General features: G+C 33.3%; 1 long non-coding RNA gene across 1 annotated transcript; it reads left to right on the top strand.

Annotated features, from left to right (window-relative positions):
- The first annotated feature begins 54,379 nt into the window (after positions 1–54,379).
- Positions 54,380–114,713, top strand: LOC127540433 (uncharacterized). The gene is made up of 4 exons (XR_007948139.1): positions 54,380–54,664; positions 94,534–94,679; positions 99,138–99,180; positions 111,599–114,713. It is a non-coding gene; the product is annotated as an uncharacterized LOC127540433 (long non-coding RNA).
- The last annotated feature ends 29,466 nt before the right edge of the window (positions 114,714–144,179 follow it).

Raw genomic sequence — 144,179 nt, forward strand, 5'->3', positions numbered from 1 at the left:
ATTTATCTTTGCTGAAGAAAAAGGAGGTGAAAGAAAACATCCAATTTATTCCAATTATCTTTAGAATGTATTTTTTGAAAGACAGTATCCTAGAAGGAAAAAAAAAAAGGTGGTGAATTTGGAGTCAGATGACCTCGACATTTTGGCTGTATCAGTTAACCAAGTCTTGGACAAATAATTTTTTTTTTCCTAGAAAGATTTTGATCTTTTTTATTTTTCTTATTGTCTATATTTAGTTATTTTTAAGTATTTATTTTTTGATGCATTCTAACTTTTTATTTTTAAAATACATGCAAAGATAGTTTTCAATATTCATCCTTACAAAACCTTGTGTTGCAAATTTTTCTCCCCTCTCTCACCTTTCTTCCCTCCTAATATGCTATTTATTACTTGCATAGATAGTAAGTAATCCATCATAGGTTAAGCATGTGCAATTCTTCTAAACATATTTCCATATTTATTGTGCTGTACAAGAAAAATCAGGTCAAAAGGGAAAAAATTAGAAAGAAAAAAAATAAGCAAATTGTTAGAATCCTAGTGATAACTCAGTGGAGTTGATAGAAACAATGATTATGTTTACATCTTTGAGAGTTTACACATTAGCTCACATATTAGTTCACAAGTTTGGGATATTCATAAGTGTTCACAAGTCCAGGAGATTCACAAAGTTACACCTCCCATAATCCCACTCTCGGAGGAGGAGTCAACCTCTGAGTTTACACCTCTAAAAGAGCATAAAAAGAGCTTCAGTCAGACAGTCAGTCAGTCAGTCAGTTCGCAAGGTTGACAAGCTTGAGTAGTTGGGCGGAACAAAAGATTCAGAAGAGTAGAACCAAGATTCAGAGGGAGCTGGAGGCGACAAAGCACAAGCTGCAGAGCTCTTGGAACCAAGCAAATAGATAGGCCTCTAAGAAAACTAACCGGGCTATTTTGGAAGAGACAATAGAAGCTGTACTTAAATCCCTGGCTGCGTTTGAGGTGATTATTACTTTGAACCGAAACTAAGGCTGCCTCCAGAAACCTCCCCAAGAAACCCAGAGAACTATCATATTATAGAAAAGAAGATCACTGCAGCAAACAACATCAAAAACAACAAAAAAGGTGAAAATACTATATTGTGATCCAATTTCAGTCCCCATAGTCTTCTCTCTGGATATGAATGACTCTCTGCACCAAAAGATAATTGGAATTTGAAGGAATCATTTAAATCCCTTTAGGCCCCGTTCACTCAATCAATCAGTCCATCAACATTTATTTATTTGTTTGTTTGTTTGTTTGTTTGTTTATTTGACACCTATTATGTATCAGGCACTATGCTAAAGATCAAGGATATAAAAAGAGGCAAAATAAAGTTTCTTTCTCCAAGAAGGTTATAATTCAATTCAATAAACATTAATAAGTGCCTCATGTTCAGAACACTATGCTGTGTTCTTAACTGGGAATACAAAAAAGAGCAGAAGACAGTCATTCTCTATCCTCTGGGAGCTTGCAATATTATGGGAGAGACAACATGCAAACAAAGATCTACAGAGCAAGTATTTTAAGAGGAAAGACATTAGAATTAAGGGGGGTTGGGAAAGGTTTCCTACAAAAGATGGGATTTTGCAGAAAGTTCCTTTTTATGTAAAGTGAGGTAGTTGAACTAGATGACTTCAGAGGTCTAAAACTCCAAAGTTATGATACTATGACATAATTTGTATTTTAAATTTGTAATACTGTGATACAATGGATGATGGGGCTACCAGGGGGCATGTAGGTGGAATGCAGTCAAGAGGAACTCAGTCCAAATCCAACCTCAGCACTTACTAGCTGTGTGACACTGAGCAAGTTACTTAAATTCAGTTTGTCTCAGTTTCCTAGTCTGTACAATGGGGGTAATAATAACTTCTACATTCCAGGATTGTTGTGGGATTCAAAGGAGATAATAATTGTAAGGACTTGCCTGGCAGTAATAAGCACAGTATGAGTGTTAACAATGATGATGATAATGATGATAAATGTTGAAAATTATATTTGCATATATTTTGAAAATAAAAAGGTATTTTAAAAAATAAAGTTACAGATGAAAATTATAAAAGATCAATCAATAAATAGTTATGCCAAAATATTTAGAGCAGAATTTCTGGTGGAACTACAAACAAAGCTCATCTTTCACTCTTGCTAAGGGGCTTTTCCTATCTAGTAAGATAAGTATCAAAGGAAGAATCTCTGGGAAAGAGATGAACAATTGAATGCTCCCATCTATGCTTGGGAATTTGGTTATTTGGTTATTTTGGCACTGCTGAAAGGATGGGCAATGCTATATTTTTGCTTTCTCTCCTGATACAAATTTCCACATATTAGTGAATCTATTAGACAATGTGAGTCCATTGTGACAGATGGTTCAGCATCTTGACTCTAGCAGCCGCCAAGCCTCAAACTTCAGACACTGTGGACCTCTGTTCCCTTTTTATCCTGTTCTTCTTATGTATCTAACCAATTAGGCAGAGCTATACATAGTGCAAGGGGCAGAGAAAAAATCCCATCCTGAGCCCTGCAGGCAATCAGTTCATGCCCTGAAGCATGAAATTTGATTAGGCTGATTATCTGAGCTTACACACCTCCTAATGCTGTTAGGGGGTCATGAATTTACCAAGTCCTCAATAACCCAGAACACTGGAATATGACTATGTGACCTCCAGCCACAATGAATTCCACAGGCTGTTTCTTCCCTGCATGAAGAAATGAAAATAGAGAAATCATTTTCACATTTAGAAGAAGCTACTAGTTTTATCTTCAGAAGAAAAATCGATTCATTCAATATTTATAAGAATTGACTAACTGTATGCAGAGCCCTGGGCTTGGAACTGGGAGAAATTAGAAGTAAAATATAGATACAATAAAGTCTCTGCCCTCACAGAGCTTATATTCTAGTAGTATATAATAACATAACATAACATAACATAACATAGCATAGCGTAACATAACATAACATAATATAATGTAAAATATGTATAGTATAGTAGTGTATAGTAATATAATATAATATAATGTATATAATATATTATAATATAATATGATATAAGTAATATATTAAATTATAAATTAAATATTTTAATTATAATTAAATAATAAGTCCAATAAAATTATTTTATGAGTAATAATATAATATATTATGATAAGTAATATAGTATATAGTAAAATATAGGTAAGTATGATGTTAAAAAGAATACATCATAATGTCTAAAGAGATATAAAAACAAAGTGATACATGAGGCCATAGGCCTTTCTCATCTATTTCACTGATTTCAATAGTTTGGAATCCCTGTCTCCCATCTCAATCATCTGCAATCTATCCTCCATACGAATGTTAAATGAATATCTCTAAAATACACAAACCTGATTATGTCACTTCATTCGCTTACTCAAAAATTTTCAGTAACTTCCCTATTGCTGCTGCGACAAAATACAAAAAGAAAATATTTTCTCATCTATCTTCTAGTTCTACTCACATTACTTCCTTTCACTCAGTCTCTGTTACAATATTTGTCCTATTATTTTTCTCTATATGAAGCATCCCATCTTCCACCCTTATTCCTTTGTCTAGATGAAGTTGATTCCTGATGTTCAGTTCTCTCAGCTTCTTAGAATATCCATCTTCCTTCAAATACAACTCATATGCCCAGGATGCCTTTAGACCTTTTTTTAGTCTTATTGTCAGTGTTCTATCCTATGTGAAATTATAAATACTTTGTATTAACTTATTATACATATATAGAACACTTATCTCCCTCGCTTTCAGTATGTTAATTCCTTGAGGTCAGGGACTGTTTAATTTTTTTCTTTATATTATCTGTTCATAGTATAGTTTCTTGTACATGACAAGTGCTTAATAAATGTTTGCTGAATGGATGGAAAAGAGAGAGGTAGGAACCGAGGAAATGGTTTAGGATGGTTCTGGGGGTGGGTAGGATATGGACTTGGTTTTGAGTTAGGATAGTAGCATATATGTTTCTACTATGGATATCTATATCTATATCTATATCTATATCTATATCTATATCTATATCTATATCTATATCTATATCTATATCTATATCTGTATACATATATGTCTTCTAGACCAACTCTTTTTCTCTTTTCTTTTTCCTCTTTCCTCTGTCCCCTTCCTATTCCTTTTCTCCTTTTCTTTCTATCTGTCAAGCACCTACTATGTGTCAGCATTGTAATAGGAATGGTGGAATGATAAAAAAAAAAATGCACTTTGAACTGTCTTCTACTTTTTGTTTATTGAAGAAATTCAGAGAGTTCAAGGCGGGTAGGGATGGATTTGATTTCACTTAATTCATGCCTGAAGAACTCACTTTCTATCAAGGAAAATAACACATATACAACATAAGTATTGGCAAAATTCAATAAAGTAAATTCAAAGTAATTTGGGGAGACACAAGAAGCCCAGGGCAATGAGAAAGAAGCTTTGAAGGAAGCCAGGGATTCTAAAAAGAAGAGGTATAATAGCACATTCCAGCATAAGGCTCAGCTTATTCAAAGGCTTGGAGTTGGAAGACTGGTTATCATACATGAGGAACCTTTTGGCTTTACTACAGGAAAGGAAAGTAAGCTCTGCAAGAGCAGGTTAAATATCAAAGAAGAAAGTTTTTTTGTTTGTTCCCTCCCTTCTCTCCCCACCTCAAGATTGGTGCTTGAACTTATTGAGTTCAAGATAAGGTTAGAAAGATAAGGTTAGATGTTTCTTACCAATGTCACTTTGGAAGCTCAGAAAGAGAGTGGGGAAAGAATTGGTGACATCACACAATCTCTCAATACATTTTTTTTTTTTTTCTGAATGAGACTAATTGGAGACAAAGTACATATGTAAACTCATAAATGCATACTGTGTATCAATGGGATAAGTATTCTTTTCAAAACCATGTGCAGTGATAAGTCTGTTCAGTTTTTTTCTCTCTGACCACTTTCTCGGCCCCCTTTTTTTCTTCCCTTTTTTTCCTTTTCTCTAAAAATGTTCTTTGAGTATGAGAAACTCAAACAGAAAAACAACACATTGCTATTCCAGAATTATTTTGAAAGAGAAGAGGGAAGGGCATCCCCTGGGGAGGTAAACTCTAAAGATAGCAATATTACATGTAGTGGATCTCACCATGCTGAGCCCGCATTTGAGATTGGGGGAAATCAAAGTCTAGATACTTAGAATTCTCACCTAAGCAAATGACCATTTAAATACAAAGATTACCGCATATTTTCAAAAAGAATCTATTTCTGGTAAGAACTAAAAACCTTTCTTTAATGAGAATAAGCAATTGCTTCATATTTATTCAAGTGCCATTTTTACCCAGTCCTATAATGCCTAATTCCTACACTCATTTAAATCAGTATTAGACTTCCTGTATATTGTGTTTTTTTTAAAAAAATGGCTGAGCACTAGTGGGAACTTACTTTGTTTTTTTATTGGATTTATTATTCATGCCAGAATGCTTCAGAAGGTATCTCCAAGAGGAGGATCCTAGGGCATGAATGACTGTTTTCAGGAAAACTAGGATTAAACTGATTACTTTTTTATACTTTTTTATAAAATTATATATATACATATATATATATATATATGTATATATATAATTTTATAAATCTCCACATGGGCCAGCCTCTTTGGAAAATTGGACTATGTACCTGGAACCTCTTTAGGCTTTGATATGCCAGCTATGATTTTATCTTGCTGTATTTCAATCTCTTTCCCCCTCACCAATTCCTAGCTCCCTATATTAGAAAATAAATTCCTTGAAACAAGAACTATTGGCAGGCTTTCACTTTCATTGCCAATGTGTACTAAAGTGACTAACACATAGTAAGTGCTTAATAAATGCTACCTTCATAACTATCTATTTCTGTGCTACTCCGCTTGGATCTCTTTAAAGTATATACATTTAAAGTATATGTTGTCTTCCTCTTCAAACTGCTTGAAATCAGGGGCAATTTCAATTTCTCTTTAATCTCAATCTTAGCATAGTGCCAAGCTATGAGAAATTGATATCATTAATATATGTTAATATATCATATTAATAAATATCAAAATAAATAATATATCCATAATATGAAGAAGACAAAAAAAAATAAGCTCACTGATGGCAGTCTATGTCTACCAATAGAACACTGATAGCCTTCAGAAGGAAATATAAAGAAGTTCTAACTGGTGAACTACCAGTTATTACGTCATTAACCATCAGTTAACAGAAAAGCCAACCATCTGTCTCTAAATATGTCTAGTTTATCACTCATTACACACAATCTTCTTTCCAGGCTCTCTAATTTGGCTGCTGTAACCATGTGCTATCTTTAGCTGAGTGAAGGATTTCTGTTTTTTTTTCCTAGATGAGTCATATATCAACTATATTAATAGATTTACAAAGTACTACAATTGTAAGAGATCTGAGAGACCACTCAGTCCAACCCTTTCATTTCATTTAGGGAAAAAGGGAGACCAAAAAGGGAGCAATAATTTCCCCCAGAGATTTATGCTAGTTAGTTGGTATCTAACTACTTTATATCTATTCTGTAAAGTTAGACATCCATTTTTACTTCACAAATTATATAAACTCTTGAGATTTTCCTTATCTGTATATAGATCTCCAATGACTAAGATTGCCTGCTGCCAGGTGATAATAATTTAATAAATATTTATTGATTGATATGACAAGTTAGTAGCAGAGCCAGATCCATAATGGGATACTCTGCCTTCTTCTGAATCCTATTCTATATTACTCATGCTACTTACAAACGTTTTATTTTTAAATATGATTATCAACTCTTAATAACAAAGCATTTAAATTCCTATAGGATTTCAATTTTTGATGAGCTTTTTCTCACATGTGAATTCATTGTGCCATCAAAGGATAAAGATTTGTTGGTTTCAGGGTAATTTGGAACACTTTAGTGAGTCAACCAACTCATCTCACCTGAAGAGTGTAGTAGGCAGATGGCATAGCTTTTTCTTTTTCTTTTATCTTGGCAGACTGAAGGACTTGCTGCTTTTCTATGTCTTTCCCCATATTGGCAATTTAGAATTCTTAAAGGGATTGTGTACTGAGTCCTTTGCTGCTTCACATTTCCAACCCTCATTACTATCATTTAGGAGCCTGGCCTCCTGCCTTACTGTGGTGGTGGTAGTCCCTGAAAACCTGACAGTCTGAGAGCCAAGAAGGCAGAGTACAGCCAGGACTCAGCTGAATTCTTGCAACATTCTCTTCCAAATTTTTTTCTCAATCCCTCCCCCTCCTCCACTAGATGGCAAATAATCCAATATATGTTAAACATGTGCATTTCTTCTACACATATTATCATACTGCATAAAAAAACCAATTGGAAAAAGAAAAAATGAGAAAGAAAACAAAATGCAAGCTAATAACAATAAAAAAATGGAAATGTTATGTTGTGATCCAATTCAGTCTCTCTGGTGCAGATGGCTCTCTCCATCACAAGACCATTGGAACTGGCCTGAATCACCTCACAGTTGAAAAGAGCAATATTCTTTTCCAAACAACTTTAAAAAATGCTTTAAATAAATTTTTAGAGTGACAGAGCTAATAAAAGGTCAGAAGGAGACATTTTCCTACCTAAGACATCTTAGAAGGTGTGTATGAACCTCTGGGATAGATTGCAGACCAGGATACAGAGAAGCATTAGTTTTGGAGGGGGCTAAGACAGGGACAGTAGCAGCTTTGGGAGCTCTCAATCTAAGGGGGTCAGACACCTGACCAGAAAGATATTACAGGGAACCTTTTAATGGCACTGGGTACAGCTGGTAGACTGGCAACACTATTGCCATTGGGCACCATTGTTCCAGGATGGAGAAGAGTGCTTGTGACTGTCACCAAGGAGTAGGGGTTGCTAGTCAAAGTTCCAAGGCCAGTAGGAACATTAATTAGTACTTGCAGCTACAGAGGAGCAGGCGCCCTTCCTTGGTAAATACCAGAGCACAGACCAGGAGAGCAATGATCACACCTCTTTCAAGATTCCTAGAATTCCTAGAAGAGTTAAACAAAGAGATAATAAGAGTAGAAGAAAATTAAACAGAGTTAACAGGTTGGTAAGAGAAGCACTCCCTAAAATATTAAAAAAAAATAACATTTAAGAAACAGAATTGACCTAATGCTAAAAGAGACCCATAAATTCACAGAAAAGCAAAACTGGTCAAATGGAGAAAGAGGCATAAAAGTTCACTGAAGATATATATATTTTTTAAAAATTAGAATTAGAATTAAAGCTAACAACTCTAAGAGATTTCAAGAAACGATAAAACAAAATCAAAAGTAAATAATTATACTTTATAACATGCAGTCAGCTGTTAAAATCCAAACATTTATTTTCTCCTTCCAAGTCTTATCTCTTTCCTGGGGCCCGGGTAGCTTTCTTAGAGATCTATCTCACTTCTTGGTTCCAAGAGCTCTTGAAGCTTGTCTGCCAGCTTCTGCCTCCAGCTGTCTCTGAATTTTCTCAACTGATGCCTCCACTCACTCCTGGCTTTCAATCTACTAGAGTGCTCTTTGGCCCTGAGAGCTTCTTGCTTATATACTGTACACTGAGTACATACCAATCATTATATCACTGGGAAATCATTATTTGTTGTAGAATTAAATCTAAACTAGATTTAACCATTGTCTCCTCAATTCCACTTAGTACCTTGTTTCAAGTTCTGGCCCATGACATCTCCTTGTAGGATCAGATCAATCATACTGAACCATGCTAAATTAGACAATTATTGTCTCTATCAATTCTAATGACTTAACACTTTGTAAGGATTCCAACAAAAAGAATGAAAAAAAAATAGAAGAACATACGAAATTTCTCAGTGGAAAAACAAGTGACCTGGAAAATAGGTTGAGGAGAGATAATTTAAGAATTATTGGACTAAGGGCAGCTAGGTGGCACAGTGGATAGAGTACCTCCTGACTTCAGGAGGACCTGAGTTCAAATCTGCTCTCAGACACTTGATACCTCTCTCTCTCTTTATATATATATATATATATATATATATATATATATATATATATATATATATATATTTGGACTATTTGAAAGCCATGATAAAAAAGTCTAGAGCTCATATTTCAAGAAATTATCAGAGAAAATGGTGCTGATTTCTTAGATTCAGAACATAAAATAGAAATGGAAAGAATCCACCAATCACTTCCTGAAAGAGATCCAAAAATAAAAACTGGAATTCCAGGAATATTATAGCCAAATTCCACAACTTCCAGATCAAGAAGAAAATATTTCAAACATCCAGAGAAAAGTAATTCAAATATGATTGAATCACAATCGTTATCACACAAGATTTAGTCACTTCTGCATTAAAAAATCGGAGAATTAAAAATGACATATTCTGGAATGTAAAGAGGTTAGAATTATAACCAAGAATCATCTCTTTCCCGAAATTATATTTCAGAAAAAATGGATATTTAATGAAATAGAAAACTTCTAATCCTTCCTGATGAAATGAGCAAAGCCGAATAGAAAATTTGACATTCAAATACTTGATACATGCAAGAGAAGCATAAAAAGGTAAATAGGAAAGAAATCATAAGCAATTCAATAAGGGTAGAGTTTTTGCATTCCTACATGGGAATATGTTACATGTAACTCTTAAGAACTTTATCATTATTAGGGCTGTTAGAAAGAGTGTACATAGGCAGAGGGTATGGGTGTGAGTCAATTAGATTTGGATGATCTCAAAAAACTTTAAGAGAAAGAGAGATATACTTAGAGAAGATAGAAGGGAAAGGTAGAATAAAGAAAATTTTCTCACATAAAAGAGATGTGCTAATAGAACATTATTAATGGAAAGGGTTAAGAGGAAGTGGTAAGATGTTAGAATTCTTACAAGGTGCTAAGCCAGTGGAATTGATAGAGACAATGGTTGTTTAGCAGGGTGCTTAACAATTCTCTAGATGTACTAAGTACTTACTACAATTCCACAAGATTCATACCTTTAAGAGAGCATATATAAGCTAGGAGCCTCAACCAGGAGTAAGTCCAGGAGATTCACAAGTTAGAGAGGACAAGCCCACTCTTGGAGGAGGAGACAGACTCATTCCACTTTCTACCCCTGTGCTGGCTGGAGACATTCGGAGGGAGCTAGAGGCAGAAGCTGGAAGAGACAAAGGTCTAGCGGCAAGTGCTCTCAGAACCAAGGAGAGAGATAGGCCTCTAAGAAAGCTAACCGGGCTGTTTTAAAGGAAACAATAAAGGATCTGGACTTTAATTCCTGGCTGCATTTGAGGTGATTATTACTTTGAACTGAAACTAAGACTGCTTCCAGAAGCCCCCCAGGAAATCTGCTCCCAGGGAACATTATATTTTAGAGAAGAACATTACAGTAAGATTTGAACCTAACACTCACTGGAATTGGTTCAAAAATTTTTGGAGCAAAATATCTCTGATAAAGACCTCATTTCTCAAATATATAGGGAACTGAATCAATTTTGTAAAATAACAACCCTTCCTCAAATGATAGTCAAAGGATATGAACATATAATTTTCAAAAGAAGAAATCAGAACTATCCATCATCGAATAAAAATGCTCTAAATCACTATTGATTAGAGAAAGGCAAGTAAAAACAAATCTGTGGTATCACCTCATACCTATCAGAAATGACAAGTGGTAGAGGGGATGAGGGAAAATAGGTTCACTAGTGGAATTGTGAATTAATCCAACTGTTCTGGAGAACAATCTGGAAATATGTCCAAAGGCCTAAAAATGTGGTAATATCATTATTAGATATGTTATCTAAAGAAATTAAGGAAAAAGAAAAAGGACCTATATGTACAAAATATTTATAGTGGCTCTTTTTATGGTGGCAATGAATTGGGAATCAAAGAGTTTATCATCAATCAGAGAATGGTTGAACAAGTTGTAGCACATGATTGTGATGGGATACTATTGTGAAGTAACATATGATGAGGAGTGGTTTCAGGAAAAAAAAATCCTAATATAGATCTTGCAAGATCTATACGAACTGAAGTAAAGCAAAGTAAGTGAAATTATGAGGTTACTATGCGCAGTAATAGCAATGTTGTAACAATGACCACCTGAAAGCCTTGGTTACTCTAATCAATGATCCAAGACAATTCTGAAGAACTTATGATGAAAAAATGCTATATTCATCTCCAGAAAGAGAACTGATGAATTATGGGTGCATATTGAATATAATTTTTTTTCACTTTTTTGGTGATATGACTAATATTGAAATATATTTTGCATGATTTGACATGAATAATTGATAATATATTTGTTTGCCTTCTCAGTGGTGGAGGAGAATTAGGAGGGAGGAAAAGAATCTGGAAATCAAATTTTAAAAAGAAAGGAATATTAAAATTAGCTAAAAAAAAAGAAAATTTTCTGGTTTGAATTAGCTCTTATTTTAGATCTAGAGTGGGTTTGCATCTATTCTTCCAGTGTAACTTAGACTGACATGTATTTTGTTGTTTCACCGGGTTAGTGCGAGAGCTCTGTTGTAAAGTGCTTTTAGAGAGGTAAACATAGTAGAGTTAGATACATAGATTTATCACAGGGAATACAAATAGAAGTGGACTGCTGGGTCTTTATTAGAAATGCTTGGATTTAGCTCTAATCTGTAGGTTCAGATGAGATTGTGTATGTTAATAATATTTTATAAGTTTTAAGTAAGTCATAACAAATAGTTAATATTTACCTTCCTAGAAAGTTTTCAGAGTAGCTGTGTGGAGCAATGAAGACAGGGGTCTAGCACCAGGAAGAGTTGGTTCAACTCTAATTTCATTCACTAGTTTGTGACCATAGGCAGGTCATTTAATTACAGTCTGTCTCTGTCTTCTCAAACATAAAATGATTTGCTGGAAGAGGAAACCCTTCAATATTATTCTTTGTATTGTAGTTTTCTTTGATTTACAAGCTCTCTTGGTTAAGCACATTTACAGTGTCATTATACCTGTTGTAAATTGTAGTTTTGGTAATAATATCAAGTTATAGATAGGTTGCTCCTGAAGTAGAGTGACCCAGTTATTTCATAAAACAGACATCTTTTTTCATAAGAGCCTAAGATACTGTAAAATTATTATTTTGAATATAATATAAATATAATATATAATATAATACATTATATAATATATATAATATATGTATATGTAAATAATGTACCATAAATTATTTTGAAAACAAACAAATAATATTTTTATAATAGTTACTCCTCTTATAGTCAGTGGAGGTAAGATTTAAGGGTTCAAAGGATCACAGATTTAGAGCTGATAGGGACCTTTGAGATCATTAAGTCTAACTTTTATTTTATAAGTGAAAAAATGTAAAACATGAGAGATTAAGTGATTGGCCACTGCTACAAGTAATTGAGGTGGGATTCAAACCCCAGCTTTTCTTTACTCTAAGCTTGATGGACCATGAACTACACCACCCTGTTTCTGGTGTAATGCTTTGGAGACTTTTTCATTCATGAGGAAAGATGCTGGAATAGAACTTTGACCCCTTCTTCTCACCTCAATATAGAAGGCGCTACTCAGACAACAATCAATTTGGGAAGAGACTACTCCAAATCTTCCATTTTATGGTCTCTACACATTTTCAATATGACAGCTAGGGAAAGCAGCAACTGAGCTACAATTATCAATATATGATGGTATATGGTAAAGAAGTTTCAAGAATAGGAAGAAAGATATTTGCTCCAGACATATAGTTAATCTAGCTACAATCATGTTGCCCTTTATGACATGTTGGATCATGCATATAGAATTCTTTGAAAAGTTTTCAAGTTATAAAAATGCCAACTATGATTTTCCCCTAGTTTTTTCTCTTTTTGTAGATTTTTTTTTGAAGAGTAAGATTAGAATCCTGATAAGCCTATGGAATCCCAGAAAACATTTCTGTATTGTCAATTCAGGTGATTTCTGTAAAAATATTTATTATTTCTATGTATTTCTCTTGAAAGAATGAACTATAAGAAAACATCCAGAGAATCATTATGAGGTACAGAGAACCAGTATGTGCATATCTTACATGCTCTGGCTATATCTGGTTACTTTCCTGGGCATTGAGTGTTAAGTGATTCTGTGATATTAAGACAGTTTTGGGGGGAAAATTGTATCTCCTTCCTTTTGGACCAATTGCTATGAAGGGAATAAGCTAATACCAATTATATGGTTAGTAACTTTATGTATAGGCCAATGTATCCTCCCAGAAACTAGCTATCTTAATAAAATTCCTCTGTGATTTTCTCTTCAATGGTTGTCTTTCTCATCAACTACTCTAGTGTCTGGGGAACTGGTTTAATAATCTTTCAAAAAGAGTACTTTGCTCCCCCAAAGAGCTCTCAATGCTTCCACTGTTTGGTTTTCTAGAAGTCGGCAATCGAACTTCATGTATCGAGGAAAGATGAGTTTAATGTTACTTTGGAGATTATTTCATATGCCAATATACTTTGAAAGTCATAAATGGAAGAATCACAGAATCTCAGAGCTAGAAGGCTGTCTAATATAGTATCTGAAAATAAATTCTCTCTCCCGCATCTGTCACAGAGGCCATTTAACCTCTGTTTGAAGGACTACAATGGATATTCCACTATCTTCCAAGACAGGCAATTTCACATTGGAGAAAGCTTAGACTGTTATGAAATTTTTATTTATATTCTGCTGAAACCTGTTTTTTTTGCAAATGCCACCCATTGCTCCTGGGTCCAAATGGTACAAGTTTAATCCTTCTTTGATATGACAGTCCTTCAAGTACTTTAAGACAACTTTCATGTACCCCTTCTCTTTCCCAGGATAAATGTGTTACTTCTTCAGCTGCACACTTGGCAATCTGCAGCTTTCTTTCACTATTTTTTTCCTCGTTGATTTGCTAATCCAATCACTTTGGGGCAGCCATCGATCTCGATCTCACTGAGGTGGTCCTTTCATGTTTTAGGGCTTGATGCAAATAGGAGCGTCTCGATAATCTCAAGTTCCAAATGTCTCTTCTATTTGGCTGCTGTGCAGGAAATCTTTTATAACAATGAAGAACACCTCTGAGGAACACATATCTCTGTGTTCTGAGCCTTGATTGATATTGAACATTAGGTGATTGGTAAACAATGTTTTCTTCATATTGCATCTGTCAGAGAGTCCTGTTTGATGTTAGTATACACATGGAGACAGTCTGTCTCATTTAAAAATCTGACTGATCAATGTTCTTTCCATTAAAGATGACCCAGCAAATAGATTTCACTATATGTGATATGCTTAATTTTTCATTTTAGGCAACATATCTTCTAGTGCCATATAAGGAAAAATGAAAATGATGTAAAAGAATAAGATATTAGGTTGCGACAGAGTTAAATTGATTTTTAAGGAATCCCATGATTCTTAGCAATTATAAATTAGAGAGGTTTTATGTTAGGCCAAGGGGGAAAAAATAACAACCTATCAATGGATAAAACAAGTTTCTGGTCTCTCTTAAGCAGCTGTCATCAAGAAATTACACTGAGACTTTGAAATTAAATTTTAAATTTTCTCATAACTATTTTTTCCAGTGGAGTTCATTAATGTGCATTTCCCCCCATCTCTAACCAGTTTACTTCAGAGGATTTTAGCAGAATATAGACTTACAACTTGAATTAACCTAGAACAATGTAATTAAGGTAGATGGTGTGCAGGTGCATGACCTAGATATTTTCATATATTCAACTGGGAGTAAGCTTAAGTATTTTCATGTTTTACTGCATTAGCAAACAGAAAAAGTGGTTTGCTAGGAGATTCTTTCATCTAAATCTAGCAAAAAGGATGTGTATCAATATTTGTGGGAATTATCCTGGAGTGGATTATATTAGGCATTGTACAATACCAATATTTATTATTGAAATTGGGCCATTTTTGCAAAGTAGGGTCTTTTGGGGAGGGTGCAGGGAACAGAATAAATGGAATGCGTAAAATGACTGCAATGCTACACACTCATTCCAGGAAATGGTACTTTGGAGAGAAAGGAAATCAAGATCTTGATAGAAAGGTTTCCAAATCTCTATAGTGACATGCAAGCAATCATACCGATGAACGGTAATGAGGAGAATAGGTTACACAACATATTCTTTTTTATTGGACATAAGTAAATGGAAAATGACTAGAGAAAAATCATCCTTGTTTTGTGGGAAAAGAGGTTGCTTAGAGAATCCTCAGCAGGGTGAATGCTCCATTAATGGTGCCTCTGGCATCCCAGAAACAGTGTACTGTATAGTGCTGAGAAACAGTTGGACTTCTTTTCCCATTCTGATCCTAAAAACTGACTACTCTATAATCTCAGGAGACTTGTCCAACATTTTACATCAGGTCTGTGTCACAGCAGTTTGGAATTCTGATTTTGAAGTTCTGAATTTCTTTTCAGTATCTCAACCACGTGATCATCATATATACATACATACCTTATATATATGTATACACATGTATACATATATGTATATATATAAAGTTTATGCACAAATTATATATATATACATATACATATATGTGTATATATATATATAAACTTTCTATATTGTCCTGAAGCAAGTTCATTTGTGACTGGGCTGGAAGATATACAGGAGATAATCACATGGTAAGGGCAATCACTCTAGATAAGGACGATCCAACCTCTAGAATCGTTATACTTACAGACACCCTTCCTGAGAGTGACACCATAATACCATGATTCAAGAAATGGAGATATGGATCAGTAGTCTTGTAAACATCCAAAAAATAGGGAGCAGACAAGGTACATACATACTATATCCACTTCAGGAAAAATGGAAGAAGTGGAAAGATTATATTCTAATTATTGAGACTTTGATGAAGATTACTACAGATGCTACACCAAATGATCAAAAACGACTCTGTGCCTTAGTACCTTAGTAGATTTTTTTTCCTTATTGTGGGTAGATAGAAGGAAGAGATTCTCATCCATATCTATTATTGTACTGTTTTTTTTACTGTGCTATCTATTGGTCCCATTATAATATAGTGGAAAGAATACTAGACTTTAAGCCAGAGACTTGGTTTGAATCTCTGTTCTGTGTGACTTCAAAGCAAATCATTTACCTTTGGGAATTACCAGTTTCCTTATTTGTATGAGTACTTTCTTTCACTGCTGTGGTCAGTAATGCAAGCATATGCTAGACTTTGCTTTTGTATTTTGTAATGGATAATGTCCCTTCACAATTCTTCCAGTAGAGTACCACCAAGTGATCAATGAGCTACTTCTTTCCAGACTGTCATTGGATGGCCAAAGGGATAATATGTTGGGACATACCTTGCTTTCTAGACACAGGAAGAAGGAGTGAAATTGTCTATGAAGAACTTTTGGAAGGATGGATGTCCCTCAATAGATATCTTTACCTTAAGGGGTTAAGATTTGGTATCTCAATGTTGGAGGGGAGTTGGGAAAACTGGGACAATAATACATTATTGGTGGAGTTGTGAATTGGATCAGTTCACATCCATTTTGGAGAGTCATATGGAACTATGCCTTTCTCTAGTGGGTCTGTATCCCAAAGAGATCATAAAAAGGGGAAAGGACCCACATAAGCAAAATGTTTGTAGCAGCACTTTTTGTAGTGGCAAGGAACTGGAAACTGAATAGGTGCCCATCGATCGGAGAATGGCTGAATAAATCATGGTGTATGAATATAATGCAATAGTATTGTTTTATAAGAAATGATCAGCAGAATGATTTCAGAGAGGGCTGGGGAGACTTGCATGAACTGATGCTTAGTGAAACGAGCAGAACAGGAGCTCATTGTACATGGCAACAAGACTATATGATGATCAATTCTGATGGATGTGGCTCTTTTCAACAATAAGATGTTAATTTCAATAGATGTATGATGGAGAGAGCCATCTATACCCAGAGAGAGACTGTGGGACTGAGTGTGGACCACAACATAGTATTTTCACTCTTTTTGATGTTATTTGCTTGCATTTTTTCTCATTTTTTTTCCTTTTTGATCTGCTATTTCTTATCCAGCACCATAATTGTGGAAATGTGTATAGAAGAATTGCACATGTTTAACATATTGAATTACTTGCCATCTAGGGGAGAGGGTAGACAGAAGGGAGAGAGAAAAAATTGAAACACAAGGTTTTACAAGAGTGAATGTTATGCATATGATTTGAAAATAAAAAAGCTTTAAAAATTAAAAAAAAAAAGATTTGATATCTCTTTTAATTGGGGTCCCAGGGAAGGGGAGGTTTTGCCCAGTGGGCTAGGGAAAACTGAGTTGATAGTAGTATAGTTGGATTCTTCATATTGGCCTTTTCATGAGATCAGTCTACATGTAAAAGGACAATGGTCTATTGGCCATCTTATTATAGATGGCTTTATTGCTAATGAAGATCAGTGAATGTGCTAGAGGGCTCATCATCTGCTCTGTTATCCAGATACTCTTGAGATTACTTGGGCAAGTATATGGTGCAATGGATAGGGTGCCAGGTCTAATGTTGGGAAGACCTGGGTTCAAATTCTGCCTCAGATGTTTATTATGTGGGAAAGAGACAACTTCTGTTTGTTTGAGTTTTCTCAATTGTATAAATGGGGATAATAATAGCACATAGCTTCCAAATTATTGTGAGGATCAAATGAGATAATAATTGTACATCATTTAGCATTGTGCCTGGCACAAAGTAAATGAAATATAAAATGCTAGTTTTTTAGCTTTTTTGCTTCTATTTATAATCACCATTTTATCTCGGGAGACTTGCTATCAGTTACAATGATTTGGCATTCCGTAATTTCATATCATATGGACCATAACCAGGACTAGGTTGAAGAGGGGAAGTAAAGTTTGGGATTTATGGCCTTTATTCTCCTCCATATATTTTCAAGTCCTTCGATATTTTTCTTAAATAATTCAGCTCTTCATTTCTTATAGCACAGTAGTATTCCACAACAATCCCATACCACAACCTGTTTACCCATTCCCAAACTGTTGGGAAAGACAGAAATTTCTGAAAAAATTGGGGGTTAGGGTTGGAGAGACTGCTCCATATGTTTTCAGTTCTTGAAAGAGAAGCTTTCGTCTCTTTTTTTGTGTCCTCCTTCTGTTTTTCTTTGGTTGTTGTTTGTTATCCTAAGGAATATACTAAGTTTTTGCCAGACCCTTTTAATTTCTGAGGTATGGTTTGTTTAGTTAAGTAATTAGAACATCCTCTAGAGTACTTTTAAGACCTTGCCATCAAAGGCTGGTATGTTGTAATAGTAATGTCTTTTTTTTGCTTCTTTTTTTTTGTTTTTCCTTAAAATATACTGAATCTAACCTTAAGATTTAAATGATCCAGGGTACATAATAACTACTATACAATAAATGGAAAGACCAATAAGATGAAGCCAAACTCTGAGTAATTATTTGGAATGAGCAATCTTGGTTCAGAGAAGAGAGGCTGAAAGATATCTTCTTTATTTTGGTAGAGACATGAAAGATACTGGGTGAAAAATCTTGCCATGTATTATTAAGTATAATAATCAGTGATTCTTCCCCCAGGCTTGTTCATGTCTCAATCTTGTGTGACATAATAAAACAACACAGTTAGGGAAGCTAAGTCAATGTAACTTGCTTAATGTTCTTTCCATATTATTGATAAAAAATTTCCCTTTGTTAACTGTTAGATCACTACAAGTATTATGTGTCACTCTTACCCCAAAATGAAATATCATACTGCCCTGAGTCAGACCTGGCTGATAGCTTGCTATTGGCAAAGTACTTGCCGATTTGCCAAAAACAAAAACAAACCAGTCCCATTTTTCAAGAAACCTTAAATTTGTTGAAGGAAAATACATATACACTTAAGTAAGTGAAAAGTAATTTCTAGAAGCAGAAAATTCTCCTAAACTTGGGGTGATGGCAATCATGTCCTACTTTTTCTGCTATAGGAGATAGATCATGAAATATGCTTTGAAGGAAACTAGAAGTTCTCCCAAGCATATTAAGAGTCTGAAGCTCAGAGACTTTAGTTATACCACACAGCTGATGAAAAACAGAGGCTAGATCTGAAGTTGTCTCATCATATGCCAAAATGACTGCTCTTTCAACTTCATCCTTTAATCCTATTTAATTATTGAAAAATCAGAGCATCCAAGGCACCATACTAATTATCTACTCCCTTCAATACCCAAGTAAAAAGAAATAATTTTAATTCTGAGCACTCAACAACAACAAAAAAAATAATTGACCAGTTCTTTTTTCAGTGATCTTAAAGTTTGCTCTCCATGTTAAGCTGTCACTGCTCTGGGCTGAAATTTTAAAATCATTCTGGTCAAGGAGCTTCCTTCCCTTAGGCAGCAGCTGTCCCTATTTTGTGAAATCAACCACATTTTTCAGTCACACACTTCCCCAGACTCCATCAGAGGTGTTGAGTGACTGTGTTAACCTTGGTATGTTTGGGCAATCGGAGAGCCAGTTGAAGTCAATCACCATTTCCCACAACCCTGATCAACTTCAAGGGCACCAACAGGGGTGTTGATGGACCGTGAGGGACAAGTTGGTCAAGTATCCCTCTTCTCAACAAATTACTTCCTGCCAGTATAGTGTTAGCAGAACATATTTTAAGTCACTTCTTTTAACAGCACATATTGGTTGGTGTTGCGTAGGATTTCTCTATTTTTAAGAGACAGATGGCAGCTACCCGTTTTTGTACACTGTTATCTTGTAGCTGTAAGCATCAACTTTACAGGTGGACGGGCTGTTGTACAGAATGACATTTCACAGGATTACTAAATCTCAGAATTGCCAGCGACCTGGTGGTCATTGAGCTCAACCTATATCTCAACAAAATTCCCCTTCTCCACCTGAAGATTTCCAGTTAGAAGAAAATCCCTACTTTTAGAGAAAGCCCATCTCACTGTGAGACTACCAGAATTGCTCAAATTCAGTTATTACCATAACTAACTACTCTACACAATGGCACTGCCTAGAAGAAAGCTCACAGGTCCTGATGGAGGCTGAACTCCAAAATGTCATTAAAGATCAACACTGGGAGAGATGTCAGTGAGGGGGAAAAACTCATGTTCTCAGTGACAGGAAAGTTGCAGTTGTTTTCAGGTTTAGAAAATCTAGTCTTTTTCTTTTCTTTATGCTGACTATCCCCCTTTCCCTGTTATGATTAGGTGAGTTTCTCAATGAGAAGTTCAGAGTTAATATGAATAAAGATGTTATCTGATTAAATTACAGCTCTTTGAATTTTTTATGAATGATATTTTCATTTGGTAGCTACTTCATGTTAATAATTCTTTCTAAAAACATTCATTATATGGTGGAATATTTTTACTTCATAAGAAATTATATATACTATACTATATGATAATAAAATATAACATAATATATAGAGAGTCATGATAAGATTAAGGATTAAAGAAATAGTCATTCATTCATTTAAAGCTAGAAAGGACTCCAAGGACCACCTTTTCTAATTTCATCATTTTACAAATGAAGAAACTGAAACACAGAAGTTAAATTATTGGTCCAATTTGTATGAACTGATGATGAGTGAAGTAAGTAGGATCAAAAAATATCATACATAATAACTATTATACTATAAATGGAAACACCATTAAGATGAATCCAAACTCTGAGTAATTAACTGGAATGAGCAATCTTGGTTCAGAGAAGAGAGGCTGAAAGATATCTTCTTTATTTTGGTAGAGAAGAGGAAGATAATGGGTAAAAAATTTTGCTATGTATTATTAAGAATAATCACTACTTTAGTTGAGTTTGATAAACTTTTTGTCTCAATTACAATCAAGGAGTCTGGGAGGGAGTGTATTTATCTGAAAACAGTCATGATGAAAAAACAGAAAGCAATAAACAAACTTATTTAAAAACAAAACAAAAAAAAGATCTGTTAGCTAAAAATGTCAACTATCCCATAAATAATTTATAAGCAATGTGAAAACATTAACAGTCCTTTTATTAACCAATATTTAATAAACAAATCAGTCCAGGTTTTTTATTTCTTTTTAATTCTTGTTAGAAGGAACATCCTCACCAAAGTCCTCCTGTAATGAATACATCGTCTTAACAATAAGTGCTTGGGTTCTGGAATTGCCTTTTGTTTAATCCTCAGGGTTTAGCATAATGCTTGATATGTGGTAAATAATTAAAAAAAAATCTTTGTTGGCTCATTGGCTAGCTGGAAAGTTATTTTAGCAGATGAAAAACCATCATAGTTCATTTCCCATGCTTCAAATATGTTCCAAATATTGTCCTGTAGAACTTCTCTTTGTGAGCAGGCATGAGTAAATGAGATTTATCATCAGAGGTTGACTGTCAAGAAACTCAATTTACCTCTTGATCCTTGTAAAATGGGGATATTCAATAGCTCTTAGATCTCAGGGTTTCTGTAAGGGGCCAGTGAGATAATGTACATGAATTACTTGTAAATCTTAAAGCTCTATATAATTATTAGCTTCTTCAGTGAAAGTCCTTCAGAGAAAGATTTATAGATATAGAATTGGAAAGGACTTCAGAAACTATCTACTTCACCTAGAAACTGAGTCTAAGGGAATTAAGTCACATGGTAAAAATCATACACAAATGTAGAACCCAAGTCTTCTCATTTCAAAATTCATCTGCCCTCCTTTTCTGTTTTCCCCTTGCCATGCTTCTTTTCCTTTTCTGCTATCTCTTTAATGGTATTCAGATATTGGTCCTGCCCCAAAAGACTATATATATTTAGATGAAGGTACCACTTTTATTATTTTATATAAAATATAATATTTTATATTAAAAATCACTATCCTGCCATTCTTCTCTACAGAATGTTCTACAGACACTGGTTAATTAAAAAAAAAAAAAAAAAAAAGCAAAACAACAACAACAACAAAAACAAGAAATCTTTACAACTGAACAGAAACCATGGAATACAAGATCTTTCTCTATATGATCACTGAAAGCATTTTTGGAACAACTCCAATAGCAAACAGCATGGTGGAAATTATGACTATGATAACAGTTCATAAAATAAAAATGACAATGAAGAAGAAGATGAAGATTGAACAAAGATACAGATCATATTTAAGATCCATGAATTAGATGGTACATATCTTTCAGGTAGATCTTACCCTGAGGAAATTCACAATTTGGAATTATGATAATTGTCCTATTTTATTACAAAATGAATCATAATGTACTAAGGATTATGCCATCTTTTGAATTTGCATCTTTATAGCAAAAGGACTAATGCTTAATGGATACTTGTTGATTGATTTGACTGTAATATATATATTATGTATGTTATATATGAAATTTATATATTATGTATATTTTGCTCTATATAATATATCTAATACATACTGTAAACTACACATGTATTATGTATATATAACAGATATAAATATATACATATATAAACATACACACATGCACACATATAGAAGTACATATATAAATCTATCTATACATATTTCTATATATTTTCCAATCAACTTCTACTCCAAAAAATAAGCTATAACTGGATTAGTCTGCTGTTGGATAGAATAATATCAAGAGCCCTGGACCAGAAGGCAGAACATTTGGGCTTAGAGATTGTGAAGAGAGTATTTTTGTAAATTTCTAAGTGCTATGAAATTGTCCACTCTCTACTTAGTGGCATTTAAGGATCACTAAGAATAGTTAGGTTGTTTTCCCAGGATTATAGTTGGATCAATGCAAAACTTTGAAGTTTTATTGCAAATTTAGTATACAAGAATTTGGGGACAAGAGGCATGGTATGGTCAGTGAGCTGATCTGAGATTTAGAAAGACCAGAGTTCATATTCCTCCTGTGATACATATTGATGATATGTGGGCAATTATGCCATTACCTTGGCAACTCCTTAAGTTTAAGTAGCAGAGAAAATATAGTTCTACTTTGATTAGGGGCAATTCTTAACTGGGAGTTCTTTATTCCAATGAAATTGGGATCTAGCTCAAAAAATAGTAAGGGTTTGAAATTTGAGAACCATTGTTTGAATACAGGATCAGCAAATTGTTATCTGGAAAGCCTTAGGAAAACCATCTACATTTTATTGCCTATTAAAGGAGGATCTTTTTCAGCTCTGGACCTTTGATCCCATGAAGGAAAGTAGTCTTATTCCATAAAGAAATACTCAGGCCAGTTCCAATGGCCTCGTGATGGAGAGAGCCATCTGCACCCAGAGTGAGGACTGTGGGGACCGAATGTGGATCACAACATAGTATTTTTACTTTTTTTGGTTGCTATTTGCTTGCTTTTTGTTTTTCTTTCTCATTTTTTCCCTTTTTGATCTGATTTTTCTTGTATAGCATAATTGTAGAAATAGATATAAAAAAAATCAATCAAATTGTCTTTAAAAAAAGGAACACACATGTATTAGAAAGGACATCAAAAGATCAATTAATTAATAAATAAATGTTGATGGATATAATCTGGAGTTACAGAATTAACTAACCTCTCATTCAATGTAGCCTTAGGATTCTGAATAAGGAATGTCCCTAGGAGGATTCCCTGAGCCTAATTTGATAACCTGCCTTTTATTTAAAAGGCTCTCAATTTAACTGCTCTCAATTTTCCTTGCTACAAACTTAGCATGTTTCTGTTTTAAAGAAGTATATAGATGAAGTCTTAAATTTAGACCTGGAAGAAACCATTTAATTAAACTCCGTTTTACAAATGAGGAAACAGAATTACAGAATACTGAAATGTCCAAGGTCATACATAGGCAAAGTGGCTGAGGCAGGATTCAAACTTGGGTCCTGATCCAAATCTAGGTCACTATCTTCAGCACCATATGGATTTTGTCACCTTTCCCCTCAAAAAGAGAGTTTTATCTACTTGAGAAAGAGTTTCCTTTACCTCTTTTTTTTTTTTCACTTTAATCCTGTTTATTTCAACAAACACTGAGAGGTGACATGAAATAAGAGTCCAAATCATTTAGGCAGAAGTCCAAGAACTCTTGCCAGAAAGTCTGGTTACAAAAGTTACTGGTTATTCGTTATTAACCTTCGTCTAGTCACTCCATTGTTCCCAAACTGTGTCATCTGTCAAAGGGGGACCATAATATTGACACTATGCAGCTTATGGGTGTGTTTGTGAAGAAAGTATTTACTAAAATATAAACTTCTAGAGAAATAAGTTATTATGATTATTTATAAAGCACTGAGGGTAGATAGATGAAAATGACACAATCCTTGCCCTCCAGAAGCTCAAATGCTTACAGAAAATAACTGCAGTTATTTTCTTAGCTCTTGAGAAACAATTATATTTCAGAGGCAAAGGGAATCTGATATAATTAATGCCCCCTTTATGAATAAAAGCAATTAAAACAATGAAGTATTCATTACTCTTTTCTGTTTATTTTTAAAGCACTTGTCCTATTTATCCTTGCTATACTGGTCACGTTTATGTGACTATCACTCCTCTGCTTGAGAAGTTCTAGTGAATCTCCATGACCTCTAGGATGAAATACAGGATAAAACTCTTTGTGTAGCATTTAAAGCTCATCACAATCTATTTCTCTCATAACTTCCAGGCTTATCACACATAATTTCTCATCACATACTCCTGTCAGATGGAATGACTTGCTTCCCTGTATATGGCATTTCATCTTCTGTCATTCTGCCTTTGCAAGGCAGTTTACCATACCTTTAATGCTCTTCTTCCTCATCTCTGCCTCTTGGAATCCTTCTTTCAAGGCTCTTCGGAGACACTACCTGGTATTAGAGCTGCATTTTATTCCTCACCCTGCCCAATTTCTAGAATCCCCTCTCCCCAAATGACTCTATGTTCACTTAATATATATTTTGCCTTTATTGATATGGGTCCATGTTGTCTTCTTCAGCAGGATATAAGCTCCTTGGGAACAAGAACTTTCATTTTTGTCTTTGTGTTTTTAGCATCCAGCATAATACACAGAGTTTAATGAACACTGAATGAATGAAGAAAGAGGATTTAAGGTTGATTAGCTTGTCCCTTCAAGTCATGGAAAATCAAGTAGTGTTCTGTATCTAGTATTTCTTGGGTAATGTTAATTAATGCTGAAAAAATTCATTGAAAGGAACTATTAGAGAATCTACTAAAATGATGTCCAATCCATCAAAATGCTCTTTGAGATTCCTGTCTCTTTTTCACAAGGTTTCTCACATCTAGTGAAGAATGTTTCAATTCTAAATGAAAATGCCAGGTGTGCCTTATTCATTCCCTTTATTCAGTCTTCACTCCCTCCTTCATGCTTTCACACATATTATACAAGCTGTCTTCTTCCAGCAAAACATACAAACATTTTATTTTTTAATGCATGTCAAAATCTTCTGCTCAATATGGATTCATATTACAAGTACACATGCATTTTATATTATGTATGCAATACATACATATATATTCACACAAACACTCATATATAATCTTTAACCTTTGTTATTTTAGTTCTTTGCTTTTTCTTATGTATGAAAAGCCCTTGATACTTTTAAAAGTACTCATCATATCAAAACCTGCCTTTTAGAGAATGAGCTAATCCCTCCAAGTATTTTGCATACATCATCTCACATTGATAAGAAAGAAAGGAAGGGAGAAACAAAAGAGGGAACAAAAGACAGATGAATGTGAAAGTCATTGAGCGCTTATGCATCTGGTACTGTGAAAAGCATTGAGGATGCAAAACTCAGAAAACATGGCACCTTCTCTGATGTTTCTTACATTTTAATGGGAGAAGACAACAAGAAAAAGAGATGGGGAAGGAAGGGAGAGGGGTAAAGGAGCTCTAGTGTATATAGGACAGGCCAAATATGTCAATGAAAAGGAATTTGAGTAGCATAGTAGGGGTTTCTGGAGATCTAAGAAAGGATGAATCCTTCTTCTAGACAATCAAACTTAGAAGATAATCCTGCTGTTGTCTTTATACAGGATTGTGACTCAGGAGCCATGATTACAAACTTGGTAAGTATCAGAAGCAGGCTGTGAATCTAGGTCTCTGTTTTCTCTAGGGTTAGACCCTTTCACTACATCAGGAGCTCTTAAAAAGTTTTTATATCATCGACTCCATTGGTAGTCTGATGAAGTCTATGAATCTCTTCTCAGAATAATGTTTTAAATGTATAATTAAAATACATAAACTTACAAAAAAAATTAATTATAGTGAAAAAAAATTTTTTTTTCTTATGCAAGTTCTCAAGCTCCCTGAAAGCTACCTTTGCATGCCAGATTAACAACCCTTGAGCTATATCATACTATCACTTTGGCTGATATTCTGTCATTTTATTCTCTTTCTATCCACTTCTTATGTTTTAAGGCACAGACTTGATCAGATTCTGATATCTACAAAAGTTAAGTATGCAGAGGCCTGTGATGGTATAGATTGGATGCATTAATAGACAAATAATCTCAATAAGGAACTTTTTTATTAAAGCTTTTTAATTTTCAAAATGCATGCATGCATGGGTAATTTTTCAACATTAACTCTTGCAAAAGCTTGTGTTCCAATTTCCCCCTCCTTCTCTCCACCCTTTCCTAGATAGCAAGTAACCCAATATATGTTAAACATGGCAAAATATATGTTAAATACAATATATGTATATATATTTATATAATTATCTTGCTGCACAAAAAATCTAATCAAAAAAGAAAAAAATGAGAAGGAAAATAAAATGAAAGCAAACAATTACAACAAAGAGAGTGAGAATGCTATGTTGTGATCCACACTCAGTTCCTACAATTCTCTCTCTGATTGTAGATGGCTCTTTTCATCACAAGATCATTGGAACTAATTTGAATCATCTCATTGTTGAAGAGAGCCATGTCTATCAGAACTGATCATTGTATAAGAGAGAAGGATCCTCTCTTTTTCCTTTCCTCACAAATACAAAGTCTTTCTGGCATTTCATTCTATTAAAATGTTTTGGTTTGTAAAAGAAATTTTGTGGTGAGTCCAGCCACACTGGGACTGTCCCACTTTTTGGACATTTTTGACTCTGAATCTAACATATTATTAGCTGGATTTTCATCTGCTGTCAATTCAATTCCCATATCCTTCATATTGTCTCTCCTTTTCTTAGTAAGCTGTAGTGGTGTCTTATTACTTCTAGGATCAAATATTACCTCCTCTGTTTGACACTGAAAGCTCTTCTCAATCCAGCCTCTTCCTATCTTTTTAGTTTCCTTACATTTTACTTCTCTCCATGTCCTCTTATGATCCTGAGATGCTGGCCAATTTGCTATTTCTGCAATGAAACACTTCATTTCATCCCTTTGCTCCCTTTTTATTGGCTGTCCTCCATGACTTAAATTCTCTGCCCTCTCACCTCCAACATTTGGTTTCTCTGGCTTCATTCAAGACAGTATTTTTCATTTTAATTTTTGTTATTATCATTCAGAAAAAAATTGCATGTCTTACCATTTACATGTATTCTGAAATAAAATTTTAAAATTATTTGGAATAGATCACTTCTTCTTCTTCTTCTTTTTTTTTTTTGGTGCATCCTTCATTTTCTTTTTTTTTTTTAACTAAAGGTTTTCATTGTCAAAACATATGCACGGATAATTTTCAACATTTATCCATGCAAAACCTTGTGTTCCAAACATTCCTCCCTTCCCCACCCTGACTCTTCCCCTTCCCATTATCCCCTAGATGGCAAGTTATTTAATATATGTTAAAATGTACAATTCTTCTATACCTATTTCCACAATTATAGTGATGCACAAGAAATATTAGATCAAAAAGGGGAAAAAAATCAGAAAGAAAATAGCAAGCAAACAACAACAAAAAGTGAAAATGCTATGTTGTGGTCCACATTCAGTTCCCACAGGCCTCTCTGAATGCAAATGGTTCCCTTTATCATAATCATTGGAACTGTCCTGAATCATCTTATTGTTGAGAAGAGCCAAGCAAGAAATTCTTTAAGGCTCATCTTTTGAAGCAGACTTTTCTAGTTCTTTCAGTTGCTAGCACCTTCTTCTCTGAAATGACTTTATTCGTTCTCTCTACAATTCTTGTCAGTCAAAAAACTTTTATTAAACACCTACTAGTGCCCTAGGCTCTGTGCTAAATACTAGGAATAGGAAGAAAGGCAAACAAAAACTTCTGCTCTCTAATCTAATGAAGTGAGGAGAAGACAGCTTAAAAACAACTATGTATAAACAGGAAAATGTACAAGATAAATTGGAGATAATCAGCATAGGGAAGGCACTCTCTTTAGTGGAATGAGGAAAGCCTTCTCTTGGAATATCATATTTCAGTTGAGATTTGAAGGAATTCAGGAAAGCCAGAAAGCAGAGATGAAGAGGAAGAATGTACCAGACATGGGGAACAGCTGTTAAAAGTACAAAGATTTGGGGATTGGAATGGCTTGTGTGAGGAATACCAAGAATTTCATCAGATATAAGTATGGGGATGAGGAGTAAGGTATAAGAAAAATGAGAATGCAGGAGGAATCCAGATTCTAAATCTCTGAATATCATACACAGGATTTTATGTTTGCTAGGTAATAGAGTAAGAGGGAGCCACTGGATTGTATTGAGAAGGGCATCATGATGCTGGTGGTCAGATTTGTACTTTGGGAAGATTAATTGGACAGTTGAGATGAATTGTAGTAGGAAGAGATTTTGAGACAGGGAGTCCAACCAGCAAGTTATTGCAATAATTCATGTATGAGTTAATGATGGCTTGCACCAGGTTGATGGCAGTATCAGATGAAAGCTGGTGAAATAAGGAAAAATGTTATGGTATGAAGGTAAAATTGACAGCTTGGAACAAATTGGATTAGATCAATGAGAGACAGACAGAGAGAGATAGAGAAACAGAGAAAGAGAGAGACAGAAAAAAAGAGAGAGAGAGAGAGAGAGAGAAAGAGAGAGAGAGAGAGAGAGAGAGAGAGAGAGAGAGAGAGAGAGAGAGAGAGAGAGAGAGAGGATGCAGTAGTTGAGGACGATATCTAGATTGTGAGCTTCAGTAACTAGGAAGATGATAGCATATAGTCATGGGTTTGGAACAGGGAAGAATTTTGTAGGAAAGATAATGAATTCACTTTTAAAATTGTTGATTTTAAGAAGTCTGTGAAACATATAGTTTGAGACATTTAATAAGCACTTGGAGGTGCAAGTATGGAGGCTAGGGCTACATAAACAGATCTGAAAATCATTAGCAGAAGGATGAAAATTGAAATGTACCTCATTATTTATATGTTGTTCTCCACCCCTGCCATTATATTGTAAGCTCAGTGAGAGAAGGTATAAATTTTGCCTTTCTTTGCATCCTATGCACCCAGTGCAGTGCTTGGTACCTACTCAAGGATGTAATAATAGCTTGTGGACTGACAATTCCATCTTGGATTCCTATTATATTCAAGGTACTACATGCAATATATGCTGAGTTAGAAAAACATATATAAATTATTTCCTACCTTCAATAAACATATAAGTCTAGGAGATTATCTAGTTCAATAACATACCACTTCCCTGCTCCCTACCTCTCCTTTTACAGAATAGGGCACTGACATCCAGAGAAGTCCCATAAGTTGTCAATAGCAGAATGGAAATCAAAATTCAAATTTTTAAATGTAAGTTACAAAAGTTTAGAATTTTGAATTCTGCTGGGAATGTGAGGGAAGGAGGCTTTTTTTTTTTCCTCCCTTTGGTGAACCAAAGCTCTGTATTAACTAACATTGCCACTAAAACCTGAAGTCTGATTAGGAAGTTTGGGGCCAAAGGTCACCCAAGGGGCAGAAACTATTCATTTATTTCTTAAAAAATGATTTTAAAAATGCAGTCTAATTTGCAATTACAATAAAGCTTCAGGTCAGACATCACTGCGTTCTGCCCTAAAAACAGGGTATCAATGTGTTTGCCTATGTTTAGTGGTTAAAGGTTATGCTATTAAATAGAATATCCTTATTAATATTTTGCTGGGCTAAAGCAGAAATGCTGTTAAGCACATCAGCATTCAAATTCTTATGAACTGTAGGATTCGATCATAATCCCTTGTGAAAATGCTGTAACATTCTCAGTGGTAGGATAAACTTCATAAAGATAATCTTGATCCCCTGAAAATAATCATTATGATATACTTGAACACTTAGGACAAACATAGCAACAAGAAGTTGTCCTTTTCCTCTTGCTTAGATGTCATGTCTTCCTGGTGGAATAAATGTCTAAAAATAATCCTCCTCCATCTCTTAATTGAGTGTGCATGAGCCTATGCCATAATTGGTATTCTGATTACACTCAGATTCCTCATCATACCCATTTTTGTTTCAATACTGTCATTACCATGGTTTTACATTATCATACTTTAAAGACTATGATGTATGCAGGTGAGAGCTATAAGAAACAAATGCTTGAGACCTGAAAATTTTTTCCCCATGGGAGGTGAGAGGAAGGACATTTGGCAGAGATAAATATATTAATAGTAATGTGATTTTGACTTTCATTGATGCAATAGAACTCTAAACGACTCCATACTTTGGAAGTTCAGATAAGATTTGTACCCCTGAAGAACTCTGTCCTTATAGGGGATGGGTTTCTTTTATTCATTTGAATCAGAGTTCGGACAATGACACATGGATACTGAGCCATGGAAGATACCTTTCCATGTGCATCTAGGAAAGCAGGAGCTCTCCATGGTAGATAAGGTGGAGAATCGGCTCCACTGCTTGTGTCTATTTTGGGAAAGGAAAGAATTGAGAAATTGCTCTTAACTTAACAGAGTTGCTAGTACTGATGAAGGCTGATGAGAATTGGTCTCAGATAGGCTCATGAACTTCTTATCTGAAAGTGTACCTTATGTTAAATATGGAAAGGGGGGGGAATAGGAGATAGAAGCTAGGTTGAAAAGTAAATTGCTGATGCAGATGATGAGGCAGTAAGTATAGACTATTTCTACAGTGAAAAGGAAAAAAAAAAAAAGAAATAGAATGATTGATTGAGGGACAGCAGGGTCAGTTGAATTATTTTTCTTTTTCCTTTCTTCTCTCCTCTCTTCATCTCTCTGTTTCTTTCTGTCTCTCTCTTTGTGTATGTGTGTTTGTGTATATACTTGTCTTTCTCTCTTTCTCCATCTCCATGATGTCTAGCTATAACTATACTAATATTTGGCTCTCACACTATATAGTGAATCCCCTCCACCTATGCAGATTAATAATTTGGCAACTAGTCTATAAATAAATTGTTTTAGAGGGTTACCTGGGGTACTGAGAATTACTCATCCATGCCTACTTGTGTGTAGCTGAGGTAGTACTTGAACCCAGGATTTCCTGGCAACATCAGGGTCCCTATCATTGTGCCATGTGTGCATGCATGTGCACACACACACACACACATACCTGTGTATAATGAAATTAAGTGGCTTCATAAAGGGTTGAATGGCTGGATCCAAAAATAATGGCTAATGCGCTGATGTGAAGAAATAGATTGATATGCTTCATTCACAAACTTATAACTCACACTATTGAGTTCACTTGATGTTTGAAGAATAGTGGCTTTTAAAAGGAGGTGCCTCCCATTGAATTTGGTAGTCCATGGCAGAGTATCTGAGTTAGTATTCTTAAGCTGCATCCAGATACCAGTCAATTTGTTTTTGGAAGTGTTGTCAACTTTGAGTAACTTATGAATCCGTCAAGTATCTCATAGACCAGTGATCTATAAATAATATACTGAATAAACATTATTTTTGGTAGTATCAGCTTGTTTGAGAATAGGAACCAAAAAAACTATTGTAATGGTTGTCTTTGGGCATCAGTGGTGATATTTCCAAGATCAATAGGACAAGAAATTCAAAGGTAGAGGAGGGGACTTTATTGAAATGAACTAGACTGTCCAGGGCAGGGAATAAAGCACATGTGTATGTCAACCTTCCCATGCCAATCCACTTCTTCAGAAATTTTTTGACACCTAAATGTCGATGCCTCTTATTCTTTTGTGTTTGATGATTCTTTGTAAATTGACATGCCACAAGATACTTATGAGACTTAATATGCTCTAAAAAGTTTATGTATCCCTAGACAGAACAAAATCAGAAGAAATCATTTCAAAATTTCAATAACAGATACCATAACAGATACCGCACTTGATTTATTCTGTTTGTTTTTATTTTAAATATTGGTAAATTGATCTATAAATCAATCATTATATCATTTAGAAAAACTGATGTTTTGTACTATTAGGTAGAAAAAATCATGAAAAGTATGACTTATTTTAAAACAAACCTCAGAGGGTTTGGATTAAATTATGATCCTGCTCTTCATTTGTTATGACTGTGGTGAGTGACTTAAATTCCATGATCTTTTGTTTCCATATTTGCAATATGAGAAAGGATGAACTGCAATCAAGAAGGGAACGGTATGATTGACTGACTAAACAATTAGCCATACATTTTGGGGCTTTCAATAGATAGGTCCTAAATACATTTTAGAACTTGAGAGTTGGAGATAGGACAAACAGAGAGGTCTCTGGATAAGATTCCTCTGTGTGTGTGTGTGTGTGTGTGTGTGTGGTGGGGTGGGAAAGAGGAAAGAATACATTTTTCTCTTCTCCCCCACCAAAAACTCTAAAAAAAAAAAACAGCAAAAAACAAACAAATCCTGGTCACATAGTTTTGAGTAGTAGCTATCTTATCAGTAGAGAATGTTTCATCTATTGGGGAGATAATACTCATATTTCAATTAGACAGAGATGATCACCAAAGGGAAGAAGTAGCTTCAAGGACAATGGTCCCTGATAGAACACAAGAGTCAGACTATGGAAAAGAATAGATCCTGAAACTCCAGCTAGGTACATTGCCTAATAGAGATATTATAAAAAATGGAACTGTTTGAGGAGCCTACAAAGAAATTTCACATATATATATCTTAACCTTTGTTCCCACATTTCCTATGAAACTTATATATTTGGAGGAGGGTAGATTCCAAGGTTATGGAGAAGGAAATTTCTTGAAATTACTGTATCTACTCCATCAACTGAATAAAATGTCTTTTCTAAGAGCTAATTTAGTTTACTAGATGATTGTTAATAGGACACACATTCCCATGTCCTAAGCTCATTAAGGGAGTCTTGTCAGCTATAGTGTTAAGGATATAGTTCCACAGGATCTGTATTAGACTCTAGAATCTTGTGAGTAGCAGTGCCCCTTTGGGGCTCAACCAGCACGTATTCCAGAGAGGAGGTTACATTATAAACAATATCACTTCAATATAAGCTCAACAATTTCTGTAACAGGGTCAGAACATAGTGCTGCACATAATAAAAAATGAGCAATGGAAGAGAAGTTCCTTGAATTCTTTCAAAAGTCTTTACTGTATTACAATAGCAATCTTATGTTTTTTTTTGTATTCATTTTCAATTAAAATCATCTACTAAAATTTTATTTAATATAATAACATTAGATCATAAATTTATTTAATTTAATTTAATTTATAATCTAATTTATGATCTAAATTTATGATTTGAAGGGTATTTGATGCTTCCAAGTCCCATAGAATCTAATCATAGGAAAATAGGATATAATATATGTTATAATAGGGCAAATGGTTGACCTGATTTTTATACTGCCTTAGATATACTACCTCATAAGATCATGAGACATTAATTTGTCAGATTAACTTTATTTTTATGTTTGCATGATTCCATTAAAGATTGTCAACCTTTTTAAAAAGTGGTATGCTTGATTGCTAATTTTTGCTTTTTTGATCCTCAGAGCCAGGGAAGAGCATTGTAGGTGTGAAATGATGACAGAATGATGATCAATTCAACTTTCACAAATTGTGGAGCAGTCCTATGATATTACTGATTATGATGACATTATTGTTATTATTAATAATTCACATGACGCTAGTAGCTACAGATTTGCAAAGCCATTTCCTTTCACCAACCTGGTAAAGCAGAATTTGCTATTATTGTCCCCATTTCACAAATAAGAAACTGAGACTCAGAACATTAAATGATTTTAAAAGAGTCAAACAACTTATAAGTATCAGAATTGATATTTGAAGCCCAGTGTCTCCTGCTTAATGTTTGCTATTCTTTCTTCTACTTTGCATAGTGTATATAAGTAATGGTACTGGTGGTATGCCTTGCATGAGTGCTTAGGAAGTAAGCAACAGGTCTTACTAAGAGGAAGGGTTGCTTCCTGGTGACAACTAGCTTAAAATGTTTGAAAAATCAGCTCATGAACCATTATTGTCATGTTTTGTTTCTAATTCCAATGACAGTTGTATAAATTCATCACTAGTTTTTAAGAATAATTCTGGTACTATTTTCCATATATATATATATATTGCATATATCTACACACATATGCACATATATAAATAAATATGATGCTTATGTTAAATCATTCAGAATTCCTCGATAGATGCAAAATGGAGATAATTTTCCTTGACAGTCCTCCAATTATTAATAACCAAGCAAAACATAAAACAGAGACATATGCTTGCCAAAGATACTTGCCACTTTCAAGGAGGATACCTAGTGTCGATTCCAGATGGAAGAAAGATTCCCGATGGATGATGAGGTCCTCCAGATGCTCTTAGTTCTGAGTGACATTGTGCTGATTGAATCAAACCCTCATGCACTAGAGAGCCTCTTAAACGAGATCCATATTCACTCAAAGGAGCTTGACTTAAGTATTCAGGTTGAAAAAATCAGATAAAGAATGCCTATTTTTCAGTTTATGGACATGGCCTATTAATACTTCAGACACTGTGGATTCATCAATAAACTTGATCCAGAATTTAATAGAGGAAAGAAAATAGACTGGTTGAATTTGGGAATTTGTAGTATGTGACCCCCATGCTTTTCTCTAGAATACGTTAAAACAAACAAAATATCTTTTATCAACAATATTCTCATGATACCATGTATTGAAAAATCAAGGTATATCACAATCTGTGTGAAAACTAAATGGTATTATGTACATGTGCAAATCAACTATAGTATACTATCAATAGTGAATTGCATGTATGAAGAATTACAAATATATTCCTCAAAAAAATTGTGCAAAAAAAATGGAGTTGCCCAATTATGTAGTGAGAACTAGAGATAATAGATAAACAGCTTGCATGTTGCATTTGTACTTATGTAATTATCAGTAAATTGGGAGAAAAGATCCTCCGTACTTTGGCTAAACTTTGAGTGGCAAGTTTATAGGAAGATCTGGATAAGACTTGAAATGAATAGGGAAATTAAGATGGGTTGCTATATATTTCTTCTTAGTTTGTTGGTTCTCTATGCCAATACACATTTTTCCTTTGTGATATGGTCTAAGTAATTCTATTCTGCACCTGGCCATGGGATTGAAATCTCTGGGTTTATATGATTGTTGCAATTCTATCTCAGGATACTTTCCTGCTATATCTTATTGCACCTCCTTGAGAAGATTTGGGAATCAGAACCAGATATCATGTGCCTGTGACTTACAAGCACCATTTGGCTTCTGTGGGAAATAAACTATTCATTTTGGGGTAAGATTACATCCTACCACCATTTGGTTGACTATCCTTTGCATGCAGGATTGTGCTTCCCATGCAAAGACCAGAGGAGATTGTCTCTGCCTTATTTACATAAGGTGCTCTTCAAAGGTCTCCCTATGGAGCTTTGTGTCTTAGGGAGTGCTTTCTTTTCCAACTCCCTCTATATTCAACTATACAACCTAAATTTGTGCTAAACAGTAGAATTCCTAGTTGTTTTTCTTTCCCTGTGGACAGTATCTTTTTTTTTAGGAGTATCTTGAGTGATTTGAGATATGAGGTCTAAAGTATTTCCTTAAAAAGAAAAAAAAAAAAACAACAAAGGCAACATACCACTTCCTAATGTACTTATTTTTTCCCTTATAAAAGTTAAGTGGATTATTTAAGATATGTTTTAAACAGTATTGCAAAATGTCCTCCAAAAACATATAGGAAAAAAGAGGTTTTCCTGTAATCTGTATTTCACAAAAGAATAATTTGTCCCAAATAATCATCTCCCATTCTAGCCCCAAAGGCTTATTTTCCATTGAAATCAGGAAAATGACTGTTCACTTCTAGAGAAAAAAAAATGACACATTTTTCTTGGTGGAAGAATTTTCTGGGGCGGGGGGAAATATTTCCCTGATGGGAATTGAATCCTAACAAGTGACAATATTTTGTGAGGGTGCATCAGTTCTGAGTCTACCATGCTTTCTGACATTGGCCAGCAGGAACAAAATAACCAAATAAAACAAATAAATGAATAATTTAAAAAAAATGAAAATAGCTGGGGAAAATGGGAAAACTAAGGCAAATCAAATCTTTTTTACATAAACCTCAGAGGACTGCCAAATAATTTGAGGATATCACAATATTCTCTTAACTAGCTGCCTGTGCCTTTGTGATTCTTCCAGCTCCAATCCATCAGTAAATACTCCTTACCAACTAATCTTCCTAAAGTGTTATTTTGCACATGTTGTATGCTAGGACCAATTCCTTCAATACCTCTTGAAGATCTAGAGAATAAGGTCCAAACTCATTAGCCTGGTATTTAGGGCCCTCTTCACTTTGATTCATCTTCTCCTCTTTATGAATCCTCCACTTCCATTAAATCAGTCTCCTAAGAATTCTCTGTCATTTTTCTGACCTGAAATCAATGCTTTGCTTCCTATTTAATACCTAAATGTATCTTATTCTTGCTTCAGGGACCAGTACAAATTCTGTCTCCACTTATCACAATCCATCATGATCTCTCCCTCTTCTGAACCCCTAAAGGGAATATTTAGGGTTCATACTATTCTTTGGTATATACCTATGCTACCCTGTATTGCTACTTTTGTTTTCTGAGAGGCAGCTGATGGCACAATAGCTAAATACAGGCCTAGAATGAGGGAATTCTAAGTTCAGAAATGGCCCCAGATACTTCCTGGTTGTATGACTCTGGACAAGTTACTTAGTTTCTGTGTAGTTTGGTTTACTCAACTCCAAAATGGGGATACTTATAGTGTCTACATTTCAGAGCTGTTATGAAGATCAAATAAGGTAATATTTGTTAAAATATAAGGGCTGGTGCACAGCAAGCCCTATAAAAATGCTCATTTTCCTTTTTCTTGTCTTCTTAGGAATACTATACGTTCTTTGAGAATAAAGGTGTATTTTCCTTGATGTATTAGAAATAAGAACACCATACATTCAAGGCCCTGTTTTGCACTCTCTTGTATTGGGCACTGGATCCAATGTGCAATTTATTTCTTTGCTCTCAAAGTGTATAGAGTATACTAAGGAGATAAAACACAATCACTAAGTTGTGTACTGGGGAGATACAAAATACAAGTGTATGGGAGGTCAGAAAAGAGGGATAATATCTGAATCGGTCCCTGTTCGGGCGCCAAAATGTGGTGAGCTTTTTCTTCTCAAAACACAGCCAGGTGATAAAAGTTCAGATCTTTTATTATCTCCAATATAGCCCGGTTAGCTTAGAGGCCTATCTCTCTGCTTGGTTCCAAGAGCTCTCTCCAAATGTCTTTAAATCCAAAGGTCTGGTCCTTCAGCCTCTGCCTCTGCTTTTCTTCAGCCTCCAGCCAGCTCCAGTCTTCATGTCATTCCGGTGAAATCTCGACTTGTAGCGTCTTCCTCTGAAGAACTCTCCGACTGGCCCATTGGCCTATTTATGCTCCTTCCAGAGAGAGGGATTATGGGTAGTTCTACTTAGTACCTTGTTTCAGGTTCTGCCCAAAACATCTTCTTGTAAGATTAGATCAACTCTAATTAGTTAGCAGTTAGTAAGGATTCCAACAACCAAATGTTTGCATATTTGTATATGGCTATGGGGCAAATCAAGGAGATTTCCTGAAAGAAATTGAGTTAAGGTTCTGAGTATAGTTAAAAGTTCAATAGGCTAAAAAAGATAGAGAATATCTCAGACATGGGGTTAGAAGATAGGGTGGAAATTGCAACTTAAGAAAACATTGAGTTATGAGGTGACAGTACATGTTGGGTCATTCACTCAAGAAATATTTATTAAATTATGAGCCAGACACTGTGTGAGACAGCATAGACACAAAGACAAAAATGAAATAGTCCTTGATTCAGAGACCTTATCCATGTTGGTGGAAAACACCATGAAGATACAAAATATGTATAAATTTTTTAGTAGAAGGGGAATTGATAGTAATTGGGAAATTAAAATGAACTTCATGTAGAAGGGAACATTAATTACTGATCATTGAAACAGGGCAAGATATTCTAAGGAGACAGAGGTAGGAGAAGAGAGAAAGAAGTGTGCTGGGAACAGCTTGAACCAATGCTGAAGATCTAGCTGTTGAATTTTTGATGGAAGGATTGAACACTTTGGAAATAGGAAAACACCACAAAGTAAGATTCAATTTATTGTTTTGTTGATTTCTAGAGAAAGTGATGGATAAAATGTTAATAACAAGTTCAACTTTAAAGTATACTGTACATACATCACACATTTGAAAGAGAAAATTTCAAATGTGGAAAATATCTTGTGCCCAAGGACTAGAGATGGAATGTTGTGTATAGAGAAGAACAAAGAAATAAGCATAATTAGTATGTGGTCATCTTCTCTAGTGTGTACCATTGACCTGGAAAAGTAGGGATTCTGGACCCAAATAACAAAGAGCTATTAATGCCATACAGTTTGTATTTTATCCTAGACAACAGGGAATAAATGCAACTTTCTGAGCAAAGGAGTGAACAGAGTTAGATGTGTGCTTTAGGAATATAACTTCAGAATTTCTGTGGAGGGGAGAGAATAAAAGCAGGGGCAAAAGATTTTTTTTTTTGTTTGTCTGAAACTACGTATGAAAGTCAGGTATATGGCATATAGTGCATTTGTTATATGTTTTTATTGGTGAATATTACATATAATTATCAGAATAAACAAACAGTATGAAATGAACTTCAATAAGTCATTTGGACTCCTACTTTATTCTAAAGAAAGGTTGGTATGGGCTTGAGCCAAGTCATGGGAATAGCATAATTAATTCCTTTCATGACTTGAAAATCATAATGCCAAAGGCTCCTTGAGGAACTTCCTAGTTTATCTCCTTCTATTCCTAGTTCTGGTTTAAAGACTTTAGTGCCATTCCTACCTTGTAGAATAGAGAAATTTTCCTATTTAGAAAGTGACTGCCCAATCCTACTGTGGTTAATTTAATGATCTGACCTAATGTCTATTACTTTTCTCTCTTTAACCTTACTGATTACTGCCAATGAAATCTCTTGTTAAGCCATTTGAACTTTCCTCTTGTCTTCCCTTTCTGAAAAATTAAAAGGTCTGCTGCATTCAAGAAGTGTTGCTGTTCCTTCTTTGAAGAGTCCATTAGCATCAGACTTTGGCAATATTATAAAAGGGTTGGTTTGTAAACATTCACCTAGAAATTTGCTGATTTATTAAGAGTCACCATGGATTAATCAAGAACAACTCATGCCTAATGACTAATATAATTAAAGACTAATATAATTTCCTTTTTTGAAAGTGGAGATTGATAGACTCAGGTACATGGAGTCCAATGATAAGTGACTACTTTACTTATGATATTTTTGTGGCTAAGGTGGAGAGATATGATATAGATGGAAGTGGAATTGGGTGATAGCTGAATTGATTAAATGGCTGGACTTAAAGTGTAATGGCATAAAGGCTGTAGTATATTAGTTTTTATAAAAGTCAAATTAAAATTAGGATGATCCAAAATGATATGGTAAGGTACTTATTCAAAGAGTTTGACCAGAATGCAATGCAGTACTAACCAAGATTTATGAAAGAAATTCTCTTAAAAGAAGGAGACCGAGTGATAAGAGTAATGAATAAGTAGCCTAGGTGTTCCATTGGAATTCATTCAATTACAAGTGTTTAAAGAAAAATTATGGCACTTTGGGAAGACTTAGTACTGAGGATTTAAAGATGAACATGGTCAAAAATCAGACAAGACAAATGAAAGTTAGTGGATTGCAATCTACTGTGTTAGAGCTGTTTAAATAAGTAGCCTCAAAAATGTAGCACTTAGCATAGTACCCAGCACTGAGTATAATTTGCAAGGCACATAATAAATTCTTAATAAATCTTGTTAACTTATTGGTTATACTTTCAAAAGAGGCATATCTCAAGTATCTGTCCTGGTTCAACACTTTAAATTAATATTTGATGAAATCATAGATGACATGCTATTAAATCTGAGGATGACACAAAATTGGGAATTATAACCAATGTGTAGGATAACAGAGTCGATATCCCCAAAATTTCTTTGACAGGATGGAACTGGAAAACAAATATAATGAAATAAATATAATATGGATAATTATGGAATCCTACAATTATGTTACAAAAATAAAAACAACCACTCAATTAGAGTATGGAGATGCATTGTTAGACAGCTGTTCATGTGAAAGAGATTTGGTTTTGATCTCTCTGTGAGCTATCCTGGTTAGCATTTTATCAGGGACTTGGAGAAAAGTACAGATAAAATGTTGATCAAATTGTGTAATTTTGAAATTACTCAGATGGAGAGCTAATAATATGGATAAAGGAATTGTTTCAAAGAGAGTTCCACCAACAGGAATTATGGATCAGTATCATTAAATGAGAATCAATAGGAATAAATAGAAATATGGATTTAATTGCTCTTAGCATAATTTCTCAGATTTAGATCTGAAAGAATGATCAGATCAGAAATTTAGTGTTGAAAAGATGCTTAGCGGTCACTGAATCCAACCCTCTTATTTTTCAGATGAAGAAAATGAAGATCATCAGGTTAAATATTTGCCCAACATTTAAAAAGGAGGCAAATGATAGAACCAGAATATGAATTTTAGTTCTCTGATTCCTAATTCAGCAGTATAAATCAGCCACTGTATAATACCATCTCATCAGAGCCTCACCATTACCTTTTGAAATGAGTGCAACCTTTATTATCTTCATTTTCAGATGGGGAACCAATACTCACAGAAATAGTTGTGATTCATATTTAGTCTCTTCATATTTTTTCCTTGTACTTGTATGTGTGTGTGTATGTATATATATATATATATATATATATATATATATATATATATATATATATATATACACACATGTTTTCTCCATTGGAATACAAAGTCTTTACAAGTAGGGACAGTTTCATTCATTATATTTGTATCCCCAGAGCTTAAGTGTATAAATCATAATAAATACTTAATAAAGGCTTGTTGATTGATTGAAAAGATCATTAAACTAGTAGGTGATATTTGAACCCTAGTGTTTTTATCCACAATAAAATATTTCTACCATACCTCTAAATACAGTGGTCTTTCTGTTATGTCTCCTGACCTCCAGTCCTTCATCATCAATTGGCTACCAGATATTTTTAGCTGGATTTTGAATATATATCTTATACTCAACCTATCTATATTTATTCCACTTTCTCATTTTTCAGTTCTGTAAAAAGTAATATCATTATTTTAGTCACACATGCAATTCTTTACTGCCTTTATCCTTTTCTTAATCCATATCCAATCAAATCAATGCTTATCAATAGTACTTTTCACTATTTTCCCTTTTCTTTCCATATACATAATGACCAATCTGATTCATATATTCATTATCTTTTGTCAAGAATATTATTAAAAATCTCCATAACATCTTTCTGATTTGAATCTCTTTATTCTCCAATTCATCCTCCACCAAGTGTTTAAGTTCATTTCTGACAAATTCACTTTGCTAAAAACAAACGAATGAAATGAAACCTCCAGGGATTCCTGTGGCTTGAGAATAGGATAATGATTTGCTTAGTTTGGTATTTACAATCTGGCCTCCAGTATTCCTTAGCTTGTTACACATTATTTCCCTTTTAATATTCTGTCTTCTACTGTCCTATTTTGTCTTCTTCATATGTAATAATCTGTCCCAACTCTGTCCTTGCAATGCTTTCCCCTACTCTGGAATGCTCTTCCTCCTTTTTTATACTTTTTAGACTAGATGGCTTCTTTTCAAGGTCAGTTTATGTATTACTGTGCGTACAATAGGACTTCCCTTATTGGTTTATTCTAATTTAATGCAAGCACTTTGAATTTAGGGATCAATCCCACTTATTGCCAGTGACCTCCCTATGTTGATTATGTCCAATCTATTCTGTATTTCTTTTATTTGTACACAGCTGTTTGTTGCATCTGGATGGTGATCTCCTTGAGATCATAGACTTTATTTCATATTCCTTTGTATTCTAATACATAGCACAGTATCTTTGTATAGTAGGCTCTTATATTAACTGATTGTTCTGATTTTATATTTGCATACTTAACATGTATGCAAACATGTAACTGTAGCACAGTGTTTGGCACATAGTAGGAGCTTAATAATTGCTTTTTAGATTGTTTGGGAGATCTATGATAGTATATTCAGTTATATGTTCAGCCAGATGGCCTCTGTGGTCCCTTAAAACTTGACATTCTGTAAATATGTGAAATAAGGGCTGGTTTCCCAGAATCAATGACACAGAAGGGTATAATGCTAAATTTTTCTTAAGATTACAAAATTCCCCAAAGTAGCTGAAAGAGCAGAGAAATAATAAAATTGGACAAATTGACAATATAAGAAAAATGATCATAAAAATTCTGATAAAATCTCTGAGCACTCTTTAATCACAGATACTGAGCAGGTCTATCCTGAGGAGTGCTGCTCATTTTAATTATTTATTGGGAGTTGATGGTTTATTTGGAAGCAAATGCAATTACATCCTGACACTTTAATTGTGATCCGTTTGCTTTGGTCCCTTGCCACCGCTAAGAGGAAGGTTACCTTCCTATGGAAATCTGGCATTTCTATAATTGGTTTTCTGAGTCTTCTATGAGACTGTAAAGTATCTATATTATTAAATGTGCTGAAAGAAATCAGGCTTGAGATATTATCGAGGCTGATGGCTAATAATGACAAACTATTAACTTGAAACTTAAACCAGGACACTTTTATTCCTTAAAGGACAGTATTGCTGGATTTGGGGAACTTCATTGCCTTAACTCATTTAGCACATAAACTTGGTTTTCAAGGAGTTACACTGTAGATCTAGTGACCTTAATCCTTGACAAGTCTATAGATTCTCAGAGTCAATAAATAGCTAAAATGTCATCTGGTCCCAGCTCCTAATTTCACTAAAGAGGAAAATGAGATAAATAAAAGTTTAATGACTTGGCCAAGGTCACACATGTCATAGGGAGCAGAGCTGGGATTTAAACCATCATTTTTGTCCTCTCCACTATATTGGTCATCTACTTCAACCCATACCTGAATAAAAGACACTGGCAAGTGATCATAAATCCTTCCTTTGATCAAAGACTTTCAAATTACTTCCAGTGTTGGGAATCTATTATTTCCAGAAATATGCTATCTCAAGTTTCACAGAAACACAGAATATGAGAGGGAAAAGAGTCCCCAGAAGACATCTAATTTCAACAATACCTAACTGAAAACCTCTTTCACACCATATCTAAATGGCTATACAGCCTCTACCCAGAGATCCCCAAGAGAGAAATCCTTTTAATGTTAGGAATTTTTTCCTTTTAGGAAAAAGCTTCTAAGAAATTCCCATTTTGGAAGAGAAAATATGGCTTTTATGGTGAGCATAATTAAAAATTTCTTAATTAAGGCTTATGAAATCTCACAAAGACCCTTACTATGATCATTTAATATAATGACACATATATGGTACATCTTTTTTCTTGTTTTCTCTCAATCTTTAGCAAAGTGAGTCTCACTAGGTATTTTATTGCTATATTAAATGTTAATGCAAATATTTTTAATGATAATTATCATATTTTTGATGATAAAATGACTAGCATTTACATTCATAATGTGTATATTTCTTTTCATCCCTAATGCTGCTAAAATGATTTTCTTTAAGCACAGATCAATGGATATCACTCCCTTACTCAACAAAGTCATTGACTCCTTCTTGTCTCCAGTTTCAACTCAGTTATTTTCCGGTTATGTCCAAAGCATTGTCACTCCATTTTTGAGTTTTCTTGGCAAAAATATTGGAGTTATTTGCTATTTCTTTCTCCAATTCATTGTACAGATGAGGAAATGAGATAAAACAGGGTTAAGTGACTTGCCCAGAGTCATACAGCTAGAAGTATCAGAGGCTAGATTTGAACTCATGAAGATGAATCTTTCTGATTTCAAGCCCAGAGCTCTATTCACTGTGCTATGTAGCTTCCCTTAGTAATAAGTACTAAAATTTATATAGAGTTTATTATGTGTCAGACATTATGCTAAATGCTTTATGATTTTTTTGTTCTCATTATTTCAAACTTTGAAAAATGACAAGTCTAATATCTAATTTGATCCTCACAACAATCCTGTGAGGTAGACATTTCTCGATTGTAGGTCTGATATTTTATCCCCTGTACTACCTAGATTGTTTATAAAGGATAATAATTGTTCAATCAATAAACAATCATTTATTAAATAAAATACAACCCTTAGATTAGCTGTTACAATTGATGATTATAATAATTAATAATAATTATCAATGACAGTGATTAATAGAATAAATATAAATGATATATAAATAACAATACAAACAAATAATTTTATTATTTAAATATATGATTTATATATAATGATATATATGATAACTAATGATAGCTATTGTAAATAAATGGATTGCATTGTTTTACTGCAATTTGTATATGTGTATAACATTTGCATATATTTGTGGTATATATATGTACATATATATATAAATATACAAAGTAATTACAAGTTAATTTTAAAAGGATCAAACATCAGTAATTGGGAAGATCAGAAAATATTTAATGAAACAGGTAGTAAGTGAACTGAGCTTTGTAGGATAAGTAAGGATTCTCAGAGGCAAAGTGAGGAGAATATTCTAGGTGCAGGGGAGAGCTTATGTGAAGGCATTGATTTCTGGGTATGGGATACAGCAACAAGTCTAAGATGACTGAAATGCAAAGTGTGACGGTGAATAATGTATTATATGCCAGGAGAGGTAAGTCGGTACTTGGCTGTGAAGAGTTTTTACATGTCAAGAAAAGAGGTTCGTATTTGTTCCTAGAAGTAATACAGAATCTTATTTAGCAGGAGAATGACATAGTCTAATATGTGCTTTAGGAAAATTACTTAGGCAGCTATGTGAAGAATATATGAAGACACTCAAGACAGATTCACCAATTAGGAAGCTTTTGCAAGAGCCCAGGCAAGAGGTGATTCATAATTAAGAGAAGCCAGTGAACATTAGAGATGCTATGGAGGTAGAACTGACAAGACTTGACAATGTGGCAAAGTCTAGGTATGTGGGATGAGGGGCATCTTGCTGTCAAAGATGACATGAAGGTTGTTAACTTTGATAATTGGAAGAATAGCAGTGCCCTTTATGAAGTTCAGATGATGGATTAATTTTGGAAGAAAGATAATGACTTTTCTTTTGAACATGTTGAGATTGAGATACTTGTTATATGCATATCCAGTATAGGAAAGAAAAATAATTATATTAGAAATCAATGTTGTAAGAGTTCCAGCTTTCAATTATAGCAGGTATTTTTTTGCAGAAAGGAAATGGGGAAATTCTCTAAATCACCTGTACTGTCTCTCTTGAGTCTCAGGTATGTTAATGTTAAAAATGACACCCATCGATTAGGGTACAGTGAATAGAGTTCTGGACTTGGATTATGGTGACTCAGTTCAAATCCTGTCTTCGACAAGTTAATAATTTTGTGACTATGAGCAAATCACTCATAAAACTCCTCTGAGTCTCAGTTTTATCATTTGTAAGATTTAAGGTAATAATACATGTTGTACCTTTCTAAAAAGGCCTCTGTGAAGCTCCAATTAGAAAATGTGTGCAATGTGCTTTGGAAACATTCCAGAATTATATGAATGCCAGTTATATTGGTCTGGAGGTAAACTTAGTAAATTGATTCTGTGGTAGTCTGATGATGTAATGTAGTCAAGGGCATCAAAAAGCTCTCTTATTACCTTCTCTTTTCCAAATTTGTTGTAAGCAATAAAAAGCATTGAATGTAGAATATAAATATTTGGATCCTGTTCTCAGTTTTGGTATTTATGTGATATTTGACATCGAGAAAGTCACTTAACCATTTATTCTATTCTTGCTAAAATAAGGAGTTTGAACTGAATGATCTCTTTGGTTATTTTTATCTCTAAACACATGGTTTCCAAGCTTTTTCTTTGACATCTTTTCTCAAAAGGATCCAATGCTTTTAATAATTGCCAAATATCTAGTTCCTTCTTGCAGAAATTTGGAGGACTCTGGATCACCTACATATTGTACTAGAGAGCTGCAGCTGTTCTGATGGAATGATACTTATATGATTACTTCTGAAAATTTTGATCATTTAGTTTGGACCCAAATCTGCCAAGGCAGTACAGGGGATCAATGCAAAATATTTGATACACAAAACTATCTTCTTTTTGAGCTCCATTAAAAATTACAAATTTACATCTGTTGTTCTGAGCTTCGTAATCTATTAGTTGATAAGAATATTGCATTCTGCAATATGCGTGCATGTATGTGTACAGATTAAAATATGATTACATGAAAATGCACATATATAACTCAGCAATACATTAATATGAACATGCATACATAAGTACATAGATAGCCCTGTACAATGCAGATTAAACATACAAAAACATGTACATACAATTGACACACAAATACACAGCTATATTGTGCATGTGTGTATATATGTATGTATACATCATTATATACACAAATCTATCCCCCCTGTGGACTGTAAGTAGGCAAATTTTATTTTTGTATTTCTATCCCTAGTACCTAGCACAATGACTGATACATGGAAGGTGCTTGATACATCTCTAGTTTGACTTGTCTTGGCTGCCATATCACCATAATAACTACCTAAGTCTGAGCTCTTGGTTTTCTTATTTTCCTAACCCTGTTTTAATATGAAGACTATTTCATGCCATGAGTGATGGAGGAAAGAGTAAAGATTGACCTAAAAAGATTGGCTTTGATGTGATTACCAAGATTTCATAGTTCTCTTTATGAAGACCTTATTTATGTTCTTCAATTCAAGAAATATTTATTGGATACCTACAATGTGCCAGTACTTTGCTGCACATTAAGAATTAAAAAAAAAATAAACAGTACGTGCCTTCAAAGAATGTATATATTTTTATCTGGAACATTTGTCTATCTGTGGAAATGTCAAATAAGATAAAATGAAATTTCAGGGATAAAGGATCACTAACAATTGGCAGAATCAAATAGGGCTCTCTTGGAAAAGAAAATGAGCAAAGCCCTGACAGGAATGATTAGTTCTTAAAGTGGAGGTGAGAAAAAGAGAAATAGAGAGAAGCTCCCAGGGATCTGGGAAGTGGAAGGTTGTGTTTGAGGACAAAGCAATGTGGCTGGAACACAGAGCACATAAAGGAGAACAATGTATGATTAGGTCAGAAAAACCATATACTCCAAGATATGGCTATTGTATGACATTCTTGAGGTAAAAATCTTCAATGAGCATAATATTGAAGGTTATTCTCTTTGTATTTTTGGTAAGTTTTCCTTATTTTTCATTTCTTATGCTTTCCAATGATGGTGACAGTGATGGTAATTACTAACACATATAATGTATTAAAATTTATAAAATATATACTATTATCAGATTTGATCCTCACAATAACGCTGAGAAGTAAATATTATCATCTCTATTTCTTATGTGAGAAAGTTGAAACTGGGATTAAGTCATTTTCTTGTGGTATAGGTGGTAAGTATCAGAGAAAGGATGTGAACTCATGCCTTCATGATAACAGGTACATTACTCTACTCATTATATCCTATTGCCTCTCAGATAAGTGGAAATCCTGACTTGTAAAAGAGGAGTACATTTCTGAATTTTTCTGGTTCCCAGAAATATAGGATCATAACTTAAATCAGAAAGGAATCTTAAAGGCCATCTAGTTTAACCCCTTCATTTTACTGATAATGAATTGCAGCTGGAAAGACATTAATTACCCAGAATAAGCCAGCTAGGAAAAATACACTTAATATGTGTCAGGTACCATGCTAAGCTCTGAGGATATAAAGGCAAGACATGGTAGAAGATAGTAGTTGTGAACCAAGATTTGCTTCAATTCATCTACAATTAATTTATGTACAAGTGATTCTTCTACTGATACTGTGATATTTCTAAAAAAACAAAAAAGGTAGAAATCTCCTCATATGGAAAGTAGAACAAATGTTCTACATTTTCTCTCTGTCCCTAAGATGTGTCACAAGGTTCTAACTGTTTACTTAATGAAAAGCAAAAGGAAATCTATGGAAATAAAAAGAATAGCTTTATATTGTCGCTATAATCTGTTTAGACCCTTGGCTCAGATGGTTCAAACAAAGGCGGATAAGGTCATGGATTCAGTATTATTACGGAACATCTAACTTCTTAAAGAGAACAAGGTATTCTGTGGTTCCAGATTATTGCCTTCACTCTGGTCAGCCCCCTTACCTGTTAGGTGGAGACAAGGGACATGTGACTGCCTCGGTGCCATTTATTCTTGGAAGCATAACTCTGAATACATGCCCTATGGCTGGTCAATCAGTCTTCCTTGTTAAAGAGCAAACAAACAAAATATCACCCTATATTATTCCTGTGGTTTAGCTATTGACTAATTCCTCAATTTGGGATTATCAGATTTGGAAGCACCTTTAAGGTACAAAGTTGTTTTTTTAAAGGGCATTGCCAATTATACATAAGCCTTTCATTTCTAAGGAAAACCATTTCCCTAGATGGTTTCAAAATACAACCTTCAATGAGTAATAATGTCCACAGTTAGTGGCTTTGGGTATTATGTCCTGCTGTCAGTCCATTTGTCAAGCCTGCAATTCAATAGCTTTTCCCTGTGAACCTCTGCTTCAGTCAATATTTTATGTGGAGGGTATACATAGGTACACATACTTACAACCAACAGAATTGACAGTGAGCTAACTACTTTGTGAGGTATTAAGAGAATTAACATAGAAAAGGGAAAAAAAAAATTTGATGCTTAAGAAATACATTCTTTGGCCTAAGGGAGAGAAATGAAACCCCCATGATTCTGTGGTATAAAATAATACTAATAAAAAGTCCAGAATACAGCACAGTATTACAGCAGTTTCCCAAGCGATCAAGCATTCCTGTTGAGAATGATTGAGCCTATCAAGATATAAAAGAGCAGCTGGGGACATTTGAAGTGGCGATTTATATTTCATGAGGCTTTGGACAGGAGATGTGAGCTGCAGAAAGAAATAGGAAGGGATGCTTAAGCCAGTCAAGTAAAATGTCTGCCACAAAGATGGGTCACCCATTGTAACCAATGGGAATCTGGACCCAAAGTTAAAAATCTTTTGATGAGATAAAATTTGATAAGATAAAATTTCCATTAATTAAAATCAACAATAGATTAATTTTATTTAACATTAATTATGAAATATGTAATTAGTGGGCATTAAATTGATTTATTTTTGACAGATATTTGGTGCTTGTAATAAAATGTATATTCCAAAACTGAATGTCTTCTCAGTTGACCGGGTTGCTCTTTGAGAAAAAAAAAGTCTCATTTTTGGGTTAAATCAGTCATTTCAGGGCTATGAAAGGAACATGAAGGACTTCATATTGATTTTAATTGATATGTTTTATCTAAAGATAATACTGGAGTCAGATATTTGAGAATATATAGATATTTGCTTTTTCATGTTTGAAATTCCCAATATGGAAACTTCTTTCATCAAATTGTCATTGCCTTTTTAATTTATTTTCTCAGAGAAAACCTTATGTTGTTGAGAATTTAGGTGACTTGTCTATGGTCACACATCTATTGTCAATCAGTCAACCATGCCTTTATTAAGTGTTTAATGTGTTCTAGGCACTGCACTGGGTATTGGGGATAAAAACTTTTTAAAAAGCCCCACTGCAAGAATGTATAGTCAAATAGGGGAGACAACCTGCACCACATGTAGATATATAGAAGATACACATGAATTCAACAGCAAAGGCAGAACTCACAATCTTCCTGTATCTAACCATTATGTTAGTCCCACTCTCGTTTAGCAAATATTTTGACAAAAAGCTGGCATAAAGTTTTTGGGAGACTATGTCCTTTGGTCAACAATTAGCATAATGAAAGCTAAAAGAATGGAAAAAAAGTATTTATGTTCTATCAAGATGCAGACAGAACACTTGTTTTGTTTTATATGAATATATGCACATATATGCATATATATGTGTATAACGTAGGTAGGAATTCACATTGTTTTTGTACCTGTGTATTCATTTTAATTCATAATATTCACAGAGATTTTTAAAAATGTGAAATCCAAATAATGGATTTGATGTTATGTATAAAAATGACATGAAACAAGGTTCTGGATTATACCTTATACAATGATAGTTCAATAAAAGAATCAATTACAAATAATGGATTATTATATAACTATATTTTGCACTTTTTTGTATTCCCATTACTTATCATAGTGCTTGGCACATTGTTTTGACACTTAAGAAATATTTTTTAATGGATTAATAATTGATAATTGATAAAATGAGCAATTCTTTTGCTTCCCTCAATATTTGATCCAATTCTATAATGTCAACAGTGTTGAACTCATCCAATTTTCTGATAGGAGGTTCAATAACTCATTTGTAATTTTTAGTCGTAAAATCATTAAGTGATTCATCTATAGTCATATAAACATAAAGTTTAAAAGGCAAGATTTGAATCTAGGGCTCATCACTCCATTTTACACCTTGGAAACTTTGTAGGATTCCAACTATTTTACAAGTTTGTATACTGAATTTCACATATAGTTAACTCTTGGAATGGTGTAGTAAATTGAGAATTGGATTTTGAATTGGATAACCTGATTTTGTTTCATGTAACATCCAGTGAGTGATCTTGGGAAAGCAACTTAATTTCTCTGAGGTATTTTTTTCTTTGACAATTTGAGATAATAATTTGTGTACTCTCTCCTTCATATGATTGAGGGATAAAATCATTTAAGGGAGAATACTTCATAATAGCCACAAGAATATGAATGAATGAATGAAACATTTACTAAGCCACTTATTTCATGCAAATGAAATGAAATGAAAGCAACTTAATTTCTCTGAGATATTTTTTCTTTGACAATTTGAGATAATAATTTGTATACTCTCTCTTTCATATGATTGGGGGATAAAATCATTTAAGAGAAAATACTTCATATTAGCCACAAGAATATGAATGAATGAGTGAAACATTTCTCACATGCCATTTCCTATCTCTCCCTTAGGTTGCCACACTGCTTTGTCTGGGCTGGCCACTTTCCTTCACATTTTTTCCCACCGATTCTTTAATTATTGTTGACATTTTGTTCTTACTTCTTATACTTTCTAGCTCTTGGACCATAGACAAATCATGCATCATCTCTGAGCCGCAACCTGTTTATCTTTAAAATGGAGTTAATACCATCTTCATTACTTAACTTGGGTTGCTGAGAAACCCAAATGAGATAATATGTATTAAAAAATCTTTGAAACCTTGAAATAATATTTAAATGTCAGTTTTCATGATTCTACATTATTTTCCTTACTAATACCATGGATTCTTTATGGAGAACTTCTGGAAAGATATAGATGAGCATTTAGTAGGACAGTTTAGGAAGATTCCCTAGACTTCCTAGTCATACCTCAATACATTAAAACCCAGTCCTGAGGGTACAGATAAAGCAAATTCACTGGAAAAGATGTAAACTACTGGTTTGTTCTTGCCATAAACATCATGGATGGGTAGATGAGTAGTTGACTGCACGATTCTTGGTCACTTGCAACATTTTACCCTCTGTGCTTTCAATAATCATGTAGAATGTCTCTTTGACCACAGAGACCCATGGTACCAGAAACAATTGGATTATAGGAAATGTCAAGAGAAGGTAACTCCTGCTATTGTGGATTCAGTGATTGTCAAGTTAATGCCAGTATCAGCAATAACTTGGCAATTATGTCCTCACCAAAAATTGTGAAAGAAATTGCTTCTTGGTGTATGTGTACACACATGTGTGCCTTTTGTGAAGATACAAGAATTCCAGCTATGTTGTCATCCAGAATTGATGTTTAAATATTGCCTAGGACATAACCCTCCACATACAATATTGGGCAGGTAAACATAATGAAATCTGCATTGTTTTCAGAACAAATACATATAAATTGTTTTAAAAATGGGGATTTCTCATTGAGTAGGACTCCAATCTTAATGCTTATTAGCATTCTCTGTCTCAGTATATCCATGTTCCTGATTGCTCTAAGCAAATGTAGAAATGAGAAAATTAGAAAATCATGCAGTAAAGAAGTTTGGGTGTAAAGCTTTATAAAATGAAGGGTACAATAAGAACTAAAGATTGATGAAGGGCTGTATAGAATATAGTCTGTGACCTTTGTGTGTATTTTTGTATGAAAGTAGTACATTAAAGAGTAGTTCTTTTGGAAGCTCCATCTCTAATTACTATATATGTCAGGGAATAATTTAAGGAATAAATCAATATCTAAATATTTGTTCATTGGCAAACAATCTTATGGAATGGAATTTCACATGGTCATTGTTTATGGCAACATTTTATATTTTGGAGAAGCACCGGACAGAAATCAAGAATTATTGCAATATTATTCATTTTTTCACTAAGAATAAATTTCTGTTAAAGCAACAATAATTGCAAATATACAAAAAATATGACCTTGTGGAGATAAATTAAGCTATACTTCATGAACTAATTTCCATTTGTTCATTTCTACTACTGTGATCAAATTCCTATGCTATGGTCTCACCAGTGGTAGTGGAAATGCCAAAAGTTGCAACAGTAGTTAATATCTCTTGTAAAGATGACCAGCATGTAGAGCTGGTCCATCAGTTATAATAGTGATTATAAGTAGACTATATCATATAACCATAAAGAATTATGCAAAAGAATCAGGTAAGAAGTATCTGAGAGCTATGTAAAGCTATGTAAAGAATAGTGGTTTGTTTTCCAACTGATACATAATCAAAAGACGTGAACAGTTTTTAGGTGAAATAATTGTAGCTGTCTATAACCATATGAAAAAAAATGCTCTCACTACTGAGTGAAGAAATGCAAATTAAAACAATTCTGACATTCTACACATAACAATTAGATTAGCCAATAGAAAAGAAAAGGAAAATGACAAATGTTGGAGGGAATATGGGGGAAAATGAGACATTAGTGCATTGTTGGTAGAGTTGTAAGTGATTCAGTGATTTTGTAGCGCAATTTGGAACTATGCCCAAAGGGAGATAAAACCATGCGTACCCTTACTTTCTTTGTTTTTCTTGAGCTTTTTTTTTATTTTGGACCCTATTTTCTTAAATAACATGACCATTATGGAAATGCTTTTCATGATTATATATTGTATAACTGATATTGAGTTGCTTGCATTCTCTGAGGGGGAATGGGGAGGGAGGAAAAGAGATAATCTGGAACTCAAAGTTTTAAAAACAAATATAAAAATAGTTTTTACACATAACTGGGAAATTAAATTTTAAAAAATGGTTTAGTTTTATAAAAAGGGGAAAAGATAAAATATTTACATTCTACATGCAGTGCTGTTGCTACATATTGTCAAGAGTATGAAAAGAAATCCCTCTACACAATCAGGAACCCAGTATGGATGATTGATAGGAATTCATGGATAACAAATATAGAGGATATTAAAATATGCATAAATTATTATCTATATTTTTGAGAGACTGTTCATATCGATGAAGTTGTAGATCTATCAAAAGGCTGAAATGATGTGAAGATGACTAACATGATGTATTTGGCGGTATCAGGCCAAATAGAAGTATCAGAAATAGAGAATTCAGTTTTAGAAGGGACATCAGAATTTACCTAGTCTGATCTGAACAAACATCTTCTCCATGAGATTCTCAATAAGTGATTATTCAGACTCTGTTTGAAGACCTTCATTGAGGAGACTACTATTTCTCAAAGCAGTCCATTCTATTTTGAGATAGTGGAGCTATTAATGATATATTCCTTTTTTGCTAAGTCATAGTTTCCATTCAGGAATTTAATTGTTAGAAAAAGCCAAAAGGAGTCCCAATGGTCTTGGGGCATAGAGAAATTTAAGGATAATTATTAAATATGATTTTTGAATTTCAATATTCACTAGCCTCTGATAATTCATTTATGGTACTAAGCAAAATAGGTACTATGATACCAAACCAGTATTTAATCCTTATCTAGTTCATCCCAACTTAATCAGCCTTTATCAAGTTCATCCAAACTGTACTTCTCTTATCTAAAAGATTTTCTTATCTATGTTACTTACATCAGACTTTCTTCCCATTTTTAGAGCTGTGTGTGGGAGAAAATACTATTCTTGCTACCTTGCTTGCCAACTAAAGAAGACTGTCTTTGAACAGACGACCAATTAGTGGTTATTCCCATTCTGGGATTGGATGTGAGAATGATTTCTAATAGAAACAAATAGATTTATTCCTTTAGTCAATAATAGCTTTTTCTTAGACAAATGGCAGTTTTTGGAAACAGAGTTCTCATTCACATTTGGGTTCATTTTTTTATATCTTTGAGTCCTTTAATATGTTTCAAATATCAGAAACTATGAATAAAAGGAAAAGAGAGATGAATGTTAAAATTTCAATCAATACCAGCAAGGTGGATTAACAAAACAAGTGCCAAGAAGATAATATAAGTTCTTCTGCTAAAGGTATGTTATTATTCCTGCTATTTTATTTCTGAGGAGTATTGACGTGCACCTATTGAAAACAGTGTTTAGAAACTATGGCTTGTTATGTCAAACTTTGAAAAATATGTATAGGTTTGTGAACAAAAATTATTCATGAGTATTTTTATAGTATTTGGGATGTATAAAGGTAAAGTGTAAAGCAAATTGATAAGGTAAACTATCTGTCCTATAATTTGTGATGTCAACTCTCTTTTGCTATACTTTTTAGCTGATAATTAGGCATGTAGTCTTATATAACATGTTTATAAGCTATTTTTTAGCTGATATGATATGATATTTCTTTAGCTGTAATGTTAGAATCTGTTTAAAGTTTGTACTGTATTGTATTGTATCAACATCAACGCTTTAAAAGCATTATAAATATATCTTTAAAGTTTGAAACTATAACTACAGGTCAAAAGTGGGCACATGAGTGTAAAGCTATTTATTGCCTGTGTTTTTACCCCTACATCCTTAGAAAGTGTTATTGATTACATAACTTTGTAAAAATTTCTTTATGAGGTTTAAGTCATTGTCTGTCACTTTTGTGGTCTAATAATTGCATTTCAGATCACTTTGGGGAAACCATAGATTTATTGACTCTTTTAGTTAAAATTAGCAATAAACAACAGTAGGAAATATTTGTCCCTTTGAGTGTTGTTGTTGCCTTTAACCATTCTGATTGATTAAAACACTGAAATCCATATTGCTTCCTTATTTTTCATAATGAGTTCAGTGACATAGAAGTAAGCAGATTTTATAAGCAACTTTTCTTTTCTTTTCTTTTCTTTTTTTTTTTTAAGCCTAGAACATGTTGCTCTATATGCAGAGTAGAAAGTGAACTTACAGCAGCTTTTGGCAGTTTTTAAATGATTGTTAATTAACTTTTCTGCTCAAATTCCTGCAAGCTCAATGGTAGTTGATGAGTTATCATGCTGCAGCCAATAAATCCTGAAGTCATTTCATAAACATAGTTATTTAACCTAAATTGGATTCTCCATCAATCGAGACAAATCAATTTTTAAATGCCATATTCTTGTAAATTTCAGTAATACCACTTTATACTTAAAGACCTTATATTTATAAATTCTTACATCTGGCTAAAGAAGACTGACATAAAGGAGAACTCAACCCCCCCTCCCCAAATGGCTATATCAATGAGACCTATGCTATATGTTTCTTTTAAGTATTTATAATTTCTTAAATAATATAATTTGAATTTCTAGACTAAATTGAAAAAGGTTACCGATTGCTTCATGATCTGTTGCCATGGAAACTACAAAAATCTATAAAGAATGATTTGTTCTTTTTATATTTTAAGAGTTTGTGCAATTTATTTCAGAGATTTATATCTTTGCAGAGACAGTATTTAAAATGTTTGCTTAGCTTACAAATGGATGAAGAACAAGGGTACTGATATTTGTAAAGATAGCTCCTTGGGTTGAAGTGGAATATTTGATGTCAAATTGTTTAGTGCTTTACCTATTGTCTAATTTGGATGATGATGAGGCTTTCAACACTTAAGTCCTCAAATTCTTGCATACTTTTACTTCACAAGGTGAAGAACAGGAGTTAGAGCTTATTTTAACACCAAGAACTACCTATAGGATCATCATATTCCAGTGCTTTGAATTTTGCTTTTGTGTATAGATGAGCTTTTCTTGTGTCCCCTAGCCTCTTCCTGTGAGAGAAGGTAAGTTGTACAACAAACTGCCCCATGAACAGCTGCACATTCCTGCTTATTGATTGATCAGGTTTACCTTGTCTCCTATAACTTAGAATCTATGGTCCAGGATGAGGAAAGGCTATTTGGATTGCTGATTGATATCTGCATCTTTTGCTGTGTATCCTTCCAATAAACTTAAAGTCCAAGAAACTCATTTCCTATATCCTGTCATTAGAATCTAAATTCTCTTTGACTTATCCATCAAACTAATGCACATTTTTCTGAACTAAATTCAAATGCCAAATATTTTCCATTCAGAACAAGGGGCTCCTAACCTTTTGGTATTGTAGTGAAGCCTATGGATTATATTTCAGAATACCATTCTTAAATGCATAGTAAAATACATCGGATTGGAAAAGAAATAATTTAAATTAAAAAGCAATAATATATATTATATATAATAAGTGTGTGTCTTTAGAAAAGAAACAAGTTCCATGTACCTTAGATTAAAAGCAGCTGGTCTAATAGAACCTGCCTGAACATGTAGTCCACTGACACAGCCTTTGAAAGACCAGGATTATATCCAAGGCAAAATGAATTGCTGATAACAATGAATAGTGAGGGGAAAGGCTGAAGGGTAAGGTGGAAGGGAGAAAGCAGGACAAAGTCATAAATACGACTAACACGGAAGAAAAAAGAAAATAAGTATGTTGCAATCTGGAGATAATTTCTACATTGATGAAATCATAGATTGATCAAAGTATCAAAAAATCTTGATTGATTTTTTTTTCTGAAAGACTTCTATAGAGCTTGAAGATGGTTCTTTGATCAGAGGAATGGTAAGTTTCTATTTTGTATTATATTATGAAAAAGAAAACAGAAAGAGCTACCATTATAAATTTAGTTTGATAAAATCAGGAAGAAGTGAGAGCATTATATAATGGAAAGAACATAGAATTTGAAGACTAGTATTCTTACATTTTGAATACCTAGTTTCTAAAATGAGTAAATTTGATTAAATAATTTTAAGTTTTAAGTTTGGATTTATTCTATGATGCCTTCATTGGTCAAATATAGTTTTTTTCTACATTGACTTTCTTTTTCTTTTTTTCATTCTTTTACTTTGTTTAGGAAAGTTACTTTTTGAATTTACTTGTCTAAATCTCATGTCTAGAATAATTCAATAGCCTACTCTTTTCTCTCTCTAAATTCCTTCCCACTCCTGTCAATCCTTAATCCAGTTGCCAAATTGAATTTCCTAAAGTGTTTGTCAGATTATTTCACTTTCCCACTTGCCTATTTATTAAATCATGTCCAATCCTCCCTACTCCTTCTGGGATGAATTGTAATGTGTTTGGACTTTTAAAATGCTCCATAACCAGGTTCTCTTTCTTTCTTTTCCAGTCTTATACCTTCTACTCCATTCCATACAACCCAAAAATCTATTTGCTGTTCCTTGCACATGACATTCCATTTCCCAGCTGAAGACATTTTCACTGACTAATCCTCATTCCTGGAACTCTCTTCCTACCCCTCTCTGCTTCTTAACTTTCTTTGGTTTCCTTAAAACCTCAGTTGAATTTACACTTTTCTCCAGAAGATGTTTCCCTGATTTTAATGACTTCTTTAAAATCATTCCCCTTTTAACCTGTTTGTACATACCTATTTGCATATTGTCTCCTTTCTGAGGAGCTTCATGGAGTAGGAATTAATTTTTTTTTACCTTTCTTTCTATCCCCAGTAGTTAGCACAGTAGTGCTACAGTGGAAGTGGATAGAATGCCAAGTCTCACTTCAAGAAGATGATTCTTCATGAGTGCAAATCTAGACTCAGATAGATGCTGGCTATGTGATACTGGGCAAGTCTCTTAACCCTGTTTGCCCAGATTCCTCACTTGTAAAATGAGCTGGAGAAGGAAATGGCAAGCTACTCAAGTATTTTTTGCCAATAAATTCCCACAAAGCACCACGAAGAGTCAGACCTAACTGAAAAACAACTGAATAACAAAAGCAACAAAATGTAGCATATCTAGCATATAATAGGAATTTAATAAAATTTAATTAAATGACGGAGTCTATTCTAAATGTTCCAAAACATTACTCACATAAAATCATGCAATTTTAGATCAAAAAGAGATTTTTTCATTTTTCATTTTATTATTTTCTTTTTTCTGGTTATACAAGTACATTAATGGTTTTAAATACACATTTCTTTATGAATCATGTTGGGAGAGAAAAAAATCAGAAAAGGGAAATCTCCAGGGAGGGGGGGAAACAGAAGAAAAAAAAAGGTGAACATAGCAAAGAGTAAGAGCCAATAAAGTTAATATGAGTCACCTAATTTAACCACCTTACTTTGTAGATGAGGAAATGGAGGGACAGAGATAGGAAATGATGTATCTAGGGACACATATTTAGTGCTTAGTTACAGGACCTGGTATAAAATTCAGTTCTGATTTCTAGTACATGTTATGTATAAAAAACACTATTTGAATTGCATGATTCAGTATTATTCATGCTTAAAGGCACAGATTTAGGATATGCTTTATAAGATATGGTCCTCATTTAGCAATTAATCTTATAAAATGAATTAGTTCTAGAATATATCCTAGATATGTCATTTTTCAGTGTTCTAGAGTCCAGGGCTTCTTAAACTTTTTTCTATTTGTGACCCCTTTTTGCCTGAGAAATTTTTACATGAATTGTGTATATAGGTATATAAAATAGGAATACAAATCAAGTATTTACTGATAATACTGATAATAAATTATCCCCACATTCAGTTAAGAGATCCCATATGGGGTTGTGAGCCACAGTTTAAGAAACTGGCTCCTATAGGACTCTCAGAGATTCAGAGAAGTTTCTGACCTACAGCTACAAAGGGAATTTCTTCACCTGAGAATTTTCTATACATACCAGTGAAACCTCAGTTCCAATTTCCATCTTTATCCATGATTATCTTGGGACTACTCCAAAAAGGAAGGTCTAGGAGAATCGATCTTGTCAGTACTCTTTGTTACCTATCAATAGTTTTATCATGTCAGTGTGTGTTTGCAAATACCTTGAAGGTTAGGGATTTGTTTTATTCTGTAGTATTTGATTAATTTAATATTTGCAGATTATCTTCTATGAGATATGAAGCACTGTACTAAACTCCACGAGGTTAGGAAGTGTCTATGAAGGCAGGGCTTCTTAAACTTTTTCTACTCAAGACCTCTTTTTGCCTGAGAAATTTTTAGGTAACCCAGGGTATATAGGTAGACAAAATAAGTATAGAAAGCAAACATTTACAGATAATAAATGATAATTTCATGGCCCCCACCTTCAGTTATGAGACATCATCATGGGGGTCATGATCCACAATTTGAGAAGATTGGAATTAAGGAACAAGGGTCTATTTATTTACAGACAAATAACAGACATATCAGAATGTTATGATTATGACAGTAAAGAAAATAGCAAAATGCCGTAGGAGGGGCAGCTAGATGGCACAGTTGGATAGACCAGCAGCTCTGAAATCAGGAGGACCTGAGTTTAAATTTGGCTTCAGACACTTAACACTCACAAGGTGTGTGATCCTGGATAAGTCACTTAACCCTAATTGCCTCAGCAAAAAACAAAAACAAACAAAAATAAAAACTGTGATTTGAAGGATGAGTTGAATGATGGCAATCAGGGATAGATAATATAGACATTCCAGGTGGAGTGAACAACCAAGCCAAAAAAAAAAAAATGGAAGCAGAAAAAGTTCATGGAATTGGAATGTTGAATGGTCCATTTCAATAAGAGCACAGGATGCATAAGGGGGAAGAGTAAAAAATTAAACTAGAATGACATTTTGAGTCAGTTGTGAGGGACTCTTTAGTTCCTAAGGAGATTGGATTTTATAGTAATTGCGACTTTAATTTAATAGAACCTTAAGAATTGCAAAGCACTTTATATATATAATATTGTTTGTAATATTCATATTCAACCTTTGAGGTAGGTGCTATGATTATTCCCACTTTACAAATGAGGAAAATAATATTCAGGATTTAGTGGCTTGCCTAGTGTAATACAAATAGCAAATGTCCCTTATTCTAGGTGCAGCACTTTACTCACTATTCATATAGGGTTTTGTAAAAAGGATTAAGAATATAAGGCACTAAAAATCATTTTTTTCTGATACTATAATATATATTCTTGAAAACAAAATAACTTTTAGCAACTGTTATGAAAGTTTTAAAAATGTCTTGCCTGAGTTTAAAAAAAAAGCTCAAAGGAGCAAGAATGTTGCATAATATGTAGGATAGTATACTTAGATTCAGGAAAACCTGGTTTCAAATGCCATCTTTGGTTCTAACTGGGTGTTACCCAAGGTAAGTTACTTTCCTATGAGGTGCCTTACCTGAAACAAGGTGAGACTAGATTTAATGATCTTTTAATCCCAGCTCAACTATGACTCTATGACTCTAAGTAAGTTGACTAATGTGTCCAGAATATAGTTCTTCTAGTCTTAGAGAATTAAATGAAAGAATATAAGAAAGGTAAAAATACCTATAAGTTCAGTCTTTTGTAATAGGATATTTCATAAGCTTGACAACCAAACATCTTGAGTTTTCCAGGATCGTCAATGTTCATAGTTTATTTAAATTATGCTATATACTTCTTTAAAGACTAAATATTTATCCCTCCACCAATATCCTGCTAGGATCCCTCATTATTATAATGTGGCAACTTGGGGAGTAAAAAGATTTTTATGTGAACATCTCAAAGGCGATATGTATGTATGTCATTGTAGTACACGTCTAATAAATCACATGGTAATTTTTTTTTCAGCCAAAACAACACTGGAAGAACATCTACCAAGTCACAATATAGATTACCATCTATTGGTAAAAATCAATGAAATCACTGATCTTTGAAGTATAAAAACATACAAAATGCTGTGCATATATTAGCTCATTAATTTTCATGACAACTTTGTATGTTTCTTTGTTCATGGGTCGCATCACAAACAAATTGATCACCCAGTGGCTGACGTAGTAGAGGTGAGCCTATGAGAAAAAAATTTAAAAATGGACTATATGCCCCTTATAGCTGACATCAGCATTCAGACAATGACACAAGTACTAGTCCATCTAGAAGTATTGGAACTCTAAACATGAGTTCCTTGTCCAATAACTAAGATACAGTTGGAGGAGGTAAATCATACCTCCATACATTCAGTAAAGCCAAAAGACATACATATTTCATCTTCTTTATAATAGTCTTGTGAGTAGGCAATGACTATGTTATTATTGACATTTTAAAATAAGAGATCTGAGTGCTTCTTAGAAATATTAAACGGATACTCTTGGGCACCCAGCTAGTGACCAGCTACTTGAGATTTGGATGAGATGGCCTTTGAGCTTCTTTCCAACTCTAAGATTCCATTAGTGTAATTTGAGTGAGATTGCTCCACTAGAAGTGGAATAATAGATATTAATTTAGGATACAAAATGAGAAAAGAAGATGGACTGGATATTTAGGGACATTATGAACCATATAGGCAATACTAGTGTTTAGAAGGCCTATCAGGGAGCCTATAAAATATTGGCAGCATCTTCAATGGAATATTTATAAGCAGAGTGATAATAAAATTATGCAGATCGAGGAGGATTGGGTAGATTGTCATTAGAGAGAAAAACATGTGAGGAGCTCACAGATCCATTTAAATATTTACCCACTTGATGAGATAGTTGTTCAGTCATTTCAGTTTGTATACAACTCTTTGTTTACCCCATTTGGAGATTTTCTAAGTAAACACATTGAAGTGGTTTGCCATTTCCTTCTTCAGTTCATTTTACAGATGAGGAACTGAGGCATACAGAATTCAGTGACTTTCTCAGGGTCACATAGCTAATAAGCATCTTAGGCTGCATTTTAACTCATGAAAAGTAGGCTTTCTAATTCTATCTAATGTTTTATCTGCTGTAGGACACAGAGTCTCTCATTATCAGTGAAGCATTACATTTTTGAATCTCAGTTTCTTTGTGGTTAAAAATCAGGAGATTTAAATCTATTATTCACAATTGTCTCTAACATCTCTCCCTGACCCAATAGCATATAATTCTGTTAATACAAAACCTTAAAAGATATTGAGTGCATACAGATAAAATGTAACACAGAAAATACTAGTTATACTGTAAGGGTTCATTCTAACTCTAACTCCTATAAATTTAAAACTTATTTTAATTTTACATTTAATTTAATTATTTAATCTTTAAATCAATTAATTTAAATTCAGAAATATAAACCAAATATAGACAAGCTCTTAGAGATCATCTTGCTCAATCTCATCATTTTATAGATTAGCCAGTAGAACTACCCAAAATCACATGGAAAAAATGTCAGTAAAAATGGTTTATATTTGTATAGCTTTAAAGTTTAGACTGCAGTTTCCTAAAACCAATCTTATGATATAGTTAATTCTCCAAATTTTATACTAGTGGGAAATTGAGCATCAGAAGAAGTCTTATGCTCTTTCTACTATACCATGCTGCCAACGGCTGTCCTTAAAATACCAACATAAAGGTAGCCACAAGTTGATGGATGCTTATTTCCTATCAGCTTTTTTTTTTCCCTTTGGTTTTGTTCTTGGCAGTGTCAAAAAATGTCCCATTCTCCTTTGCTATGTGAATGATTATTTCAAAGCCCCATACGGCTGAGATTCTGTGACTCTCAGAAAATAATTTTCCTGAGTCATAGGAAAAAGTTTGGGGTGATTTTGAGACTGGAGTTTGATAGAACAAGAGTTCTTGTGCACCACGCGTCCCTTATCTCTTCAGGCTGCCAGACTAGCAAGCACTGTCTGCTTCAGAAGAGAATTCATCTATAGATAACTTATCTTCTTGGCAGTGGCACAAAGGCATGCTGACTATTCTGTTAGCACTCTGTGACATGTTAACAAAAAGTCAAAACATATATCCCAACTAAGCCAATCATTATGATGGGTTTTCAGTGCTGAACATACCCTGAAGGAAAATAAGGTACATTTGACAAGCTGCATTTCCTGGTGACCTATGCAAAGCTACTGCTGCCTCTTATTTTCAGTTCTAATGGAGAGTGGTGAAACTAGGGCATGACAACTGGCTATCAAAATTTAGAGAGCACAACAATTTAGCACGTGTTCTTTTCACAGCTTAGATGCAATTATAGGGAATCATTTTTCCCTCTCACCACACAAAAATTGCCTTAATTACTTCTTGCTTCATTTTTATATCATGAAATTGATGTGGGAGTGCACTTTGGGCTGCTTGCCCTCGTTCCTCAAATTACCAATTATGACTCTGCTATTAGGATGCTTGATTCTCCTTTAAAAATAACCGGAATTTTATAGGAACTGATGTAATTTATGAATCGATGCAAAGTGAAGTAAGCAGAACCAGAAAAAAATTACACAACTATAACAATATAAGCAGAGGATGATGACCAAATGTAAAATTAAAGCTATGAATTTATAATGACCAAGTTTATGCCCAAAGAAGTCAACAAACATGTATTAAGCAATTACTATAAGCTAGGATCTGTACTAAGAGCTGAAAATATAAATGAAGAAATATTCCCTGTCCTCAAGGACTTTATATTTGAATGGAAAGATATACTCATAACAAGGGACCTGAAAAGTGAAAAAAGAGTATAGGGAAGAGTATAGGGAAGAAAAGCAGCTCGAAGGAGGCACTTACCCAGAAAGTGATGGTTAACTCCTGTAACTAATCAAGGCAATCTAGGTGGGGAATAACGCAGATGGGGCAGATATAAGTAATTGTAAGCTCGCCATGGGGAGGATATATGAGCGAAGAGGAAAGCAGGAGAGAGAGAACTGAGGGGAATAGGGAAAGAGATATGGAGGTGAAAGAGAATAGAGAGATAATGGCAATAAATAAATGCTTGCTGTGTTTAACAACATCTGGTGTCCTAAGTGCTCTGTGGGGAAAGAACACAGCTAAAGAGAGCTGTGCCAGAGACATCCGAAGACCTGGTATGGTAAGAGTTCAGTTGAGACCCTCTTGGTGAATAGAGGGACCCTTACAGAGAACAGTAATTTTTTAAAAAATTAAAATAAATTAAACTAAAAAAAGTAAAGTAAAAAATATAATTCCTATGTACAAATTTAAGTTGCTAGTCATGTGAAAGGCTGAAAAATTGATTGCTGAGTTTAGTGAGGGAGGAAATTAGGACATTTCATTTAGAAAATCTAGAAATACTCTAGAACCTTCTCGACGATCTGAGTAGTCCCTAAAAACTTATTGTCATTCTGTTAGAGGATTAGTTGAAAGAAAGAGCTGATGATTGACCTGGAGTTCAAAAGGATCTAAATAAGGCCAGATAATTGTTTACAGATATTTGAAGGATTTAGCAAAGGAGATTAATGTCATTTTAATGTCATTTTGCTTCATCTCAAAAGCCAGAGTTAGGTACAATTAATATAAGTTACACAGAGACAAACTTAGGCTGGATATCTAGAGAAGAAAAAAAAGAATCAATTTGCTGAATGAAAGTGGGAGGTGCTGTGTCAATTGAAGTCTTCAAACAAAGGAAGAGTGACCATTTAATAGACTGGGTATGTGATTCTGTGATTTCTGAGTAGGTATTTTAATGGTTCAAACAAAATTTAGGCTTCTGATTTCTATGTCAAATATCTATGTGTATTTGACTGTTAGAGATTTTTAAAAATTGTTTTGAAACATATAATCAGAAGAACATTTCTACCTCTTTCTGTCTCCTTTGAGAATCATCTAATCTAATTAGTTGGGTAAATGAATATTGAAATAAGATTTTTAATACTGCTATGACATTCTGATAGTATAAAATCTAGCCTTATAGCATTTCATGGAAGTAAATTATATAAGCTCAGAGAGCACCCAGTTAATCTGAAGCAAATATATTTGAGAGGAAAATAAGAATTGACAAGTATTTCCCCTCCTAAAATGAAGACTATAGTCTTAATTCAGAAATATGCATTTTGAATTTAGTGGTGATAATCCTTCATTTTTGATGAACAGACTTCTGACATGAGGCTATTTTCTAAAATATCAAGGTCAAAATTTTATCTTTTATGGGGAAAGATATTTGCTGACCCTATTGCTCTATTCAAGAGTAAAGTAATGAAGCAGCAGAGTTTTCACTTAGATATGAAAATAGAACAAGAAAAAAAATCATTTAAAGGTTAAAAAATAATCTCTTGGAGATTTTTTTCCAATCATATTTTCTAACAAAGTCAAAATATCCTGCCTTTCTTAAGGGAATTCATCACCACGGTTATTTCCTCCAAAACACATCCTTTTTAATCTCTATCAAAATTGAAGGGGAATGTAAAGCATTGAAAATGTTTACAGAAGTCAGGTTAGATAGCCTTGACCTTTAGTTTCACCTTTATTATTCAGACTTGATGATGGTTTTCATTTCATGTAAAAATCATAAAGGAAAAGGAGGACTCAGAGCAATCAAATATGCCTCCCCATTATTTTAATCAGATGTTGCTAATGTCTTTCAATTTTATATTTTGATGATAAAATTAAATAGCTTTATATAAAAAGTAATTTGACGGCTCCACCAGGAGTTTCTATTTCAGTGGGGATTGGGAATTACTGAGCATCTTTTGATTTGAGCATCTTAAGTAATCTCTTTTCAGATACAAAGTTGAGAAATTAAAGAATGAAAACCACCAAGCTCCCGTAAGCATTGTTTTAATTAATGTTTTTATGGTTTGCCAGTGTAAATTTCAGTGATAATTAATTCCTTTTCATCGGTGATGATCCAGCTCAGAGTAATTTGTATCTTGTAGAAGACTATAAATAGGAGCATGCTCAGTGACAGAACTTTGAATCACTGGGGGAAATGCTGAGCAGGAGGATGGAAGAACTTCAAATACTGAATCCTCTTGTGCTTGATCTCATAGCAGAGTGCTTAGAAGATCATGTTTCATGATGAGAGAGGAAGGAGTGGAAGAATATCTATAAAGAATTTTTCAATGAGATTGCTACATGACATCATTTTCATGAGCATTACCTTTTCAAACAAACTAACAATACAGTGAGAGAAAAAAGGGCAGCTAAGAAAAATTTAAGATTAGGCAGGGCAATTAATTATCTCTATCATGATTTTAATTAATTAGCAAATCAATGTATTCTTCCTCCTCAGAGAAACTAAACAGAATTTGTCTCTATCCCAGGTGCCATTGATATGTGGAAATTTACATACTAAATCTCCATGTTCACTTGGAGACTTTTGCTTTTTAGAGGGATTAAAAATATGGGGATAGACTGCTCTACTCGGTACTCGGGGTTCATAATCTGCCTTAGACACTTAAGATTTGTGTGATTTTAGGAAAGCCACTTGCATTCTCTAAGCTTACTTTTGTTGTTGTTGTTGTTGTTTGTTTGTTTCTGAAATGGGGAAAATTAGAGCTGTTATCCTCACAGGGTTACGGATAGGTCAGATGATATTCTAGGTACAGAGAGTTTTTAAAATATTTAAGTGTTACATAAATATTAGCTATTTTAATTGTGTGATTTGGGTGAAAAAAATGCAAGAAATAGCATTTCTCTATGTGCATGGGACTTATTCTTGTTAAAATACTTTTTGTTGGGATATAATCACTAATTGTGTAGCCATGAACTTGATGCCTCAGTTATCTTATCTGTAAAATGAAACATGTCCTACTTTTCCTACCCTATGTATAAAATTTTGTGAAGGAAGAAAGGATCAAATATATTCTTTTTGAAATACTTTTTCTTTGAATAGTTTCTTTGAGCTGAAGACTGCTACAGTAAGTTTCCTTTGAGTATTTTGGTGTGATGTATTTATGTGAAATAGTCACAGTGTGGTCTGTGGGCACAGTGGAGTGCTAGAATTGTAGTTGGAGAACTTCAGTACATTCCATTGTAATACAACATTTGTGTGACCTCAATTTCCTCATTTATACTATGAGGATTTTGGACCAAATTACTTTCAAGGTTTTTTTAAGCTTTAGATCCATGATCCTAATATAGTTGGAACAAATTTCCATTTCAGTATGTGCCTTCACAAATGTCTCCTGCATTCCAAAATGGTTTGAAGAACCAGACATAAGCAAGGTCATTCTGGACATGCTTAATGCCATTTTTATCTTCTATTGCCACAGAGCCCTGAAAATGAATATGCTTTGTCAGAATTCACTCTTCCTTTCAGTCCCCACAAGGAATTTACTGTGATTTTATAGTAATTATTTTTATAATATTTTAGTGGATCAAGATTTTAATTCCACTGGGTTCCATGGAAGAATCCTATCAACTAATAATTGCCCATTGGCTCACATTAGGAGCATATTTGTGCTGCTAATGAATTTTATCAGGCAGTAGATATGATCCTAATGAAATTATACAGACCAAAGCTAACTAATCATATTTTTTCTATGAGGTAAATTTGGATAACTGGTTGCATTTGATGTAGCCCAACTTACCAGCAGGGACTAAATCAAATTTCAATCACTATGGCTTGGTTATTAAAAAAAAAAAAACAAACTAAGAGAAGAATAAAAATAGACACTCTCCACATTTTAATTTTAATTAAATTATTATAATTTGGGTACAAATGAAATCTCCAGCAATTTAAGGATTCTGATTGTTCTCTAGTAATAATAAAACTGATATTTATGTAGCACTATAACATTTGAAAGATATATATGTGTGTGTGTGTGTGCATATATATATATGTACATATATATATGTATATATATGATCTCATTTGAGTCTCATTACATCCTTTGGGAAGGTTGTTGAGGTAGGAGTATCAACTATTCTTAACCTATTTGGAACTTGTGACAATAAAATTAAAATCTCCATGTGAGAAATATGCATCAAAATCCAGCCTTCAGAATGTTAAATTTTATCCTCATTCTCTTGCTGCTAACCTCCCCAAATGCCGTTAACTTAAAGACTTAGAAGGAACCACAGATCTTATAGTTAAATAGAATCTTTGTAGAAAGAACTGCTGATCCATGAGTTTAATTTCTCCGATCTTTTGTTTTTTATTCTAGCCAAGTATAAGTTTCTTAACTATAGAAAAATTTTTTTGTTGTTAATTCTTTGTAGGCTCAACACTAGCAAATTGTTCAGCACATAGTAGGTACTTAAAAATTGCTTTTTTGATTGTATAAGATTTACCACAAATCTTTTCTAACAAATTTTATCAAAACTAATTTTTTATGACTATCAATTGAGATAGGCATAATTATTCTTTTCTAATAGTCTAAAATAGATTAAATGATCTTTAGATGATACTATGTTAACATTTACTTTATGTGCAATGAGGTTACTTTCCTTAAAGTCATCTTTTATCCATATGATATGAAGGTGACTCAAGCTTGGCTAGTAAAATATGGACTCTGGCAGGTCCCACAAAACTATAAAACTTGAGCATAAATTATTTATTCATCAGTCCGAGATCAATTAACAATCACTTAAAAAGTGCAAAGCTTTTTCTACATAATGGGGACATCAATTTTTTAGAAAATGATGTTCATATTTGATGAGAGGAGACAATATATGTGTATGTATATGAATTTATAAAGAATATAAAGAAAATAATGCAAATGAATACAAATGATTTAAATATAAATGAGATCACTACCATTTGGGAAAATCAGGACAAGCTTTGTTTAAAAAAAATGTGTTTGATTTATTTTGAAGGAACGAGTGATTCTATGAGGTTCAAGTAAGGAAGATTCCAGGCGTACAGGATGACAAATGTAAAAGTATGGGACCAAGGTATTGATTATAATATATGGAGAGCAGAAAAAAGGCCAGTTCCCTTGAACCACACATTGTGGAAAAGGGAGTAATATATAATGCTAAAAAGATAGATTGGGACTAGGTTATGAAAGGCTTCAAAAATCAATTAGAAAAATTTGTGTTTTACTCCAGAGGCAAAAAAAGCCAGTGGAGTTTATTAAGTAGGGTAGCAATATGGTAGATCTATGCTTAAGATAAATAACTGACCATTGTATGGAATATAAATCATTGTGGGGAAACATTTGGGACAGGGACACCAATTAGGAAACTGTTGGAAGAAATTATGAGATCTTAAGCTAATTTCAGGGCCAGATAAATAGAGGGATAAGATATGAGAGTTGTGGAAGTAGAAATAGCCAGATTTTATAATGTATTGGATGCAAGGTGAGAGAGAATGAGGAGTTAGGAATACTGCCAAAGTTAATAACACAGGAGATTAGAATGATGATGGCATACATGACAGAAACAGAGATTTGGTAGATGTGTGATTTTTGAGGAAAAAAAAGAAATGAATTCTGTCTTGGATATGTTAATATTGGGATGTTTCCAAGAAATTTAGTTGGAAATGTATAAAAGGCAATTGATAATGTATATCTGAAGCTCAGGAGAAAGATTTACAAGTCATCTGCATAAAGATAGTTATCTAATGCATGGAAGTTAATGAGTTTTCTAAGAGACTAGTAACCTAGTATGGAGAAAAGAAAAGGGAGCAGAACAGAAAAGTTAGAATATATCCACAGTTAGAGGAATGATGTGGATGATGGGCTTGCAAAGAAAAATGAAAAAAAAAAAAAGATCAGGCTGATAGAATAAGAATTATGAGAGAATTAATGTTCATTCAGTTGTGTCCTATTCTTCATGATCCTATTTGGGGTTTTTCTTAGCAAAAGACATTGGAGTGGTTTACAGCTAAATCATTTTACAGCTGATGTAGCCAAAGCAAACAGGGTTAAGTGACTTGCCCAGAGTCACACAGTAAGCATCTGAGGCCAATTTTGAATTTGGGGAAATGAGTCTTGTTAACTTCTGGTTCCTCACACTAACCACTGTACTTCTATCTGCCTCTATGAGAGACTAGTGCCTTATAAAACCTGGAGAAGAAATATTCTATAGGATGAATAGATAGTCTATTTTTTATATTACAAAAAGAGAGAGACTTAGAAAAGATGATCTGATTTAGCAATTAAGAGATTGTTAGTATTTTGGGAGAAAATAGATTCTATTTATCATGAAGTCTGGAATTGGGTATTAAAAGTCTTAAATAATGATTAAGAGAAGTAGGCATCATGAGAACTGTTTTTCCTCCTTAGGAGTTTGGCTAAGGAATGGAGGTAAGATATAAAATAGTAGCTTGAGGGAAATGCAGTATCTAGTGCATGTCAGCTTTAGTTAGGCTAATGATGAAATGGAGAAGCTCAAAAGCTAATACAATCATGGACTAGAGATGAAATTTAATGGTCATTCTAGCTCAAGTTTCCCAGAGGAGTTTTGTGGTTTACCTGTAGTTATACAGATAGTAAGTAATTTGCTAGTTTTCAAACTCAGGTTGACTTAAAATACATTATTTCCACTCTGGTATGATACAGTAATATATCATTAATTTTGAGGGAAATTTTCTGATAAATGGTAGACTCAGCACATAGAATGTCATTTTTTTTTTTTTTGGAGGGGGATGGTGTGACCAACATAGGGATTTCTTTTACCTGACTATATGTATTTTTATGAAGATTTTGTTTTCCTTTTTCTTTTTGCAAAGTAGGTGAGGAGAAGATGGGAAAGGGAAAAAATGCTTTTAATTGATCAACTAAAAAAATTCTGATCAATGACCCATTGTTTCAGTCATTATTTCATCTAAATGATATGAGAACTACAATATTATGACATCAAGAGTAATATGCTTAATATTCGAGCATATGCTATTTGTGTACAATGAATTTTACATAAGGATTCTTACTTAAACTGTTGGCTAATTCCTTGAAGATTTTTTTTTTTTGCCTTTAAAATATGAGGAATATTCTCATTTAAATAAATTCAACATTTATTTGAAACTTTTTACTACTTCTCTAAGGTTATCTTTCATCTCAAAGACACTCGGGGACTAAATTTCACTATCATACGAAAATATGTGCAATCGTCTTTACAATAGGAAAGTATTGATCTGATTGTAGCAGGATGGAATTAAATTATCAATTGAAAAACTGTAAATTCTGCTCTTTTATCTGTGTAGCTTTTTGCTTTTTTGTATTTTTATAAAAAATTAGCTAGATATCATTTTGAAAAAATAAAAATTATTTTCTGTTAATATTTTCAAGATCACTAAAAACTTTAGCAGGAAATAATATCTCAAGTGCTGAGTTCCTAGAATCAGCTTAGATACTTTGTTATTATTTCTAATTGTTTAAATTGCTATATTAAATTATTATAAGAATAATTCTAGTACTTTGTTATTATTTCTAATTGTTTAAATTGCTATATTAGATTATTATAAGAATAATTCTAGAATAAACTCCTTTAGGAGTTTACAATCCAGACCCAATAAATATAAAAAGAAAAAAGAAAAATTGAAAGACTAAATTCCACTGTATTGTTATTATGTCACCATAGTTTGGGATTTGCAACAAAGTAGCAACAAAAGACTCGTATAGTATACATGTCTATCAGGTGAATGGAGTCCTTTGTTATTTCTTCATATTCCTAATGAATTTCTGAGAAATATATTTAACAGAGACAAATATGAATATTTCAAAAAATACATAATATATAACACAAAATATCTAACATGAACACAAATTAACATCATTTCTAAGTGTATGGTAATTTGGTGTGTGAATTAAAGGAATACATAAACCTAGGCACATTATTCATAATTTCCTTGGTAACCCTTAATGGTTATGAATTTTAATGCTCTCTTTTTTTATTCCTGATTTTGAACTCTGTACTAAACTGTTTAGGCCCAGACATATCTACAACATCTAGATCAAAAGTTCTAAATCTATCTTCTGACTCTTTCCAAATTTTAAATCTCATTTTCAACTTCTTCCAAAAAGTGATCATCCATTCTCAGAAGACTATCATAGACTTAATGAAAAAAAAAAATCATTCTGAAGGTAGCCCATTCTACTTGTTAGGAAGCTCTTTCTTAAAAGGAGACAAAATCTTTCATTCTTTGAATTCAGTTGTTACACAAACTGAAATAACAAAAAAATTGTTACCTATGATCACACAGGAAGTAAGTAGTGATTTGGAATTCAAATCCTGGTGCCTGATGAGAAACCCCAGTTCATATACTATACCAACAGAACAAATGCAGGCTGGTGAATATGCGGTATTCTGAGGTTCTGAAGCCAGTGGTCTTCCAAGTATAGTCCAAAGAATTGTTGAGGTCTCTGAAACCCTTTCAGAGAGTCTACAAATTCAAAATCATTTTTTATTTCTAATATAGTAAATAGCTATAAATATAACCCATGTGAACAAAAACTCTTTGAACAGATCCTCGATAGTTTTTTTTTTGTTGTTGTTGTTTGTTTGTTTTTAACAACATGAAGATACTGAGAACAAAAGTTTGAGAACCACTGGAAGTAATGAGTGAGTAGAATGAGTAAGAAGAAATAATGTAAAATTAGAGAGAATGTGATAAAAACTTTGGTAAAGATTCTGTGGACACATTTAATAACCTTTGATTGCTTTAGAGTTGCTTCTTATTTCTATAGTGTAGGACTTCTGCATGCTAATCTTGTTTTACACCCTGGTTTAGGGCTTGGTGTTCAGGGCTTTGCCCCAGGAGACAAAATGGGTGAAGTATTTCCTTGCTCATGCATTTTCTTCCTATTGTGATCCAAATACTATTATTTAATTTTCTTGCTCTTCATGCTTTTTCACTCCTGCAGATTTCCATGTGGTATATGTGTGTGGTGCTTGTGCTTTATACTACTCCCATCTCTTCATCTTCTTGTTCTCAACCCACTACTATTCTTTTTCCTCTCCTATTTTTTGATTTATGTGAAAAATTCCTAGTTAAGCTTCTGTGCAACTGGTAATTTTATTCCAATGACTTCTAGGGGAAGTCTTTTTTATTTTGGTAATTCTTCATCATGCTTAACCATTTAGCTTATATTTTTCTTTGGGAACTGTGATTTTTCTTTCCCAGGAATAACAGAAAAGGCAGTATGGTCCAGTATGTCAAGTTTGGGTAATCTTTTTTTAATATTAAAAAAACCCACACCAACCAAACATTTGCATATTCCCCACACACTGCCTTCTGTGCTCTGTGAAGCAATGAAAAACAAATCAGCACATTCATCCAAAGAGGAAATGATTTCCTAAAATACTTTAAGAAACCTTACTTGCTAAACAGCTCCTTAGTCTTCCTAGACCTCTATGCTAAACACACACACACACACACACACACACACACACACACAACACACACACACAAGATTAAGAACTTCACTTGGAAATTGGGAGATTTAAACATTTTCTTAAGCTAATTTTACAAATATTTTAAAATGTGAAATTGAAAAATGAATACCTCAGAGAGAAAACTGAAAAAAAAAAAAAGAGCAGAATTTTGGGGAACCCACAAGGACTTTTGAAAAACAAAGTCCCCACTATTGCATTGTTGGTGGAGTTGTGAACGAATCCAACCATTCTGGAGAGCAATCTGGAATTATGCCCAAAAAATTATCAAATTGTGCATACCCTTTGATCCAGCAGTGTTTCTATTGGGCTTATATCCCAAAGAAATACTAAAGAAGGGAAAGGGACCTGTATGTGCCAAAATGTTTGTAGCAGCCCTGTTTGTAGTGGCTAGAAACTGGAAAATGAATGGATGCCCATCAATTGGAGAATGGCTGGGTAAATTATGGTATATGAATGTTATGGAATATTATTGTTCTGTAAGAAATGACAAGCAGGATGAATACAGAGAGGACTGGCGAGACTTACATGAACTGATGCTAAGTGAAATGAGCAGAACCAGGAGATCATTATACACTTCGACAACGATATTGTATGAGGACATATTTTGATGGAAGGGGATTTTTTTGACAAAGAGACCTGAGTTTCAATTGATAAATGACGGACAAAAGCAGCTACACCCAAAGAAAGAACACTGGGAAACGAATGTGAACTATCTGCATTTTTGTTTTTCTTCCCGGGTTATTTATACCTTCTGAATCCAATTCTCCCTGTGCAACAAGAGAACTGTTCGGTTCTGCAAACATATATTGTATCTAGGATATACTGCAACATATCCAACATATAAAGGACTGCTTGCCATCTAGGGGAGGGGGTGGAGGGAGGGAGGGAAAAAAAAATTGGAACAGAAACGAGTGTCAATATAAAGTAATTATTAAATAAAAATTAAAAAAAATAAAATAAAATAAAATCTGCTAATTTGATATTTGTTAAAAAAAAAAAAAAAAAAGAAAAAGAAAAACAAAGTCCCCAAAATGAAAGAAAAATGAAGCAGAGAAATAAAAGTATTGACTTTGGGGGGAAAAAAGTCCATCCTTCACCCATTTTTCAAATTAATCTTCCTAAAATGCAAATCTTATTCTGTCACTTTTCTAGTTAATGAACACCAGTAGCTCCTTATCACATCAAGAATCAGATTCAAAATCCTCTCTTTGGCATCCAGAGCCCTTCACATTCTGGTCCCTGTCTTTTTTTTTACATACTTGTTATGCTTCACTCCCTACCCTCCCTCAATTCCCACTCACATGTTAATTCAGGGACACTGACCTCTTTGCTTGAATTTTTTAGCAATAAAATATTTTAACTAATATAAAGTATATTATTGCTAACAAAATTCTAACCATCATTTTAGGCTTAAGTGAATTGTAATCCTGTTGCTGGAATAGGTTCTTACTTAGATGTTGGTCTTTGATCAGGTTGGTCATTGCTGAAGGTTATTGTGGCAATTTCTTAAAATAAGACAACAATGAAGTTTGTCTCATTGATTGACCTTCTTTTCACTTGAATACTTATAGGCTATTGTAGTGTTATCAAATTGTATCTTAGGGAGGAGGAAGGTTGGAGGAAAGAAAAAGATGGAGGAGCACCTTGTCAGTGGAGCAGGCAGAACATACACAGCATTTCTTGATTAAGCTTGCTATTATATATAGGTGCAGTATGGTGCACCAAAATAATTCAAAAGTAACATCAAAGATTACCATAGGAGATAAGACAGTGAAAAGTTTGAAACATTGTAAGAATTACCAAAATATAATATAGAGAGATAATGTGAGCACAAGTTATTGGAAAAATGATCTTGATATACTTGCTCTATGCAAGGTTGCCACAAACATTCAATTTGTGGGGGAAAAAAGCAGTTTTTGAGAATTGCAATAAACGAGAACAATAAAATGAGGTGTCTGTAATTATTATCATGTTGTCTTTTCCATTTGACCATGAGTATCTTAACAGTAGGAACGGTTTCTTTCTTTTTCTTTGTATACTCAATGAACTTTAGTGTAGTTATCTGGCACATAGCAACCATTTAATATATGGTTATTAACTGAGTCACCACGAAATATTCAGTAAAATGATAGTACATTTCCCAGAAGATCCAAAATGATCCAGTTTCCTAGAAATCCAGAAGATAATAGTTTCTCTTTAATGGAAGAAATTATTTAGTTATCTATGTTGTACTCAGAAATACACTTTCCTTGAGCTCTTTGTTCCTGATGGGCTCTCTTCTTTCATAAAAGGTAGTTGTAATTAGTGGAAGCCAATTTTAATCCAAAAGGATTTGGCTTCAAGTCTCTGACATATACTAGCCCCGTATTATCTTGGGAAAGTATCTTCACCAGCTATTTAAGACTATAAATTACATAGAAGTTGCTGATCTACGTTGGTAAAGGGAAATTCCTTACCTGGAGTTCCTTATGCCAATGAATTCATGATACAAATTCCTGTTTCTTCTGTAAATTATTTTAATATTAAAATGAAAGATTTTCAGCCCGAAGAAAAAGAAGAGTGCCATATGGGACCAAATTTTATTTTGTATGAAAGTCCATTTTTTTTTTTTTTGCTTGTCAAGGTGAGCATTTGCTAAAGCTTTTGACTAGAAGGGGCATTCTGGAAAAATTCTCTGCTGGGGCAGTCTCCTGCCTAGAGGTATAGACACCAACATCAACAGATTTCTCTTCATGCCCCCCTCTGCCTGTCAGCTGAGATTAGAAATATTTGCCAGCTGTTCTATTTCCTACCTTTCTTGGCTCCAGTCAAATGACAAATATAATAAATTTTTCATTTTTTCTTTTTGCAATATAAATATCAGAATTATCTTCTCAAACAGAAAAAAACTGGCTCCTATTTTTTAAAAGTCCATAAACATGTAAGATTAATTATTTAATATAGAATCAACTACAATATTAAAATGAAATTTGGTTGTTCCCCCTCCCATTCCACTTAGAAAATAACAAGTAAAACGAAGAGGGAAAACCCCCAAGATCTAATAGTAAAATGTTTTCTTATTGAAGTTTTGGAAGAGAGCTCCAGAAAATATAGGGAGCTGAGGAAAGTGAAATTATTGGAAAGAAAATAAATGTAGATGGTTAAAATGAAGGAAAAACAATGATTTGGAGCAATCAACAGCAGTGGAACAGACTGTGTTACTCATCATTTGGGGTATCATGGAGAAAAGATTTGTATTACATGGGAAGTTATAACCCAATGACCTGTATGGTATTGCAAGTTTAAGGTTCTATGGATTTTAACATTATGCCAGCTATTTATTCCTATAGAAATATTAGGACTTTTTTGGAAACATTCATGCTTTTCCATGTCAGGAACTGTTTTAACTGGCTCTGTGTTAGAAATGACTTTTGTTAAGTTGGATGAAGGATCCTGTCACCCTGGGTGTTAGTGCCAGCTCTTGGGAATGCTGCCAGAATTGCTGGCCATCTGTACAAGCCCTGACAAATTGATTGAGTCTCTAAAGGAATCAGAAGAGCTGTTGACATGTCTAGCTCTGTAGTCCACTGCTTTGTTGACAAAGAAAGAAAATGCCTGTGAATACCTGCAAAGTGAATTAGCAGGTCCCTAGAGTCATTTCTGCCAAGTCAATCACACAGCCCTCTCCAAGGAATGGAGATGATACTCATGTTGGTTGGTCATGGTAATTCTCCCCAGAGTATAATAGAACAGGTGAAGCTGGGGAAATCTGTTCTTTTCACAATGGACTGATCAACTGAACCTCCCCTATCATCTAGAATTGTTACAAACAGCATCAATTAATAACCATTTATAGGGCTTGCTATGTACCAGATACTGTGCTAAATGGTCTCATCAAAAGGGGCAAAAGATGGTTCCTGATCTCAAGGAATTTATGTAAAGGAGGTAATATGTGAACAAATCTATACAAAGTAAGTGATATACAGGATAAATAGCAAAGAGATGAAAGGCACTAGAATTAAGAGAGTTTAGGAAAATTTTCATGTAAAAGATGGAATTTTAGTTGGAACTTAAAGGAAGACATCATATTTATTTCTCATTGTTTATTTTTTGGGACAGCCAGGTGGTACAGTGGAAAGAATACTGGGTCTGAAAATAAGAATACCTGAGTGAATATGTGATCCTGCACAAATCACTTAGTTCTATTTATCTCAGTTTCCTCTTCTGTAAAATGAATTGGAAAAGGAAATGACAAACCACTACAGTATTTTTACCCAAATTGGGTCATGAAGAATCATTGGACAAAACTTGAAAGAACTAAAATCTTAAAACGACTAAAAAAGTCTTTAGGACTGAATGAGCTTGACATGTAGGTGTATATACCTATAGAAACATCTAATCCTGCACCAACTACCTATAGCTAATGTAATATGGCATGAAGGATACTATCCCAGCAGCTAGAAGACTTGTGCTGGGTTTGAATTAGGTGAGGGAAATACTTTGATTTTGTCATTATACCCACAATACTTAGTAGAAGGGTTTTGTACCAGAAGTGCTTAATACATAAAAAGTTGTGTTGATTGAATTGAATTTGAAACCCAACTCCATTTAGGACTGGACTTTCAACTCTGTTTCAAACAATTACTAGTTATATGAGTTTTGACGAATGACTACCTAAATGAGCCTTTGTCTCCTCACCTACAAAAGGAGAATAATAATTGCATTTCTATCATAGGGTTGTTGTAAGGATCAAATGAAATAACATATGTAAAGTGCTTAATAAACCTTAAAACATTATATAAATGTTAGTTTATTATTATTTTTGCTGTTATATAAATTACCTATCCATAGAGTGTGAAAATGCACTATTGTAATGTAAAATTTACAGTTTTCCTTTCTTTGAATTCTATCATATTTCCTAAAAGATGTTGGTATAGACAGTTTTTTTGGTTGAAATCTGCATCTACTCAGCATCCCTTTGCAGCCCCAAATATAGTACAATGAGGATCAGGATGCCATTATTGACAATTTTAATTTCCACTGACTGGAAATGGGAAACAATTGATAAAAATAATGTAATAACTATTTCACTAAGTTTTTGTGGACATTGGATCAATGCCTCATTGTGGTATGCATATCTTTTCTGTTTATTTTTATTTTTTATTAAATTTATTTTTCCAATTATCAAACATCTATTTTTCTATTACCCCTCCCTATCCCACTGAGAAAAACAAAAACAAAAATTTAATGTTTGTTATACATAAACATAGTGATGCAAAGGAAGTTTATATATTGGTCATATCCTAAAATGTATGTCCCATTCTGCTTCTTGTGTACACCATATCTCTTTGATGAGATGATCTTTTGAAATCATAATTGAGCATTACATTGATCGAAAGATTTAAGATTTTCAAAGTTGATCATTTTATAATGACTGCTATTGTTATTGCAATTTGTTCTGCTTACTTTAATTTGAATCAATTCATTTGAGTCATTCCAGGTTCCTCTGAAACTCTTATTTTTTACATTCATTCATATACATAGATTTTGAAGTCTCTGAAAACAAAGCTAAATGGCAGGTTTTACCATTTTAGAAAGACTTTAAAAATGGTCCTAAAGACAGACTGAAAAAGGAGTAGCTTTAACAAATTATGGAATAGGATGGCCACTTCATTATCCACAGGCTGGAGACCTACATATGAATAATTTGACCCTGGCATCTTTGAAATGAAGGAAAATACAAAATGACCTTTGATTCCACACAGTCCTACTTAGTTTCTCCAATGGTAGAAAAGTGAAGGAAGATTCCTAACAATGATGTAGTTTTAGATTCTAAATATTAAGTTAGCTATTTTTGCTCTAAATGTAGATTTTTGCCTGATGAACAAATGGACAGATTACTGGAAGAACTGAATTATCTTAATTATGACATTTTCCTATTAAGAAAACCATTATACAAAAAGAAGTTGCAGCTAAAAGAATAAATGACTCACAGGTTCTCCTTGGAGAGTCCCAGAGGTGGGTTGGACTTGGTTTTACTGGCAAAAGGAAACATTATTTTGTAGAACATTTGTTTCTCTCGTATTTCAGTACTTACAAAAATATTTGCAAAAAAGACTTCAGTGAAAATCATTACCACATAAATACCATTATCTGATGTAGATGAATCACATGAGTAATGTGATAAAAAGCTATATAGTATTTTAATATAATTTGATTTTCAGTTAAACTTTCATTTTCTTTCCCTTACACCCCAATTGAAGAGAAAAATAAAAACCAAAATCTTGTATAAAAATATGTAGTATTAAGAAAAAATTATCACTTGATGTCCAAAAATGTAACACATTCCACAGAGGAGGACTGTGGAAGATTGCAGAGTAGGTTGGTAAGCTTTCCAGATTTTTCCCAAAATAGAACAAATTTGCACCTCAGGAAGAACATAAGACTGGTGAAAAATCAAGAAGACTTGGGGCAGAACTGGGGTCCTCCTGACACAACCTGAGAAAATTTAAAGAAAGACCCAAGGCTGGGATTAACCCATATGAAGTGCAAATGCCTCCACACCAGCTCCAAAGAAATACCAAATAAGGACCCTTTGGGGTATGGGAATGTGGCTGGAGCCTTAACAGGAGCCAGAGAGACTTTCACCTCCCAGTCTGTTTGTGGAATCTGGGTCTGAGTCTGGGAAAATATCGAGAACCTCAATCAAGAATACCAGATCCAGCTGTGATGCTAGATTTGGAAGAAGAAATCGGCACACTAGGAGAGAAGGAGCAGCAGGGCAAGGATGCTGTTGGCTATGGGTACTTGCTGGAAGGGGGACTCTTGGTTTGGGACTCCAAGTCAGAGGGGAGAACTGAAGCAAAGCTAGAGCCACTGTCCTCCCCACACCAAGATTAAAGGTGCTTATACCAATATCTCTCATTAAAAAATGAACCAACAAAGAAGAGCCCCACTATAGAAATACTATGGGAACAGGGTGACAGGATCCTTCATCCAACTTAACAAAAGTCATTTCTAACACAGAGCCAGTTAAAATAGTTCCTGACATGGAAAAGCATGAATGTTTCCAAAAAAGTCCTAATATTTCTATAGGAATAAATAGCTGGCATAATGTTAAAATCCATAGAACCTTAAACTTGCAATACCATACAGGTCATTGGGTTATAACTTCCCATGTAATACAAATCTTTTCTCCATGATACCCCAAATGATGAGATTTTATAGAAAAACTCAAATAAAATGAGGCATTGAGGAAAAACTAATGACAAATTTGGGGGATAGATCAAGAAGAGCAAATAATTGGACTGCCTGAAAGTTGTGACCAAAAAAAGAAAATCTTGATACAATAATGTGTCCACTGATCATATTTCTTTGTTTAGAGGCATTAAGTGAAGTAGAACCACAAATGACTTTAGAATCAATTGGTAAAATTTGAGATTGAGGAAAGGCTTTGAAAGTTACTGATTGCTCATAAAATAGATCTTAGTACAAAACTATTTTTGTCAGCTTTTTGTGATGGCAAAGAATTGGAAATTGAAGGGATGCCCATCAATTGGGGAATGGAACATATAGTATATAAATGTAATGGAATACTGTTGCACTTTAAGAAATAATGAGCAGATGCATTTCAGAAAACAAACCTGGAAAGATTTACATGAACTGATGATGAGTGAAGTAAGCAGAATGAGGAAAACATTGTATATAATAATAATATTGTGCAATGATCAACAATGAATAACTTCACTCTTTACAATGATTCAAGACATTTCCAAAGTTCTCAAGATGGAAAATGCTACCCATATCCAAAGAAAGAATCAATAAAGTCTGAATGAAGATCAAAGTGTGCCATTTTCATGTGTGTGTGTGTGTGTGTGTGTGTGTGTGTGTGTGTGTGTGTGTGTGGTTTCCCTTTTGGTCTGTTTCTTTCACAAGGTGACTAATATTTTACATGATTTCACATATATAACATCACTTTGTTTACAATTGTAGGGAAGGAGAAAGAAAGGAGAGAGAAAATTTGACAAAAAATTTATAAAAATGAATGTTAAAAATTGTTTCTACATATAATTAGAAAAACAAAATGCCATAAAAATAAAAGAAGTACAAAAATAAGAGTTCCTTATCCCAGTGAAGTTAAAAAAAAGTTAGTTAGGTATGGGTAATTTACTCTATCTCTCCTAAATTTCTGTACCCTAATTTGGGAGTCCACAAACTATAGTCATATGCCAAATCTATCCTGTTGCCTGGTTGAAGAACTAAAATTGTTTTTATATGTATTTATAAAAATAGTTTATTTATTTAAAATATCTAAAACATAAAAATCATTTTTATTTCAGTGTATATAAAACTAGTCAGATTGGATTTGACCAATGGATTTTAATGTATAAACTGTAGATAATATGTGCATTTAATTAATGATGATGATAATAATAGCATTTTCATAGAACTTCAAGATTTGGAAAGTCATTTACATGTTTCACACAATTTGTTCTTCATAACACTGTGAGATAGGTATTAGTATCATCTCCATTTTACAGTTGAGAAAAGGAAGGCTGGCTAAGTTTAATTGACCAGGTAAGAGATTCCATAGGATGAAGCTTATAAAAATTCTTTTTGAAAATGTAACATGAGTAAAGAACATAAGGTACTTAGGAAAGTTGATCTTTTTGGAAATCTTTGACACAGAATAATAGTATTTGTTGTTGTAGTCATAATACAAATGCTTAGACTCCTATAGAAAACTGTTTTTTCCTATTTGGAGATATGTGGCCCACCTAATAATGAGTCAATATCCTTTAATACCTCTAGAATTCATCCAGTCCAGACCATCCAATAGCACCTCTTATTTGATTTCTGAATAGAAAGGACCAATAGGCTAGTTAATTATTGATTCTTTCTCAGTTTTAAAGTAGATACATCTGGAAACATAAACTACCCAGAAGGTTGATCAGCCTTCACTCCATTAGTAAAGAAACATAATAATCTGTTGCTAGGATTTTGGCAGAATTCAGTGAACTCCAAAATACATTATATGTTGTATTTCCTTTATCTATGGAGAAGCTACTCTCTCTTATCTTGCATCCCCATATAGAATACAAGATCCTTGAGGGAATTCTTTTTTTATTTGTATTCCCTTATATCTACCACAATCCCTTTCTTGTAGCCTGCACTTAATGAAAACTTGTTAAACTGAAGTGTACTTAATCATCCCTGAGGGCTCATTCTGATGCTATTCCAAATCATTCTAGTAAATGCATCATTTCTACCTTCTTAACTAACTGCTCTCATGTCCTGGGCTGGATATAGCTCATTACTGTGGAGAACCTTGGACAGGAAAATTCTGTAAGCTTTTAATGGATTGCAATCTTAATAATATGTTGTAAACAATGTAATATAGGAATCAAAAATGCATCTGATCTTAGGCTCCATCTCAGAGCCCATCTAGCCCAATCTGTGGCCAAATCTAGCCAGATGACATAAAGTCTATTGGGTTCTGTTTGAAGCATGTTTTTTCAAGGATGTTACTAACATGTCGTGCCAGATGCCATCCCCCTTATTCAGTAGCTCTCTATCTCCTCTAAGATCAAATCTAAAATGTTGTTTGGTATTCAAAGCCCTTCATAATTTAGCCATCTGCTTTTACCAATGTTCTTTCATTTTATCTTTCCCTTCCTTGCCTCCAAACTCTATAATCTAGTGACACTAGTCTTGCTATTCTCTCAACAAGATTATCTATCTCCTAGGTGGGAATTTTCACTGGTTGTTACTCAAGTCTAGCATGCTCTCCTTCATCTTTACCTCCTGATTTCAAGTCTTCTATAGGATACTTTCCCCAATCTTCCTTAATTCAATTACTTACCTTTATTTCTTATTTCCACTCTATCCACTAATAAGTATAGTTATTTTCATATTGTCCCCTGTAAGCTTTTGCCATTCTTCTTATTCCTAGGGCTTATTATGGTACCTTAGAACATAGACAATCCTTAATAAGTGGGTATGGACTGACTGACATAGTACAGGGGGTTGTCAAAAGTTTCTTAGGCTCCTTCTGACTGACCTCCTGTGATTCTGTTAATTACTGAAGTCAAAAAATAAATATCATGGCCAGTCTCCTGGATCTGACTCTTATCAGATATTCTATCCTCCCTACTCTACACCATCCCTTATGCTTTCTCTTGTATAATTTACTGGAATCCTCTCAGAATTAGCTGGCTATCATTTGTCACCCTAGAAAAAAGCAATTTACATTTTGAAAGGGTATTTTACTTGTCTTGGTTTATCTAATAATATATTTAAATCCCTTTATTACTTAGAAGACTCGATCCTATTAGCTTATATTAATGTTCTCAATATCCCACCAGGTGGGCTGGGGTCAGGTAAAATCTGTATTTTATATAAGAGGTTAAACAGCACAGAGACTTTAAATGCTTTTCTTAGGTTATGAATCTAAGGCAGGACCAGGAATATTTATGCTGACCAATGTTTTATCTGCTATAGAACTCTGTTTTTGGCCAAGTGTGAGCTGATGATATGATGTCTCTGTGTCGATAAAGATTTGCTTAATGTTAGTAATTACTGTAAGGAATATAACTAACAAGTGAATAGTAGGTTACTTACAATTAAGTCAATTCTTCAATACTTCATAGCTGAGATTTCACCATTAACGTTATAACTGAGATCTTATCCACTAACCCAGATCATCACACCTTGAGTATTAGAAAGTTATATTAGTCACTGTAGTCCCTAAAACTCAATTTATTTTGATTAGTGGTTATATATTGATTATTTTAATTAGTGTTTAATTTAAATTTAATTGTTATTTTAAGGATCAGGGTAAAATATTTAGAGATAGTTAATTAGTTGGGAAAGGAGAAGAGAAGTAAAAAAATATAGAATAGTACAAATGTTCTCAATAAAAAATAATGATTAGTAACTAATTCAGATAATAACCAGAAGATATTGTCATTATAAAGGCAGACCAACTCTTTTAAACATGAGTCATAAAACACAAAATTCCTAGTTGAAATTGCCTTTCTTTTCCTGTCCCCGTCTGTTGTATTGTACTTCTCCTTCACAGGTAAAAATGTTATCTCCCTTTTCATTTTGTTCACAGGACTTTGGATTTTTCTTTTACCCTTCTCACCATTCTATCATTTATCATATATGTCTCAAATTCCCCATTTCCTCCCATGTTCCCATTAGAAAACAAGTTCTTTAACTTTAAGAAATATGACATTATTTATCTATGTATCTTCAGTGTGTCATCTTTTCTTTCTTTTTTTTTTTTGTTTTTGTTTTTGTTTTCAGGACTTGGCACAGAAAAAGTTCAAGGTATAAATGCCTTCCATTGATGCAGATGGGTAACTCATAACTTAATCTTAGAGAGTTGCCTGAATCACTGAGATTGAATGACTTGCCCAGGTGATATAAACAAATTTGTATTAGACCTAAGGCTTGAACCTATATCTCTTCCTGGCCAATGGATGAATAACTATCCACTATGCCCCATTGTACTGCATGTAATGAAAACTCAACTGCTTATTGAATTGAATTCTGCTCTAATGATATGATGGGAGACATTGCTCTCTCTGCTATCCCTTACCTACCATATTAAGGAAGAGATTCAGATTTGAAGACTCTAGGTTCAAATCCATCCTCCAAATACATCTCAGACTTGGATCAGGGTCTACTTTATCTGAATCCCAATTTCCACATCTTTGAAGTTAGGAAGTTGTACTAGATGACTTTTGGGTTTTTTCAATTTTAAATCCATGACCATGCTGGTCTTTGTTTACTAATATTGAGAATGTTCTTTATTTTAAAATGTGACAGACTTTGCTACCAGATAGCCAACTCTGTTACTTTCTAAATTCCTTGGAATTATATATCGCCAGACAATGACTATGACCACTACTGACATCACCATGATTGTCAATGATATGTAGTATTTTAGGCCTCACTAAATATTGTATATTTATTATTTCCTTTGATCACCAGGGCTATCAATTACTAGAAAAATAAGAAAATACATGGTCACATATTTAGTGTGTCTAACTTTTGTGTTCACATTTATCATTCCATTGTTTTGCAGAATTAGTTTGTTTTAATTTCAAAGACTATTATCAAACACTTTGATGATGTTCATTATGGTGACTTTGAAATATTAATCACTGCCTTAAAACTTGGAAGTTTTCATACAATTGATTACTAACAAAAATTTCCACTGAGTTTTCTATACTCAGGTGATTGATCAATTCTATTTAATAAATTTTCTTCACTGCTATGCTATGATTTTATCCTCAGCTGTTCCTTAGTAGTATTTGACATCTGAAATGTGATAGGCATCTTTGCCCAAATTAATCTCTTTAAAATTGCATGTCCCATCTGCTCCTCTTCCCAAATTTTTTTTTCTCATTTTACCTGCTAATCTCTGATCTTGGGCCCCTTTGCCATCTTGTTTTACCTGTCTGATTTTCCATATAAAGGCTGCATAGACATCATTCCATAGTCAATTCACGCTCAGGATTCATATTCCTTAGCTTTCTTAAAAAGATTAGCTTCTTTCTTGAATTTAGGATGGCATTCTTAATTCTCCATGACACTGAAACATCCTTTTTCTTCTACTCATGTTTGAAAGGCACTGAATGCTCTCTTGCTAACACTTGATTATAATTTAAAGTTACCACCTTTTCAAAAGAAATAGTGACAATCAGATGAGACTAGTCTCTTATTTCCATTCAACTAAGAATTTGGAGAAATGTGTTCACTTGACTTTCTGTTTACATTAAATAATTTAGGACTCTGAAGGATGGCTAGTACAAAAAGTACAATTTTTAAATTATGACAAGTAAATAGTATGAATAAAACCAATTATTCCCCCATCCCCACATCTCTGGAAGTAAGATACTGTCCATAGGATAAATAGATCCTTTTTCCTAAAACATTAATTACATGGGGATTATATGACCTGTTTTGGGAGCCTCAATGACAGAGATCATGGATGACTTTAAATTTCAGGTTGGAGACTTGCTTCATATCATAACAATGTGGAGTCACTTAATATTTTTCAGCGAGAGACTGACACGAGTAGACATATGCTTTAAGCAAAGTATGTTCCCATTTTTGTGAAGGATTATTTATAGAAGAAGAAACTGGAGACAAAAAATCAATTGGGAAGTTATTACAATAGTTTAGGTAAGAGAAATTTGAACCTTGATGATAATTATATAAGTGAAATAAGAGGGGAAAAAGATGAAAGATGTTATGGAGATAAAATTGGCTAAAGTGGGTAAGTGAATAGATATGATAGAAGAATCAAAGAAGGATCCAACATTATTAGCCTTTGTGACTGAAGATGACTAAAAAATGGTAGATTTTGAAGGATAAGCAGATTTAGTAGGAAAGATAATGAATTTTATTTGAGATATATTTTATTTAGATGCCTATGAAACATCCAGGAAGAGAAATCCAGATCAAAGAAACACATATAAAGCAGTACTGAGACTACTTTGGACACTTTTTTCAACTTTCTTCACTCTTACTTTCAATTATCTCAAAAGTATTCATGAGTTCAATTATCATCTCTATACTGATGATATTGGTTTAATGATTTGTCCAAGTCGCACTGCTAGTAAATGTTTGAGGTCATATTTGGATTCAGGGCTTCTTAACTCTAGGCTGGGCTCTTTATCTACTCTGTCACCTAACTGCTTAGCCTCTTAATTATTAGGCACTTAAATACTAATCAAATATTAGATGCTTATTAGGTACTTCATTGAATCAACTATTTTATTACTTTTATAGGACTATGAATTTCTATGATGCAAGCTTAATATTACTCTGTAGATTCCTGAGATAACCCTTAATGACAAAAATCATGGATATTGAATTCAGACATCATCAAATGGCTAAAATAAAGTTGTTTCTCTAATAGAGATAGGGGAATGAGGCAAAGAATCTGGTTATCATTGTGTAAATTAAGCTAGTTTGAGTGATTTGGGAAGGCCTATTCAAATTAAGTGTGACTTTTCCAGGAAATTTCCAGGAAAAAGACAACACCTTCAGGTCTGGAGTAGGTAATCAAAGAAGACTTCAAGGAAGAGGTAACAATGGAGTGAGATTTGAATGAATGGAAGAATTTTTAAATATGTGAAATGAGACTTAGGAAGTTTTTTCTTGATATTTGGCACGGACAGATAAAATATAGGATATACTTGTAGAAAAGTTAATACTTTACTTTGACTAGATAAGAGTATAAGAAGGGAATTACTATTATATGTAATATATAATATATATGTATATATTTAATAACTTTTTATTGACAGAACCCATGCCAGGGTAATTTTTTACAGCATTATCCCTTGCACTCACTTCTGTTCCGATTTTTCCCCTCCTTCCCTCCACCCCCTTCCCCAGATGGCAAGCAGTCCTATACATGTTAAATAGATTACAGTATATCCTAGATACAATCTATGTGTGCAGAATTGTACAGTTCTCTTATTGCACAGGGAGAATTGGATTCAGAAGGTATAAATAACCCGGGAAGAAAAACAAAAATGCAAGCAGTTTATATTCATTTCCCAGTGTTCTTTCTTTGGGTGTAGCTGCTTCTGTCCATCCTTGATCAATTGAAACTGAATTAGCTTTCTTTATCGAAGAGATCCACTTCCATCAGAATACATCCTCAAACAGTATCGTTGTTGAGATATATATAATGATCTCCTGGTTCTGTTCATTTCACTTAGCATCAGTTCATGTAAGTCTCTCCAAGCCTCTCTGTATTTATCCTGCTGAATATTTCTTACAGAACAACTATTATATATTTTTTTAAAAGTTTGAATAAGTAAGAATTAGAGGCCTTTGAATTCCAACCAGGCAAGGGAAATCATATTATATGTGGTCAGCAATGAAAAGAAGCTTTCAGTTTTTGAGGTGGGTAATGACATATTCAAGATGGTGAACTAGGAAAATTACAATTTCAGAGGTAAAAATCATGGATTTGAAGAACAAAAAGAATATGCTTTTTTGATAATCCTTGAAAAAATAATTAATATGTTAATTGAGGGATTTGTAAACAATATATTGAAGGTAAATAAAAAAGTCCCCATGTGTCCAATGGCCAAATGGACAACTCATTCAGGATTATCTACTAGTACCTCAAATTAAACACATTAAAAACCGACTTTTCCACTAAATTTGCCCTTTTTCTCAACCTTACTTTTTGTTTTTGTATTTACAATCATGCTATTTTTCTGCCTTAAAACCTGCCATTTTCCTTCTTGCTTATTTTCTATATCTCAACAGTTGCCAAATCCTATTTCCTTTATCCTCCCATCTATTTCTTCTGTTCTTCTCACACTGGCATCCCCCTACTTGAAGAATTCAAGACCATTTATCTAGGTAATTTTAAAATCTTTTTTTTTCAATTAGCAAGTATTTATTCCTTCTCTTTTTTCCTTACTCTCCCCCCACCTTAGAGATGGCTACTATTAACCACTGATTAGGTTTACCTCAGTCAAATTGAGACATATTGAAGACCTTCGCTTCAAAAGGTCAAGCCCTCTCACTGCATCCAGGGCCATCTCCAATTGTCTTGATCTGTATCTGGCCACTGGACTCAAATGACAATGGTGGGGAAAGTGAGGCTGGTGACTTTACACTGCCCTCCTTCACTTGAGTCCAATTTACTTGCATGTCATGGAATCACCTTGCTGAGGTCATGATCATCTTTAAGAATGAACAACAAACAATAAGAACAACAATAATATTAGACACAAATAGATATGTGTATGTATATGTGTATATATAATATATACATAGGTATGTGTATATATACACAATACACAGATATGTAAAATTATTCCATTCTAAGTACACTTCTATTTACTGGCTCTTTCTCTGAATGCAGATAGCATCTTTGTTCATATATCCTTTGTAGTTAATTTGAGTACTTATAATAGTCAAAATGACTTATTTGCCCACATAATTTTGCTTTAATATATACAATGTTCTTTTGATTTTGCTTATTTAACTTTTCATTATTTTGTGCAATCTTTCCATGTTTTTCTAAGATTATTGAACTCATCATTTCTTATAGCACAGTCATGTACCACATCTTGTTTAGCCATTTTCAGTTTCTGGACATCCCTGCAATTTCTAGTTCTTTATCACCACAAAGAGCTGCCGTAGAAGGTATGGATTCTTTTCCTTTTCTCCTAATCATCTTGGGAAATAGATTCAGTAGAGGTATTGCTGAGTGAAAGGGTATAGTAATTCTTTAGACATAATTCCAGATTGCTCTCCAAAATATTTGAATAAGTTCACAATTCTACCAACAATGTATGTGTCCTATTTTTTTCACATTCCCTCCAACATTGGATCCCCTTCAATCATTTTAGCCAATCTAATTGATGTAAAATATCTCACAGCTGTTTTAATTTGCATTTCTCTAATCAACAATGATTTAGAACACTTTTTTTCATTTGACTGTTTTATTTCTTCCTACTTCCCTTCTCCCCAATAAAAAAAAAAAAGAAAAAGAAAAATGAAATCCTTATAGCAAAAATGCATAGTGAAGCAAAACAAATACCTATGTTGACCATGTCCAAAAATGTGTGACTCATTTTGCATATCCAATCTATACTTTCTCTATCAAGACATGGACAACATTCTTTTTCACTAATCCTCTGGAATCATGGCTGATTATTTGTTGAGTAGAATTGTTTGTTTTTACAGTGTTGTAAGAAACTTGGGAAGAGTTGTAGGAACTCATGCAGATAATTGTAAATATCCCCCTAACTAGTCTTTTGGTCCTTTATTTAACACATACTTCATGCAGCTGCCAAAGTAATCTTCCTGATGAGCAAGAATGACTTTGTGTTCTCTGGCTCAAAACATTTCAATGATTTCTTATTGTTTTCATGATAAAACACAAACTCCTTAGCCTATCATTTAAGGTTTTCTCCAGTCTGGTTCCAAAGTCTATTTCCAGCTTCACTTAATTTTTTCCCTCTTCCCATAATACTATATTCTATTCAAACTGAACTAGGAGTAATCTAATTTCATTTTAATGTTTCATGCACCTCTGTATTTTTAAATGTTCTCTACCAGTACAAGAATTCGCTACCTTCTCTTTGTTAAGTATTATTACTCCCAATTTACAGATGTGGCAATCAAGGTGGAAAGAAGTCAATTGACTTGCCCAACATTACACAGCTGATAAATATCTTAGACAGGTTTTGAATTTAGGACTTTCTAATTCCAAATCTAAACTGATCTACTGTAATACCCAGCTATCCATTTATTTCAGGAAATGGAAAACTTTTTCCTTCAGAATACAATACATATGTGAACTCTTCATTTGGATTCTTCTTTGACTTTGACTTTAAGTTCTCATGTATTTATTTGAGTAAAAGTCGTATTACCTCCCTGATATCAGGGTACTCTTTGAGAATGAAGGACAGGAGGATTCTGGGAAGATGGAAGAACGGATTAGAAAACCCCAAACTCTCCAGCCTTCCTCTACAAACAAAACAAAATTTTGCCTTCTGGGCCAACACAGACTAGTGAAAAATTAATATGTTTTGGGGCAGAAAAAGGGTCCCCCTGGAACAACATGAGAACAACCTGAAAAGAAGCCAGGACACAGTTTTAGCCATTGTAAAGTGACCAGGCTAGCTGTTAGAAACAGCCAGTGGAAGTCCTGGAGCTGGCTGGGTTAGGAGGGAGCCTCAGCAGGAACCACAAGGAATCCAGGTTTGAGACTGGGCAGACTGAGGAACCTTGGCTGATTAGGAAATCCAGGTCCAGCTGTGCTGCTGTGATGCAGCCCTGGGCCAGAAGGAACCAGAACACCTGGAGTGCAGAGGCAGCGGGTAGAGGTTGCTGGCTGTGGGCACTTGCAGGAGGGGGAGCACTTGGTTTGGGGTTCCAAGTCAGACTGAAGAGCTGAAGTGAAGCAAGAGCCACCATCCTGAAGCCCATGATTAAAAGTATTTACACTAATACTGAAGGAATGCAGCTTTTGGGAGAAATATAGCAGTAATCCTGAGACTTCCTGACGTTAGGAGTGCTATTATTTAAACAATCCATTTGTCGATAATCCTAAAATCTCCTGGCCTTGGAAATATAATAATATAGTTATATATTTCTTTCCCCAGCTTTGAGGGAAGATATAGCAGTAATCTTGAAGTCTCCTGGCCTTAGGTATGCTATTGTTCAAACAATCTGTCAATAATCCTAAAGTCTCCTGTCTTTAGGAATACTATAGTATAATACTACAAACATTGCTGACTGTCAGTTAAACAATCTGTTGGGCAGTAGTAATAGGGATTCTTAGAAAATAGTGAGTAGACCACCGCTCAAACCTAATTGTAAGTCACAAAACTATCAAATAAGTAACCTGAAGTTCCAGATTCTCTTTTTCATATAAATTTATCTCCTTGCTTCTGGTTTTTTGATAATCCTTTTGGAACTTAGCCCGACAGCATAAATTTTTTTTTTTTCTTCTTAACTTGGAGACAAACTGAGTTGGCAAATCTTTCACCATACCTGCAACAATAATCTGGGGACCATAATACTGTTGGAGTGTTATTCACACTCAACATTACTCCTCATAAAAAATGAATTGGCAAAAAAGAAAGAAGCCAACTATAGAAACTTAGTATGGGAATAGGGAAGACTGATTCATCTTCAGAGGAGGACAGTGAAGTTAAAAAAGCCTTTTCTACCCCAGTGAGTAACATAGAATTTATAGAAGGGGGAAGCTATATGATTCAATGGATCCTTACTGGAGCTGAAGTCAGGAGGATTTGAGTTCAAATTTTAACTTAGATACTTAATACTAACTCATGATCATAGGCAAATCACAACCTCAATTGCCATTCCAAAAAAAAAAAAAAAAAAAAGAGTTTAAAAAAATTTCTAGAAGAACTCAAAGACTTCAAAAATCAAATGAGATTCAGGAATTTTTTTTTAAATCCAAGAAAGCAAAAAGAATATTTTGAAAAGAAAGTCAACCAACTAGAAGAGGAGATGCAATATCTTGAGGCAGCAAATAATCCTTTGAAAATTAGAATTGGGAAAGGAGAAGACATTGAAGCTATGAGACCAAGAAATAACAAAACAGAATATAAATAATGAAAGATTATATAAGAATGTGAAACATAAGAAAACTATTATATCTGGAGATAGTTCAAGAAGAGAAAACATGAGAATGCCTGAAAGCTGCAACCAAAAAAAAAAAAAAAAAAAAAAAAAAAAAGAAAGAAAGAAAACCCTTCACACAATAATGCAAGAAAAAATAAAAATGGTATCCTGAAGTGAGAGAACAAGTGGGGAAAATTAACATAGAAAATATGTACCTCAATGAGATCCTACAAGGAAAATGTGCAGGGATATTATTGTTAAATTTTGAAATCCCCAGATCAAAGAAAAATTTTACAAGAAACAGAAACAAATCAAAATATAAAACCAAAACCACACAATTCAAATACGCTGGAACTACAATTAGAATTGTACAGGATTTATCAGCAGCTATGATAAGACTTCAGACTCTAGAATATTATTGACAATCAAAAGAATGGGCTATCATCAAAAATATTATATCCAGCAAAATTAAAAATAATAATGAAAAATTAAAAATTATAATGAAAAAAAGTGAACTCTCAGATTTTCACATTTTTTCACAAATAACCTCAAATCTATAACAATTTAGCATATAAGAACCAGCATAAAAGACTAATTTCAAGAGACTCAATAGTTACAAAGTATTTACATATGCACACACAGACACATACAGGCACATACCATGAAGGGTATAGGACCTTCTAAAATTTATAAAGAAATAAGGATAGGATAAGAGGTGGGGAGGGTTTATAGTAAGGCAATGGGAAGAGGTGCTTAGATTAATGGGATAATCTAAAGATAAATGGGATAAAAAGGGAGGGAAGGTTGGGGAAGAAGATAAGGGAGGATCCATGAGTGGGGGTGATTGGGTAATAGCAACGCAAATTAAAGAGTACAATTAAATTTGAAAAGTTAGCATGGATCAGAAATAGATATATATACAACTACAATAACAAAGATTAGGAATAGAATCTATTAGGAAAAAAAAGTAGGTTTAGTAATCACTTATCACCAAGTCAAATTTAAAGATTAAATGAAGAGAGAAATCTATATTATATGTCAGTCATATTAATATTGTTTTAGATGCATGTTTATGTATATATGTGTGAGGATATATGTAGATACATGTATGTGTATATGTAGATATATGTATGTGTGGGTGGGTATATACACACCCATACCCACCCACCCACATACCTATATGACTATTGGTATATATGTATATATGTGTATATTATATATATATATGTATGTATGTGTGTGTATATATAAACACATACATACTTGTGTATAAATGCATAAAGATATCCATGCTTAATTGTAACCTGCATGGGAAAAAGGGAGTGGGCTGAAAGGGAAAAAAAAACAAACCAAAGAGTAAAGTAAAAAGCACATCGTGGAGAATAAAAAAATAACCTAATAATACCTCCCTTCCCTCCTCCCTCCTCTTCCTTCCTTTTTCTTTCTTCATTGTCCTTTTTATCCTTCTTCTTCTATCACTGAAACCTTACAAGATACCTTGGGGTTTACAGACTAGGACCATTCCTTATACCCAAATCACTCATTTCATTGATTGACCAACAAGTCCCAGGTCAGGTTTTCCCCTCCAAGATATTTTTTCTTTTGACTAGGTAAAAGAAGTTCTTCCTTGTCTCATTTATTACTTGGCTTTAACCATTGATCGGGCTTTGTCTCAGTCAAACTGAGACTAAAATAGCCAAGGTCTCCCATTTCATTCAGGACCATCTCCAGGAGTCCTAATCTGCATCTTGCCACTGTTCTCGGATGGTTTGGGAGAAAAAAGTAAATAAGTAAGACTGGTGACTTTGCACAGCCCTTCCTTACTTTAATCCAATTCACTTGTAGGTCATAGCATCACCTCCCTGATATAAAGGTACTCTTGGAGAACAAAGGACAAACAAGAACAAAAACAACTAGATGTTGTATCCCCACTACTTGACTGTCCACTCAAAGGAAGGCGCTTTTCATCTTTTCATCCTGACCACCAAACAGTAAGCATTTAAGTGTTTATTTATTGTGGTTGTAGAATTACTTAAAAATCTGTACTGTTTCCCACCTCCTTTTCTCTCCACAAAAATCAGGTCATTTGAATCATAAGAGATCATTTATCTCTTGTTGTTGAACAGTGTAATTTTGCAATTAAAATCTGGCATTTTACCGGTTTACATCCTAGTCATGAATTAATTGAAAATATAACATAGGGAGAAATCATTTTATTTGCTATGTATATTAGCATCCAGCAACTGCTGGGTAGAATTGGGAAGAGAACTGGTCTGGATATAAGAGGCCATGGATAGAGTAGTTGCTCCATCACTTAATGGCTTTGTGATCTTGGCCACATTATTGGAATTCTCTGGGTTTGTCCCAGACTTATGTCAAAAATAATAACATTGTTCTGTTATTCATAACTTTTAACATATGAATAATTCCAGCGTTATTAATTGGGACAGATTCATATCAGAATTTTAAAAAAAAGTCTTTAAAAAAACGGATATGAGTTCTCAATTCTGTAATTTTTGGAGTTTGATTTCTAGGGACCTGTGTTTATGTAGGGAACTTACTGTATTTGTTTAGACATTCTACCAAGTGATATGAAGATTAGAAATATGAAGGAAAAGATAGCTTGGAAGAAATAAAAATATGACTTGTTCCATCCTTGAGGGAAAACAAAACAAAACAGAAACTATTTGTCTCTGCAAAGGGAGGAGATCTTCAAAGACTTTTGTTTTGCCTCCCTAGTATTTTTTCCTTTGAGGGGGAAACATAAGACTTTAAAAATAGGACAGAAAGAATTTGTATTGATTCCTTCTAAAATGATAAGCTGAAATTGAAATTTGATGAAAAGCAGACATAATACAATGTAAATTTTTCTTAGCATACTCTTAACCTGTCATTTCTGGCTTGCTTTAGTCAATTTCAATAATTGATAAGTGTCTGATTTCTTAAGTATGAATAACAATTTGAAATAATAACATAAGGAAGTTGCTTTCCAATAAATTGATATATCCTCTCTGACTTTAGTTTAGTAATTGGGCACAGCATGTGAATGGAGTGGCCTGGAGCAATTTTATAATAACCTCCTAAGTGCTTGCAAAAAAAAAAAAAAAAAAAAAAAAAAAGCCCAACCCTTTATTACTTTTAAGGAGTGCAGTGACTGCTTCCTTTAATTCATTTTAGTGAGTTGTCAATAAATTTCATTCCATTAGATGCTAAATTTAATTAGCTTGAGGTTCACAATTTGTGTGATTTCTAACTTTCCTGCTATTTACAATGTCGACTAAATACTACCTGTGGCACAATAAACGTATTTAATCTATAGCCAGCAGCAAGCAGTTGTCTCATTTCCTAGATAGTACAAAACCACTATCTGTTATATGGTTATTGGCAAAGGGTCTTAATATTTAAGCCTTTGCTATATTCTTTGGTGATAAATAATACTTCATAATTGCCCTGAGATGTTTCTGCCTCCCTGATTGGAGGGCTGGAGAGGACAAAAACATTTTTTTTTTCATAACCTTCATCTTTAGAGGGCTGAAAATCTTTATCATCTCTTCATTTGCCATGGACTTCTCTGCTTGGTCTCTTCTTCATCATCATATTTATTATGTTCCTCCCTCCCTTATGGCTACTTTCCTCCTTCTCCCCCACCCTTTTCAGCTTTCTTTTGTATATTATCTTCCCTAATTAGATTTTGAACTCTTTAAAGGCTGGAATTATTTTTCTTTTTTTTCTCATTTGTATTTCTAGCACTTGGCACAGTGCCTAGCACACAGTAGCCCTTTAATGTTTATCATATTGTACATGGTGTCTTATTAATTTTGCACAAATAAAGTCATATATGTGAAGAATTCAAGGAAGGAAGAAAGCAAAGAGAGGGAAGGACAAAAAAGAAAATTGTAGAACAAAGATAAGGAGTTAAAAAGAAAGGAAAGAGAAGTAAAGTAGGGGAAAATGAATAAATGCATTATATGTAAATAATTGTGCTATGCTGTACATAAATATAATAAAAATGGTAATATCTGCCCACAAAGAATTTAGATTTTAATGGAGGATTAGGATACTCAAAAGAAAAATGAAACTTGGGAGATAGGGATTGAATAATGGTTCAGAGGCAAGTTGGAGAAGTGTGGAGAGTTAGTAGCAAAATTGAGTAAGGAATGAACATAGCTGGCTTGGGTATTTCCTCAACTGGAAGGCTTGAGGAAAAACTTAATTTTTAGAGAAGCCATCTTTAGTTTGAGAAGAATGTTGAGTATATGAATAATCTGGAAAAGGTAAAGATAAACCATTCCAGTATCTTTGCCGAGAAAACTCCAAAAAGGTCTTAAAATGTTAAATATCATTGAATGATTTTAAAAAAAGTTGGTTCTTAATATTGCCAAAGGAAAGGAAGAAATTAGAATTTGATTTATTCTCCTCTTGAATCCTTTTATCTCATCTTTAGGGATAGAGACTGTTTTTTTTTTCCTTTGTGTCATTCGGCTTTCACATGTTAAAAATAGTCAAGGAAATCATAGGTGTAGATGGTACTTCTAAGAACATGGATTGCATCCTATCCACAACTTTTTATCCTATGTACCACTTACTTGTCTGTTTTGCCTAAAGGTCACCCTAGAAGAACTACCTAGTTTGATCAGTATTTTCTCCTTTTTCTTCATGCTTTAATGATACTAGTAGAATACATGTCTATATAGTTATCTCTTGCTTTTATCCCGTGCCCACCATTACTTTTTTTGATCTACCTTTCTTTAATGCCATTCTTTACTCTGGTTCTGTTTTGGATACCATCACATCATCATCATCATTTTGTAACTTTCCATGACTTCCTCACTGATGCTCATTTTTGAGTCTTTAGAAATTATAAAGACCTGGTAGTCTATATGTACATTAAAAAGATGGATTTTATTTTAAGCAGATGTTTTGTAATTTCATAAAGGCAACACACTTAGCCCCCTTCCTCTTGTTTAATTCTGGGATAGATTCATTGTCTATTTATTGTGCCTGATCAAGAAATATCTACATTTGTAATATTGATATAAATAGCTACACACTTAAATACTCACAATAATGAATAAATATTACAGGTTATCTATCTAAATGTATGTTTTAATCTGGACAAAGTAGTCTTTATCCATTGGTTCTTGGGTAGATTTTTTTTTAGATACTGAACAAATACTTGTTGAATTAATTTCAAAGTTCTTAATGTTGCTAGAGGCTCTTTGGAATAGTTTTTAATTAATCAGATTTCATGTAACTTTTTGTCAGATCTTTTTCATTATTGTAATATACAAGCTCATAAATTAAGAACTAGAATGGATTGAAATCTAGCCCTTGATTTCATAGCTGGAACTCAGGTACACAGAAATTATGTGGTTTCCCTGGAGTCATAGAGCTATTTAAGATTTTAAGGTAAGATCTTTATGACTCCACACTCAGGCTTTTATCAAGTAGATCACTTGTTTCCTTTAAACCCTATTATTTTCCTGGATTTTTATATTTAAAATGATATACTTACTACATGTTTATATCAGCAATGCTTGTCTGAACTCCTTATGGGTTCTGAAAGGGTGATATTCTGTTCTACCAAATCATGAAGTATTGATTGGGAACTATGTTCATCTTAATTTTTTTTTTCTCAGACTGAAGAAGTATTTGACAAAATAAAGTGGTAGTTTTGATACCTAAGATATTATTTTTGTTTTTATTAATATGGAAGTAGAGGACATAGTTTTTATAAGAAAAGAAAATTAACTCCAGAGAGAAGGCTTCATGATTCTTTGAGAAATAGAAAAAGTTCCATAAATATCTGCAACACCCCCCCACCAAAAAAAAAACCCACAAAAAAACATTTACCTATATTTAGGCTCATATGTTAGATGTGCCAGATGGTGATATTAGCTCCAAAGTCACTGTTACCTAGGGAGCATTTGGTTGTACTCTAAATTTTATACTTAATGTACCTGCCATTCATTCATTTTCAATATTTGAGTGGAGTTGTGTCCAGCTGAGATAATATGTTTCTTTCATGATAGGATTTTCTAGTAGACAGCTGAAAAGCATAATCTCATACTTATGTGTTTAGGAGAAAGGGAAAAAAAAGACAACAAAACAAAATAGCATTTGATAAGAGACCAGAACATGCTGCCAAACAGAGAAAGGTTTGAGTCTTTAGCAAAAACAAAAGTTAGTCAATATTAGGATTCTACTCATATATATGCATGATTTCTAAAAGTTTCTGGTTGCATGGAAGATCCAAAAACCATGTCTAGTAGTACCTTATATCCAGAACTAAACCCTTAGGCCTAGATAGTCTATTTTTCTAGTGTGTGTTTATCTCCAAAAGACCATTCTTGGTCTCTAACTCAAGAATCAGCAGAATTGATGTTACACTCATTCCTCAATTATTATTTTTATTTTCCCTATTAAAAAAATCTTTCATCCAATTTCAGATTGGCACTGGAAAGAACAGTACTATTCAAATCCATGGAACAGGTAAGCAGAATATTCTATCCAAATTTAGAATTTTGTTCAATTTCTTGCAAGAAAAATACTGAGTAGTTTTTTTTTAAACTACCTTTAAGTCTATGGATTATTTTTCCAACTTATTTCCTGGAACATTAACTATTATTTTTTTTGTTAAAAGAAGGTGAAAGTTTCAAAGAGGTAAATATAAGAAAGACTTTCTGACAATTAGTACAATGCAAAAGCAGGATTGACTAACACAGAAAGCAGTGATTACCCATTATAATACATTTTATGGTAAAAGAGGCATGGGCACTTAACAGGAATGTTGTAGTTGGGTATTCTATTTTGCAGCTCACATGTCCCTTCCAATTATGAAATTGTGGGACTCTCATTATTATCTCTACTGAGTTTTACACACATAAGGAAATACCACCTGAAAGATACTTCCTCTGTCCTGTGATATTGTAACCATTTAATAGAGGATTTCCCAAACTATATTTCTTCCTTCTGAATAAATGCCAGTTAAGAACATAAGTTATGTTTCTTTCCCAAGTCTGTAGACAGAAAGTTTGACTTTGAAATAGTCCTATTTAAAATGTTTTGTTGTATATTATGTAGGGAGAGGAACATTTATATGCCATTTGAATTTCAAATATACACTATTTCCAATTGTTAAGTTAATAACATTAAAAAGAGAGTTATAAAAATAAAACCAATAGGGCAGGATGAGAGATTGCATTTCTAAGCATTTCTTTTCCTTACTAATGCAATTTATAGCTTCTAAGAAAAATTAAATTTTTGCTGCTTCAGCTTCCTAAAAATATTTTTAATTTGTTACTTATTTTAAAAATTATTTTAAAAATTTTAGTTACAAATTCTTTTTTCACTTCTATAACTTCCTTACCCACTGAGAAGGCCAAAATATTTTACTTTATACATGTGAAGTCATACAAATCATATTTCCATATTAACCATATTGCCAAGAAAACTAAAAAGGATGGGAAATTATTTTAATTTGTATTCAGGGTTCTTCAATTCTTTCTCTTGAGGTGGGTGGCAGTTTTCACCATGTGTTCTTTGGAATTGTCTTGGATAATTGTATTGATCAGAGTAGCCAAGTCTTTCAGAGTTGAACATCATTACAACATTGCTGATTGTTTTTTTTTTTTTTTTTTTATTTTTGCTCAGTGATCTCCCAGTTCTTCTCACTTTACTTTGCATCAATTCTTATAGGTCCTGCAATGTTTATTTGAAATCACTCCCATTCTGTCTTACAGACAATAGTACTCCATCACAGTCACATACTATAACTTATTCATCCATTCTCTAATTGAAGGTGATCCCCTAGATTTTCATTTTTTTGCCACCATAAAAAAGTTGCTAGATTTTGGTACATATAGGTCCTTTCCCTTTTCCTTGGATCTCTTACAAAACTGGTAATGTGCATTTTCATAGATCTTCAGGTGTAGTTCTAAATTGTTACATAGAATGGTTGGACCAGCTCACTACTCCACCAATGTTTAATTAGTATATGTATTTTTCTTTCATCCTCTGAAGCATTTGCCATTTATGGTAGATTTGGGAAGTACTTCAGAGTTGTTTTAATTTGCCTTTCTTCTAATCAATAATGATTTAGAGAATTTTTATACAACTTTAGATTTGATTTTTTTCTTCTAAAAAATGCCTCTATATCCTTTGGCCATTTATCAATTGGGGAATGGATCTTATTTTTATAAATTTGACTCGGTTATGTGCTCAGTCTAAATTTGAGAAACGAAGCCTTTATCAGTGCTCTGAAAATTCTTTATCGTCCATGGTAGATTTTTGTGTTTGTTTTTTAAGCAAAATGTAGTTTTCCTGATTATCCCTTTTAATTAGGTTTAGTTTTGCTTTTGCTTTTGCTTTGTATATGATGATTGCTATCCCTACTTTAAAAAAAAATTTAGTTCACCTAAAGTATATTAGATTCTGTTTCAGTCCTTTATTTTAACTGTGTGTCTTTATATTTAAGTGTGTATATACTAAAGAACATCTTGTTGGATTCTGGTTTTTAATCCATTTTGCTATCTACTTCTGTTTTATGGGTGATCTTATCTCATTCATATTCACAGTTATGATCATTAACTTTGTTTGTTCTTCCATCTAATTTTCTTCCGTATTTTTCTGTTTCTTTTTATCCCAGACTCTTTAGAAGTCTTTTGCTTCTAACCACTGCTTCCCTTAATCTGTTCTCCCCTTTATCCTTTTCCTGTTTCCCTTCTCCTATTTCCCTATTGGTTGTTATATGTCTATAAACAAATGAGTGTATTTATCTATCTACTCACACAACTGAGCATATATACACATTTTTTCTATATGTAACTGATCATATATACATATATACATATATATATATATATATACAGATGCATACACATATATATCTACATATAAACTCTTATGTATATGTTTATGTACTCTTTCTTCTTTGAACCAAGTCCAATTAGAGTAAGGTCCAAGCATTGCCTTCAGTATTCCCCCCCATCATTTTTCCTTCTTCTGTAAAGAAGTTCATGTTTTTCATGAACACATTTTTTTATATAACAAAATTTCTCCTTTCTAACTCTCCTTTCCCTCTTATTTCAGTGCATTCTTCTTTCTTACTCCTTCATTTTTTTTCTTTTTGGAGTTCATTCCAAAATAACCAACTCACAGTCATGCCTTCTGCATTTTAACAATCTACATATAATAAAGTTCTTAGAAGTTACATATATCATCTTCTCACATTGGAATGTAAACAGATTAACTTTATTAAGACTCAAGATTATTTTTTCATGTTTTGTAAATAAAACATTAAACAATATCTAATCTTTATCCTGCCTCAGTTTCTCCAGCATACAGTTTACCTTTATATGCTTCTTTTGAGACTTGTGTTTGACTTATATTTTCTATTCAGCTTTGATCTTGTTATCAGGAATTCTTGAAAGTCCTCTATTTCATTAATGTAATTTTTCCATCAAAGATTTTGCTTACTTTTGATGGAGAGTCATTCTTGTTTGTAATTCTAGCTCTTCTTGCCTTCTGAACTATGTGTATTTCAAGCCCTCTGTCCCTTTAACATGGAAGATGCTAAATCTGATTCTGACTGTGGCTCCATGAGATTTGAATTGTTTCTTTCTGGCTGCTTATAATATTTTCCTGTTGAGTGTACAGCTCTGGAATTTGACTATAATTTTCCTGAGAGTTTTCATTTTAGTATCTCTTTCAGGAGATAATTGGTGGATTCTTCTAATTTATATTTCATCCTCTGGTTCTAGGATATCAGGGCCATTTCCCTTGGTAATTTCTTGAAATATGATGTTCAGGCTCTTTTTAAATCATGGTTTTCAGGTAGTTTAATAATTCTCATATTATCTCTCATTGATATATTTTCCAGTTCAGATGTTTTTCCAACTGATATTACACATTTTCTTATTTTTTAAAACTCTTCTTGAGGCAAGTCCATTAATCTCTCTGATCTTAGTTTTCCCATACGTAAAATATGGATAATAATAGCAATAGCATTTATTTCAGAAAATTGTAAGAACCAATTGAGACACTGTTCTGTACATAAAGTGCTTTGCAAATTTTAAAGCACTATAGAAATATCACTACTATTATTTCTTTGAAAATCTAGTAGTGAAAGGGCAAATTATTGTGTGAAGTAAGATTTTTGTTTTATTGTTTCCCTGTGTTTCATGGATTCATTAGCTTCTATTTGCATAATTCTAATGTTAAAGACTTGATTTTTTTCTGATGTGCTTTTTTTTTTCCTCTTTTTTGTTCTTCTTTTTTGTTACTGTATTGTTACGGCAACCATCTGCTGGTGGCTGCTGGGGATCTAATTCCATCCATCAGAATAGATCCCTTCATGTGACAGGATGATAAGAAGGAGATTGAGAGGCAGTTGCATTCTTTGACCTCTATCCTCTTCCCTTTTGCCTCTGATTTACTTCATTCCCAATTCATAAGCAACATCTATCCGTAAAGGATGATTTGCAATTCCTTCAAGTGTTATGATTCACAGATATGGGGACTTTCAGAGAATGGACCTGACCCTTCACACTTAGGCTTTGTCCTTAACATTCTGGCTTTGTTTTATTGTTTCTTGGTGTCTCATGGATTCATTAGCTTCTATTTGCACAATTCTAATCTTAAAGACTTGATTTTTTTGATGTGCTTTTGTTCCTCTTTTTCCATTTGGCTAATTTCATTTTAAAGTGTTCTTTTCTTTTTGCTGACCACTTACATTTTCTTAGGCTGGAAAACCATCTTTCCTGACCATTTGCTGAATGTTCCACTTCAAAATTTTGTCTGAGTTGTTGTTTTTAGGTTTGGAAGGGAATTTTGAGAAAATTCAACTGGATTCTCTCTTTTCCCATCTTGGCTCCATCCCCTACCTTTGCTTCAGCTTTAAGGCTGAATATTTCTGTTGCTAGGTATGAATACTATCTCAACTATTTACTTGTTTTGTGACTTGTGGCAAGTACACTAATTTCTCTGATCTTAATTTTTCCCATATGTATAATATGAATAATAATAATAATAGCAATAGCATTTACTTCAGAAAATTGTGAGAACCAAATGAGATAATGTTCTGTACATAAAGTGCTTTGCAAATCTTAAAGCACTATAGAAATATCAGCCACTATTATTTCTTTGCAAATCTAGTAGTAAAAGCGCAAATTATTGGGTGAGGTAAGATTTTTATAGATATAAACCTATTTCCTGTTGTAAGAGCTTATTTTATTCTGTCCTCAGTCGACTATTTTAGAGCAGAAATTACTTATTTCTTATAATTTTTCTAAATATTGACAAAGTAAATTGTTATTTTCTAGGAGTATCATATCTCTATCTGCATATATTCACCACCCCTTCATTAAGTGAAAATTTTATAGCCATAGTTTGGCTACTTGAGAATACACACTCAATGGTGTGCCAATAATTTAATCCTTTTAAAATTGAATGAATCTTCTACCATATATAAGACATTATGCTAGATATTGTTAATAGAAAGGCAAAACAAAAAAAAATAAACTCTTCAAGGAGCTTACATACTGTGGTGAATTATAGCTAACATTTTATAAGTGTTTTGAAGTTTTCTAATTACAGAAATTATAATTTATTTATAATACTTACAATACCGGTATCTCAGAATTCTTGAGACTCAAATAAAATAAGTATTATAAAGCAATAAACACTATAGATAATAATACCCCCACTCGCAGATAAGGAAAATGAGCTTCTAGGATTTTAACTGATTTGTCCATGTTCATGTCATCAGTTAGCATCATGGCTGAGAATTGAATTCAAGTCTTGACTCGTAAGCCCAGTGATCTTATCTCCTGAGTTGGTCATCTGAGGAGAATGAAATGGCACCAATGATTAAAAAGGAAACAAAATATTAAAAGGAATATCTTGAAACCAGGAGACATTTCACACTGTCCAATTTAAGAGATAGATGGTATTTTTGGTACAACAAAATGTAGCTTTATTCCTCAGAGCAAATGAATTGTCAGAGTTAAAAAAAACAAACAAACTGGTTTTTTATCTAAAAACCTGTAGGAGCACAGGACAACATTTTACTAATTATAATCTTTGACTTGATGATGTGTATTTTAGAATAGAAAAAGGATAAGGAATGAAGCTATTATTTCATTACCATAGATTTTCAGAGTGATGGAACCCTTTTAATGCAAATTATAATCTTAAAGATGTTTTTTCTACCACAAAGAGGTTATATCTTGCCCAAGATGACTCAGTTGAAAGTATCAGAGATCTGCCTTAATCTAGGATTTTCTTGACACTAAGACAAAGTTTTCCCCATTTCTCCCACACTATCTATGGTAGTTGTTAAAATCCCATTGTAATCAATTAAAGAAACATTTAATAGGTACCTTCCAAATAATAGTTCCATAATAAATGTTTGTGGTTCAAAGCTGAAAATGAAGTATAATCCCTGCCCACAAGAGATGTACTTTAAACAGTACATAGCAAATATAAGTATAATATAATGTGATTGGGGATGGCTAGTGAGAAGATACCAATTAAATTGAGCTTTGAAAGCAAGAATTCTTAGAGACAGAGATAAGGAAGAAGGGGACTTTAAGGAAATTGGATTGCTTGTGTGAAAGCACAAAGGGAAGACCTGCAAAATTGACTTTAGGAGATATGTAATTGAGTCCAGTTTGTCTAAAACCCTAAGTGCAGGAAGAAGAATGATTGCCATTAATTTGGAAACGTTAGTTAAACCCAGTAACTTCTGCCCTAAAACACACTGAATGAAGGACAGAAAATAATCACATTGCACCCCAGGAAATAAGTTTACAAACATAAAGATTTGACCTCATTCAATGACTTGTCCTTTCACTACTGATTTTTCAAACAAATAACAATAGTAGCAACTGATATTTCTATGATGCTTTAAGATTTACAAGATTGACTTAAAATGACAAGTTAATGAAATTATTTTATCCTGGAGGAAACAGGGAGCCACTGAAGTTGTGGGGTTTTGTTTTTGTTTTTGTTTTTTTGAGATGTCTGAGGGGCGACAATTAGGTTTGTGCTTTAGAGTGATTGTTTTGAAACTTGTGTTATAGCTGAATCTTTCATCTGTGAAAAATCTGCAGAAAACACTTAACATGGAAGTAATTTTCTTTATACTGTTAATTCCATGGTGAGAAATTAATACTTTAAAGAATGATTTTATATAGAAAGAGATCACACACTTTCTACAGGCATGTTGTTTTACTTCATTTCATACCTCATAGAAAATAGTTCATATTGCTTTTTATTCCATAAATATTGATTATTACAATTCTTGCTAAAAGCTTCCATCAAGCCAACTGGTGAAATCAATGAAAACTATTGACAGTACTTATTTTACAGATACGTAAATGGAAGTCCAATGAATTTATAATATATACAATATCACAAAAGTAAGTACAGGATCTGATGTTTATATTTAGATCTTCTGATTGCAAATCCAATTCTTCTTCTACATCATCAAGCTCTAGAGAAGTATTATAACTGTTAGAAGGATATACACATGAAGAGTAACTCCCAATTCAGTGCTTTTCTCAGTGTTTCTTGTTGCCTTGGGAGAATGATGTTCTAATTGTTTTAAAGAGAAAACTATGAACATTGTGAATCAACTTAATGGAGAATGAGGAGGCTACTGGTCTTGAAGTCCAAAAAATCTGGGTTCAAAAACTTCTTTTAATGATTAATATCTGTGGGTACAAAGTTCATCCTGTATTTCTGTAGCTCCAATTTTTTATCTGTAAAATGAAAACATTTTCTTGTAGTTTCTATCTCACAGGATTGTTATAAGTGTTAAATATAAAACTGGCATGCAAAAAAACTTTATGAACCTTAAATATTCAATCATGACAATTACTATTCTCATTGGATTCTGAGAATTTTTTGCTTGAGGCCCAATACTTCTTGAAAGATATGTTTTTTGGCCTCAGTTTACATCTATGAGTCTTTATAAATTTTGTGGAATCTTTACTTCTAAAGTATAAATAGACAAAAATTAGAACATGAAATATTTATACCCTTTTCTTACTTATAGACATAAAGTCAGTCAATAAAAAACACATTATAATTTATTTATTTTCACTTATCTTGAATTATAGCATTAAATTACTTTAATTTTTTTTCTTCTTGGCAGTACTTAAAATACTTGGCTAAAGCTCTCTAGTGTATTATTCCATGCCCCGAGAAAAATCACACCACACTTGACTTTTTAATTAAAGAAATCCTAAATAATCTTTTGGCTTTCAGTATTAATGTAAAAGTCCCCTCCCCCACCCCAAACACCCATTCCAGTCAAGGATCAAATCACTTAAATTTTATAGCACTAATATAATAATCAATTTGGTAAATTGCAGACTGAATTATAAACCTATAGATTAGTCCCTTGAGAATCTTGACCATGACCATTGACAATATATATATATGTGTGTGTGTGTGTGTGTGTGTGTGTGTATATGTGTGTGTGTGTGTGTGTGTGTGTGTGTGTGTGTGTGTGTGTGTGTATTCTACCATTAGGATCACAACTCTGGAATACCTCATTGGGAAGCTTTAATTTGAATTATTATAACTTTCAAAAAAAAACTCAGTTCACATAATAAAATTTCTATCCTTAGATAGAAGGCTGCTTATTACCTTTTATTTGTGATATCTACAATAATTAGGGTATGATAAAAAATGAATCTATCCCTTTGGGCATTTTCATGTTCTGATTCAGATTTAATTCTTTGATAGGTTGGTATGTAATTTTTCCTTCCCTGAGGAGAATGAATTCTTTAAAATTTTCTTTTAAAAATGCTGAGAATCTAATTGTGATTTTTTTTATTTGTGGAATATTTCTAGTGTGAAAATGCTTCCGTCTATTTAGATTAATGACCTCTCTGGAAAGGATAGTCTTAGATATTCCCTTGGAAACACCAAATGATTAAATGAATTCCACAGCTCAAACAATTTGTATAAATCATAGACAGTACTTAAACCTAAGCCTTTCCAAGTAGGGTCATTTTAAAAAATACCATGGTACCCTTCTTTAGAGATTACTTAGGAATACATATTCTGATTTCTAGAAGCAGTTATCACTCTGTCTTTACAGAGTTTAAAAGAGAGAAATGAAATAATATTTCTAAGATATTTAAAAAAAAGTGAAAAACTATTTACCTTTCTCAAATGGGCCTGTTTTCTTGAGGTGAAGCTTCCTTTTGATGCAAGGTGCAGTTTTTACATCCATGATTACCATTACTGGGTGACTCTTATGAGTGTGTTCTCATAAATCCTCTGTAGATGGGTTGCCCACAGGTTATGAATCTTTCTCCTGATATTGTGGGTATATTAATGAAACACAAAAGTTGTCTGTTGATTTTCCTTGCTCTTGCTATCTTGCTTTATGATATTCTTTATATTAATTTTCATGAATAATCACTGATAACATATATACACGTTTATGTACATATACATTCAACTCTTAGGTACATGATTTAAAAGATACTTTCGTTACACAAATTTACTGAATTTATTTTTTACTTAATTACTGTGAACATGCACACACACACAAACATATGTATACAAACCTGAATGAATGGGTTTATTGTTTGTATATGAATTCTTCCCTGTTCATCTCTGTGTGCTAGTATGGGGAAAAATTAGATAAGATCTATTCTAAAATATGAGAATCAACATAGTTTAATGGAGGAAGAAAGGAAAGCTTGAGTTTAAACTCTGCCTCTGACATACTTTAAAGATCAATTCATGATTTATTTTTCATGATCAATTCATGGTCGATTCATTTACCCATTGAGAAGGCATGAGGTGTATTATTAATTATACATGTGAAATTATACAAAACATAATTCCATGTTAGCCATGTTGCAAAACAAACAAGAAAAATAAAGGGGAAAAATATATTTTGCTTTGATTTAATCTGAACCTAAATTCTATCAGTTCTCTTTGTAGAGGTGGATAGCATTTTTCATCACAAGTCTTTCAGAATTATCTTAGATCATAGCTAAGCCATTTATATTTGATCAATAAATATTGCTATTACTGTTTTCAATCTTCTCCTGGTTCTGCTCACTTCAATCTGCCTCAGTTTCATGTAACTCTTCCCAGGTTTATTTGAAACTATCCTTCTCATAATTTCCTATTATATTATTGTACTATAGTATTTTATCACAATTACACAGCACAACTTGATAAGTCATTTGCTACCACACCCACATATACAAAAGAGTAGCTGTAAATATTTTTGAATAGATAGGTTCTTTTTCTTTTGATTTCTTCTGAATATAAACTTAGTGGTATTGCTGGGTCAAAAGATATTCACTATTTTAGAACCTTTAATCATAATTCCAATTTCTTCTATAGAATGATTAAACCAGTTCACAACTTCACAAATAGTATGTTGGTATCCCAATTTTTCCATACCCTCTCAGCATTTATCATTTTTCTTTTCTGTCATGTTAACCTACTTAATGGACATAATGTGGTACTTTATAGAGTTGTTTTAATTTGCATTTCTCTAGTCAACAGAAATTTAGAGCATTTTTTTGATAGTACTAGAGTTATTTTGTTTGTTTTCGTCAATTGTTCTGAAAATTCTATGTTCTTATTCTTTGACCATTTATCAGTTGAGGAATGGATTGCATTTTAAAAAATTAGACTCAGTTCTCTACATATTTAAGAAATGAGGCCTTTATCTCATCTGTGGGTACTTGACTTTATAAAAGTTGTTTATTACTTTAACTAAGTCTTTAGTTGATTCTTGGGAATTTTTAAGTAAACTACTATATGATCTTCAGAGTGGTAGTTTTGTTTATTCATTGTTTATTTTTACTTCTTTTTTGTGCTGTATGTAGCATTTCTAGTATAATACTGAATAATGATGGCGATAGTAGACATTGTCTTTTCACTCCTGATCTTATTGGGAAATTTTCTATTTTATCCCTAATATAGGTCATCTCCAATGCTTCCTCACTTTAGGGAAAGATCTATTTATTCCTGTGATTTTTAGTATGTTTTAAAGATAAATGAGTGTTGCATTTTATGAAAGCTTTGTCTTCATCTACTGAAATAAAATAGGATTTTATTTAATTTCTGAGTTTTATTAATCTCTTTTGATTTTCAGGATTTACAATGTGGTTTAATTAGAGTTTAGATTGGCTTTTTATGTTTTTTTTTTCTTTTTTAGTTTCATGACTAATTCATTGATGTGGTCTTTCCTATTTTCTTGATGTAAGCATTTAGAAATGTCCATTTTTCCTTAAATGCTGCTTTGACTAAATCCTATAAATTTTAGGATTGGTATGTTGTCTTATAGTCCTTCTATTTAATGAAATTATTGTTTCTTTGGTTTTTCTTTGGCCCTTTCATTTTTCAGTATTACATTTGATTTATAATCATTGTTTCCATAGCCATGATGATAAAATGATTAGCCCAAGGTGGGATGCAAATTTTGTTCTTGACTCTAATGCCAGCATTCATAAGAACATAATTTTCTCACTTAGAATGAGCTCTATTTATCATCTATCCCAAATGAATCAATTTTATGGATATAGAAACTAGAGCTGAGAAAGGCAAATAAGAGATTTTCTATCTCTCTTTGTCTCTTTCTTTCTCTGTCTTTTTCTTTGCATGTCTAAGTATATTTTCACTTGATAGATAAGGGAGCTGAGATACAGAGAAGAGTTAGGAACTCAGATAAATTCTCCTAATTATTTTCTCCCCAAAAACCTTTAAAATACAGCCTCTAACCAAATTCTGAGCAGCAGAATCAATAAAAGGCTAAGGGGATATATTTATTTAGCCCAAGAGAACTTTAGGTCAGCAGAGGAAGTCTATGATACCAAAGAAGAGGACAACCATCTATAGATAAAAAGTATTGGCTCAGAGTTCATAGAGTGTCCAAACTAGTAGCAGGCTTTGAATGTAGTTATTATAATCATAGCAGTAGCTTCTATAGATCTTGGCTCAGAGATGGTAAGAGGGTTAATAAACTTGCTAGAAAAAGATTGTCTACCTTTTAGTCCAATGTAGTTTCAATGCTTGTTTCTTTTTCAGTAGGTCTATTTTTCCTTTTCTTTTATTTGAGATCATACCTGGTACTTCTGCCTCTTTTTTAAAAACCTTAGCTGATGCATAATAGATTTCTAGCCCATTATTTTTGCATTTTATGTGTCTTTCTGTGGGATTCTGGTTTTTATACCATTCTGCTATCTGCTTTCCTTTTGTGGGTGAGTTAATTCCATTAACATTAATTCTTGTGATTACTATGTATTTTTTTCCAACATATATTTTCTTATTTTTCCTTCTCTCTTTCTTTTAATCCTGTATCTCCTCAAAAGTCTGTTTTGTTCTGATCACTACCTAAGTTAATTCCTACTCCTTTTTTTCACCCTCTGTTTTTCTTATCCCCTTCACCTCCTACTTTTCTGTTAGGTACCATAGATTTCTATACTTAATTGACCATTTGTTTTATTCCCTTTTTGGAGCAAATGCTGTGATGGTGAGATTCAGTTATTTCCTGCCATTGCAGCCCCATTTTTGTCTCTTTTCTAAAAGCCTTTCATACCTTTTTTATGCAAACTTTTTCTTTCCTTTTCCTTGTGCGTCTTTTTCCTTGCCTTTTATTTTTAAAATGTTATCCCTTAACAGTTTGTGCTCTCTATAATATACTTCCTCTAATTACTGTAATAATGATAAAGTTCTTAGGAGTTACAATGATCAACTTCCCATATAGGACTGGAAACAACTTAAGCATGTTAATTCCTTTATGATTTCTCCTCCTTGTTTAGTTTTCATAGTTCTTTTGAGTCTGTGTTTGATTGCCAAGTTTTCTGTTCAGGTTATGTAATCACAGCAACACTTGAAAGGTTTTTTTTTTTTTTTTTTTTTTCAGGGAAAAGGACTCATCTGTGTAAAAGTGTTTGTAGCAGCTCTTTTCTAATGGCAAAAGACTGGAAACTGGGAGAATGCCCATCATTTGGATAATGGCTGAATAAGTTTTGGTATATGAATGTTATGGAATATTATCATTCTATAAGAAATGATAAGCAAGATGATTTCAGAGAGGCCTGGAAAGATTTACATGAACTGATGCTGAGTGAAATGAGTAGAACCAGGAGAACATTGCACACAGCAACAAGATTAAAGATGATCAATTCTGATGAACGTGGTTCAACAATGAGATGATTCAGGCCAATTCCAATGGTTTTGTGATGAAGAGAGCCACCTATACCCAGAGAGAGGACTATGGGAACTGAGTGTGGGTCACAACATAGTATTTTCCCTTTTTTGTTGTTGGTTGGCTTGCATTTTTTTCTCTCTCTTTTTTTCCTTTTTGATCTGAGTTCTCTTGTACAGCATGGTAATTGTGGAAATATGTATAGAAGAATTGCATACATTTAACATATTGGATTACTTGCCATCTAGAGAAGGGGGTAGGAGGAAAAGAGGGAAAAAAATCTGGGACACAAGGTTTTGCAAAGGTGAATGCTGAAAAGGATCTACTCATGTGTTTTGAAAATAAAAATAGCCTTAATCAAAGCAGGAGAAAGTTTTTTCCCTACCCCATTAATTGTCCATTTCCCCTCTTAATGATTCTACTTAATTATTTTGATGGGTAACTTATTTGTGTTTATAATATTAGCTCTTTTGCCTTCTGGACTGTCATTTCCCTTTAATATGGAATGCGCTAAATTTTCTATGATCCTGATTGTGACTACATGATATTGAAATTGTATCTTTCCCATTGCTTGCAACGTTTTCTCCTTGACCTGGGAGATGTAGATTTTGGGTATAATATTCCTGGGAATCTTCATTTGGGGATTTCTTTCAAGAGATGATTGGTGGATTCTTTCAATTTCTATTTTAATCTCTAGTTTTAGGATATCAAGGCAGTTTTCTTTGATAATTTCTTGAAATATGGTATCTAACCTCTTTTTTGATTGTGGCTTTCAAGAAGTTCAATCATTTTAAAATTATGAGCCATTGGTCAATTTTCTAGGTCAGTTAAGTTTTTTTTCCCCAATTAGATACTTCATACTTCTTCTATTTTTTTATTATTCTGCCTTTCTTTTTATTATTTCTTGGTAGCTCATGGATTTATTAGCTTTAACTTGCCCAATTCTAATTGTTGAGAACTTATTTTCTTTTACCATTAGGCCAATTTAAAGGTGTTATTTCCTTAATTATATTTTTATTTCTTTTACTAAGCTAGTAACTCTATTGTCATAATTTTTCCGCATCACCCTCTTTTCAGAAAGTTGAATGGATTTTCTGCAATGTACTTAATTGAAAGACATGTCCAAAGTCAGGAAGAATGGGCAGAAATAGATCTATTTTAATTTTCATTATTGGAGAGAATACTCCTATAAATAAGATCAGAGATCCATTTGAAGATCATAATATTTCTTAGGATTTTTTTTGAGGGGGTTATGGTAAGACAATTGTTTTACTTCTATTATCACATTTGAATCTCACAATAACCTTCTGAGAAAAGTCTTATAGAGATAATTATATCTCTTTCACAAAGGAAGAAACTCTTAGAGAAGTTAAATGACTTTCCTATAGGTACAAAGTTAGGACATATTATAGTTAAAATAAAAACCCAAGACTTTAATTTCAAGTCAAACTATCTATTAGGCCCCACTGACTTTTGTCTTCTATATCTGAGGATTCAAGCTGACCTTAAAAACTCTGTTCTAGAAGTTAAAATTTCTCTAAATGAAGCCATGAATTTTCTTGTGCATTTGCAGAGAAAGAAATCCCTTTATGAATTAAAAAAAAATTCTTGGAGTGTTGGTTTATTGGAACATCATTTTTCAAAAGAATTCAGGGTACTCACTTTAAGGGACAATCAAAACTTTCTTCTTTCCCCTCTTTCATTTAATTTCAATAATTGTCCACAAAGAAAGCATACAGGAAGCATAAAAGTTTCACATCCCATGGCAAAAGCAATTTGGCCACTTATAGCTTTCTCTCTTAGGAGTCATAGTCATGATCACCAAATCTGCAAGAAATAAAGTTGACTAGATAAATACGGAATTGCATTTCATATGGGAAAGGTTGCTTTGCATTTCCTGATTTTTATAGGGAATATGTTTTCAAGGGAGAAAAAAAACCCAAACTTGTATCTACATATTTCTACTTGGTGAAGAGGAGCACTGAAACTGTAGGCATAAATGAAATGATCCTGTCACATGTTTCATATTTGCATTCCAATCATTGAGGACCCAGACCATTTGGGATGCAAATAAAAATACTTTCCCTGTCTGTGCAATCTCAATACTCAAGTTACATTAAATTGTAGAGTTGACTTCCCTGAATATAAATGCTTAAGGACTTGGCTCGATCCATTTATAGGTCACCATTAAATAGGATGGTACTCTATACCCACACTGCTATGAAGAAGTCATGAATATTTTCAAGATGAAACTATCCATGTTTAGTTTCCATCTGACGGATTTTTAATAAAGAAGTCTGCTGGCTCTTATTCATTACTAAAAATATTGCTGAACTATGAGAAATGCATTTACTTATCAACTGGAAGTATTATCCTAAGAGGAAAACATTTTCCACAGTTGGAATATAATGAAAAGTGTTTCTTCTTGAAAATGTCCCAGTAGAATGGCCTCTATTCCAGTAGGTAAGGATTGGAAAGAGTTAGAGCAAAGGGGGAAGAAGTTGTCTTTTATAGAAAAGTAGTTAAGTCAAGATGTCTTCAAACGCCTTTCACATCATCAAACTAGATTTAAGCACGCGTTTAAGGAATTTTTGTTTTTGTACTGTTTAAGCAAAGAAAGAGCATTTGTAATTCTTGGTTATCTTTATATCTTTTTGATGATACTGCCTGGCATACTTTTGAATATTAGGAATACCTTTTAAGTTGAATGAAATTGTACTTTCCATTCTGTTCCAACCATTAACTAAATCATGAATTAACAAGAGAATTAATAACTTAGTAAAAGAAACAAAATTATAATGAAAAAAAAGAATAATTCTTTTCTAGAGAAAGTCAGTCTCTCTCTCTCTCTCTCTCTCTCTTTTTTTTTTGTGTGTGTGTGTACCTTATGTAAGCAGATTTTTGCACATATCCTTCTCTTCCCTTCCCCTACAAGTCCAGGAACCAACTCTCCTCTGAAAAAATACATGTTTTCAAGACATACTTTAAAGTTAATCTACATTATGAATATTCTCTCTATCATTTAATTAACCCTGGAAATCAACAAAACAATAGACCAAAGCCTGATTTGCAGCATTTGCTAATTTTTTGAGGTGTGAACTCTTACACTGAAATTTATGTTGTCCTCAACATACTCCTGCATGGAGCTGACTTTTAGATTATCCCCAAATGTCAGAAGTAAAACAAAAATCACTATTATTTGCCACCTATTGAAATTCTTGGCAGTGTAATTTTTAAATTAGCCTAAAATCACATTATTAATTAAGGAGCAGTGCCTGAATTTGAACCCTTGTCCATTAGCTTAAAATTCACTTTAACAAAATTGAAAGTATCCTTGGCAAGTGATATTTTGATTTATAACAATTCTGCAATGCTCTGTTATTCAATGTTGTTTCAATATCTATGTCTATATGTAATGTTTATAGGCCAACGATATAAAGAGATTTTTTTCCTGCTTTGTACTTCTGTTTTAATCTTATTTCTGTTGGGTTTGTTTGTGCAAAAACTTTTTAATTTAATGTAATCAAAGCTGTCCATTTTGCCTTTCATAATGTTCTCTAGTTCTTTTTTGGTCATAGATTCCTCCCTTCTTCAAAGATCTAATCAGTAAATTATCCCTTGCTCTGCTAATTTGTTTATGAAGATCCTCTTTTATATCCAAATTATGTACCCTATTTTGACATTATTTTGATATGGGATGTAAGATGTAAGTCTATACCAAATTTCTGACATATCATTTTCCAATTTTCTCAGCAATTTTTGTCAAATAGTGAGTTCTTATTTGAGAAGCTGGAGTTTGGGGGTTTATCAATTAGATTACTATAGTTTTTGATCATTGTGTCATGTGTATCTAATCTATTCCATTGATCTATGGATCTATTTCTTAGCCAATACCACATGGTTTTGATGACTGCTGTTTTATAATATAGTTTTAGATTTGGTATTGCTAAGCCATCATCTTTTGTATTTCTTTTTCATTACTGCCCTTCACATTCGTGACTTTTTGTTCTTCCAGATACATTTTGTTATTATTTTTTCTAGTTCTATAAAATAATTTTGGAAATTTGATTGGTATGACACTAAACAAGTAGACCAATTTAGGCAGAATTGTCATTTTTATGACCTTGGTCTACCCATGAGTAACTTGGCCTTCCCATGAGCAATTGATATTTTTCCAGTTATTCAGATCTCACTTTATTTGTGTGAGAAGTATTGTAATTGTGTTCATATAGTTCAAGTGAGTGGTAGCTATTGTTAGAGAAAATAGTATATTTTGTGAAGGTAGAAATGATAAAACTTGATACTGACTGGATACTCATGGTAAATGAGTAAGAAGTCATAAAAGTTATGAATCTGGGTAACTCTGAGGATAATAACCACTGCACCAGGCTGCTACTCCCAAGTATCATACTGCATAGACTTGAAACAAAGGAATTTAAATGGGTGGTAGAATTCCATCAATGGCATCTGAAAAAATGTATTTCAGTTGTCCATTTAGTCCTTTCTCCAAGGAATGGAAACATCTTTTCTACAAAGAAGGAAATCCTTTTTTAAATAGGTAAGCAATACTTGAAATTGTCAATAGAGGGAAAAAAACTGATATTAACTGAAAGAAAAAGAAAAAGAAAAACTATCATGGATTAAACATTCCTGATTGAGCTGTAATTGGAAACATATTTTGTAAACTTTTCTTGAGGAAATGTGCTTTTTAACAAAAAAACAAGTGAAGTCTAAAGAAAATCATTAGGAAACTTCATGAGAAAGGAAGAACTTTTTTTTTTTGAATCCTTTTGTATTCAAGGTCCATGTAGCTTATTGATTCCAGCCATGATTCCCAAAAATCCCACTGCACACTTTAAGTTGAAAATGTCAACTGATTTTTTTTCCTTCTGACATATTAGTTTTCTCTTCATTCAAAGCTTCCTGTGTCATATAGAAATTCCCAGGGATACTTTTCCTATTTCCCTAAAAGGCAGAAAACTCCCCCATGATACACACACACACACACACACACACACACACACACACACACACCTACAGTTTTTATAATATTTTCCCCTTGAATAGAGTGTGCTTTTGTAGATTATGTATTTATCTAAATATGTATCATGGGAAATATTAATAGTTATTTCTGGAATTTCCAAAATCTTATCCACTCTTTCCAAGGGACACTGATTCCTGCCTAGAGGAGAGTTGTCTGCCTGGAGAAGTGGTCACAAGCCTCACTCCTCCCTCTCCTTATAGAGAGAGGTACTAGACTAGAATTATATTTGTCTTCTCACTTAAATATTGCTACTCTAAGAAAAAAATATTTTTTCAGTTCAAAGTACTTTCTTTGGTGCTCTCTCTTAAGGAAGAAGGGGGCAGTTCATATTCTCAGGTTTGGTTCCCAGATATTATTGGTTAAACAAGACTATCATCAATGATGAATAATAAATAAATCTATTAGTTTAAAAAACAGCAAATAGAAATCAGAGAAATTATATAGATTTGAATCTGCCAATATACACAGTGAATGAGTTGTCCCACTAAGAGTAAAATAGATAATGGATGTGGTGAAATCAGTTCTAATTGCCTCTTTTGATCTGATTGTTATTTTTTTTGATGTATTTACACCTTATAAATTAGGAAACACTATAAATCAAGGTGTCATTTATTTATTGTTTTATTCATTTTATAAACCCAACAAAGGAAGAGAGAAAATATTATTTATGTTAATTAATTTAAAAGTGTAATGCATACATTCCCCCCCACCAAGAGCTGGTTGTCAAATATTTACCTTACACATCTTACCTCAATGAAGTACCAGATCTCAACGAATGAAAATTCGCTAAAGTCTGTAAGCACGGCTCCTGAAAATTAGGGACACATTGACCTTCCAATACATTGAACTTTTAGCTTCTTTACATGTCTGCCTTTCCAAATTTTTTTTTCTTTTCCTCTGGATTTGTCCTCCAAAAGGAAACTTTGAAAACATCTGAAACTCTGCTAGGTTTCAACTCTCCCTGAACCAAGTGCATCAAATGGTGTCTCTCCTTACTTAATGTCAGAGCTAGCATTCAAACTTGGGTTGCCTAAGTCCATATCCAATACTCTTTTCTCTGCACTATAAGACATTAATAGGCAAATGGATTTTTACCTGACATTACCAAGTTGTATCCTGATGTAATTTGTTGCTATAACAGAATTTGTGATCATCGAGTGAAAGACAAAATGAAGCATATTTATAGCTTAATCTTAGGAAGAACTTTTTAATGACCAAAACAATTGATTAGACTGCCTTACTAATAAGTTATCTCCCTTTGTCTGTTAATGTGTTCAAGTGGAGTCTGGGGACCTAGATAAGTGACAAGATTAAAAGGATGTAGGGCTAATAACAAAGGTGCTATATGAAGATTATTTTTATCTTCCACCTGGGAGTTTTCTATAGAAAGCAAGTCAGAAAAGATTTGTTGTCTTAAAGAATATGAAGTTGAAATATAATAGCTTTTCTGGTCGTGGGGAGGGGAAGTAGATCTAAGGGGAAAAAAGTGGGAAATTATGCCTGATTTATAGCACTCAATTTCTTTGAATATGAAATTACTTTTTAACATGAAATTTTACAAATGCAACCCCATGTTGCAACTCCATGGCACTGAAATTAAACTAATTAGTCCTAGGATGCTGACGACCTATATATCTACCATACATAGTTACCACTTCAGTCACTAATAACTTATCTAGAGTCATTTGGCATATTTTTGAAAAGTTGGAAACCCAAAATCAGTGATGCTAATGATACAACAGTACCTCCAGAAGACATTTGTTGAGTATTTGAATGGGAGAGAATTTATAAGGTATTGTTAGGGTTAAAAAAGTTTTGTTAAGGCAAAGAGTTCTGAATCTAATGAAGAAATTTTCTGTCTTTTGAACTGGTTATCCACATATTAAATATGCATAAGCAAACTTATTTCAAATATGTACTGATTTAGCCTTAGAAATCTATCCTTTTGTCTTTAAGGACATCCTTCTCCTTCTCCTTAAAGATAAAACAAACAAAAATAGATTTTCAGGCATTTTGAAAAATTGATGGAATGGAAGAATAATAGGGTTTTGAACACTTTTTTCATTGGTTGGTTCACTATTTTCTAGTCTCTGAAAATAAATATTGGACAAGTTTCTTTTTATGAAAATTATCAGTTATTCATACTTCAATTTGGACTTGCCCACAAACTTGTGAAAGAGACAAATCTTGTTTCATTTTCCCTATTTTAAGAGATGAAGTAACTAGTACACAGGGAAATTAGGTCTAGAAGTCACCCTGGAAGTCATGCAGTCATAGAATCTTAGAATTAGAAAAGATTTTAGAGGCTCTCTACTGCAACCAGAACACTTTTTTCTTTTTCTTTTTCTTAATAGCATTTTATTTTCCAAATACGTGTAAAGATAGTTTTCAACATTTACTTTTGCATAATCTTATGTCCCTCTCTCTCCCCAAGACAGCAAGCAACCTGATATAGGTTAAACGTGTAATTTTTCTAAATTTTTTCCAAATTTGTCCTGCTGCACAGGAAAAATCAGTTTAAAAGAGAAAAACATGAGAGACTTGGCAAGAAAGCAATTTGTTTTTTCTTTCTCATATGTCTTTGCCAAATTGTTTTTTTTTAATCCATGTATAAGAAGAATTTTACATTTATCCTTAATTATACTTCATTTTATTATATCAAGTTCAAAGGCCTTGCTTGAGCTTTTAGATCCTGCTTCATCACCTAATATGAAAGTTATTCCTCCTAGATTTCTTTTATATTTATATTTATTAAAAATGCCATCTATTCCTTCATTCAAGTCACTGATAAAAATTTTGAGAGTACAGACATAATTTTTCAGAAGTTAAGTGATTGGTCCAAGGTCAAAAACATAGTAGGTGGGAGAATAAAGATTTGAACACAAGTTTTCTGATCCTAAATGTGTTTCTTCCATAATTCAGTGGAAAAAAAGACCACCCATAACTGAATGTTTTTTTTTTTATTTATGAGGCACTTTATCACACTGTCATACCTGTCAAAGCCAGGATTAAAACTCAATTCTCCATTCTTTGTCCAAATAATCTTTTGACTTTGCCACTCTGTCTTCCTTGTGCAATGTTGCCTTCTTTATCATCCAGATTTTGCTATTTACTACTTCATTATAAATTCCATTTTCAAATTGATGTCAATGAGACCCATTTTGTAATTTCAATATGTATACCCTTTGTGAGTAACAATAAAAAAACTCTTCCAATGAATGATCAAGTGATGTTTGGAAAAGAAAAAAAGAATGAAAGAGAAGATAGGAACAGGCAATAAATGAATGCTTATGCTCAATTAGGAACACAACCTTATTTTCTCACCTGCATGTACAGATCACAATACACAAGTGCCTCATTATTCATATTTCTTGTTCATTTTTTTCAAAGAAAATGTACCCAATGGAATGAAGGTCCTATTTTGAATATTTATTAAATAATTAATAGACTTTGGTAGAACAGTTTAGTTCACTCACCTGTTCTGTGACATTAAATAATAATTAAAGACCCGACTAAAATCCAAACTTTTGTAAGAAAGCCTTTTCCAATCCCACTTAATTTTAGTGCTTTACATTTCTAATTCATCATGTATATATCTTGTATGTACATAATCATCTGCATGCTATCTCTCCACATTATCTTGGGAGTTCCTTGAAAAAAGGGGTTGTACTAACCCCCACTCTATCTTTGTGTACTCGGTGTTTAGCAAGGTGTCTAGCATGCCCTTGGCACTTGACAAATCTTTCTTTCTTTTTTTATTTGTTTGTGACATTCGTTTTTTTATTATAGCTTTTTATTGATAAAACATCTGCATGGGTAATTTTTCAACACTGACCCTTGCAAAAACTTCTGTTCCAACTTTTCCCCTTCTTCCTCCCACCCCCTCCCCCAGATGGCAGCAGTCTCATATATGCTAAATATGTTAAAGTATATGTTAAACACAATGTACGTTTACATATTTATATAGTTATCTTGTTGCACAAGAAAAATCGGACTTATAAAGAAGGCAAAAATAATCTGAGAAGAAAAAACAAAAATGCAAGCAAACAACAACAGAAAGAGTGCAAATGCTATGTTGTGGTCCACACTCATTTCCCAGTGTTCTTTCACTGAGTGTAGCTGGTTCTGTTCATTATTGATCAATTGGAACTGATTTGGATCCTCTCATTGTTGAAGAGAACCACATCCATCAGAATTGATCATCGTATAGTATTGTTGTTGCCATGTACAATGATCTCCTGGTTCTGCTCATTTCAGTCAGCATCAGTTCATGTCTCTCTAAGCCTCTCTGTATTCATCCTGCTGGTAGTTTCTTTTACAGAACAATAATATTCCATAATGTTCATATACCACAATTTACCCAGCCATTCTCCAATTGATGGGTATCTATTCAATTTTCAGTTTCTAGCCACTACAAAGAGGACTGTCACAAATATTTTGACACATATAGATCCCTTTCCCTTCTTTAGTATCTCTTTGGGGTATAAGCCCAGTAGAAACACTGCTGGATCAAAGGGTATGCACAGTTTGATAACTTTTTGACTATAGTTCTAAATCGCTCTCCAGAATGGCTGGATTCATCCACAATTCCACCAACAATGCATCGATGTCACAGTTTTCCCACATCCCCTCCAACATTTCTCATCTTAGCCAATCTGACAGGTGTGTAGTGGTATCTCAGAGTTGTCTTAATTTGCATTTCTCTAATCAATAATGATTTGGAACACTTTTTCATATGGGTAGAAATAGTTTCAATTTCTTCATCTGAGAATTGTCTGTTCATATCCTTTGACCATTTATCAGCTGGAGAATGGCTTAATTTCTTATAAATTTGAGTCAATTCTCTAGATATTTTGGAAATGAGGCTTTTATCAGAACCTTTGACTGTGAAAATGTTTTCCCAGTTCATTGTTTCCCTTCTAATCTTGCTTGCATCAGTTTTCACAAATCTTTCTTTACTATATTTGTTTAGTGACAACAATTTCAAAAATAATTTTTGCTTTGAATTGGACTTGAAATGAGGGAACCTGGTTCAAATCCTTACTCAGATGATTTATTTACTGTGTTAACCTGGGCAAATTTAAACATCTTGGACCTCTTTTTTCTCACATAAAAATTGAGGGAGATTGGACCACCTGTTTTCCAACATTCGTTCTGACTCTGAAAATGTTTATCACCTAAAATAGAACACGCAGATGCAAATAGTGAGGGGTTGTGGTTCTCTGCTAGTAGATATGCTTTTCAAAAGTAACTCCTGCCAATCTATCACTCTTTACCAAAAAAATGCCTCAAATTCATGTTAGGAAGTCAATATGTGAAGACAAATAAAGAACTTAGCTTAGAAGAACAATGAGAAAACTAATGAGGAGAGTTTTAACCTTTAAGTTCAATGAACAGTTAATTCTGTTTGTCAGGCAAAACTTAAACATGAGGAGAATAACTTATCTTTGAAAGCATGTAAAGTGCAATGGTCCTTTATTATGTTAATAAGACTGGATAACTAACAGCTATTGCTTCAGAAATGTCACAGATTAAAAATGGATTGTTTGAATAATTAGGACAAAGATGATTTTATGACTTTAATGCACACCGTTTCACTCTAGCTTTAATTGTCTTTTTTAATTTAACAATTTTGTTTTAATTATGGAAAGGCACATATAATTATTTTGAACTTTATGTAATTGTTCATATATAGAAGAGTTTCAAGCTTTACACAAGACCTTTAAAAGACATGGATGTTTCCATAGCCTCAGTTGAAGTCTTTTCAGGGTCCCTGTATGATTCCAGATAATTCATCTGAAAGGATTTGTCACCTGCATTGCTTCCTGCTGGATGTGTCTTGCTCTTAAATCTCTCCGTCAGAGGAATTCTTTGGCAGCACATGGTATAACTAGCTACCATTTTATTAATCTGGTAGCTTTGTGGGAATTATTTCTAAAATCTTTGGGAATCAATATGTACAATTGACATGAAAGACACATAATCATGTTATTCTTGAGGTGTGGTGGAATGCATCCAAGTGCTTATAAATTGTCATCAAATTGGAACAAAGAACTAAAAACTAAGGTGGGCGTAGTGTCCAATTATTGAAAAAAATGGTTATACAAATTATAGATCATAAATATAGTAAAATGTTATTTTGCTACAAAAGTTACAAAACTGAAGTTTTTCCTGAGATCTATATGAGTTAACAGAGCGAAGCAAGCACAACTAAGAGATAACCTGATAACAATATTTTAATGAGAATAATTTTTGAAGACTTGAACCTTCACAGCCATAGAAAAACCAATTAATATTTTAGATAATTGATGATAAAGCATGTTACATATCTGTTAATGATAATGAACTTAAGATGCTAGATAAGGCTAGATATGGCTAGTAGGAGCTGCAGTAGATAGAGCTTTGGGCCTGAGTCAGGAAAATCTGAGTTCAAATTTAGCCTCAGACATTATCTGATTTATTGATCACTCCAAGGATAATGCTGAAATACATAATTTTGAAATAATAATAATAATATTTACATTGTGCTTTAAATTTTATAAAGTACTTTACAACTCTTATCTCATTTTATCCTCACAATATTCTTAAGGGATATATGCTATTATTATCCTCAATTTACTAAAAAAACAAAAACAAAAAAAACAAAAAAAAACTGAGATTGAGAGGGAGATTACATTATTTGCCCCAGATTAAAGCTAGTAAGAATCTGAGGATAGATTTTTAACTCTGGCCTTCTTAACTGTGGATCTAGTACTCTTTCCATTGCATTAACTAGCTATCTGCTTAGGAATACTTTGCTGGGAGATATTTAAAGATCTTGTTTCTTGGATTAACTTTTCTGTGGAATGTTTATTGGAAGTTAGTGCCAAGAATCACTCGGATTGAATAGTAAACGGATTGTGCTCTTCATTACTTATAGAACAATACAGCAGGGAGTCCACAAATATGTCAAATTATATATGCAAGAGTTTGTATGTATCTGAATCTTGCCATTTTCTCTGAAGAACCAGAAAACCAAATCATACAAATAAACAATGGATCTAACAGAATAAAAAAAAAGTCTAGGTAGTCTTAAAGCAAGTTTGAAGGGAAGACTATCTTTGTAAGAAAACCTTTTTGAATATGCTATGAAATGTGGATAGTAGACAGATTGAAATATTAAGGTCCATTAAGTCTTTCTGACTACAAGATCAGCTCTCCAACCATTTTTCAAAACTATCTCACAACATGATGTCTCTCATCTGGTACCAAATTGGAACAGAAGAAAAGCTTGTTTAATTGAATTGAAAAATGTTGTTTTCCCTGACTTACTTAAACAGATTAAATGAAACAATGAACCTACTAGAGAATACTTAGGAAACATTCAGCTTTTGAGAACTTTGTTTTATAATTGACACAGTTAGCATAAAACTAATTTCGACTTAATAAATCGCTTCCTACATTTTCACTTAGCTCTTTTTACCTACTATTCACACACACAAAAATTTGTTCATATGGACTTGAACTTGTACATGTCTTTAAGAGGATAAACCAAATATCATTAGTATCATTCAGATGACACATTTCTCTCTCTCTCTCTCTCTCTCTCTCTCTTTTCCCTTTCCCTCTTCCTCTTCCTCTCCTTCTCTGTTTCTCTCTGTCTTCCTCTGTCTCTGTCTCTCTCCCTCTCTGTTTCTCTCTGTCTGTCTCTCTCTCTGTCTCTTTCTGTGTCCGTCTCTGTCTGTCTCTCAGTTTTTGTCTCTGACTCTCTCTTTCACTCTTTCTCTGTCTTTTTGTCTCTTTAATGTTTTCCTGAGTTTTAGTGTTATAGTATCAATTGCCTATTGGATGTTTAAAGCTAGATGTCCTAGAGATATCTTAAATACAACTTACATAAAACTGAAATCATCCTCTTTCCCCCAAACTAATGCCTCTCTGCTGGCCAAGGGTTACATCAAGTTATCTGAGAAGGTAGTTGGGAAAATAGGCAGCAATATGAAAAGTGACTAAAATGTTTATATTTTAATACTTAGTATCATATGTATATGTACCACAAGGAAGTCAAAGAAAGTCCCCTTATGTATCAAATACCACATTAAGACCTTTTAGTTGTAACAAAACAAAATAAAACCAGAAACAAAATGGGTGCTGAGGAATGGCTAAACAAATTGTAGTATTTGAATGTAATTAAATATTATTTTGCCATAAGAAAGAACAAATATGAGAGACTCAGAGAAACCTATAACATCTTGAATGAACAACAATAAGAAACATTTAAAAAATTACCAAAAACCTCACTATTAAGTAATGAAAACAGCACAAAAAAGGCAACTGAGAATATATTGAATGCAGTGTCCAATATTAATTCCATAGGGCAGATTCATTTTTTAGAACAAGGTCTTATTAAGTTCCTACCACATCCAAGTTACTATTATAGGTATGGGATATGCAAATTAACAACAAAAATAGTAATATGGATCCAAAGACAATATAGACATAGATAAGGAAGAATAACTACAATAACAAAATCTATAGAAAATCCAAAGCCTCAGGGGAGATGCAATGAAAATCAGCATATCTCTTGTAGAAGGTGACACTTTTAAGTTGAAGATATTAAAAGCAAACTAAGGATTCTAACCTGTAGATGTAAGCAGGAATTATTTAGGCATAAAAGGGGGACATTGATATTCTATAAAGGGGATATTGATATCATATAGAGGGAAGAAGAAGAATAACTAATAGCTACTATTTATATAACACTATGTACAAAGTACCGTGCTAAGTACTTTACAATTATTATTTCATTTGATCCTCACAACAACCTTTTTATATGAGGTAATTGAGACAGAGGTTGAATGATTTTTCTATGCTCATAAAGCTAGGAAGTGTCTAAGGCTCGATTTAAATTCAGGTGTTCCTAATTCCAAGTCTAATTCTTTATTACCCTGAGCCACCTACTTTGATTTTGATGTATCTTCCTCTCTCTTCTCAGTAAAGAAGAAATGAGATTGTCAGGGATGGGGCAGGAGAACAGTGCTGAGATATTAAAGACATGTACAGATAGATATGGATGAGAATTGATTATTTAGGTGAAATGTTTTTTTTTTTCTCATAAGGGAGACTTCTTTGGGTTTGGGATAAAGGGAAGGACTCATTAGGAAATTGTTTTGATATAAAAAGAAAGATATCAAGAAAAATATTTTTAAATATGTTGCTATTTGGTAATCAGTTTCCTACTTGAAATATACTGGGCATTCCGAAACTGTTTGAAGTCAAAATTTATGCTTAAAGCAAGTACAGAAAAAATTCTTTGTAGTGTTTGAGTATAATAATAATAAAAAAAAACTAAAGGAAACTGACAGTTTCTCAGCATCTTTGATTAGAAGATAAACAATTCAACCAAAAAGAATTTTCTTAGTCTCTTACTAAAGAGATAGGCACCTTTAAGACTCGATGTATTAGAAACAAATAACATTGCTCAGTGATGTTTGTTGAATACAGAGATTCACTTTCCAGCCTCTCTTTTTCTGCTTGAATTCTTATTTCATTAGTGAACAAAAGCTAAAAACAGTAACAGTAGAGCAACGAAATCATTTTAACAGCTTTTTCAATAAAGCTGAAAATGTAAGACACCAGAGTCTACTCACTCACTAAATGCATGCAAAGTAACCTCTAAGTATTTGATTGCACCAGGCAACTTAGCTTAATCGCCCAGATAGTGCCAGTTGGTATATAATGTGCGTTGATGAATCTAATGGAAAGAGCATGTGAGTTGAGAAACATCAGTTAGAATGACTGCTTTTCCCACCTATAAAATTTCACTATTGACAAATGGTGGCCCGGCATGTGAGCGGTGGAAAGCCTTCTAATAAAGAAATGGACATACTTCCAATTACCTTCTTAAGTCCTTAAAGTGCTTAAGTGCTGTCTCTTCACAAACCTTTTCATTATGTAACTTAGAACCCAGCTTCTTCATTGTTTTCTTCTCAACTGCAATAAAGCTTATTACATTTCCTGTCTGTATAATCCTTCTTGTTTTAATAGTGGGGGAGAAAAAGGGGAGTGCATAGCTTCTGTGGAAAAGATACATCTTCAGTGCTAAGAAGTACTGTGATTATTAGAACAAACAAAAGGAATGAACAATGCCAGTTGATTGGATGAGTTTCCTTTTTCAATCATAAAATCCATTTCTATCCAGGGAAATCTGAAATGAATGCTTTTTGAAAAGAAGCAAAACTGATTCTTCCTTTATATAATCATCCTTTGAAAAGAATTATTTTCTTGTGGGCATTGTGCAGGTTCTAGGAACTCCTGCCCACCCTGAACACTTTGTAGTTATATAAAATGAATTAAAATTAATGGTGGAAATTATGAATTAGAATTTTGACCTTTGGATGGGATTGAGTAATAGCAATCATAACTAATAATTTCTAGCATTTATATCATTCTTCAGGGTTTACAGAGGGCTTTCTACATGTTCTCTTATTTGTTCTGCATATCAACCCTGTGAATTAGCTGCTATTAACATCCTTATTTTCCAGATCAAGAAACTGGGCCCAAGAAAAATTAAATGACTTTTCCATGGTCATAAAGTAAATGGCTAAAAAAAAGATTCCAATTCAATTCTTCCTTATTCTAAGTCCAGCATGTTGGACACCATATCACAATGTTGATTGGCATTTTTATTATACTTTAATATAAATAATATTGTATTTTAATTATACTTTAAAATACTATGCAAACATTATCTCATGTGTCACAATAACACTGCAAGGTGGTGTGGATAGTATTATAATTCCATTTGTGGGATGAATGAATTCAGGTTTAGAAAGGTCTAACAAAATTGCCCCTGTCAAATAAAGATTTGAAACTATATCCTCCTTATTCCTTATTCTGTATACTATCCATGGTACTGTACAACCTCTTTATTCTTAGATAAATTTCATCTCACATGGATCCTAATATAGCAGTATCAACTTATTTGGTACCTATTCCTATAATTGGGACCTTCATTTCCACAAAATTATATGAGAATAGTATGACCAGGCTTTGTCTCTGAGAATGAAATTTAAAGCATCACCAAAAATCCAACGTGTTATGTCTTCAGCAGTGTTGAAATAACTGAGCTTAGCATTTAGTTAACAAGAATGATTATTTTAAATGGAAAGCTATGGCAGCTAATTTTCCCTCTTGTTCAACTGAATTTGTTTTCTTTGCTTTCACTAATTATTTTTCATGTCATGAATTGCAAAGTCATTTTATGGGACATTTCATGCTGCTTGCTCCAGGAATTGCTAGTTGCCACATAGTTATCAACAAGTATAATAACTATGCTAAAACTCCTCACCCACCCTAACTGAGCTAATTAAAGATTTTAACAAAACTCAGAAGCAGTTTTGCCCTTTACTTGCTAATAATATAACAACAAATGCAATGCAACAAACACTTAAACCACCTAGTGTGGGCAGGGTACTCTGTGTTCATTTGTTTCTTATGATTCATTCTGTATTAATATTAACCATTTTTCTTAGTTTCTTAGACTTCTAAAGTGCATTACTTTACTTACTAATGATTTCTTATGTTTTCATATTATATATTAGTGGACAAATATGTGCACACACATTAGGGGAGAGAGAGAGAGAGAGAGAGAGAGAGAGAGAGAGAGAGAGAGAGGAGAGAGAGAGAGAGAGAGAGAGAGAGAGGGAGAGGGAGAGAGACAGAGAGGTAGAGAAAAAGAGAGAGATAGAGACACAGAGAGACAGAGATAGAGATAGGGAGACAGAGAGATACACACAGAGACAAAGTTACATACAGAGACACAGATTCATGAAAGTGGTAAAAGTGCTTAGGTTTGTATGTTTTAATTTTTTAACTATTTGATTATGAAGACAATTACACAAAACAAATGATATCTAGATATATAGAATTTAGGGATACTTGTCTATCAAATATTAGCTAATGTTCAATTCTTAGAACATGTCCAATTCTGGGCACATGCTTTTTGTCATTCTCTCTTAGAGCAATAGATGGAAAGATGTTAATCAAGATAACAAAGGAGATGGTAAATGTAAATTGTTGCTCGACTTGTTCAGGTTGCCAGGACCATATTAATTATATTGTCAGATGCTTTTAGAATTGTTGGATTTATTTGCTGAACCATTATTAGGGATTCAGTGATATTTGAAAGATGATAGATAAGAGAAAAGGTGGAGGTAGACTCCAAAAGAAACAGATTTCTGCCTTCCAAAGAAGGAATAGAATGACACATTCAAAGTGTAGGCAGGTAAATTTGAATTTGATTTCTAGGACAATTCTAGAATAGATTTTTAAAAAGAAATATCCAGACAATGTCTAGAAAAGAAAGAAAGTACTGATTACAATGAGCCAAAGACTTCATAAAAAATATACAAACAAAAAACCCCACCTAGTCATGTGGCTAATCTAATCTCTTTTTTTTTCTTTTTTGGACAGTTACTAAATTAAAATATCAGGAAATATTATAGATATACCTAACTTGGCATTTAGAGAAGAGTTTTCTAAAATATTATACTATTCTCATGGAAAAGAGAGATTTGATGGACTAAACAATAATAAAATTAGTTGAGTTTGGGAGAGAATGGCTATAGTCAAAGAGAAGTAATTCATAGTTCAATGTTAATTTGGTAAATCTCCAATGTAGTGCTCCAGTAGTATATGCACTAGTGTGGTTTAACTATAAAATAGCATAGATGGCATGTTTATTATATTTGTAGGTGACACAAATATGAAAATTATATAATGGGTAACCAAATCAGATCCAATAAAAGATTTGATAGGATTGAGTAAAATCTTGCAAGATGATTTTCAAAGAGATTATATAAAAGCCTTATGCTTATTTTTAAACCCTAATATTACAAGCATTAAATGACCTAGGTTTAATTAGATAAAATCTTATATGGAAAAGATCTAAGAACTTTTAATGGACATCACATTCCATAATAATCAACTATATGATTTTCAGAATATTATATTTAGTTCTGGGTGAAATGGTTTTGAGATGATAGTGATGAGCTTAAAAAGGGTAGAAGACCCTGAGTTCATGTCAAATGACTAAAAGATCTCTTCTTATAATGTTATTTAGTCGTGTGTAATACTTTGAACCTCATTTTTGGATTTTCTTGGCAAAGATAATGGAATGAGTAGCTTGCATTTTGCTTGTCTAGATCATTTTACAGATGAGGAAACAGGGGTAAACAATATTAAGTGACTTGCCCAAAGTCCTTTAAACTCTGAAATTTCAAGTCTTTGACATACATAGAGCTCTGCATCTAATTGCTTTCCCCTAGACAGAATTTCTGGAGTCTACTTATAGAACCATTATACCTTTTGGTCTGAATCCTTGAAACTACTTTGTGTTATCAAATACATTCAGGAATATTTAGTTACATGTTATGCTTTTTTCCCTTCCACAACAACCCACATATTATATACCTTGGGAGAAAAGGAATCATTTGAAAGAGACAGAATACAGCTACTTGAGAGGGAAGAAATATGAAAGCCCATTTTCTCTGAAGACAGGAAGGAATTAGAGTCAAGATTCAGGTAAAGAAAGTTAACCTTAGAGAAAATAGAAATACTCTTCATCTGTGTCTGTTAATTGACACAAACAAGAAGGAGTAGAACTCAAAACTAATATCACCACTCAGTACACATCAGCAGTAAGACTCTTTAAATGAAATTTGCACAGAATTAAATAATATGATATCCCTGGAAATCCATTTAAACAAGATTCTACATGCTCATAAGGTACAGTAGCTAAAAGAAAGTGATGTAATAGAAACTGTTGATAGGATTAAAACTTTCCAACACTGTATTTGGGTTCTGAAATGACTTAATTTTTTTTGATAGAGTCTGGAAAAAATCTTTAATAAATACAATGATTCAATTCATACCTTGTAGAATAAATTCCACACCCCACTAGCCATCTGAATTATTTTGATGTAATGGAATTTTTTTTAAAAAAGATTATCATATTGTTAAAATTTTAGTTGCAGTTATCAGGACTAAAGGATGTTTAAAAAACTGATAATTATCCTTCCTTTAATGATTAAGGGTGGTAGAGTGAACAGGGAGGTACTTTGAGCACCAAACAAGGAAAGAATTGAAATACATTATCCTCAGTCCTTAATTCTTTGGGGGGGGGCAGAATTGCTTTTATTTTTTATCCCTTTATCTGAAAAGTGCCTGAGACATAAGGATGACAATATATGTGTGAGTTAAATTAAAATGAATCTTAGACTCAGGTATGAAAAGGACCTCAGGAATCATTTAATTGTAGTTCCTTCCACTGATCAAAACAGTTATCCACTTATGCTTTAGACTGACATTGATCTGTGGCACTGAAGTGTTAATTCATTTAGTATATGTTATGCCAGGGCTTGAAGGCATCATCTTTCTGATGCCATATTACCTCTCTGTAGAGCTACCAGTCCTTGATAACCAAGATTATAGATAAGTGGAGACTGAAGGATGGTCCAGTCCATAACTTTAGTTTTCTTCTCTAAATATTGTACTTAGAAGATCTATTTATTCTTAGGCAAATAAAATCTTGGAGATGATTATTGCTTACCTTAACCACTAATAAGCTTATTGTTGAAAGTGTTTTCATAATTTGTGTAAACACCACTCAAATTATTTAATACAATTTATTTTGGTAATTAATAAGGTGGTATTTCATGGATTATTAATGTTCATGATAGCTTGAGATCTGAAACAGAGCCCAAAAGAGCTCCATCTTTCAAGGTTGTATGATATATGAGACATTGACAGAAATCTTCAAGAAATGAAATTTAAGCCACAGTAATGGCCCATCAAAACTGTCAAGCAAGTTCTCCAAATGATATGGACAAGATTGATGACTTCAGAATCTCTTGGAAAAGGAGACAGTTCCAGCCCAATGGCCAAAACAACTTTTTGCATCCAGTGATTAAAAAAAGAAAACAACAAAGTTTACAAAAGATGTCATGTCCTGTATTGTGTCTTAAACTATGTCATAAATTCAGTATTTTTTTCCAAAACAAAACTCTCAATCTCAAACAATTAAAACAAAGAAAAACATAGAAAAATCAAGGGTTTTATCCCAGTAGTACTTTACAAATTGGTAATTAAACAGTACATTGGAATCAGTATGGTCTTGCAGTCAGAGAATCTGCATTCACAATGTGTGACTTTGACTCAAGTGACAATGGGAAAGTAATTTCTCTTCTATGAGACTCAGTTTCTTCAATTGTAAAATGAGAGGTGCTTCTGAGGTGTCTTTCAGCTCTAGATCTATGTTTGTAATTCCCACATTATCTTATACATACTCCAGAATTCTAACAAAACTGAAACTTGAAATGATACAAATTTTCTGTGGTTTCCGAAGCATAAGAATCCAACTGTTTTTGACTTTCAGTAGAATACGAGACTCTATAAGCATAGATTAAATAAAAAGCCAAAACATTATGTGGCAAATCACTTATTATGTAAAATTAATTGGCAGGACTCTGACCAGAATGGTTCTTTCTCTGTAGCAGTTTTGCTGAAATTAATCATCATATAATCTTTGTAATTTTTAACATGTCTCCAACTTTACCGCAAGCATTAAAAATAGAGCTGTGAAATCTTTGTGAAGCCTGCCTCTTGCACAATTGCTTCTCTTCTGGGAAGAAAAAAAAAAGGAAGACAAGCTGGAGGATGGATCAATAAAGTCCCAGGAGATGTTAACATAGAAAAATTAGAACAGTAAGAAACACTTCTTTCTCTGCCAATCAGAAGGAACAGAGACATCCAATGGAAACTGGAAGAGGGATAAAAACAAATATGTCAGTTTTACTTTTAAAATTTTTTAATATATTTTATTTAGATTCTTTCCATGGTTATTCCTAAAGGTAGTGCTGTTGATTCTGCTATTGATCTCTTTTAGGCTTCTTAAACTTTTTCTATTTACCTGATAAATTTTTACATCACCCTGGTATAGAGATATTTAAATAAGTATACAAATCAAACATTTACTGGTAATAAATTACAATTTCACAACCCACACATTTAGATGAGACCTCACATGGGATTGGGATCCAGTTTAAGTAGGTGAGGTCTATTCTATCAGTGTATAAAATCTATGTATTCTCATAGACATTATTAAAAGTAAAAATCTAGTAATGGGTGGGACATTAGAGATTATCTAGAGCAACACCTTTACAGATGTGGAAATAGGTACAGAATGGGCAAGATAGTCTAATGCTTAGGCGAATAGAACTGTGATTTTATTAATATGGGTATTTTCTTCATTAGTGCATATCTCCTCCTCCACATTTCATTCTCCTGACTCTTATAAAGAAAACCTATTAAATGTTCTTAAACCCTTCTAGATTTTTTCTTTTAATTTCCTGTTATGTCATTTCAGCAGTCAGACTGTTCATCAGTTATTCTTTAAACTAACTACATGACTGACCTACCAGCTTTTTTATAGGCATTTCTTAGTAGTAACAGAAAAATAAGAGGAAATTATATTTTATAGGATATTAATTTTTCAAGATATTTTCTCTATTTTGTTTCTTTGCTTCTTTCTCTGTTTCTCTGTGAGGCTGATGAAAGGGGAAAATATTCAACCTATATTAGGGAATATTTCCCTAATATAAGAAACTCCTGGTTGAAGACACCCTGAGTTAATATAGGTCAGCACCTTTTCTGCAATTTACCCTCTTAAGTTTCCTGGAAAACTAAAAATTCAAGGGACTTGGACAGGTTCACAGAGTTAATATGTGTCAGGAGTGAGCTTTGAACATAGGTCCTTTTGGATTCAAGTCCAGTTCTCTATGAAAACTTTCTCTCTTTAAACTGGTGATGACCTCATTAATATTGTCCCATTTGAGTCTTGACCTTGGGGTGCAATGGAATACTAGTTCATTGAAGAAGTGTTATGGCTTTATAAAGAAAGGGTGTGAATTAAACTGGGTTGCCATGTAAACAATTATCCTCCAGGAAGCCTTAGGAAAATGAGAGTAGTTCTTTTAAAAATTATGTAGGTGTTTTGATAAAAGGTAAGCTGAGGTAAGTAGATATTATATGTATGACTAGAAAGTTGAGAATTCTATCATATTTTGCTTTAGTCAGAAGATCAGAATATATCTGGAGTTTTGTGTGGAATTTTGAGTGCCATATTTTAAGAAGTACTTTGATATTTTAAAAAAGGAAATACTTTGATAGTTTAGAAGATAATCAGAATAGGGAAGGAGAGAAGTAGAAAGGCTTAAGAATTCATGAAATTATAAGACAAAGTATATCACCTTCTGATGGTTAGTGTAAAGAAAAAACAGATTTACATAGAAATAGAATAGCCATCTTCAGGTGGCTGAATGACAGTCATATTTTTTTTAAAAGGTGAGACTTGGTTTGTTTGGCTGTAGGAGGAATAAACATAGTCTTTAGGCAGATTAGGCTTTAATTTGAGTTAAAATGCCTTTACAGTTACAGCTATCCCAATGTATTATGGGCTGCATCAAGACACAAAGGTTTTCTTTCCCTGAAGGTCTTGATTGGACTAATTGATTCATTAATTATCTATTGAGTAGATAACCATTTGCAGGGAATGATGCAGAGAATCTTGTTTAGCTTCTGCTAGATCAGATGACTTCTAGAAGACTTTCAATTTTGAAAATTGAGCTTCTTAGCCTAAGAATGTACTTTCTATACGGTCAAAAAAGGATACAAGGAATTATTACCATCATGGTTTAGTTAAAATTTGGTAGTAAAGGTTGGCAGTTCTTTAGAAGAATCAAAGGGAAGTTCTGTCCATCTACCAGTTATCAGAAACTTGCATTTTAGTTCAGAAATAGATAATTTGCCCTTGATTAAATATACTAAAACAAAAAGACAAATGTGGTTCTTGCCCATCAAAGTCTTATTTCTTATTTAAATCTCTCCAGTCTACAAATATTACCTTTCTGTGGCACTAATCCAGCTTTCAGTGATTGGGAACAGATTGGCTCAGGATTAATGAATGTGACAGGAAAGTATGCAAATTTCTAGACAAAAGTTCTTTACAGTATTTTTGTCTTGTTTGGAAAAACACAAAACAAGGAGCCAAAAGGCCCATGTGGAGATATAAGAATTAGGAGTTAGACTTCATTTGGGGAGTAAAGCAATTTTCATATGTAATAGGGGACCTTGGACAGCATTTTTCACTGAGGAGAAATGGGGATCTTGTTTATGGGAGAGTACTAATGACATTTAAGAAAAATGCCTCAGAGAGCATGCATAGACATTCAATAACTGGTTTTGGTTAACTATCCATATGGTGAAGGGAAATGCTGTGTTGTTGGGGAAAATGTGCCTTTTTGGTATAGAGAAAAAAATTTGTACTTTGTTCTTATATCTTTGAAGTGATGTTTTAAAGTATTTTTAAATATATGTTAATTACTCAATTGATTTGCCCAGGAGCACATAAATAATAAGTGTGCTACTGAGGACTTGAATACACATCTTCCTGACTCCATTTTCAGTACTCTATTGTCATCTATGCAATGCTGATTCACAAGATTTACTTACTTTCATTTATATACATGTTATTGTTACTGAATCTCTTATGGCCAAATAGATTTTGTAATGAGTTTGAGAAGAAATTTGGAGTGATGAATTTGTTAGTCACTATATTTAATGAGAACTGTTTCAGAATTGTATGTAGTTGCGACTTCACCAGTACAAATCTGATTGGAGATGTTGGTTCCAGGAATGGGACAAAGGGTAATCTTGCATGGGTATATCTACCATGGAAAGAGGCAACCTTTTACCAGACATTGTGATTATTATATCTAAATGGGTTGGGAGAAAGAGTAAGAGGGAGAAAGAGTAAGGTCTGAATAATATATACCAAAGCTTTGGATAGCTAAGATCAGTTATGTTGCATGTCATTAGACATTGTTTAGGTTTGAATTTGGCACCTGCCATAAGGAAGAAAATCTTGGCAGGGTCTATCCCATGTCAGCATTTTAAGGGGGAAAAAACTGGTTAAGTTTATGCTAGTTATGGCTCTGAATAATTATAGTTTTTTTTTTTTGAGCTGGAAACATAATTTCTCTAATTTCCCTATTAAGGTGATTAACATGCCAAAACAAGATAAATAGGGAATTGAAGGAGCCAGAGCACTGAAGACCAAATCTATCACGTATTTTGCAGTTCACTACCACATGGCATAGAATGCTATTCATTAACTGGCTGCTCTTGTATTATAAAAGGGATATGGCTAGATTCCTTGAATAAGGGACTCATCATTAAAAGAGCAAGGGGTTTGTGAATATTTTTCTGGGGGTCTGTAATCTAGGATCAAAAATGTATTTTTATACTTATCTCTAAGTGAAAATTAATATTTCCTATAATCATGGATACAGACAACAACCATTCTGTTGGTTCCTAAGAAGCAAAAGTGGATAAGATACTCCCATTCCAAAGGTTTCACCAAGTTGGAATAGATTAGAGAGATCACAGACGCAAGATAGTTGGTAAGCTGTACAAGATAAGCTTTTCTTTGTGGATAAAGCAAGATGATTAAGAGAGATGATTTATTCTGCCCTCTGTCCATTGAAATGCTCAAGAGAATTTGGCCATCCATCCATTTTTGTCCAACCAAATCAAGAAGAAGTGAAGAAGAAGAGGAATAGCATAGCATAGTGCAGAGATATCAGACAGAATGTTCAGCGTGGCATGCAGCCAGCAATACTTGGTCTCAAACACATTAAAAGATAATTGGAAAATATTTAATAAAATAAATAAAAATACTATAAAATGTAGAGAGTACATAGAGAGCTGAATCTTAAGTCAGGAAGATTCATATTCCTGAGTTCAGATCTGATCTCAGACACTTAGTAACTGTGTGACTCTGGGCAAGTCACAACCCATTTGCTTCAGTTTCCTCATTTGTAAAATGGGCTGGAGAAGAAAGTAGCAAATCACTCCAGTATCTTTGCCAAGAAGACTACAAAGAGTCAGAGACCTCTGAAATGATTGAACAATAACAATAAATAACATTTCATTTTAAAACTGAATAAATACATGGCACCAGGGGTCTTTATGTATGGAGTAGAACCCCACTCTTATTTGAATTTGGTATTCAAGGTCTAGATGTATGGACTCTAGAGGATAAAATGTCTGTCTTGAAACTATGTGACTCTAGACAAGTCATTTAATCTCTTCATGCTTCAACTAGATCTCTAAGATGATAAATTGAAAAAGAGGAGGCTGATCTGCAATGGCTTTAAAAGTTACCTCAGCTGGTCATTCCATATATCAATATAATCAGCTTCTATCTCTAGATCAAGAAGAAGCTCCCTATGTCTTGTTCTTCTTTCTCCTCTTCCATTTCACACCCCAGAATAAACTATTCCCTGTGTGATACCATGAGGTAGCATTGTCAAACAGAAACTTCTCTAAGGCATTTATCAAGCCAAACTTGTAAATATTTGGAATCCATTTGGCAGACTCCAATGAATGCAATGAGCTTGGGAGAGTTTAGATTTTCCGAGTGGAATCTTCATTCAGCCTTTATGCTAATCCTCCTAACAGCTTTAGTGAGAAGGTGCACTGCAGGGACTCTGGGTCGCAATTAATTTCAAAGGCTTATTGCATGGCTCAGGAATATATCTTTTCGAGTAACGGGATTAGTTGGCTAAAAGACAATTCAAGAGAAAAGGTATTTCTTGATTCCATTTAAATGTCAGATTAACAAGATGCAAATTTATCTTTAAAGAAAAAGCAATACTTAAAGCCTACACGCAGAAAGTGATAGATAAGAAAAGATGCTACAGTATGTTGGAGAATACACTAGACTGTGTTTTCACCTGCATGCAGTGGTCATAATAGCTTAGGCTTTTGAATCTTCTCAGAGCAATCATATCAGCTTCACATTTTTAGTCGAAAATTATAGTACACATGTATAGAAAAATTCCCTGGTGGGTTCACTTTTCCAATCTGAAAATGCCACTGAGACTCTATGAAATAAATCATTTGGTGTTTTAGTTGGTAGAATCCTGCATGGAAAGAAATAGAAGCTCTATTTAGAGAAATCCAGAATGTGGAATGGGAGGCAAAAGGATGGCCTTTATTTTTGTACTGTCATAGCCTGATATGAAGTAGCCACTTAAATGCTTGTTGTTTGATTGATTGAGTGGATAAAGGAATAAAATAACTGCTGGAATCTTTCTTCAAGTGTATGAGTTATAGAGACAGAGGCATCATGCCCAATGGGCAGTTCAGGCATTTCTCTAGTAACTTAGTTGAGGAAAACATTCACAGATTCATAGGATTTAGGTATGGAAAGCCCAGAGAGTCCATGAACTTTAGTCCAGAGGTTCCAAACTTGCTACCTGTGATCTTTAAGCTTAAGCAAAAGCCCAGAGTGCTGCCTACACCAAATGGAAATATAGTTGGAAATGTGTAACAAAATAAATTAAATGAAAACAAATATAGATAATGCTAATTTGTGTTTTTCTAAGTCAAAATGCAGCCAGCAGTGATATGTTTCTATTAAACTTTGATCCCACAGCTCTGGAGCAGCACTTTCTCTAAGAAGAGATAGTACCAGGCCTGATATCAGGAGGAAATTCAAATCTGACCTCAGATATGTGTAACTCTGGACAAATCACTTAAGCCTGTTTGCCCCAGTTTCCTAATTTGTAAAATAAGCTGGAGAAGGAAATGACAAACCACTCCAGTGATTTTGTCAAGAAAATCCAAAATGGATCACAAAGATTTGGATTTGACTGAAAAATTACTAAAACAACCATTATTCTAGTCTAAAACCCTCATTTTATAAGTGAAGAATTGGAGTCCAGTATAACTTATGTAAGCTTCCTCTCAAATTCCAAAGGAAATCTTGCTATGTCTCCATAATTGGTCCCTGTTTATTCTCTCTCCCCCAGTAACTGAATACATCATTTAAAATTTTAATTTAATGTTAAAATTGTTGCTTTTTCTGATACTCATCCTAGTTTTGCGAAGCTCATTGCTTAGTATGAAAATGTTTGTTATAGCTCTGAGCCTCGGAAAAGTGGGGTACATACCTCAGAGAAACAGATATAGGTCTGAGTTAAAGAAAAAAATTCCTAATAACTACTGTGTGCCTCGGAAATCATATCTTCTGGCTCTAAATTCAATTTTCTTTCCACTATACCATTTCAATCATTATTTGAGAATTAATAGTGCACATTAACAGGGAGACCTGGCTCCAGGAGGATCGTATTCATTCTTTTTGTCCCTAAAATTAGTGATTTGGCTTGGAATATGTAGAGAACTCTATATAATTTGGAAAAGTTGTTGGTAAGAAGCTTCTTATACCTTGTCAGAATATCAGGATTAGGAGAGTTACATACCTTGACTTCAATTTATTTCATTTTGTCCTTATGAATTTGAATAAAACTCAATGACTGATCCCTTTTTACAAGATTAATTTGAAACAAACTGTTCCAGAGTTTGAAGAGACAGTGCGTCTGTCCCAGGGTAGAAAGAAAATTCTATCACATTGTATGATATCAAATATTTCTATTGATATTCATCTAAACAAATGATCAAAAATTAAGATTGTTTCATTTCCTTATGGAGTTAGAAGACTATCTTTTCCTTAGTATTGTCTTAATGTAATCCAAGAATGTATAAACATCCTTTTATCTGTTATGTAAATAAACATTTTAAATGTTTTTGATTTTTTAACATTTAAAAATTTTTAATTCAAAATTTAAAACTTTAAATTTTTAATGTTTTAATTTTAAAATAAGCATCCATTTGCTAAAACATTAAGCTTTTCTTATGATCAAAGGATTAGAGCTAGAAGCCTAGACCATAGGAAATACTATATACTTGCTAAATCATTGATAATTCAATATACACCCCCTTATTTGACCTAGAAGGGAATCAAATCCTAAAAAGAGAAAGGACTTGACCATGGTCACATAAGCAGTAAAAAAAAAAAAGATCATAATTCAAAACTAGGTTTTATGGCTTATGACATAATAAAATTCTTCACTTATTCCTAATTTTGCTTAATTAGGTATCTACTCACTTCTTCATCACTCACTGATGTAGGTAAGAGAGATCAATTAAGTGGTTCTCTGTGTTAACACAATTGTTAGTACTTGCATAGCAGAAAGTGTGAAAGTCAATATATGGATTTATAATTATGGAGCATTTCTTTATATCTTTTATTAAAGAATTCTCAATGCTTAGCACAAGCAGTTTAAACATTCAGTGATACATTGTGATGTGAGTCAAGTTATACATTACAGTAGTAATCATACCATCAAGTCTTGATTTCACTCAGAGGACTACCTTACTGTCTCTTGACTTTTTAAGGTATATTTCCAAACTGATTCAAAATTCATTCTCTAGCTCTTTATGAATGCCCCTGACTTTACCTTCAAGTACTATTTGACATTTATGGGAAATGGATCACTGTCTCTGTGTCAGTTTCTTCTCTGGAGGGCTGTTTTAGGGCAATAAATGACTCTTTCTGGAGCAATTCATAGGAACTCGAAACAGGGGAATAATATTTGTAAACACAGTAGTAAAACTCTTTAGCCTCTTGTTTCCTTAGGCATGAGATATCCTGACACTTATGTAGACTGTGTTCCTTGATTTTGGATATTCTTTCTAAAGCTCCTGTGTAACTTTTGCTATGATCTTCTTATATAATACAATGAATTGACCATAGAGAATTCATATAACAACCTAGATATTTCCCTTATTTTTCCTAACATTGTGAGGAGATCAGTAAAAGAAAAGCAAATTGTAGATTAGTAGAAGAAAATCACTGGGAAAATATACATAACAAAGAAATCTGATTTTTTAATCTTGGTTTTTAATTATAATTTTATTTTTTACTCCTTAAGTGACCATGGTCAAGTCCTTCATCTTTTGATGGTAAAATAAAGCTGTATATATTGAATTATCAATTATTGAGCAAGTATATAGTAATTCTTATGGTCTAGACTTCTAGCTTTAATCCTTTAATCCTAATAAAAACTTTATGTTTTAGTAAATGGTAGACTTTTTATAAATGATGTAACATCCAAAAAGTTCAAAAATGTTTATTTATATAACAGACAAAAGGAAGTATATACATTCTTGGATTACATTAAAACAAGACTAAGGAAAAGATAGCGTGACTGTATTTTCTCCTGATCAGGAAACGTAGATATCATATCATTCATTCTTTAGGCATGGGATTTTAAGAATGGTGTTGACAATGAGGAATGTGTTCTAAAACAGGGAAGTGATAGTGCAGGTATCAAAACCACATGGAACCGCAATGCATGAAGGAGAGATGTTGGCTTGCCAATTGTCAAGAATATTAAAAATTAAATTCCTGCATCATTTATGGGCTAGACTATGTAGATTCTGAAGTCCCTTCCTAACACGAAAGATTATGATTGTAGCTTCTTCCTGGAGGAAAATCAATGAATAATGAAAATAATAAGAACAAGAACTAACATTTAAATGATACTTTAAGATTTGACATACAAAAGTTGTTTTATACAAATTATCTAATTTGACTCTCACAACAACCCTGTGATTTTGGGTCAATTATTATCTCCACTTTAGAGCAGATGAAACTGATTCTGATAGTTTGTTCACTTGCATGAATTTCACAGATGTCTCAATAGCTGGATTTGAGCCCTTTTTTTGGTTAATCTCTGTCCAATTGTTAGTATCACATATTTATACTAGAAGGGATTGTAGATAGTATTTCATCCAATCCCCTCATTAAACAAATGAAAAACATATATATGTATTAAATAACAAAGCAAATGTTCAGACATTGATCATATGTTGACACAGTCACTAATTCTATAAGCATTCCTCAACAGAAAAATAAAGGAGGACTATTTTGATTAGGATGACCATGGAAACATGTAGAATAATATTACATTTGCTTGAGTTACTAACATTTATCTGTTGTATGTGTTTTTAATTAGTCTACTTCCTTTATAGAACAATCTAAATCTGAAATATTTAGTAATATTTCTGGGATCTACTCTTTGGGAAAGTTTTAGATATAAGCTACAGTTGTGGAAAGTTAAGACTATCTCCATTAAATTGACATGTCCCTTTGGAGAGAGAAAATTTGCTGACAGGGTTGACTGGAAGATTCTTGTGAACTTTGGCAAATATTATATAACAAATCCCTGTCTTAACATCTGTACCACAAACAGTAAGCTGACATTTATAATTATTCTAAAGAATGCAACAGTAGCATTTTTAAGGTTTGTGGGAACCTTTCCATATGCCGACTTTGCATTTTCTTCAATGATGTTGTTTCTTTGGACCTATCTTTCTGAATCATGTTTTTGTTTTGAAAGTGAATATTAACTTGTAATTGATTCAAGAACATGAAACTAAATTCATTCTCTAGGTAACATATTGATTTGGCTTAAAATGAAGCTTACCTATGGCAAATTCTTTCCTAATTTCATCATTTGATCAGGTATGAATCACCAGGGACCAATTTTCTAGATCATAGTCCCAGGCTAAGGGAAAGTGCTCTGCACTCAAGAAATTGTTCAGTGTTTGACTAGAAAAGTTGACTCAGAACTTGAATACTTGGTTGGCTCAAGACCCTTTTTTTCTCCATGGTCCTGACTAAAGAGTTAATTGCTTGGATTTGTATGACCTCTTCTTCTGCACTGAGTTTAAAATTTGCAATCTGATACAGACCTATAACTATTTCTTCCTCAGACTCATTATTGTGCTAATTTTAAATTCCCTAGCTCGGACATCAAAACTATATTCCTTTCTTATCTTTCCTATTGTGTTCAAATTGCCCAGATATTATCACTTGGAAACTTGTCAACATATTAAATATAAATTCTACCATTTCGCTTGCTTTCATACTTTTGTTATTTATCCATAATTTATCTATTGTTCTCACTATGTGGCCTGTCTTTTCTGTTCATGATTTTCTTTGATTTTATGCTTCCCTATTTGTTACATGTTATAGAGTCTACCTACTTATGTATCCATTGCCTTTTGGGTGTTCCTTTACTTCAATTCATTGAAGACTTTAGAACTTTATTACTTATAACTTTATATCACTGGAAGAATATCTGTTAGGGTTCTCTTTCGGCTCAACTTTGGTTCAATTTCATTGTTTATATACAATGATTTCCTACAATAAATTTACTAATGCATATATGATCTAGGAGTTGACCATTCACCTAAATAGCATAGTCTGAACAATAGGCATTCTTCATTCACTTAGACATGAAACCTGGATATTCCAGGGATATCCACACAATGTCAGGAGGAAACCCAAGATGTCCCAAATATGTTGGATGAACTTCCCATAGAAGAGGTTGGGCAGGTATGACTGAGTTGCTGGAAGGAGTATTCATTTCCATTAGATCATTGGTGTATTAGAGTATCACTGGATTATCAGACTATTTATTCCCATTATACCTGATGAAAATAAAATATATGTTTAGAGAAACTTTTTTAGCATTTTAAAATAGAGAATTTGATAAATAAAAATAAAATTCTAGAAAGAGGGAAAAGGAAGAATAATTGATGTTCAATCTACTCAGAAAGGAAACATTTTAATAGTCATCCTTGACTTGAGGAGTAATCATCCTGCAATTCAAAATATACCTTTCATATTTGTAACAGACCCCAAAATAAGACTGGACACATGGGAAAAATGATAGAGCCTAAGAGTGAATAAAATATCCAAAGGCATGTATGTTTAAATGTTTACATATGCATTAAGATGCTCTTCATGAAATTACCTAACAAATATAAGCTTTCCCCCTTTATTAATTAAATTACAATTGAGGCAAATACAATTGAGTAAATGTGAATTATACTAATATAATAAAATCTTCTTGAAAAAAGTGATATGGAGATATAATGAACACTAAAAATGGCAGAATATTTTTACTATTATGTTTAATATCATTACTTTTATCATTGTTCTTTTCTAATATTTCTACAGGATTCAATAATAGATTACACTCTGGTTCCATTATAGTCATTTTGAGGGGAGGTAGAAGGATGGAGGAAGTGAGCAAGATCATAGAGAATGCAACTTATATTGTTAGAATAATGGGACTAATATAAATTCTTCTGTTTTTTATTTTTCATGTTCCAAGGAAGGCATAACTGCTGACACATGATTTTCCCACTTTGCAATCACAGAAGTTTAAGTGTTGGGATAGAATTATGCACTTATAGAATTCAGAGTTGGAAGAGATCTCAGAGGCCAACTAATCCAAC

Source organism: Antechinus flavipes, chromosome 6 (genome assembly GCF_016432865.1).
Source record: "Antechinus flavipes isolate AdamAnt ecotype Samford, QLD, Australia chromosome 6, AdamAnt_v2, whole genome shotgun sequence".
Lineage (NCBI taxonomy): Eukaryota > Metazoa > Chordata > Mammalia > Dasyuromorphia > Dasyuridae > Antechinus > Antechinus flavipes.